This window comes from Anabrus simplex, chromosome 1 (genome assembly GCF_040414725.1).
Source record: "Anabrus simplex isolate iqAnaSimp1 chromosome 1, ASM4041472v1, whole genome shotgun sequence".
Lineage (NCBI taxonomy): Eukaryota > Metazoa > Arthropoda > Insecta > Orthoptera > Tettigoniidae > Anabrus > Anabrus simplex.
The window spans coordinates 1,003,309,281-1,003,453,459 of NC_090265.1; positions in this window are offsets into that span (position 1 = coordinate 1,003,309,281).

The following is a 144,179-nucleotide window of genomic DNA, read 5'->3' on the forward strand; positions in this document are numbered from 1 at the left end:
GAAGGGCATCCAGCCGTAAAACAGGGCCAAATCCGCACCTGCGACGTAGTTCGCACTAGCGACCCCACAGGTGTGGGATACAGCGGTAGGAAAAGAAGACAGAATATTGACTCTAATACCTACCCATGGACAGATATAAATTTTGGTAGAAATGTACGTAGTATTTTCCCAGTTATAAGAACTCAACAATCGGGTGAACAGGCAATTCGACAAAAGAGCTAAAAACAGTCCACTCGCATTTAGACAGAGAAACGGTCCGTTAAAAATATCTCCCTTATTAACCCTCGTATCGAAATGATGCACATGAGAAAAAAGTTATAGAAATTGATTTTCATTAACGTAGGTAGAATTCCATTACGGCTGGTTGTGTATATTTTGTTAGAGTGCAAAATCACGGTTTCGATTTCGTATAAATCTCCAGTCAGTTCAGCGATCTCGAAACAATATTGGTCCTAAAAGCTACCCAAGGACAGATGGATTCTAAATATGAAGAATTTTGGTAGATATATATCCTGTAGTTTTCAAGTTATAAGAACTCAAACAGACAAACAAACAAACAGACACCAAAGCTAAAATATATGCAGATGGTCATTATTATACCTGGAACGGATAACTGAATGAAAATATCGCCAAAATAGTCAATGTACAGACACACGGTCGTTACGATTTGATTTATATTGATTGTTCAGTTGCCATGATAACGAGCGATGGTCGAGTTTGTTTCAGTGTTTGTTTTATAAGCTGAAAGACCACGTCTCCATTAGCCCCTACTAATTAGCAAGATATTGAAGTTGACTATGGAAATGAGAAAGAATGATCACTCAGGGAAAAGGAAGTAAATATACCGGGCGAGTTGGCCGTGCGCGTAGAGGCGCGCGGCTGTGAGCTTGCATCCGGGAGATAGTAGGTTCGAATCCCGCTATCGGCAGCCCTGAAGATGGTTTTCCGTGGTTTCCCATTTTCACACCAGGCAAATGCTGGGGCTGTACCTTAATTAAGGCCACGGCCGCTTCCTTCCAACTCCTAGGCCTTTCCTATCCCATCGTCGCCATAAGACCTATCTGTGTCGGTGCGACGTAAAGCCCCTAGCAAAAAAAAAAAGGAAGTAAATAATCTGAAAAGGGACGGAGGGCACAAACTTAAAATTCGAATATTTTAATATCGCAGACTCAGAAAATATATGTTGACTGATGAACCTCATTGTCTGAAGCTACTAAAACATATCAACAATTAGCATACATTGACTGTCTATTTTGTTCGGTGAGATGTGTGTTGTCACTGCTGCTGCCAATTATCACCGCAAGATGACAGTGAGTACTGCTGCCATTACAAAGTCAAGCCCGTCACCAAATGGTACTGGAATAGCTAGTGTTTACTAATATCCTCATATTAGATCATTCGACGAATTTATTAAAAATTACAATGATAAATTGTACCTGTTTTATAAGTAGTATTCAAAACTCTTATTCTAGTTTCCTATATTTAAGAAAATACAAATTGATTTGACTATGCGTAAGACACTGCGAGTATTACCACTGTTAGTAACTGAGTAGTTATCAATATGGCTAAGACATCATGTTGTGTTACAAGAACGACGATTCGTTAACTAATTAATGTTAAGGAGTGAATGTCCTTTTTTCCAAATTTACAGCATTACAGAAATCACTAATGGTTAAATCCATCTGAACTGTATTTACAAAATTATTCTGACATCGAATTAATTAGGACTTGCCTGATTTAATACGAAATGTCACAACATACGTATTAAGCATTGAATTTTGTTTGCTGTTATTGCCTGGGTGAGACATTTTAATATTCTGCACTTAAGGTTTCACTCTTGTTCACTTTGATTAAAGGTTGTGAAACTGGTGATATATTACATTCCAGTGCTTTAGACAACTTGTCGCGAAATGTGCATCAAATAAGTGCCCATTACCCATCACAACACCTCGTTTTAATTGCTGTACCCGGGAGTTGTAACTGGTTGAATAGAAGAGTTCTCGCGCAAGTATGAATTTCTTATTAATTGGAAATATTGTTTTATATTATAACCATCAACAATTAAACTACAGTATTGTAACAGCTTCTGATTCTATTTAACTATAGATTTGAGGTAATGGCATTTCCCTTAGTCCTGTATGCATTCTTAAATATATACCTAACACTTTTTTTATTTGTGTTAGAGCATTTACATTGAAACTTTCCTGTCATTATTTCCTCCAATGCAAACCTTCTGATTCTAACCTATATCACAGCTACTTTCATATACTATATTATTATATTCGTATTAAGCATGCTTTAGTAATGAACATAAGAAACCAAGTATTGAAATAACGGTTATATTTTCTAAGAAACTTCAGAATATCATTATGATACCGGGTGTATAAAGTGCAATTCTTAAATTACTAGGGTTGTTTGAAAACACAAAAACAAATATGTTTTATTAAACCATAGCTCGGAAATTCATAACAGAGGTGCCTTCGGATGTGATTGAAAATGAATGTATTACACTTCCGTTCAGTAAATGCAGTCCTTTTAAAAACGTGTTCGTAAGTGCGGCCATCTGCTCCAATTCATGCTCTGCAACGACCTAATCTTGTTTCGGCGATGGATAGATGTGATCTTCTTTTTGCTCTTTCACGTGCAACACACTTCATTGTCAATCACGTTAAGAAGTACCTCAGTTATCAATTTCTAACCTATGGTTATGTAACAAGACAATTTTTTTGTCTCTTCTAACACCACTAGAAGTTTCAGCAATGTATTTTGTTACACCAGATATAAGTACAGTATATATACCATATAACTGTAAGTTGCCTAATCTAGGCAGTAAAGGCATGTTTGGTTCACCTGTAAGGAGGTAGTATCAATTCTTCGTCACGAACGAGAATTTTGGAAACAGGACACACTTCTGAAGTGGCAAATAACCTTGGGATTCGTTAATTTCATCCTATAGCAAAAATGAGTATCAGTGAATTCCAGGAGCCGGGCTGAGTGGCTCAGACGGTTGAGGTGCTGGCCTTCTGACCCCAACTTGGCAGGTTCGATCCTGGCTCATTCCGGTGTTATTTGAAGATGCTCAAATAGGTCAGGCTCATGTCGCTAGATTTACTGGTACGTAAAGGAACTCTTGTGGGACTAAGTTATGGCATTTCGTCGTCTGCAAAACCCGTAAAAGTAGTTAATGGGACGTTAAGCCAATAACATTATTTTTATATATAATATATTATATAATAATTATAATAATTCCAGGGGGCAAAGGCGGTTTGGGCAAAGAGATAACCACTCTACCTACTTAGTGCTGAGATTACGAATAGTGGAAGCCTTTACTTCCCAGTCCCCCAAGAACAGTCTTGGCCTGTTCGAAGATAATGTAGATTAGAGCATATAATAAACAAAGACATTAATTAAATTGGTGGCTAGCAGTACATTTCAACAACTTGTAGTTTGTCTGGAGATCCACACTGCGTGACCGTGCTCGACGACTTTTATTGGTGGTTGAAGACAAACACTGCACCGACGTGATCTCAGGAAAGGGCACCGTATCTGGCCAGTTAATATCGCCCACCACAGCTGTGTTTGTCTACTTGACAATAGATTGTGACTAACCTATATCAGACACGTCCTCGTGTGTATAATGTAAGTTCACGAGATGGATCCTACGTACTTCACGAAGGTACATAGAGCTAAATGTGTAAAATGAAGCCAAACGAAATGTTGTGAAAAGAAGTGCAAGTTGTTGATAAAGGACCTATGTATGTACTTGTTGTTTAATAGTTGGAACCAACACCATCAACTTCATACATTGATATAAACGTTCCTAGTTTAACATCTTGTCTTTGTTGGAGTAACTCTGCATATTTAGTGCATTCGTAAATGAGACTGTCGACTATTAACACGCTGAGTGCCACGATGGACACCGGTGTCTATTTTTGGACTTCCTGCTACGCCACGGCGGACACGGGTGTCCGCTGGATGAAAATTAGTAAAGTACACACTTTTCCGACTTTATATGGAATATGACCATATAGAATACCTGTCAGATTCCATTCGGTTATAACTCACGCACCAGGCTTCAAAATTATACATTCAGATTTTAAAAAATTCCAAGGACACTGTTTGTCCGCTGACTCAAAATTGATAACGTAAAGCAAAATTTTGAAATTTTGCTCTGTGGGCCAAAACTCTATTTTTGCTCTCTGGTGTTACAGTAACAACATTTTACCACGCTTTTGACGCAAAAGTAAAAATTAACGTCAAAAACTAGAATAAATTAAGATGGACACGGGTGTCCGCTGTGGCCTGTTGTGAAACTTACGTCGGCTGGGGCCAAGGCGATCACACTAGTGGACCCAGTAACGTGCTGAATGTGTACAACGCAAGACTTCAGGTAGCGCCACACACATTCAGCTCGTTACTGGGTCCACTAGCGTGACCGCCCTGGTACCAGCCGACCTAAGTTTCCCAACAGGCCACAGCGGACACCGGTGTCTACTTTAATTTATTCTAGTTTTCGACGTTAATTTTTACTTTTGCGTTAAAAGCGTGGTAGAATGTTTCTACTGTAACACCAGAGAGCAAAAATTCATGGTGCTCAACGTGTTAAGCCAAAGTTGAGGTAAATCATTACCTTCGCCTTGTTGTTTTGCTGAACTATGGACCTTGTTTTTCATGCTGTTTTCTTTTCCCGAACTTTAAAATTTGCCCAGTAATGTTTCATTCATTCTCGATGTTGTTCTTTCCCTTCTACAGTCCATATTTTGCTTTTTCTTAGACTTACGATTTTCTTGGAAACTTCGGTGTTTCATCTTATGGGACTACGCTCACGGATATCGCATGTAATCCCAACTTCTTGTAGGCCTCTTTCCACCTCCGTGAACCAGGCTCCTTTGATTTTCTTCCTCATAAAGCAGGTAAAGATCTTGCTTGTCATTCTCATTGTGCTCACTCGTGCTATGTCACCGTATATTACAATCCCCCTTTTCCGCATCTCGTCACTTACTTTCTCCACGTGGGTGTGCCGTCGTCTATATTCGCCGTTTTCATTTACTGGACCCAAACTTTTTCCCAGATTATTTCTTTCCTTTGCTTCGAGTTTCTTTATAAGGCCTTTCTTTGCATTACAAGGCACTCTCAATGTATGTCTTCCGGTTGGATGAGTGAGCAGTAATGTCTTCGCTTGACATTTAAAGATATTGATTTCTCGGTAAATACACTTTGTTATTATTTTATTGATTAATTACTTATTTCTTAAAATTTAAAGACATGGTCAGCCGAGGCGGTAAAGATGGGCTCTGCTCTTCTGGAATGACATGGGTTATATTCCCCATTAAAAAGTCGACATCACTATTCATTCTACCTGAACGAATGCTGGTTAAGATCCGGGGGCGAAAGCAGCTGTACAAGTTGCTAATGGGGTATTGACATATTGCTGTATACTGCGATATTCACCGAATTTGTCCAGATAAGTCTGAAGGGAAGTAGAATTTAATAATAAAACCACCTATATTAAGGCAATAATGCCCCACGGAACAATGTAAGAAAATGGTTGCCTTTTTCCTGTAATCTCTACACTATGTCAGACAGAGATGTCAGTTACGTGCCCAGCCACCTTGGATACTAATTAAGCACGTTCTCATGTCTTTAGTAGACTGGGTGTACTCCAGAGAGGAAGTTCCGGTTCTAAATTTTCTGACTTCCTAACGGGAAATCGAACCGATGTGGTTCAAGGTCAACCGAATACACATTTACTTTGTATACTTGGTCACCTGCTAATATAAATACAATGCTATTTATTTTCTATCTTGAATGCAGCTAAAATCATTTCCAACCTTAGCTTCCCGTGATAACCTAATTATGTCCTTAGTCACGTATTGGAATACTGTGCGTAAGTTCCCACGCACGTCGTTACGGAGTCCCCTTCTCTATATTATATCATTCCTCTTCGGGTCTACGTCTACTTTAATCCTATCATTGTCCTTGAAAATGCTATATCATAACATCACCTGACAGTGTAAAAATTGAAATTACATTGACGCGGTTCTTATAATTAGTTAAATGTTCGTGGCAACCGTGTTCCATTTGATTACAACATTACTTCCAATATTGCTTGTGTCAGGCTTTTCTCTTTTCTTGTCCGACCTCTTCATCAGATCTCGTCTGTTTGTAACCCTCATAGATCAGACCTTCCGAGAAAGACGTATGTAGATTTAAACTGAACTTATTAGTCTGGTTGAGTTATTAAACAGAATGTCTAGGGGAAATTATCATTATGCAATATCATCAGACGGTAGCCCTTCGCTTTAACTGAGCACTGGCTCGCTATCCTATGATCCGAACTGGTAGAGGTTCTCATCCCGCTCGTGCTGCAGGATTATAACCACTGTTGGTTAATTCCAATGGCTCGGGAACTTCGTGTACATAGTAGCGCTACACTTCTCACTTGCTCATATAATTATATAGCACATTCCTTAACTAAAACTACTTGCAGGAACTCTCAACTTCAACCAATGAACTGAAATTTACTGGAACAGTACGTTTTTAAGAAATGTTCAAAATTGTTCAAGTGACACTTATATGCGATTCAGTTAAAAATAGAAACATACTCGTGCTTTGTTGCGATTTCAAATTCAAGTTTATATTCCTAATATCCCACTGACGATGGAGCCTCTAGAATAAACCGACAGTTCTTAGCTCAAACGGCTGAGAAGGAATTTAGAACTGGAATCTTTGAAACCTATTCTTACTTAACATTTGGGACATAGAAATGACCATTGTGTGAAATTTCAACTTCACGCGTCAAAAAGTTTTTGAAAAACCTTCTTCAATTTAATGTAAACCTTTAGGAGCGATATGTTTAAAAATGTGTCTTTTTTATCCTCTAAGGCATAAAAGAGCAAACATCATGTCAATTTAAACTTGTTACGTTGAACAGCTTGTTGGAATTAATGCTCGTATATTGTTCTGTTGGAGCTACGCCTTAGAGGTAGAATGTTTTCAAATATTTCTTATTTAACTTCTATGACAGAAATAGTAACCAAGAAATGAAATATAATTATACTTCATACTTCAAACGATTTTGAAGGAATCAATTCCTTTTCGTATCTCAACCCCGATATGTCCCTGAGGTGAGAAATTTTTCAAACGGCGTCATGTTTACATCTAGGACATAGAAGTGACCACCACGTGAAATATAGGACATAGAAGTGATAATGTGATTTAACGTCAGTTACATAAAGGAGCCACAATCATGTGAAATTTAGACTTTTTATGTCAAATAGTGGTTCAGACGAAAGCGCGTCGGCCTATGACCGCTGGATACCGTGGTTCAAATCCCGGTCTCCCATGTGATATTTGTGCTGGACAAAGCGGGGGCGGGACAGGTTTTTCTCCGGGTACTCCGGTTTTTCCTGTCATCTTTCATTCCAGCAAAACTCTCCATTCCATTCTCATTTCATAGCATCTATCAGTCATTAATAAATTACTTTGGGAGTGGCGACCCATCGTACTAATAGCCTATATGTGATTCATTCATTCCATCGCTGACCCGGTCAATGACTGGAAAACAGGTCGTAGGTTTTCGTTTTTTCAGTTTTGAAGAAAGCAATATTTTTATCATCAGGTCCAACCGTTTGTCAAACCACTTAGGTTAGGAATATTTTAAGGCCATTTCTTCCTTATTATCTAAGATATAGAAGATAAAAATACAAACACGTACTTCAAGTGGTTTCGAAAATACTTTGTTGTTGTTGTTGTAATTGTGATCTCATACTCATTGAAACATCTTAGAAGTGGTATATACTACAATATTGGTTAAATCAATTCTAGGACATTAAAGAACAACAATCATATGAAATTTGGTCATAAAATGTCAAACAGTTTTATTTAACACCTAGAATATAAAATAACATCCATCATGTGAAATTTTGCCTTCGTACTTCAAATAGTTTTGGAGGAATGAGTATCTTGTTTTCAGATTCTACCCCCTTATTAAACCCTGAAGTGTGAAATGTTTTGGAATAACTGATATTTCACTTCTTATACCTTTCCATTTGACATATAGCCTTTACTAATTTATTTCCTTCATTATCCTATCTCACTTGCACCCTTTGCGTTGACAATGTGGAAGTGACTAAGATATGAATCATGTTAGTAAAGCTATTCCTTATGAAGCCAGTCCTGGTTGGGAATGGTGTGAACATATCGCTTAGTACGTATAGTTTAGTGGGCTTGGCAGACTGATATGTAATAGCAACGTTTGACTCAGTGACAAAGCAACGGGAAGTTATCTGACTCCTCATTTTTCTATCACGCCTCTTCGGTGATGGCTAGGCTTTCTATGACAGCTGATGGTCGAGCTGATGTGGATCAAACCAGCCTTAGGCTAACAACTCAACATACACATTTAATTTCTAAGGTATAAGCGAGCAAATATCATGTGAAATTTGTTGTAGTACGTCAAAGTGTTTAGGAGGAATGAATACTTTTTTTCCTTCATATTAACCCACATTTAGATCTCCTAGGTGGGAAATGTTTATAACATGTTTTCTTCAATATGTTCAGAACATAAAAGATCAACCTGGTGTGAAATTCCAAGTTTTTAATTAAGGTTGTTTTGAAGAAATTCATTTGTTTTCTGGTATTAACCCCAGTTTAAAAACTTGAGGGTTGACATTTTCTAAAATCTGGTCTCATTTAAATGTTAAGTGATATTTCAACATTTTATACGGTGAGCGGTGTTGGAGGAATTAATAATTGCTCAAACCCTTACGTTAGTCAGCAACTAAGGCATAAGGGTAAAAAAAGATCGACTTAGGGTATTTCAAAAATGCAGTGATCAATCTGTGAGCCAGTGGGTTTTCGTTTATTATGCACGTAGATGATGATACTTGAACAAACTGTCCCTGGAACATATTGCTCGCAATAGGCCTATGTGTTGAAATGAAATGTAATGTCGTATGGCTTTTAGTGCCGGGATATCCCAGGGCCGGTTCGGCTCGCCAGGTGCAGGTCTTTCTATTTGACTCCCGTAGGCGACCTGCGCGTCGTGATGAGGATGAAATGATGATGAAGAAAACACATACACCCAGCCCCCGTGCCACTGGAATTAACCAATTAAGGTTAAAATCCCCGACCCGGCCGGGAATCGAACCCGGGTTCCTCTGAACCGAAGGCCAGTACGCTGACCGTTCAGCCAACGAGTCGGACGGCCTATGTGTTAATATCAAGTGGGTATATTCCCTCTTCGATAAATATACCCAATTGCTATGCTTTTAATTTTTGGAAGTCGAGCACCTTGAAAAATGGCTACTTCTTATTGACAACGACATTTGTCCTGCCATTTGGTTTAAATCTCCGTTAATGGATCTTAAATCACACTGATTAATGGGAGACTGACACCGTTTATTCGCACTGAGCCATGATTTTATGACTGCGTTAACGCTCTAAATAACAAATGCCGGAGCAGAAAGGATATAAACGCCGTTAATTATGCACAGCGTGATATAATTCTGTTGTGTGTGAAACTAAGAAGTGGAAAAACCTTCATAAAATGATATTACATCGCATTCCTACATTGTATAGACAGCAATCCTAATATGATGGAATTCAGCATATGAATACTGTGTGACAGGAATCAAGGAAAATTTGTGTATTAGATAGTGTCATTTGGAAACAGATGGTCTGATAAAAGTTGACAACAGTAAAATCAAGATGCAAAGAAACGATATCTTAGAAAACATCAGCAGGAGGAAAGGAGTTGGTTAGGGTAAGATTGAAAGATATTGCAAGAAACGTAAATAATGAAATGGCCAGATCTAGACTGAAGAGAGTTGGAATGAGTAACTCAGATGGTAGAACGCTGGCTTTCATAGATCAAGTTGGCCGGTTCGATCCAAGGCAAGTCCTGTAGTATTTAAAGCTAATCAAATATACTAGCCTCATCAGGACGACTTTGAACTACCAAACAGGAGTTTTCCTTCGTTATCACGCGGGAATGTTCAACACAATATTCCAGTCCCAGAGAAGGTGGAACTTCAAAATCAATTGATATCAGTAAAGCAACATTATCAGCTGTACATCCAACGCTGGAAGCCATTTATCAACCTGGCTGTACTGAATTTGAATATTAATGGTCCAAAAACTACACATTTCCGAGTTTCGTGATTGTACTAATGTAAAAATAGAAATTAGCATATAAATGCGCACCAGGGTTTGATTATAAATGGATTCATTTTAGTACGCGATAGCGTAATTGGTATATTTAGAGAGTTAGTTAAGAAAATAGTATATACGGCATTATGAGTACAATCGTATCAAAAAGTAGCGTTATAATTTCCATATAAATATGCTAGGTATCGAACATAATACACACCTCATTGGCACGTACTCGCAAGGAATATAGGGCAGAGATTATCCTGTACTGCAATACTCCTAGTGGAATACTTACAGTGATTATGACGCGGTATTAATGCTTCATACACTATTATTAAATGACTCTTACTTGTTAGTGTAAGTAGGCGTATGCATTTGTAACCTTCTAATGCTCTGAGACTAATGTTATAACAAACCATCGTGTGCTATTTCTGTTGTTCGTTTTTGTTTATTATGATGGAAATCGTGGTGTTGATGTTGATAATTATCACTAAATGATTAGAAATACGTGCTTGCCTGTAGCTTCGATGGTGAAGAACACGTCTACCTTGGCCAAACGATCCTTCAAGACAATGGAAAACCAAACTGCATATATTTCTTGCATAATACGGCTGAGGTGGGCGGCATTCAGAAGACTTCAATATGCTGGGCACAAAGAAAAACGATCAGCAAATGTATGCCGCAGAAATGCGAATGCTGCGGTGGTCTGCGAGAGTTACTCTGACGGATCGAGTGTTTAGTAAGCAAGTGCGAGGATCCTTCGGTATAACTTAATACAAATAACTTTGCGCTGGGATGAGTGGCTCAGACGGTTAAGGTGCTGGTCTTCTGACCCCAACTTTGAAGGTTCGATCCTGGCTCAGTGCGATGGTATTTGAAGGTGCTCTATTACGTCACCTTCGTTTCGGTAGATTTACTGGCACGTAAAAGAACTCGTGCGGGACTAAATTCCGGCACCTTGGCGCCTCCGAAATATTATTTTCAAATAACTTTTCCGCGCTGAAAAGCCAAAAATTATGATGCCCCACAAGGAAGGCAAACTGTTCAGATGTTCCTAGTTAAGAAAGTCTTTATTGTAATACTTCATCCTCATGCTGGCGGACGTACTATCGTGTGCGTGAAGCAAGGGGTGGATTTCAGCGTGGTTGAAGGCTTGAGACACCTTTGGCACCCTTGTCGGACAGGGAAGGAACAAGTGACAAACGAAATTGTTGCAACGCAATGCATCATTGCCAACACTCTGCTAACAATCATAACATGTCGTAACTAGCACACTGCTTTTAAATTACGTGAACGCTGTTAAGATCTTCGTTAGACTGAACGATGTAGCTAGCTTTCCTTAAGCAGCCCCCTTTTCAGGATAATGTTCTCGCTTTCTGGTCAGTTCTAAATCAAGACGAAAGAGGCTCAAGTCGTACAGTTTAAGACAGGAATGTTTGTAGGAACCATAGTAGAAGCGAGTGTACACATCCTATCGCGCCCACTGCGGGGCATATTTATTTGTAACGGTTCTATAACTTTTATGGATGAGAAGTTCAGGGAGCTACAACTCCGCTGGTTCGGGCACATCAAACGGCGTGATGAAAATTTTTGTAGAGTAAGCTCTTGCCCATACAGGCCGAAAGAGACACAGAGGACCCCATTGAACAAAGTGGTTGGGAGCAGCTGAAATCTTCAATGAAGAAAGACGTCCCGATGACCTCGATCTGAAATAGAAGGAATGTCTTCCCATCAGAAAAGTAGACCCTGAAGGATATTCGGCAGTGCCCGCATTGGGGGAAGGTAGACAGCCACGGAGTCCCATGCTTTCTCTATGTCTTATATTTAAGTTCAACGGTCAGCCAGAACACTGCAATTTTCCGAACAGATTATTCACCTAACTCACCTGACTTATCAAGGATCCCTTTTTGAAGCCTACTTCAGTTACTTGTAAGTGAATTGTTACCATATTTCTGTCAATTATCGTCAAAAATGTATCAATACTATCATTACCTACATTACCTTCTCTGCAAAATCTAAAATTTCTATTGGTTTCTCCCCGTACACTACGTATGTAAAGTATGTGTAACTATTTTGTTCTACATGATTTTTTTGCTATTTTGTTTTACGTCGCACCAACACAGATAGGTTATATGGTGACGTTGGGACAGGAAAAGCCTAGGAATGGGAAGGAAGCGACCGTGGCCTCAATTAAGGTACTGCTCCAGCATTTGCCTGGTGTGAAGATGGGAAACCACGGAAATCCATCTTCAGGGCTGCCGACAGTGGGATTCGAACCCACTACCTTCCGGACACAAGCTCACAGCCACGCGCCTCTAACCGCACGGCCAACTAGCCCGGTAATTTTAACTTTTATCAACACATAACTCACCTCTCGCGTAGCTACAAACAAAAGTGTACCTGCGAAGAATTTAAAAAATACAATACACTAATTCATTTTAAGCGGTTTTACATGGTTTGTGGCAGGTCTGATCTTCAACAATCTTCAAAATCGGTAAGACCATCATCATACCACTAGAGCTGGTATATGCTTAATCGCCTATACTTTTCCATAATAGAGATTATGAAAGTAAGAGCACAATGATTTTTTTCTTCAACAGAGGTGTTCAATAGGCCCCTAAATTGTTTTGTTCATAAATAACGAACTGTTGTGGTGGAAAGATTCTCAGGACCGCGAAGAACAGCGGGCGGTCAATTCAGAAGACGAGCGAACCAAGAACTGTATAACATGGTAGAAAAAAGCTCGGACAGCATACAGAATGGATCACGGGAGGAACACTGAAAATAATGCAGTTACAAGTGAAAAAGAGAACCATAGTCCGCTGGGTCCAAGATGTACAAAGGAATCTGGAAGAAATGGGAATAGAGAAACCAGAGAGATACAACAGAGTAAATTTTAAAAAATGCAGGCTTTCACATGTTTTAAGGACAGAAGTAGGCCTAAAAGGAAGAGCGAACGAGGTTACAAAGTATGAGAATGAAAGAATACTGTACACGCAGAAATACGAGAAGAAACTAAGCTGATACGAATTAACGTGGTCCTCAGATAGATTAAAACTAAAAGACGAAGGAAAGAGCTGTTGCGCTCGTCGTTGATGGAAAAATAATTTAGAATGTGCTCGATTACATTTATGTCAAGGTATCATGTTGTTCCTAAGGTTCTATAGCACATCTCTTTGTCAACACTCATCGTAAGGTGATCGCTTCCTACCCGTCTGCAGCCCTTTGGCATTTTTCTTGCATTATTTCTGCTCCTTTTGGCTATAAAATCCAGGTATCCAGTTAATATGTAAAACGGTCATCCGCTGTGAATCATGTGACCCTGCCGCGATGAGGAATCTTCCTCGTCCCAATGAAACGGATAGCCGAGTCGTAGGTGCAGCCAGATCGGATGGGCATTTGTTAGGACATCAGACTAACGGACTAACAAATTGTTCATCGAAAGGGGAGTAGCAGCCCTTCTGAAGTTGCAGGGATGGCAGTATGGATGTTTGACTGATACGGCCTGATATTCAACATGGCTAACTGTTTTGATACTGCCACAAGGCTTAAAGCAACAGGAACCTACAGTCGCATCTCTTTCTGTATGAATGAATGATGCACTGATGATGGCTTCCTCTCGGGTGAAATATACCGGGGGTAAAGGAGTCCCCCATTCGGACCTCCGGGTGGGGACTACATGGAAGGAGGCAATCATCAGGAAGATGTATACTGAGATTCTGCCGGTCACAGCGTGGAATGTTAAAAGTTTGAATCATTGTGGTAGGTTAGACAATCTCAAAAGGGAAATGAATAGACTGAATTTAGATGTAGTTGGTATAAGTGGAGACTGCAGAATTATCAACACAAAACCAAACATGGGAAATGCAGGAGTTGGTTTAATAATGAATAAGAAAATAGGCCAGAGGATAAGCTACTACGATAAGAATAGGGAACAAATTATTGTTGTCAACATAGACACCAATTCAATGCCCACCACAATAGCAAAATTCTTTGTGCCTAGTAGTTCTGCAGAAGAGGAAGAAATCGAAAGAATATAAGAGGAGATAAGAAGATTAAATACACTATGTAAAATTAGACTAGAATCTAATTGTGATGGGAGACTGGAATACAGTGGTAGGCCAAGGCAGAGGAGATAATGCCGTGAGAGAATACCGACTGGGACGAAGGAATAAAAGAGGAAGTCTGCTGGTTGAATTCTTTCCCGATCGTACATTATTCCTTGCAAGTATCTGGTTCAACCACAACAAACGTCGACTGTATACCTGGACGGGACCTGGAGACACAGGGAGGTTTCAAATACACCTCATTATGAGGCAGAGACTCAGAATCTAGGTATTTGACTGCAGGAACTTACCAGGAGCAGATGGACTCTAACCACAACTTGGTGGTCATGAAATGCCATCTGAAGTTCCAGAAATTGAAGAAGGGAATGAAGGAATATTGGATATAGTTAAATTGAAAGAAAAGATTGTGCTGGATTGTTTCAAGTAAGTGCCGGGCTGAGTGGCTCAGACGGTTGAGACGCTGGCCTTCTGACCCCAACTTGGCAGGTTCGAACCTGGCTCAGTCCGGTGGTATTTGAAGGTGCTCAAATCCGTCAGCCTCGTGTCAGTAGATTTTCTGGCACGGAAAAGAAATCCTGAGGGACTAAATTCCGGCACCTCGGCGTCTTCGAAGACCGAAAAAGTAGTTAGTGGGACGTAAAGCAAATAGCATTATTATCTCTAGGAAGTGTCGCACAAGGACAAAATTAAAAGGCTGAAGTGAACACAGTAGATGAAGAGTGGATAGTAGTGAATAATGAAATCAGAAGGGGTGCTGAAGGCAAATTAGCAAGAAAGGCAAGACCAAGTAAGAATCAGTGGATGATTCGGGAGATATTAGACCTGATAGATGAACGGTGAAAATACAAGAATGCAAAAATCTAGGAGGGCGGGAAATACAAGCGATTAAAGAATGAAGTAGAGAGTAGGCGCACGAAAGCTAAGGAAGAATGGCTGTAAAATAAGTGCAAGGATGTTGAAGGTAGTACGGTCCTAGGAAAGATGGATGCTGCATACAGTAAGATCGAGGAAACCTTTGAAGAAAGGAAGACTAGGTGTACAAATATCAAGAGATCAGCTAGAAAACCACTTCAGGCGAAGGAACACACGGCAGAAAATTGGCTGGAACATATTATAAAATTGTATCAAGAGATGGAGGTAGTTTCTGGAACAAGACGAGGATGTTGCTGCTGAGAAATGGGAGACCCAATTTTGAAATAAGAATTCGATAGAGCTTTGAGAAACGTAAATAGGAACAGGGCACCTGGAATTGATGATATGCCTTCAGAATTAGTGACTTCCTTAGGAGAAACCGGCATGGAGAAATCATTCCATTTAATGTGTAAGAAGTAATGCCTTTCGATTTTAGACAGAATGTTGTTACACCCATTCCCGAGAAATCAGGTGCTGGCAAGTGTGAAAACTACCGCACCATTAGTTCTGTATCTCACGCTTGCAAAATTGTAACTCGTATTACTTACAGAAGAATGGGAAGACAAGTTTAAGCTGAGTTGGGGCGAAGGGTCAGTTCGGATTCAAAAGAAATATAGGAACACGTGAAGCAATCATGACTTTATGTCTAACCTTAGAGGATGGAACAGGTGGTAAAGGAAATAAAAGCGGAGCTGCGAAAAGGAACCACAAGGAAGAAGGAGGAAATAAGGTACAGACTATCAGTAGCAAAGGAGGCCTTTGTTACGAAAAGAAATTTGCAAACTTCGAACATTGATATAGGAATTAGAAATATGTTTCTGAGGATTTTCGTCTGAAGCATGGCATTGTACCGATTGAAACATGGAGAACAACTAGCTCAGAAAGAAGTAGCTTTTGTAATGTGGTGTTACAGAACAAAGCGGACGGTCAAATGGATCGATCGAATTACGAATTAAGATATACTGAATTGAATTGGTGAGATGAGAACAATTTGGCTTAATTTGACCGGAAGAATTGATAGAATAGCAGGACACATATTAAGACACCCAGGTCTTATTCAGTTCGTTTTGGGGGAAGTTTAGGTGGCGAAAACGGCAGGGGTAGACCAATATATAAAAATGACAAAAATAGATTATAGTAGATGTAGGATGTAGCAGTTACGTAGAAATGAAAATTCTGAGCGCAGAATAGGGTGCGATGTAGTGCTGCATCAAACAAATCTATGGACTGATGTCCTAAACAACATTCAAAAACTGCAGACATGTGTACAAAAAGTTTGAAACATTTTCTAGGTGATTTCAATAATAACCATCCATAGTTAGATACAGGTTCTTGGACTTCAACGTTCACAACGCCTCACCCCCACCTCCCCTCTGTTATTTCCCTTAATTTTCGATAAATGTATAATTTAATAGTAATCCTTAGCCTGTTTAAAGTCATTCCAACGGATCTTGAATGGTATAAGTCCCCATCTAGCGGCGAGTTCAGGAATTGTGCTGGCTGCCGAAGCCTGTCGCCATCCTCTGGGGCAATGATTAATGACTGACAGATGAAATTATATTGGAGAGTGTTGCTGGAATGAAAGATGACAAGGAAAACGGGAATACCCTGAGGAAAGCCTATGCCGCCTCCACATAGCCCAACACAAATATTACATTGAGTGACCGGGATTGAACCACTGAATCCAATGGTAAGGTGTCGGCGCACTGTCTGCTAAGCCAAGCAGGCTGCTTTTAAGTAATATTCTAAATAAAGTTTATCATGTGGATGTTTCGTGTAAAGCCAATCGTAAAATTGATACATCGAGTTACATGTTTTCGGCACCATCTTAAGCCAGCTCCTGCATACTTTTAAACAAATTGTAGCTGAGTTCCATTTCGCCTATATCGTAAACTTAAATAAATAAATAAAAATCATTCTTGAAAATCCGTCTATCCATATTCTCTTGACGGTTTAACAAACAAACAAACAAAAAACACGTTTCACTATGGTAATTTTATGATATTTGGAGACGTCAAGATGCCGTATTTTTGCCCTGCATGGGTTGCGTTATGTGGCAGTAAATCTACTGACATGAGGTTGGCGTATTTGAGCACCATCAAACACGACCGAACTGAGCCACGATAGAACCTGCGAACCTGGGCTCACACGGCCAACGCTAGAATCATCTAAGCTAATCAGTCGGGCTCTTACGTTCATCTTAGCTTTCTGCAAGTGTAGGTAGTTTACTAGTAACATTTAGTTCCTTCTCCGCTTTCAACATACTTTTTTCTAAACGTCCTTATAATTTTATTCCATCCAACCTCTTGCCAATTCTTTTCTTCACTTTTTATTATACGGTTCTTGAATGAAATACGAGACACTGATAAAGGCCCTTACAGTAATGAGTATAAAAATGACTATTATTAATAAAAAAGAAATCCTTCTTTAAATACCTCCTCGTGAGCTAGTTTTCTGACAATACTCTTATATCAAACTCCTGTTATTTGTTAAACTTACTCCAGTTTTACAAAAGAGGAAGTAATCCAATTTAAATTAATCGAATTATGGCGAAGGATACAATAGAAAAGGAATAACTTGTTTCGTTAACTTAAATTGCACATTGTATTACATTTATTCCAATGTCTCTTAAATAAGCTTTGAGTTTCACTGAGTATCGTTAACAATACAGAAATGTATTCTCGTAGTGTCGAAGTAAGTTATACTGGCTGGTAATGATATAGCGCTAATTAGAAATAAAGTTGAGTTTACTCCACCAGTAGAGGCTGACGGCAACGTTCCAGTCGTTCGCGCATGGCTTATTCTTGCTTCAAAATGAAAGGAGATGTCGTACATGCATATCTTCCTTTGAGGAAAGCAATAGAAGTTGGCGGAAGGAAGCAATCTTGAACGAATACAAACTTTTGCTTGTAGAGATTTAGCATAGCAACGGCAAGTTGACTGCACAGGAAAACACACATACAGATACAGACAGTTCCAACACTGAATGGATTATCGAGGTAGTCGTACCAGGAAGAAAATGTTGCCAAAGTTCAAAAGAAGTACTATTGTACAACTTTAGCAGTGTTATACACCTTCCGCCATTCTGAATAAAAACAACTCATCTGAAAGTAATAGAACAGAATATACTAAAATGCTCTATTCCCTAGGAGAATATTACCTTATCGTAACACAAGCTGTTTTGTTGCACGCATATTGTAATAGTCCTTATTACAATCATTTATGCATATACATTTTAATATTACATCTCAGAAGTTTCATGCCCACTTTATATGCAATCAGAATTTTTAAACTCTATGTGTTAACCATTGTTAGGACAAGAATTGTACCTCATTCTTCACTAATAACGAATTTTATATTCTTTCAGTTTTCTTTGTCATATATTTTATTATAAAGAATAATCTCTTGTCTTTCTCGGAATGATCCATTTTTTTAAAAATTATTTTGGTATTCCTTCTATTTCAGCTCAGTACTCCAAGTGGTTCTGTGTACTTACAAACTCTTAACAAATGTGCCTCTTCCGTTGTTTCTCTGCATACCGTATGATTTTCTTTACATTTCTCCTTTCATCTATATTCTTGTAAACTATGTACACACCGGCCGTGCGGTTAAGAGCGCGCGGCTGTGAGCTCGCATCCGGTAGATAGTGGGTTCGAATCCCACTGTCTGCAGCCCTGAAGGTGGATTTCCGTCGTTTCCCATTTTCACACCAGGCAAATGCTGGGGCTGTACCTTAATTAAGGCCACGGAAGCTTCCTTCCAACTCGACACAGATAGGTCTTTTGGCGATGATGGGATAGGAAAGGGCTCACGTCATACAACATATTTTCCTAACAAAGTATGCGTTTCATTTCATCATACATGTTTCTCAGTGATAGATCATGACACGATTATCATTTTTCTCAAAATTAGTCACACCTGCACAGTAGCGTACCCAGGATTATGCCTCTGAATGTTTATATTATTTATTGTTAACTAGCGAATGTACCCGTGCTTCGCTACGGTATTCTACATTGTATTCGAATATCGAAGTAAATAGTGTGCATGCAGTAAATAAGATTGTTTTAAAATTGCATGTCTCTTAGCTTTATCCGAGAAAGACCATGGGGAGGTCCCCGTACGTTGTTTCCAATGTAAAGTGTTTGTTATGGATTTGTGATATAACGGCAGGCTCACTTGCCTACTGCCATTCACAATCGAGTTGGGAAGTTTACATTATAATTGCAGGCCCCATTGCCTACTATGCGGACAGAATCGATTTGGGGAGTTTTCGTTAAAATGGCAGCCCCCCTTTCCTACTTCCAGACAGATTACAGTTTTTATTATAATGGCAGGCAATTACCCTACTATCACTCGAAATTGAGTTGTGCAGTTATCATTATAATGCCAGGCCCATTTTCCTACTTCCAGCCACCTTACTGCCAGTCACACCAAGTTGGTGAGTTTCCATCAAAATAGCAGGCCACTATGCCTAATGTCAGTCACATTTTAGATTAGGACATTTGTTTATAATGGCGGGCACCCTTGCCTACTGCCAAACACAATCGGGTAGGGGAGTTTTAAACAAAACTGCATGCTCACTTGCCTTCTGCAAGTCAAATCGGGAAGTGAACTATTCATTACAATTGTAGACCTTCCTTACTAATGACAGTTACACAGGAGTTGGAGAAGGAACCCTTTCATACTGCCAGTCAAATTCGGTGTGGGGAGTACTGATTACAATAGCAGACCCACCCTTTCTCGATCGCTACAAATCGACATCAGTGAATATATATAGATCGACATACGAAAATATATGCGTGTTTACAATATTGAAGACCTTCATTTACAGATTAACTGCTACTGAACGTACATCATATCGACAAAGGATTATACCATAAGACACGCCGGATTTAGTGGCCTAAATGGCTGGTCCTATGATATGTCATCTATTCTTGGGTTAGATTGAGTTAGAAACGTGGAACAGAGTAACGTTCTTGTAAGATTATCTCACATTACATTACTTTTCGGATAATTATGTGACAGCTACATACATAGCATTTGGCTCATATATGGCTACTGGGTGGGCCAATTTTCGTGAAGAGTTTGATGATTCTGTATTTCATATAAGTAATCGAAGGTATGAATTATGCATGTGAAAATTCCAAATTGACTTAACATCCATTAATAGAGAAAAATCAAACGTAAAAGGGATACAGATACGGCAAAAAGTCATAAGACCAAGGTTGTAGATCATTCCAAATTGAACGGAGATTGTGCAATCTGTTATGTGATAGGAATTTCCGAAGGTCTGCACCATCATTAAAATTGCCTGCATATTTCGATATTCTTCGGGGATAAAAAGTGAAAAATTAATAATCTTGGATGTTTTCCGTTCGTTACAAGCTAAAACGTATAATTTTGTCAAATTTCAATTATCTTCTTTTCCTTCTGGCAGATTATACCTCAATCTGGATTTTGGGCGAGGTGGGTAAAAATTAGAACTTTCATGAAACTAAACCAAAAATTATGCAGATGGTCATTATTACCCCTTAAACGGAAAGCTGTACGAAAATTTCGCCAAAATATTCAGTGTAGAGGCACACAGTCGTTACGATTTGATTTATATAGATAATGAATCTGCTCCATGTAAAACACCTTTTTGGCTATGTCCGCTGGACTTAACCTGCAAAAGTGACCATTCATGATATCTCCCTTATTAATCCTCCTGACGAAAAAATGCACATGAAAAAAAGGTTTAGAGGTGGAATTCCATCACGTTTGGTCGATTTCCAGTCAGGTTGGTCTTGTTCTGTATATATTGTGGAAGAGTAAAGTCACCATTTCGGTTCCCTATAAACCGCCAGTCCATTCCGGAACATGAAATGTTATTTACGTTTAAAACCTACCTTTGGACAGGTGGATGCTAAATATGAATTTTGGTTCGAATGTCTTCAGTAGTTTTCAAGTTGTAAAGAATACGCTTTACACGCACCCGCTCGTGAGTTAAGTCCGATGGGACTTGTACAAAAAAACGGTCCGTTAATGATATCTCCCTTATTAATCCTCGTATCGAAATGATGCACATGAGAAAAAAGGTTTAGAAATTAATTTCTACCAAGGCAGGTAGATTTAAATTAACGTTGGTTGTGTATATTTTGTGGAAGTGCAAAATCACTGTTTCGGTTTCGTATAAACCCCCAGTCAGTTCAGGGATTTAGAAACAATATTTGCCCTAAAACCTATCAAGGACAGGTGTATTCTAAATATGAGTATTGGTGGAAATACATCCAGTAGTTTGTAGCACTCGCGTACATACGGCGTAATTAAAGAAGAAAATAATACAGTTAAGAAAGTTGAAGGTAATAGAAAATGGATTATAACTGAGGACAGCCGGATAACGACAAATATGTAAATGCCAAGTTAATGTATTGGAAAATCAAATGCCCCTCAATAAATTATGCTAGTGTGAGTTATGGATATAATAAAGCGGTAACAGAGGAGAAATTTAGGTCCATTGATTCCTAGGTAAACAAATAATAAGAAGATGACTAATGGTGTTATTACTTAATCTATTCGAAGGCGGTTATAACATCCAACGATATTCCGCCAATATCCCACAGATAGGCCGATTGACGCCTCTCTTGCCTTCTACCCAAGGAACAACCACGAATTTAAAAGCATGATGAGGAAAATGGCAATACGTTACTTCCCTGCTGGCATGCAGTCAGAGACGTTGCCATGGTAACCTGTAGGTTCGTTGTCGGTCTGTCGGTCACTCAATGCAGAGCATGGTACCAGCAGAAAATTGTAAATTTCTCCGTCATGTAAAGAGTAAGGTAAATTATGAACGTAACGAAAGTTGTTTATAATGAAGAGGCGTTTCACGTACGGTAAACGAAGTTTACAGAAAATCAATGGTATAAGAGAAAATGGAGGAAAACCATTCTAGTTTTCCTATAAACCCCCCATCTATTCAAAGATTTTAAAATGATATGCATATTGAAACCTTCCCCGGGATGAGTATACTCTAAATATGAAGTTTAGTTGAGATCTATCGAGCCGTTTCGACGTGATGGTGGAAAAACCATTCTGGTTTTCCTATAAACCCCCGTGTATTCAAAGATTTTAAAACGATATGCATATCGAAACCTTCCCCGGGATGAGTATACTCTAAATATGAAATTTGGTTGAGATCTATCCAGCCGTTTCGACGTGATGGTGGAAAAACCATTCTGGTTTTCGTATAAACCCCCGTTTATTCAAAGATTTTAAAATGATATGCATATCGAAACCTTCCCCGGGAGGAGTATACTCTAAATATGAAAATTGGTTGAGATCTATCCAGCCGTTTCGACGTGATGGTGGTAAAACCATTCTGGTTTTCCTATAAACCCCCCGTGTATTCAAAGATTTTAAAATGATATACATATCGAAACCTTCCTCGGGATGAGTATACTCTAAATATGAAGTTTGGTTGAGATCTATCCAGCCGTTTCGACGTGATGGTGGAACAGACAAACAGACAGACAAACAAACAGGCACGAACAATTTTATTTATATAGATTGCCAGTTTCTGTTTATCTTATATTTGTAAACATTTCATGGGGGCTGGTTCTAACCCCTTTCCCACCTGCTATGTTCCTCATGCAAATTACCTTCTTACTCAGCATCTTATCATTGTGAATCTTCTCAAGTCGAACAGTCTCCCATACCTGTTTTCCTAGCATTCTTTTAACCATGAATACACCTGTATATGTTTTCTCTGGTGATGCTACGTTAAATTATTTATCTCCCGTTGAAAGTGATTGTATCACTTTATGGCAAATAAACAGAAGTTTTGACAGCTTAATATTTCCATGCCTTACATGAAAAGGGGCGTGAATCATGCAGTGACTGAGTTAATAGTTTCGCATCCGTATGGCTGAGGGTTGAACTCCGGCAGATTACGGGTTTTAATTCTCACCTGAAATATCACTTGATGTCAGGAAGTATTACCGGCCTAAAATCCCTAGAGAGAACTGAAAATGTTCGGGGTGAGAAACTTAGACTGAAGAACGTTGAATTTCTGATCACAAAGTGGTGGATTCAGTCCCGGCTCTTTGAAGATACTCAAGTACTTCAGCATCCTGTCGGTAGATTACTGGATAATAAAAGAACTATTCAGGCACAAAATTCCAGGCTTCTCATTGTCTCTGAAAACCATTATGTGTGCTGGAAAGAAAGCCAATATTGTTACTATAAAAGATCTAAACAGAGCGAGAGTGGCTTCCAAAACCCAAGAATTACTTTATATATGGTGAAGATATTTCTTTCTTTAATATTTTATTTCATACCATTAGGCCCAGAAAAATGGCGTAGAGAACTGAGTGAAAGATACTATCAGTATTCGGTAGTACAGGTCGTGTTAACTTGCCTTATTGTCGCGAGTATTTGAGTCCTCCACGATACTATCATGAAGTCCAGAATGAGGGATTAAATCTACGGCAAGATCGGCTTCTCGTCCGAAAGTGCATTTTCACAACATTTGACTAGTGAGTTTAGTTAGGATCAGTACATGTGCAAGCGTATTAGGGAATCAATTTCAGGAAGTAAGGTCCGAAAAGTAAGCAAAACAAGGTCGTTGTTTTAAGTGGATCACGATATCGTTTTCATAACCACAGGACCTCCAGATGTACGTGTAATACAAACCATACGGGCGTGAGATTTCTTTAAAAATCCTACATTCGATCCGTGACAAGTTTGGTGGGAAGACGAGGATGATACTGCGGGGCTATCTTGTTCCTCCCCGTAAAAATCTTGTTTATGATCGTCAGATAATAAGGGGACATTTAATGTATATATACACTCCCATACTCATAAAAAACAGAACACCTTAAAAGACTAGAGATAGGAAGTTCATATTCATAGGATATGTTCATTAGTATATTCTGCAGAAACGATTAGCATTTCAGTCACCTAGGATCAGCATGTGTCCTGTTGCCTAGTAGGCACTGGGTCCTGCATAGTCACTGATATCTTGTTCCTTGCGTGATGCCATCGACGCGTATAAGGCGCGAATGACGTCCTGGGGTATAGCCATCCATACTGCATTCACCTGGTTCCACAGTTCATCTTTGGTGATTGGCACTGGGTCACAGCGCCGCACACGTCGTTTCACCGTATCCCGCACATTTTCGATTGGCGATAAGTCCGGTGATCGGGCAGGCCAGGGCAATGGTCTGACATTCTGTGACAACAAGAAAGCACGTGTTCGTGCAACAACATGTGGTCGCGCACTGTCGTGCTGAAATATGGCATCTGGGGTGTCGTGCAGAAAGGGTGTGGCTACGGGTCATTCACGTAGGTCAAACTGGTTACAGTGTCCTGGACACGCACCAACTGTGATTTGCGGTTGTACCCAATAGCACCTCAGACGATAAGGCCTTGAGTTGGCGCTGTATGTCTTGTGCGAATGCAGTCAATGCGATGCTTCTCCCCCTGTCCGCGGCGAACGAAAATGTGGCCATCATTATCAAACAAACAGAACCTGATTCATCCGAAAACAATATCTGCTGTCATTCCTGTCCCCAGTGACATCGTCCCATACACCAGTGCAGTCTAGCATGTTTATAAATATTAGTCAAAGTTAGGCGGAGAACTGGATGACGCGCCGGTAACCCAGACCGTAATAAAGGCGACAGACTGTCACTCCTGATATTGTACGATGTGTTACTCTGTTCCACTGTTGCGCCAGAGCCGAGGAGGACGCAGATCTGTCCTGCAATGCCATTCGGATGAGGTGTCGATCTTCTCGGGGGTGATCTGGATGGTGCGACCAGACCCATTTCGTCGTGTTCTACGGCCGTCTGTGAATTATTCTGTACACACCCGTTGCACTGCCGACATAAAATGCTAATCATATCTTCAGAACATACTAATGCACATGCACTGTAAATATGAACATGAACTTCCTATCTCTAGTCTTTCAAGGTGTTCTGGTTTTTATGAACATGAGTGTATATATTGAGAAACTCAGTGACTTTCCAGATATTCTGGACTGCAACAAGGACAAGGATTAATAATTACATAAAACAAGAGTGAAAAATCTAAAAGTATCTGATAATAATATTAAAAACGTACTATTAATACAACATATAATATAGAGCATTAAAAAATTAAAATATAAAAAGTAAAGAACAGTACATACGGTATTGTGGTGTTAACGGGGATGTAAAAGGAGTAGAATATAAATGAGAATATGGTGAGAATATAGATGTTTAAAATAGACAAAGAATCCCGCATGGTGGCGACTGCCTAATATTGATTATTATTAATCAGGAATGTGTCACTTAAGGCAGCGTGAAATCAATATTTGTAGGCTTTCATTTTAGCCCTGTATTCTGTCACAAAACAGAAATGGGTGTGTTAATGTGAGTATGTCGTGTGGTCTTCCTCTCTTCTTCCTAGAACCCTTGTCTTGACTGAATTGTCTGGTTTTCTGAATACAGGTTTATGCTGCCGACTTGGCCATCCAAATTCCTGAATTTATTTTTCTATTATACCAATTCGGTCTAATAGGCTTTATTTACAGGATTGCTTTTTTATTTTATTCAATAGTATTCTTGGATCCATAATATTAGTAGGTGTCCCAGGAACTGGAGTTTTCGAATGCGCATTTTATTTGTGATTTTGTTAGTAGATTTCGGCCATAGGTTTAGGGTAACGTACTCAATCTTTGTTTCGTGGTCCTAGAATTTTTCTAATAATTGTTAATTGTTCCTTTAGAACTGTGTATCGCAAGTTGAGTGTTTTTATGCGTAGAGTGCGTCTGGTATGATTACTGTTGTATAGTGCTGGATTTTGCAATTTCAAAACAGTTTGTTATAAGTTATATATATTCATTTTATTGGAAAAGCAATTTCCATTTTGTGGTGTTTTGATTGCATGGATGTCTTTTCATTGCTATATTAAGTGATATATTCACCAAGGTATCTAAACTTTTCTGACATGATTTAATTGGTGCTGTTTTGATGTCTTCCATGAAGTTTCTTTTCGGATGAGATTTGTAGTCCGATTTTCGCTCCTTGTTCTTGTATTATTTTAACTTATTTTTTTTTGTATCTGAGTGTCTATGGCGATTCATATCATGACATCGTAAATAACTGATAGTCCAGTTCTACACCTTTGAGCTTTGGGCATAGTCCGTTTGTTAGTGTACAGCTGTCATTCTTTTTCTTAATTTTTCAAGGTTAAAATAAATTATTATTAATTATATTATTATTATTTCTAGCAATAATCTAAATATTTATATTGCAAAACTTTTCGAAGATACGCCTATTCGTTTGAAAAATCTTAACTACATGATATCGACTCTCCGTCATGTAAAAGGCGAAACCCCTAGGGGATCTCGATTTGTAAGTGTTGAATGAAAACCTTGGGGCCAGTTGCTAAGTCTGGAATTTGTTTCAGGTAATTGTGTTGATCTAAAACTTTCGTACCGCCCCCTTTTGGTCAATTTTTTCTTTTGACCCTGATGATATTTGTTGTTCGAGACCTAACGTGTCATTCACTTCCACGCTTTTTACAGTATTTCCTTTAATTAAGCTATAACTGCATTATTCCAGTGACCAGTACAGGCCCTTACCTTTTCGCTTGTATTGTAAGCAAGCTGGAATAGGCATAAAGCAGTTTCAAAGAATTTTAAGCATTTTAACACATTTGGAAGTTATAAAATATCTGCATATTTCATTACAACTCAGCTAGTTATTTGTCGGTTTCATATTGATGAAGTGAAGTGTAGTGGTATATGGCTTTTACTGCCGGGAGTGTTCGAGGACATGTTCGGCTCTTCAGGTGCAGGTCTTTCAATTTGACTCCCGTAGGCGACCTACGCGTCGTGATGAGGATGAAATGATGATGAATACAACTCATATACCCAGCCCCCGTGCGAGCGAAATTAACCAATGATGGTTAAAATTCCCGACCCTGCCGGGAATCGAACCCGGGACCCCTGTGACCAAAGGCCAGCACGCTATAGGATATAGAGTCAGGAATGTTGCCAATGTCACTTTTTGAACATTAATGTTTGTTATGTGAATCAAAAACATCAGTGACTTAACTAGAGTGATGTACTTTCGTGCCGCTGATTTCTAATGGGACTTTAACTGTATGTATTAAACATAGTTCAGTAAAGTGCTTTAGCTGTTATACTTGAGGTTGAGTTGAAGGGAGACATCTGTTGTGGTAGGTTGATTGACACGAAATACTGTATTTCTTCTTGAAGCCTCCAAAGTCTTTTTATATCTTGACAAACTCATCCAATGCCATTTCCCTTTGGGGTGTTTAGTTTATCGGATGGAGAAATTAATAGCTGCCATCACGGACTTTCTCGATATGAGTTTCATCTTCAAAGAAGAATGTGGATAAAAGACAGCTTTGTTTGAACGCTCTTGTTGACGATTCCAATTAACTTCACGTCACAATCATGTCGTTCTAGGCTGGTATAGATTACTTAAGCGTGCGTGCGTAGAGGGAAAGTTGATTTCACCTCAGAACGTATTTGATTAGTTCAAATGACAGCATTTAAAGTGGTGTTGAAACAGCATAGCCATCACGCCAGTCATCAATTAATGGCGTTTCTTGTTTCGATTTTGAACTACCCGTATTTTAGTCGTTTCTAAACTGTATCCTCGGCTAAAATCCCGGAGAAAGAATATATTGTTTTATGTTTCATCGACACAGACCGTGACGTTGGGATACGGATGAACTAGGACTGGGAAGTAAGCGACCGTAGCCTTAACGAAGGTGCAGCCCCTGCATTTATCAGGGATAAAAGGGGGAAATCACGGAAAATCATCTTCAGAGTTTCTGACATGGCGTTTGAATCCGCAACATCCTTAATGGAAGTTCAAAACTGCATGACGCAAACAGTGTAATCAAGCTGCCACAATGTTACCCTCTTAGCTGGAAAGCCTCTGCAGTCAACTGCGAGAACGCTTCACTTGTTGGTTTTCAAAAATCTTCTTGGCCAGTTACAAAATACATAACGTGCCGCAGAACACAGAAAAAAAGTATATTAATTCTGATGTGAAAACTAATATTCTGTTTTTATGAAACCGTGCGATTTGGCTCTGTCGTACGCGCCGCGAAGCTGTGAGTTTGTATTAGGAAGCTGGTGTGTTCCAACCTCATCATCGGCAGCTCTGAACATGGTTTCCCGTAATTTTCCACTTTCACGCCAAATACTACGCTTATACCCTAATGGAAGCCACGAATTCTTCCTTGCCTGTTGTATCCCTTCCTTCTCCTATCACCGCCAAAATGTCTACAGATCTAACCCTTCTGGCATAGCAACTCATTGTTGAAAACATCCTAGGGATAAGAGCTACTAATTTTAGGATTCTTTATTTATTCCTAAAAATGACAGTCATTTCCGTAATAGTTGTTATCCGATTGATCAGATTAGCAGTTTGCCGTTTTCTACCACTAAGAACGCTAATAGTAAGTCAGTGCATTATTTCACTTAAGTAACATTACGAGCGCTATTGTGAGTCAATATAGAGTTTCACTTAAGCCCTTATAACAACATTCGATGTGTACATTTTTCAAAAATCAGAATATGTCTGAGGGTATTGACCAAGCAACACATTACAGAAATAATTATGTAAATATTGACATTGATGTTTTCACGGCCCGTACTTATAATGTATAGGCTTTTGGGCGTATGCCGTGTCAAGGAAATAAGGTGAAATTCTTTACGTTTTGTCGAGAACTGTGCTCTGCGCCATCAGAAGAAAATCTCGACAGTCAACGAGAAAGGCTTCTTAAACAATGTAAATAAGTTACTTTGGCCAGGTTTGAATAAAAAATAAAACGACTAAAGAAACAAGCATCCGGGAGATAGTAGGTTCGAATCCCACTATCGGCAGCCCTGAAAATGGTTTTCTGTGGTTTCCCATTTTCACACCAGGTAAATGCTGGGGCTGTACCTTAATTAAGGCCACGGCCGCTTCCTTCCAAATCCTAGGCCTTTCCTATCCCATCGTCGTCATAAGAACTATCTGTGTCGGCGCGACGTAAAGCCCCTAGCAAAAAAACAAAATAAACAAGCGATTGTAGGCTGTTTTTCCGTAACTGCATTTAGGCCGGAAGTAATTTTCGAAAATTGTTTTTTACAATGATGGAGATATCCAAGACTCACTATTTGAAACCTTTTCGGGTCCTTTACCCCCTTCAACTTTCGACAATATTGAGAAAATAGCTTAATTTTACGTTTTTCGTTGTATGGAGACACCTACTTTGTTTGCTAAGAAATGTTCTCAACATTAAAACCTGACTAAGTTAGTGGAGTGTTAAACTACCAGCAAAAACAAAACGAAGTCGATTTCCCCACTTCGGTGTTCAACAATGTTACGGATGGACTACGGGAAATTCAAGCTCATATTTCGTCTTCTTTGTAATAGAGGTGGTGATTTTTTAGCGGTAACACTTCTGACAATTCGGGGAGAAATGAATGAACAGTAATAACTGTTTTGTAATGGTATATCAGTGTACAAAATGCATTTCGTGGAGTTCAAATCTCTGGGTTTAGAAACATCCACTGAGCTGTTGAAACGAGATTCTCATACAACTTACGGTATGTGAGGGAACTGTATATTGAAGGGGTATCACAAATATTAGGGAAAGCCCAGAGATTTCTCGGATATAATAAATTAAATCTGCAGTAAGCTCTTCTCTCCATCGGAGTGATTATTTGAGTAAATCTTGGAGAGAATCTCTGTGAATTGAATGAAAATACAACAACAACAATAATAATAATAATAATAATAATAATAATAACATTGATAATATTCACCGATCACATGTTACTGATAAGGGAAGGTAGAATACGGCAATCTTTTCTTCTAAAAACGAAGAATAGGCCTATTAGGTTGTATTAGTTGGAATATAAATCTCATTCTTCTTCTTCTTCATTCTTCATCTTGAACATTTCCCCAATTATTGGGGTTGGTATTTGGTGTGGATGTAGCCCAGTTTTACGGCTGGATGCCTTTCCTGACGCACGTCTACGTAGAGGGATGGATTCACAATTGCGTGTTAATGTGGTGACTGGTAATGTTGTTTGCTATAAGCCTATGTAGAGGAAGAGAAGAGTATTAAGATGAACACAAACATCCAGTCCCCAAATAATAGAAATTAATTATACACGGTTAAAATCCCCGGTCCATCCGGTAATTGAACCTGGGGTGCTCTGAAACAAAGGAAGGATGTTTATCTTTCAACCAATGAGATATTCTTTATTAGATTATGCATTTCCGTTGTCTACTTTCACACACACAATGATAGATGTTGAAATAGATCTTTCATATATACATGTTTTTCACAAAGCATTGTAACATATATTTATTAATTCGTCATAATGAGCTGTTTTAAGGCCCTTGTAGTAGAAGGATCTATCGTAAATTTCCAAGAATGCAAAATAAAATTTTGTACTCTTTTGGAATGTTCTTTTCACAAACAAATCAGCTGTGCATTGTAACATTACTTCTACTTCAAATCGTTTGTCACAAGAATTCTATGTAGTAATTTACATGTTCTCTCTTTCTAGGTAAGTAATCACTGACGACAAGGCGGAGTACAATTACCGTGCAACCGATCTCACGGGGAACATTGTGTACTCCCGATCATAACGAGAAGACCTGGCACACATATTTTACAAGAGTTTCAGGGGATGAAAAATAACAGGTAACTTCTGTCTGTGCATGAAATTAAATAATATTGTATAAAACCAACAAGGTATATGACATTTTTAACTTGATGTATTTGAAGTCTTTGTAATATTTCACACTTTTCACGAATCTGCCCACATGCTGCTCATAAACGTACGAGCACTGCTTGCAAGTTACACACACTAACCACCACCGCCCACCCATACACACACACATATACACATATATACAAGGCGGATAAAGAAACAGACCACCATGCTTGAAGCAAGAAAAGTATGACAGCATGAACATGAGCACAGTCATTCTACTTCAAGGGAAAAAAGATTGTACGGGAAGATAAAGTAATATTTAATATTAAAGAACAGGAAATGCAGTTTGGAGCATTTTAGCAGTATAATTCTTAAAATCTGTACAATAGGTTATATTTGTTTTATTTAGCATATGTCTCATGAACTATCTTTAACAACTACTAATTCAAAATAGATGCTAATACTGAAGGTGGCCATCGAATTAGGAATTTCGATGAAATTTTGCTTTTTATAATATAATGACTTGTGGTACTCTCTTAGAAGCGTTGATTCATAACTAGTTATGGCTGTATACCAAGGAGGAAGAAGATAAATACTTGAGAATTTGCTTCAAAACATTGTATTAAAACCTCATAAAACCACAAGAATATGTAAGATATTATCCCAAAGTGTGGGAAGAAATTTCTAATAATAGGATAAATTTGGGTCAACCGATTGCTCACACTAGGTGTATGCCTACAACTTATAATGTTCAACATATTGCTCACGGATGGCTACTCCAAGATTGGCAAAATGAAACGGTAACACATCCTACGAATACAACTATAAAACAATAGTGGCTGATGATTGACTCGAATGTTTAAAATGAAATAAGGTAATACCACCCACTATTTCTTGTCTAACTCATCAACAAGAGACGTGGTAAGTGAGTAACGATATACATGCAACACATTGGACTGAGTCATCAGACTGGACCGCAAATGACCAAGAACATAACCTACTGAGGTTAAATTGAAACTTCTGAGTGATATAATCAATGAAGCTGGGTGTGCAAGCAAATTATTCCAAAGAAAAATGATCGAACTATTAGTAGCGTCAAGAAGCGGGATTACAAATTCTTGCTATGCAGGGAATAAGGCACATGCCTAAGCTAATCCTAGGGTAATAAAGGCTAAAGGTGACTGTGCAAAGTATTGAGTGAAGATTGGTCACTGTAACATGTTTTAATTAAGGGGACCTGGAAAGCCCTATCCTACAATGCTAAATTATCAATGTTTTAAATACCTTTCCTTAAGAACTAATCATGATTCGCTATGGAATGTGTGTGTGTTTAGAATATGTATCCTGACTACCTACTGAAGCGTATACAATTACAAATGTGTCTCAGTTTTAATAAATATATATTTGGTAAAGTGTCAAACAATACACAGTTTTCAGAACATAATTTTCATTGAGGTGACTAGACATTTGTAATCAAACAATTAGAAACCTTTAGTACATGTAGAACACTTTAACAAACAAACTGTGCAAGCTCCTACACGTAGAAGAAGCTGAGAAAAAGTGCATTAAGTAATTAAAGAAAGCAAACTTACGGGTAAACAGCCTTCAAAGTTAGGGAATCAAAATAACTAGGGTCGTCCTTCCCGAATTCAAACTGGTACAAATATTTACTTTTGGCAGCTCTGTCGTTCCCTGGTTTCATTGGTTAAGCTGTCCGACTCGTTGGCTGAACGGTCAGCGTACTGGCCTTCGGTTCAGAGAGTCCGGGTTCGATTCCCGGCCGGGTCGGGGATTTTAACCTTAATTGGTTAATTCCAATGGCACGGGGGCTGGGTGTATGTGTTGTCTTCATCATCATTTCATCCTCATCACGACGCGCAGGTCGCCTACGGGAGTCAAATAGAAAGACCTGCACCTGGCGAGCCGAACCCGTCCTGGGATATCCCGGCGCTAAAAGCCATACGACATTTCATTTCATTGGTTAAGCTCTGGAAATTTCGATCAGAACTTCGGAGTCATTCCTTGACGCATGGGAGAATGGTGTCGAGAGTTAGACACTCGATTCCCAATCCTAGATTATCCAAATCTTTACATCTTGTTACATTTCCTGCAATGAGTGTTGCCACTGTATCACATACTCCAAAGTGTAGAGTATAGATACCCACAAACAATTTCTTGGGAATCCGACACAAGATAACATTGTTTAGACTCTCATTTGTATTTTGTGTCCGTCTGGGCAGATATATTTCAGCAGATCAGGATATGCTAAGTGCTATAAAACGGGATTTACTATTTCCATCACAGCAAGAGGGAGACGGTGAGGATGGTTGTACTTTTTCCCAGTTATCAAACCGCCGACTTCTTTAGAGAAGTGCTACATTTAAAACACTCACACTGAAACGTTGGGGATAAATCCTTCGGTTATGATGGCTAACAGCTGCCTACTTATCAGACATGAGCTATTTTAAATATTAAAATAAATACTTCCACTTTCGTCCTTAATCTGTTTACCCTCCAGGGTCGGTTTTCCCTCGGACTCAACGAGGGATCCTACCTCTACTGCCTCAGGGGCAGTGTCCTGGAGCTTCAGACCCTAGGTCGGAGGATACAACTGGAGTGTATGACCAGTACCTCGCCCAGGCGGCCCCACCTGCTATGCTAAACAGGGGCTTTGCGGGGGGATGGGAAGATAGGAAGGGATGGACAAGGAAGAAGAAAGGAAGCGGCCGTGGCCTTAAGTTAGGTACAACCCAGCATTTCCCTTGAGGAGAAGTGGGAAACCACGGAAAACCACTTCCAGGATGGCCGAGGTGGGAATCGAACCCACCTGTACTCAGTTGACCTCCCGAGGCTGAGTGCACCCCGTTCCAGCCCTCGTAGCACTTTTCAAATTTCGTGGCAGAGCCGGGAATCGAACTCGGGCCTTCGGGGGTGGCAGCTAATCACACTAACCACTACACCACAGAGGCGGACAATACTTCCAATTATCATACAAAAATGATTTATATACCATTTTAAAGCCGGGATTCCAAAGTTAATTTTATCTTAAAAATAAGAAAACCTTTTATGTACCTACATCTTCATTCCGGGATGTGAAATTAAAAAATATAGGAAGTGCTTAAAATTTTAGAAGTTCGTAATTCAATGGTCGTTGCACGTAGTTATACTGTAAATATATTAATATCATAAAATGAATGTTCAACAAACTATGTTATGACCGGGCGAGTTGATCGTGCGATTAGGGGCGCGCGGCTATGAGCTTGCATCCGGAAGATAGTGGGTTCGAATCCCATTGTCGGCAGCCCTGGAGATGTTTTTTCCGTGGTTTTCCGTTTTCACACCATCCAAATGGTGGGGCTGTACCCTAATTAAGGCCATGCCCACTTCCTTCCAACTGCTAAGCCTTTCCTATCCCATCATTGCCATAAGACCTGTGTCGATGCGACGTAAAGCCACTAACAAAAAAAAACTATGTCCTTGAAGCTTTCTGGTTCTTAAAGTACCTACTTATAACAATTGTTTATGACACTTACGATTAATCAGCATCAGAAAATGACACATCCCTACCAAATTTAACATTGAATTCTTTTCCTACAGCGTTTAATAGTAAGAAGTGTTTTATATTTAAGTATTTTGTAACAATTTGACAATGAATTATGAGTCCTTCTACAACTAATCATAATAATAACAACAATTTCAATTTTTTGTTCGTCTCCTTGTTTTGTGCTTATTTGTTTGTTGTTCTATAAACATTTTGTGAAGTATTGTGCAGTGAGTATTGAATAAATCAATATTTTCTATCAAGATTGCCCAAGAGGAATTCTAGAAGTGCACTTTTGATAATACTTTCCCATGACCTCACGTGCTTACAGGAGATATAGTTACCAGACACCTCGATATGTAAAACGTATTTCTGCAGAATATTTTATGAGCCAGGTTTTTTTGTGAAATGGCTGTTGCGTGCTCCGAGGGACGTATTTCAATCTTTATATAGAGCTCTGACGAAGCTTTGTTTGCTTGAAGGGCATGCACAGGCTGCCAGCTGGGGTGAAATTGCAGTAATTTGCAGACACAGACATCAAAACTTTGCTCGGTCTTCATTTTTTATTGACTATGAACCTTAAAGAGGCATAACATTTGTGACTGTAAAATATTGTGCCTTACTGACTTATTCTCCAGGAATTATGATGCTAAATGAGTGGTGGGTGGTTTACGGTACAATCTTCCTCTTGTTAGACGTAAACTTCTAACATAAAGGAGGATTTTACAGACATGAGCTTTTATTGAGCCCTTATTTATTGAGGGTAATTAGTGTGTAACGACTTGGTGAGAACTACAAATGTATGAGTGAACAAATGTAGGGCAATACATATAAGCACAGGAATGTATTAAATATTGTTCGGATACAAAAGCTGTAAAAGATGCCTAGTTGAGTATCTTGTAACAATTTGTCAATTAATTATTAATCCTTCTACAAATTAATAATAATAATAATAATAATAATAATAATGAGCCTCACGATACTTAGATGGACAACCTATGATAACCAAATTCGGCAAAATTATTCAAATTAACCAATTCAAATATTTGGGAGAAATTATCCATCCCTCTGGTTTAAACCGCGAAGCAAATAAAGAAAGAATTTCCAAATTACAGAAAGCATGCAGGATCACTTGGAACAGGTATAATAAAAAATCGGAATGCAAAACTTAGACACTATAATACAGTGATCAAACCTGAAGCGTTATATGCCTCAGAAACCTTAATCATTGGTGGCGGATCTTTAACCAAAGGCATTGAGAAACAAGAAAGGACAATTTTACGAAAAATTTTTGGCCCAGTTTATATAGGTGGAATATGGAGGGAAAAATAATCCCAGGAGATATATTGTCATTCTCAAAAAAAATTCTGACACTTTTCGGAAAAGACGATTGAAATTTTATGGACACATTATCAGAATGAACACTAACAGGCTAACTAAAAGAATTCTCAATCTGGCCCTTTCATTAAAAACCAAGAACAGCTGGCTTCGTGAAATTGAAACAAATCTCAGGAAATCAACATCTCAGAAGACATTGTACAGGACAGATGTAAATTCAGAACCAAAATCGACAATCACCACTTTGAAGACAAACCCAACACTAGAGCTACTATAACATGGACAGAAGAACGAAGGAAGAAGCTCAGCGAGAGGATGAAGAGATTTTTGGAGGAAAAGAAGGCCAACACATCAGCTAAGCAAGTTCTACCGTGCTCCTGAGTAGGGCATAAAGATGTAAAATAATAATAATAATAATAATAATAATAATAATAATAATAATAATAATAATAATAATAATAATAATAATAATAATTTGTTGTTCGTCTCCCTGTTTTGTGTGTATTTGTTTGTTGTTATATAAACATTATGCGAAGTATTGTGCAGTTAGTATTGAATAAATCAATATTTTCTGTCAAGATTGCCCATGAGGAATTCTAGAAGTGCACTTATGATAATACCTTTGAGAATAGAAAATGTTATAAGTTCTTTGTATTCTGACATTTTGCAATCTGAAAAGACTTCGGAATTTTTGTAAACAACAACAGTCCTCATTTAACAACAAAATATCAAATTCTGTAGCACATTCAAAGTATTAATTTAGTATTTGTAATTACTGTATAGGCCTACATTGTACTGAGTGGGCTGCCCGCAAGTGGTAACGTGTTGTGGTCATAGAGAGAGAAAAGCTCTGCATTTAGGGGGACCAATGGGAATGAGAAGTCCCGAGAATGGTTATTTGTTAGTTCACATTATCACTTCCACGCAAGTGCTGTGATGGATCCTGTTGATAGGCCACAGCCAAATGCATGCACCTCTTTACCGAATTCAATTGATCATCATGTATTTCATCTGCATTAGCTCCTCAACTGAGGTTGACCTTAGGGTGGCATTTGGCAGTAAAATCCTCATGTAATTTCGTCTCACTTTACCTCCAACCACGTATCAGGAAGCGTGACTGAGAGGTATACATTCAAGTATACATTGTCGAAAGCGGTTTTATTTCGAGTAGTTGACAGAATACGTAACGCCTGAACAAAGAGCTAGAGGTCATGCAAAAAACATCAATAAGAAAACTTGAGTATTTTGGCAATATCATTCGAAATAATAAATATAAACTTTTCAGCTTTCCTTGCTATGTCAAATTTAAGGAAGAGGAGCAGGAGAAGCAGGATAATATCTTTGTTCCATACTCACAAACTCATAGTGGGCGTAATGAGCTGAGTGGCTTCGATTAATAATCTGGGAGTAATTTCTCTTGCTGTAGTTAGATTCTTCTATTTACCTTCCTCTTTGTTAAAATGAATTCTAGTTGTCCTTCCACTTTTTTTCCGACTCCTTTGCTAATCTACGGAATCTACGTGAATGGTATGGGTTCAGTACCCCCCATTATTTTTCGAGTTGCTGAGAACAAGAAACAGATCGTACTGATGACATCTAACATCCAGTAACGATATGGTACAAGTAGACGAAGAAAATTAATATTAATAAGAATAGGAAAAAAGTAGTTTATCGTGAATATTATATACTCGGAACTTAAATTATGATGTATAAATGTAGCGTTCTTTTATTCACAAGAAAACAATTTCTTCTTATGTTCTGGTGGAGTCCGTCTTACTTATGCTTCATTATTCAGAAATCTGTCTGTCTGTCTGTCTGTCTGTCTGTCTGTCTGTCTGTCTGTCTGTCTGTCTGTCTGTCTGTCTGTCTGTCTGTCTGTCTGTCTGTCTGTCTGTTAGATTATCGGCTCAGAGGCTGGTTGGATCCTCAGATAGCCCTACCAGAGGCTGTTGTGGAAAAACCATAAAAATCTATGGCAGCGACAGAATGTGACGTAATAGGCAAGACCGGGTGTGATATAATTTGCCACTGCTTTCCGCACTGGCATTGTTGAATGACTGACCTTATGAGCAACACTTTTCATTACTAAGCCCCACTCGTTCTCCAGCAGCTTCCATATTGATACAGCCATGGACGAGACTGGGAATTCAGTGGAAGCTACACTCTGCTCTGGCCTGTTCCAAGAGATGTATACAAAAGTACTTAATCTGTCAGGAAATGGCAACAACGGGATTCAGAAATCATTACTGTATCTGAACAGAGCACGTATATAATGATATTTTAATTTATTTTGTGATACAGTCATTTTACTAATAGTGCATCCGCCTGCGAAAATAGAGTTGATCATCGAAAGTAAAATAACAAACAACCAGGAAAGTCCACAGTAATTAAGTCAATTTTTTTATTTCACACTCACGAACTCATAGTGGGCGTAAAGAACTGAGTGGCTTCGATCAATAATATGGACGTCATTTCTATTGCTGCAGTTAAATTTCTCTATTTACATTTCTCTTTGTTGAAATGAATTAATTCTACTTGTACTTCCACTTTTTGTCCGACTTCTTTACTAAATGGTCAGTTCACTGACCTTTGGTTCGGAGGGTCAAAGGTTCGATTCACAGTCAAGCCGAGAATTTAAACTGCGTATGGTAAATTTCTTTGGCTTGGGTCTAGTCGTTTGTGTTCGTCTCTGCAGATCTCATCAAATATATAAGGCAAATTACACTACCAACCACCAACGAAGCACGCAATAGTGAATACAGCCTGCCCATCCGGCAGTAACATTGGGTCAAATCAATTGTTGACCCCTAATAAGTAGGAAAATATCATGAACCACATATTTACCACATGTTTCAGTACTTCAGATTTCCCCTACGTGCTGCGGACAGGAAATTCTTAACACGCAAGTTGCTCTGCAGAGAACTGTTAAACTTTGATGGAGCACAATCTTTAAAAATGTGTTTTTCTTTGATATTCCACATACAAATCAAAATTTAAAGTGATTAAAAATGATTATTCTGTCAAGAGTTAAACCTTGTTGAATTGTTTTAATTGATATTACTTCAGGCATTTTACCACCGATTTATTCTTTGTTGTTGCTTTTGCTTATATCATCGGTCCATAAATTGACTGAATGCAGCCTTCACTACTAACACACTATGTGCTAACCTTTTCATCTTAATCCCACGATTATTTTAACCTCTCCGTAATATCATGACATACTCCTCAAATTTATACCCATAGACATCCTTTAAAAATTATCTGAGGATGCCCTGCATGATTCGAGATACATTTCATCACATCACATAAATTTAATCAACAACCGGGGAAGTCCTCAGCGAAAGAGTGCTTCACAGTAAGAAAATTTATCGCGGCGAACGCAATATTTACCAGCGATTTAAAAGGATAATGCATAACATTTGAATATTCACGGTACATCTTGTTGAAATTATAGCTTTTACGTAGATTTCCACAAAAAATTACGTGTTGGGTTGCGTTTCTTATCAACATTAGCTGAAACTGGTGAAGACTTTCATGGATTTTGTTTTGCTCTGGGATTTGGTATGCACTGAATTCTATCATGTATAAATTACACTAACTCTGATATTTTCTTGAAATGAATAAATGTCGAAAATTTAAGAAAATTGTGTTGGGGGGGTGGGGCGAAAATTTCATCCTAAATTTTGCTTCTACGCATTTCAATTAAAGAAAGGGAAATAGCATACAAAGTAGGTAAAAGAACTAAATCATTTTAACATAATAACGTCTGTTTCGTAACGGAGTTTGGACACAAAGAAGTACGTGTAAGCAATAACTGTTCCAGCCAGAAATTTCCACAGTACATCCAATGTGCGACAGGTACATGACGCGATTTCGATGCCATTTGCAATTCTAGCTCCGAAAGTTTTCAGATATAACCACTAATTAGTACTGCTGGTTTTCACGCAACTTACTCATCTGCTGATGACCACAATATCTCTGTCAGATAAATGAAATTGCGAAAGTGTGCAATGTGCGCTGCGGGTTGCGTCCGCCGGATCCAGGCGGGAAGAGCAGAGCAGGAAGCTCCTAGCAGCAGTACACCGAGCTCAGCCGAACCGAGGTAACGATAGCAGCGTGACAAAAGCGACATCATACTAGCTATTAGCATCAGAATGCGAGCCTCCACAATGGAGTTGCCACTAACTTTTACATCACGTATCACAGGCTACCTGGCCGGCTAGCTAGCTGTACCCCAGTAAACGGAACGTTAAAATTAACTCGATAAATCAAATGCGAGTGCTGTGTCGAGGAAATCAGTTTTATTGTGTGTGATGCATTACGACGATAAATCATCCAGTTGTTGGAACAGCTCAGTTGGGCTGTTCAAAGGTGTAAGAGGAGAGGCTGGGCTATTAAAGTCAAGTCTCGACTCGTTACAAGCTATATTAGTTCCCTTGAAACGCTCGTAAATATCGCCGGCATTCATTTAAAAGTGATCCTCATATAAACAAAATGAACGTATTCTTTAGCTTAGTCACAACTCAGATGTTCTAATATTTATCACATTGAATAAATAATGAAAATGATGAGATCAAATTAAAGCCATCACAGGTTTTCTGCATTATAATCAACTTTAAACATTCTCATATCGAGAGTACGTCGACAATTAGCATGCGTTATTGCGACCCCAATGGGGGCAGCAATTCCTCACGTAACGTTTCTATTATTTGATGCTATCTTTAAAACACTAGGGGAGCCCATTAATCTTCGACTTCTTTCTGGTAGTTATGACCATGCTACCAGCGTTATGGACATCCTATATATTACTAATCTTAATTACCATTCGTCTGTCATCGAGTTTTGTTCCATTGTCCCTATCCTGAGTTTCTCTATGAGAAAATTTGTTTACGCTTTCGTGATGTAGAAGCTAAATTGGACGATATTAATTCTGATAAGTACGGGTTTGATTTCGTTAGTGGTAAAGAATTTGAAAATCTGAGAACGACAACTACTATTTTAGGAGGGATATGTTATCATAAATGTAATCTTATTGGCAGTGAGGCTACATTTTAGGCAGATTTACGGCTACGAAGTTTGCTATCAGATAATCTGAAAGTAAAGCCTAAATATATAATGAATATTGAAGAAAGAGACCAAGAGAATGTTTATAAACATACTACAAACTAGTGAATGCAATCCATAGAGCTCTTATAAGACACCGGAAACATATATGATTTTACTAGGCCGATATATATATTTTATAAAATGCAAGTTGTAACATATAAACATTCCATTTGTAGTGGTATTATTCCGAAATATACCAAAGGATGTGATTGGGTTCGACGGTTTAAGTTACAAAATTGCTAGAGTGCAAAGTGTTTGAGAATATAGTTTGTCAAAAATACAGTTTTACCTCATATCCTAAGACAAACGCACTGCAACGGAACTTCGCTTAAACTAGATTTTAGTTGAGGAAGTATATATTAGATGTGATCTGAGTGCACCAGGAGCCCGTAATACAGTTGTTTTGTTGGGCATGACAGTCTGGTGATATACTCACTGATTTATTCATCATTGCCCATGTGGTTCAAATCCCGGCCATTTAGTGTGGGAGTATTGAAATGATAACTTCCCGTCCATGTGATTCTATTCCACGTGAAACCTTAGGTCCCTTGACTATGATAACATCAGCATTCATGAAAGAGTACAAGATTACATTTCTGTTTTATATTTGTTTTGGTCCTATTACCTAGATGGTAGGGCCTTAACAAGACAACTATGATCGGCATAATCGTAGGAAACCACAGACAGAGAGGACTGGTGTAGAACCAGCGAATGCTTTCACTTACAATGAGCTCCACGATAACGTTAGTGTATACTGCACTGCTTTCAGCCTTTAGTCGAATAAGTAATACGGAATAATTGCGTAGTTAGAGAACATGTGGTGAATTCTCGAAGATCCTCCATTGATAAATCAAGGCATATGTGAGGATTAATATTTAAAGTCCACACATTTCGTCCATCGTAAAAAGGTCATTTTCCCTGAACTACATAATTATTTTAAACTACCACAGTATATTATAAAATCAATTTTGTAATACGTTTATCGATGTCAATACAACCATTTCAAACACTGTATTTCACAGAGTTAAAAAATGTATTATGGAGTCACTAGTACACAGAATGATTCCTTTAAAATTTCGAATATTTTTCTCGCAAAACTAATTATCAATGTATCATTTTGTACAGAGCGAAGTAGATGCCAATAAAAATTATGTGAACTTTAAAACATAAATTGAACTTTATAAATTAAATTTGTGCGAGACTGAAGAAGAATTAATATTTAACATCAATACTTACGTTTCATACTGGACCAAAGACTATCACATGTCTACTACACATCAATTAACATTATAAAGAATGTAACTAACATATATTCAGAAGAAATAAAAATCCAAACAGTAATGCAAACTTAATATTTACATTTATTAGGCTACCATTGTCAATTGTAGTTGCCACCGAGTTAATTCAGCTATCCAATATTTGAGATTATTCATTCAAACTCCACGCATATTCCAGGAATATCAAGTGAGTATATATTGCATACAGTCTCGTAGCACAAAATATATTTACTAATGGTTCCAAGCCGTACTGATGCAGTGAGGATTCCGACGATGCTGAGAAGTTACTGGCCTCGTTCTTATTAAGGCACAGCCATAGCATTTATATAGTGTGAAAGTGAAAAATGGTGAACCACGGTAAGTTATCTTCGATACTTCCATTGCCGAGTCTAAAAGCCCGGAATCACCAGAGTGAAAGCTTCCATGTACGTGCAATAATTTATTATTATTTAATTTTATTCTTCTCCCGGAGCTTTTCACAGACACAATAGAGCAAGGGACCAGTGTGTTACGTCATAGAACGCAGCACTAGTTAACAACAAGGGGTGAGATGTTGGAAATAGCGTACGCTATGTCACATTGTAACTAGAACAGTGATTCTCTCTTTCTTTTACAAGCTGACTCATTGCGTATAATATAGTAGCACACTTATACATTTTCGTTATTCCTGGTATTTATCATTCAAGACATCCTAATGGCCCACAATTCCTCGTAAACAAGCCGATACAAAGCAACGTATCGCACTTAGTTGAACAATGAATTGTTCTTGCAGTATTGGGTAAATCCATTAAAGCAATACCATAGTTAGCACTACTCAGTAATCAGTGTAATGCACTTTGTGTAATTACTGTAATTGCAAGAGGTGTTGTGGGACGACACACGTGGCTCTAAGGCTTGTAGGAGCTCTCAGAGTCACCTTAAGTCGTTCTGTGACAGTTACTCAAGGAGCATTATAAATTTCATAAGTGAATACATTTTAGACCACAATGTTATTGTAATGTATAGCGACAATAATTTACTTAATGATATTCTAATGCTAACTCGTGCAATAACGAATCACTGAGTGATCATAATATTATTTTCAGGAAACAATGAACTCATTATAGCGATTAATTTTAATTTTATTACAAATACGCTGAAGTAGTCTTGTATACTGTAAACATATTTACGGGAAAGTACAATATATTAAAACTGTATAATCGATCGTGCAATAACTCTTCACTGGAATGAGAAAACATTTGACTTAATATGATAACTAAACCAACTCTTCCTCTACAAAGTGTCCGTCCGGCCCCGTGGTGTAGGGGGCAATGCGTCCGCCTGTCACCTGGCGATACCGGGTTCGATTCCCGGCCGGGTCAGGGGCTTTTAATTGTAATGATTAATATCTCTGGCCTGGGTACTGGTAGTTTGTGACGTCCATAATACTCCTTTTTTCACACACAACATTCCAGTAGGGACAAAATATCCACATGGGTCGACGCCCCGAACATATAGCATTTAAAAATAAAAAATAAAAGAATACAAAGTGTCTCCTGTGTAAGCATTCATCTACATAGAATAGAATACTCCCATACCCTAGTTCCGGATCGCCTGAAACTGGACAGAGAGCATTCGTTTATTACAATTCATTAAATTCGATACATGCATTACATTCTCTTTCGTAGAACTCTTTGATCATTACTACGCTAAATATTGTTTTTGTCCTAAACCTTAACAATGCTGTACGGTCTAGGACAACTTGAATCTTCCTAAGCTTATTTAGAGCTTGCTTTTTTGTCACAAATCGTATAGAGTTATCCTAAAATTACAACATTCTTTATGATTGAATTGAATCAGTGAATGACCGAGCTCGATAGCTGCAGTCGTTTAAGTGCGGCTAGTATCCAGTATTCGGGAGATAGTGGGTTCGAACCCCACTGTCGACAGCCCTGAAGATGGTTTTCCGTGGTTTCCCATTTTCACACCAGGCAAATGCTGGGGCTGTACCTTAATTAAGGCCACGGCCGCTTCCTTCCCACTCCTAGGACTTTCCTGTCCCATCGTCGCCATAAGACCTATCTGTGTCGATGCGACGTAAAGCAACTAGCAAAAAAATCAGTGAATGACCGCATGAATTAGTGAATGGATGATTTCAAGATTGAATTGCGGTCGTGCATGAATGGATGAATGAATGAATAACACTCTTATCACCCGGTGACGAATAGCCACTAAGTGGGGAGAAAGCATTCATTGCTGAATGAGTGATTGAGTGACTGATTGACTTGATGGATTGAAATGAACATTCCATAATGGATGAATGAAATACTGACTAAAGAATGAATGAATGAAAGAATGGATGAATGCATGATTGAATGGACTCACTCTCACGGATAGCCACTAAGTAGGGAGAAATTGTAATGAATTATGGATTGATTAATGGATGATTCATCCTGCTCCATGGCTAAATGTTTAGCGTGCTGGCCTTTGGTCACACGGGTCCCGGGTTTGATTCCCGGCAGCGTCGGAAATTTTAACCACCATTGGTTAATTTCGCAGGCACGGGGGCTGGGTATATGTGTTGTCTTCACCATCATTTCATCCTCATCAAGACGCGCAGGTCGCCTACGGACATCAAATCGAATGACCTGCACCTTTCTGAGCCGAACATATCCCCGGGCACTCCCTGCACTAAAAGCCATATGCCATTTCATTTCAATGGATGATTTCACGGTTGGAGTTCATGCATGAATGAATAAACACTCTTCTCTCCCAGTCAGGGATCTATATGTAACAACTAGCTGATGTACCCATGCTTCGCTACGGAATTGTACATCGTATCCAGAATTCTAGGTGAACTAGTGAACACGTTGTGAGTAAGATCTCATGAAGTTGCATGGTTCTTAGCATTACCCTTGCATGGCTCTTAGCATTACCCCACAAACACGATGGGAAAGTCACCATACGTCGTTTCTCATGTGAAGACGGGGGTATGGAATGTTCATTGTAATGGTAGGCCCTCCTGCCTGATACCAGTTCCAATGGAGTTGGGGAGTTTTAATTATGATGGGAGACCCCTTACCTACTGCCAGTCACAATCGAGTTGGGCAGTTTTCATTATGATGGCAGATCCCCTTGCCTACTGCCTGTAACAATCGATTTGGAAGACACTCTCCGAGTGACTGTCTCTGTGGTTTTCTTGAAGTATTAAAGGATCCACCAATGGACAGAAACACCAACATGACTGCAATATTAACGTAAAGAAGTGGTTTTCTAATAACTTTTGTTACAATTAGCTTTACATCGCACCGACACAGATAGGTTCTATGGCGACGATGGTGTAGCAAAAGGCTAGTAGTGGGAAGGAAGCGGCCGTGAATTTAATTAACCCTAGAGAGCTAACGCTTCGTCAAAATGATGACGGCCATGATAAAATTTCTCTGCTCCACCCCTTCTCGCAACTTCAGCCGCTTGGCTCCTTCAGTACCTTAATTTGTCCTTGAGCTGTGGATGATGTTACACCGGTCGCGTCGGAAACCTGTCTCGTTAGTGTGTTATGTGCTTTGCGTAGTCTTTCCGACGAAGCCTTAGCTTTGCCGTAAGTATAATTCGCTATTCGACTGAAGTTGCTGAATTATGTTTGCTGTTTTATTTGAACCTAGTTAACGAGAATCCTTCCTGCTCTCTGTCTAGGTATTGAATCACACACCTTTTGGATATTTTCATCTGAATTTCCTGTAATCAAATGAATTGTAGTAGAAAGACAAGAAGATGGGCACGTTGTGTCTTCTTTGGTATACTGAATATTATTCTAGTAAACTCTTATGTGATTTATGTTCACAATAAGTTCAACAATAAAGAAAAGCCTTTGACTACGAAGCAATTTGCAAAAGAGCTGCAGTATAAACTTATGAAGCCATGGGTGACACATCGCCTTGGAATGCGCAACTTGCCGTGCATGCTGCGCTCATCTATGGCAGAAATACTTCACGTGAATATGTCTATAGATGAAGCAGAATGTCCTCAATCAAGAAAACGCAAGACATGTGCCTTTTGCTCAAGCAAGAAATGGAGGATGACAAAAGTGTATTGTCATTGCTTCAGAGCTGTATGCGAGGAACATCAATCAAGATGCTGTTTGGAATGCAACAATGGAGGATGAATGTAATCGGAATGTTTGTGTATGCTGACAAGACTCTATCAAAGAAATGTATCATGTAAAATACATAAATATGTACCAATAAGTCATTTTTATATGTCAATAAATTTGTTCGTCAAAATGACTACGCTTTAGCTTTAACGTTCCTTGTATGCCACGTTAGCTTTCTAGGGTTAAGGTATATACCCTGCAATCGCCTGATATATATAAAACGGGAAACCCCGGGAAACAATCTTCAGGGCTGCCGACAGTGGGGTTGAAAGCCACTACATTCCGAATGCAATCTCACAGCTGCACGCCCCTTTCTAATACGTATCTGCGCAAGTGCAAATTCAAAGGAAATATTATGACAAATATTTTATTTGTAGAATATATATGGGATAATTGGCCTGTGTATATATTACGTGTAAAACGGTTCCCTAATGAACGCTATGTTTCCAGGACATATCGCTAACATTGGTCATAACCTGGAGAGTGTTAAAAATCAGGATGTCTGAGACTGAGAGAGAGTTAAAACGTGCCTTGTTACATTAGTGCAGTATCTCGTGGTGAACCTCCATGCGGTGACAGCTGACCGGGTGTGTTTCTGATAATGTTTCGTCATTTGTTTGATCTGTTTAATTTCCTCGCCATTCAAAGACATTCGATAAAAGACAGATTAACACGCGGCGTAAGTGTACCGTCCGCAAACTGGAGTCAGTTGTGTATGGTTTGTACTTGGTTACTGTGAAAATTAAGAAAAGGGCGAGAGGGTGAGTGGACGTCGTGAATCACACACTATCGGGTGTAGCAGCAATCGAATTAAATGGTACAGCTTCCGCCATTTTGTGGCTTACTTTATTCGTTCAAATTAAGGGCATCAGACTCCAATCTTAAAAGTTATGTGCAAAAGAGAAACATTTTCAAGGATTATTATGGTTACGAACAGAAATTAATATAAACATATTTCTGGTAAACAGAACATCTGGTGCGCTCCATTGCTTACTAGCACCAACCGTTTCGACAGCGTATTCAATGTTAAGGGTCCCAAGCGTACGTCTTCCTCTGAATAGCTTCACATTTTATTTCGCTACATAGCCCTTAAAAGATAGCGTGATAGTAAGTAGCCTGTGAGTTAGTCAAAAGTATCAGCTGTAACCTTGCTAAACTTAACGTTCATCAGTCAAGTAGCTCTTAAGTGATATCTGTTATTCTTCAACAGCAGCGTCTAAAGAAAGTGCTGCTCTAAGACAATGCGGATCCATACTGTACACTAGAATTGTTGTCTCCTTCCTCTTTGTTGAAACCTCTATTTCCTTGACATTTTCAATTATCTCACGTCGTAATGCGTCAGCTTTTCCTTTGCTTTCTACAGTAAGTATAAGATCATCATTTTCAGCTTTTCTTATTCGTTTTATTTTAACACCAATTTTTTAGATGTCCACTCCTTCCTTGACTGTTGTAATCAATTCTGCATAAGGTTTTGCCAGCATCTTTGCACATAACTGTTTCCTGAATATTACTTACGGTTTCATGTTTCAATGGTAACTGCGCAGCCGGCTCCAAGCACCCTAATTTCAATGTCATTATTATGAAACGTCTATTCCAAAATTTTCCTAATATAATTCCGGTCAAGACTATCCTGAATAGCTATCAGCACCTTGCTTCTTGCATGAGTCTCAATTATCTCCCTTCAGTGGGTGAAACATGAATACAGGCTGCGCAAATAATTTACTCCATCCTGTTTAAATGAGTGTAGTATTACATACACATATCGAAGCTTCACCTGCTCTCCCCCTCGACTCGTGTAGTTTTGCGTAACAGTGCGCAGAAATTCCGTCTTACATTCCTCCAGGTCAGCGTTCAGCAAGTCAGAGATTTCTGAATGCATATTCTTCATGCTTCTCACAATTCCATCCTCCTCTGTAAGGTGTTTGGGATTTACCACCACTGATATATACCAATCAGTCAATTTCCCTATATTTCCAGAGATGGCATGCGTGTTATTATAAACACAGTCAAGATCTCAACACAACACAATCCAAGAGCTCCGCAAAATCTTCAAAGCACGTAGCTTCCAAGAGAGTCTCCTGTCACTGAATTGCGCATGTGTCCCAACATCACCGGTTATTTCTTACTAAAGGTAGACCCCTGATCCAAATTACTCCTTTCGTTTGGATCTTCATTCATATCATATTGTTCCCATTCCAGCGAACGACTACGAATGATTTCTGCCATTTGTCCAATTTCTTTAATTCCTTTCTTTATCTCCGCTTTTGTATTAAGAGTCATCTTTACTAAGTCTTCACTATACGTGAATAGCTTCTCAATGACTAATCGCATCCCGTCTAATCCTGCTCTTTAGTTAGTCTTCGTGCTCTTCCATGGTACCGTACAGCTCTTCATCCGACATAGTACCTAATAGCCACCGCCCGCTTTGCACCGCTAAGCTCTTCCGCTTGTGACAAGCTTCGATTTTCTACATCACTTTCAACCTCTTTGAATTTGACATTGCTACTCTCAATACCTCTACTCTCTTTTCTCTTTGAGAACATAACCTTAAATTTTTAAAGGGTTATAAATGAAATATTTACCTTGACAGAAAAGAGATGCCTCTTTAGCTCTTCAAAGAGAGATAATACCACGTACTGAAGAGCAGAATTTCCACTTATAATCGTAATATATATATATGTTGAATATATCGATCCACTTCCTTTAAAACACCACTTAATAAAGCAAATAAGCGGAGCACCAAACAACACCAATAGCAGCAGCAGCTTCAGCGGCAGCGCCAGAAGCAGCAGCAGTATCGAAATTCCAATTCTGTATCCACCACTACCTAGGGTTTAATGTGTTAATTTTTAATTTTTCTGTTTCTAATATGGAGTATTTTGGACCTGCTACGACGAGCGGTACGAGGTTCATTTGTTAAGACACTGTTTCACATTGTAGTGAATAGATTTAAATGAAAGGGGTATCACTTCCAGTCAACTATGTGCTACCATTTTATTTCAAAGAATCTACATCCTGAATGTTGCAACAACATATCTTAACAATGCTCCTAGACGTTCATAGAGCACAAGTCACAGTCAGAGAGAATGCAAAAATGGATCAGTTCCAAACTACCACATCCTCGCCGCCCTGGTCGACCTCCAGTGGGATGACCAGCTGCACTGGACGTGTAATCTGATGTCCGTCAGTCGTGCTAAGTATCACCGTCCTGATGTGCTCGTCTCGTCCTTGTCGTACTCTTGGATGAGTGCTTTCGCCCACATATGACGGCGGTGTGAGTCATTTTGTAGAAGAACTACATCTCCCACTCGTAAGGGAACTGATCTTCCATGTGTCTGCCGGACATGATGATGTTTTCTCAGTTCCAAGAGGTATTCTTTGGTCCATCTTTTCATGAGATCGTTTGTCGCCTGTTGCTGAAGTCTCAGTTGTTGTTTTAAGTCTTTGTGCAGAAGTGGCTCAGATTCAGTAGGGATATAAGTCAATCGTCTTCCGAGGTTTGGGATGTGAGCAGGAATTAAAGTGGTAGGGCTTTCATACTGGAGTAAGGGACGTGAATTTATTGCGGCCTCCACACTGGTAAAAATTGTGTTAAGTGTTTCATGGTCCACTTGTCTACGTCCTAAGACCTTTCTACTACACCGCTTAACTGTGCTAATCGTACGCTCCCACCATCAAGTTGTCGAAGTACAATATAATCTTAGTGTTTCTTTACTTTGAGTCAAAGATTCAAAGTACGTCGGTTCATTTAATCGAGTGTTTCGGCACCAATAAATGTAGTGAATAGATGAAAATGAAGAGGGGTATCACTTCCAGTCAACTATGTTCTACCACTTTTATTTCACAGAATCTGTATCCTGGATGATACAACAGCATATCTTAACAATGCTCCTAGCCGCTCAAGTCACAGTCAGGGAGAATGCAAAATGGATCAGTGGCAAACTCCCACACACATCTCACCTGTAAAGGAAAGGGCAAGGACTAAGAAGATGTGGTTTTAACTGAGATGTGAGAAGGGGAAATCATGGAGGTGTAATCGTGGGGTTCGAACTCACCATCTCCCGTGTAGAATCTGACAACTATACGACCCATATTATATAGCTAAGTTACTCACTGAAGCGAAATGTACTCATCCTCATGAGGGGTGTTGAGAAGAGGTTTAGAATTCCACTCTCAGCCATCTTAGAAGCATTTCCGTAGTAGTATCACATTTTAATTCATGATAAATGGCACTATGCCACGTCGTGAGGAGGTCACAATCCTTCATGGTTAGTTGTAGCATAAATTAAGCTTTACTTGTAGAAATATTACAACAACACATGTTACCAATATCAGGCTTCGTACCCACTAGAGACTACCTACGAGCAGACAATGAAGGCGTGTTATTTTCATCCTGAATGACGTCAATTCACCGCCGGGAAATCTAAAATGTAGTAACGTGATTAACACTTCTAGAGTAACACACAGCACTGAGACACACTCAGCCTACCACGTTAATTTCTGGGAGCAAAGACGCCTGAGAATAGAACCAATCACTATATACCACACAGTGCCAACGTCACGGATAGTGGAAGCCTTTAACTTTCAATGTTTAAAGAACTCCATGACCTGTATGGCTATGGCTTGTGTACCAACAGTCCCCTGAGCCTTCAATAACGTTTAATAAACACGTTCTTTCATTCATAGTATAACTTGAGAATCAGGAACTTGAATTGGCAATACGGCAGAATTTCATGACATTTTATCCAGGCTAAACGTAATTACTCCCTCATTTCATTTTTAGAAAGGAATAGGAATGAGGCTGTCGTTGAGTACAACCTCCATTCCGAATCTCCCCTCTAGCAAATGAAACATAATTGTGTTTTAAGCTGCGCCTATTCAGAATGCATGTAATGTAAGGGACAGCGAGATGTAATCCGCCCCTAATACCACAGGGTATTAGACACTCACTGGATCTATCTCTCTGGCTGACCTCTCGTGTTGCGGGATCTTGTCATTCACCACTGAAGGGGGCAACCACTCTAGCCGTGTTAACCAAGCCCGTCGGGAGATACCACGAATATCCTTTACAGAGTAGTACTTCACAGACGATAGGTATTCATCATTGTAGGTTTGGGATGATTTTATTTTCAGAATGATGACTGGACACTTACCTATTCGGAGCTTGTCTTTCTTCAATTATATCATTTTGATATGTTGGTCAGGCCAGGCTGTGCTAAAACGCTGGAACCCATCGTGTCTCCAGTGTTAAATAAAACTGAATGTGGTGAGTAAGTTAGAATATGACATGAGTTTCTGGCAACTAGGGTAGCAGAAATGAACCCATCTCGCTGTCGTAAGTGAAATTTGGCTTAGACGCAGTGATGGTTTTGGCCATAATTATGGTTAAGCCGTATTATTCTACTCATGGTGGAAATGGAAAACATGGAAAACCCATCTTCAAGGTTGTCAAAGTTAATAATCTTTCGAATGCAAACTGATCGCTTTGAAGCTAAATGACCGATTCGGTGTTTTATTTGGGATTCACAGATCAGGTTGCCAATGTCCAGGAGTGGGTGAGGCACGGCAAGGTCAATGATGGGTAAGACAAGGAAAGAAGGGGAGGGTTGTTTAAACTTCGAGTAGTTTAATGGGAAGTTCTTGGGACACCGAAGGCATCAAAGCCATCAACCTATTTTTATTTTCTCGTAAAGCATATCTCATGGTTTTTACGAGTACATGTAATTTATTAGTGATTGGAGAGTTACACATTTGCCTAGAATTTAACGGAGGAAAGTTAATAAAACTATTTCAGTGCTGGTTGAGATTGAATTTCTTGCATAATTCTCTTCTCACTTGTACTAATAAAGTGGAGTATACCCCACTCTGATCTCCGAAGACTTATCGGTCGTGGTCTTAATTAAGGTACAGCCCCCGAACGTGCCCGTTTTGGAAATGGAAAACCGTTGAAAATTAGGGTTGGCGGTTAAATTTGAATCAACAGTCTTCCGAATACATGATTACAGATTCGCTACCCGCGCCGCTTAGCCAACATAATCGGCCTCGTCCCCACTGCTCGATTTTATTCACGGGGTGAATGTGGATGTGATGCCACTGCTCCAGGTAATGGGTTGAATTACCCTGCAGCTTACGCCTAGCTATTTGCTTTCGATGGTAATCCTCGATCACTGCTTTGGGCACTTATAACCAATAATAAGCTGTATGCACCATGTGATACAAAAGCAACAATAATGAATAGCTTTTCTAACACAGGTGCAGAATAGGCTGTATTGCAAAATGAGTTTGAAAGCTGGAGTATGAGTGAGGCGAATTCTCTAATCATACGATGATCATTTCCGCAAGTGCGTTACATAATACTCCTTCAATGAAACTGACTTAATTTGACAGATCAGAGATGTTACACAAGTCAGAACGAGAGTATTCATATATTATTTTGAACCCTGCCTACTAGAAGATTATTTAAAAAAACATAAATGCACATTTCCAGAAGGCGGTGGACTGTGAGTCAGACTTCTTTTCGTGGTTATGTTGGTGTGCATTTTACATCAAGAAGCGTGCGGAGAAAATTACTCTACACACATTTCAGGTAAAAAGAAATTCACCGGCTCTTTTCTTGATGAAAACGGTGTATTTCTAGATTTTCGTAGAAATATTATTATGACATCCTATGGTATGCACAACAATCTCCTGATTTCCTCTGCAACATAGTAGAAGAATGATGAGGGTTATTTATTGTTGAATGTAAGATACTGAGTACTAACAATCCTCTTTATCCGTGGCTGGACAAATGAAAGTTGCCCGTAGTTATCCTCGATGCGCATTAACGTCGCTGTGGTCGTTTTGCCAATGGAAGTATTCATAATTCATTTCATATTCCAACCTGTCCATCAGAGAATCGTGACTAAAGCGTATATAAACTTCAGTTCATGCCTGGAAGTCATTGTATGGCATTACCCTAGGGTGTATATTGGCTGCTCTCAATGTTATTTTGGTCCATCACCAATTCCACGGCGTGGTTTACGAAATCACAGAATTTTTTTTCTTTCCTCCTGTCCTTGTCCCACCGACGCCACAGGCTCGTATTGATCCGCACGAATTTCATTTAAAACGTATTCGCGATGGAAAGAAAATGGTCATTTGTGAATGTGTTGCCTGCTGTTTGTATTATATGCAAGTGGCGTTTTTTTTTTTTTCATAACCAATTCCGTTTGAATCGTATTATCTGATTACCAAACCGAATGTAGCAAACGTTGATAACGACTACAAAAATAACACCGGAATACTACTCCCTTTCAAATATGGGAAATTTGACGTAAGCCTAGTATTTGTTTTTGTTTAGTGTTTGTAATACACTTAAAGACAATATTAGAAATAATATGAAAGTTCTTCAACAGTTTTCAAGTATTGTTTGTTGTTAACGTTAAAGTAAATCTTGATTTTAGTGACTTTTTTTTACTTCAGTTTAATACTAAATTGGGAACACATTGTCATGAATACCAATGTAAAATATTTTCATTAACAGTGAATGGGAATTGGATAGTGGCCACTGTTTGAAATACTGTCGAGTAGTTGCTGAGCTATCACGTCCCTCCACTTACAGGTTTGTTAAAGATGCAGACGAGAGAGGAATAACTTAACTGTTACCAAACTCACAAAACTATCACAGAATATATATATGTATATAGGAGGCCTTAATACTTGTCTACAGCTTGATTCACTGCACCTTACCTTCACTCTACCCACAAAATTCAGGCTCATCACCATTCATTACAATTTCTAAAATATAATCTTCATGCATGCTTTATTTATACTTCTGCGCACCAATCTCAGAAGATATCTGTGAAAGAAAAAAGTTAAAAGGTTACCGTCAATATACGATAAGGCAATTTATGAATTGCGCATCATGTTGTGAACAGAGCATGTGATTAACAGCAAAACTACAGTGACAGTCTGAACTCGGAAATGGAGAAGAGCGCATTTCTTGAAATTCGAGTTAACTTACAGTATGTTTGGGACAGCTGGAGATATGTTGATATACGATTTAACTTGTGCATGGGATGGAAAAGGTTAAGCAAGCGTAGGGCCTATGGGAGTAACGGAGTCCCGTTTCGATTTGGCAGACGAGGGACCTCTTGGAAACGACTTGGTGAACTACATGTAATTCGCAGGTGAGTTATCAATAGTTATGGGACTCATGGAAGGAAGAACTGGTTGAATAAGCAAAGAGAATACATCTAGATATGGTAGGATACATGATATTTGGCTAAGGGAAGAAAACGAGGATAAAGGATATTAAAAAGTGTACTTAACAGCTGTTAAAGAGGGAAGAGCAGAGTGTGCGGTAGAACTATTCATCAGGAATACTACTGTTAGCCACGTACATGAGCATAAATGACAGGTAGAAGGAATATTTTCAAAATCTTCAGAACGCAAAAGGAAATCTTTCTGTTGACGTCGCAAACAACCGAGCTCATGGGGAAGAGGGTAATGATGATAGTAAAAGTACGCTTGAGGAAGTGGAAAATGTGGGAAATAAATTAAAATAAAGTAGCAGGAATAGATGAAATTAGCCTTGAAATGGTGAAATAGAGTGTGAATCACCAAAAAGGTGAACTCTAAATATTTTTGAATTGAAGGTGTTGTTGATGTGCTGTTTTAACAGATATGAAGAGTAACTGAGTAACTACTGTAACTGCCCATAATTGTAGCCCACACACAGGTTCTAATAACAATTATAATATGTATTATGTATTTTAGAAAGTTATATATCGTACTAAGTCGTAGCAAAAAAATAGCCTTCCGTCATATATATCGTACTAGGTCGTACCTATGATTTTTGAGCGTATACTTCTGCTATCTCTGGGTATATTTTAGAGTTAATTGCTGACACTGTTAGCATGAAGTGTTTAGAAAAGATCGCTATGTATCTTAATGTCTAGTGATCTTTGGATTGTAGTTTAAATACTTTTGGAAAATGTGACTCGTGTATCACAGCAAGATCGCAATTGATGAAAAAAGAAATGGCGGCACGGTGACTGATGAGCAAATACCGTATTTGCAAAACGAATGTGTCTATCTTGGAGGTTATAACTATGAAAGTAGTGGTAGTGATTTTGAAATAGAAATCGAAGTATTTGAGGATGAAGGATTTTAAGTGCAGGAATATGATGGACCTCCACCGGCGAAGGTATCTCAACGAATTAGGCCTAAGCCTCTACAATAGTATAATAATTTGGATTATTTTGCACCTGATTCCTTCACCGAAGATCAAGATGCTTTCTACAACTTACTTCTAGGATCAAGTGTATTGGACTAGTATTCACTGTATTTTGGAGAGTACCTCTTTTCAACTTTTGACAGATAATAAAAACCAGTATCCGAAAATGAAGCAACAAAGTAAAGAGGATCAAAAGTGGGAAGCTAGAAGTATATATTTTTATTAAAACATTTTAAAAGTAAATATGTCCTTCGAATAAAAACGAAATTGTTATATTTGAACTATGGGTTACATCTTTCCGGTTGTTCAAATCGCCCGCTATACATTTTCAAAATTATTTTAATCTGTCAGAATTAATCTGCCCAATTTTGGTTAATGAAATTTTCATTTTCTCTTTGCCGCAGTGTTGCATGCATCCCTCGTTAATATTGCAGGTATATACGAGTAGTAGTTTTATATTTACAACTCTTCAAACGTTGGCTCTACAGATCTGGAGTTGTAAGGAGTAGATGTCTGGAAAGTTGCATTTTAGTAACCTCAACGATGCGAGGGAGAGGGTTAGGTGGTTAGGTTAGCTAGGGCAATAATAGACTCGGTCTTGATGGGCACGAGAAATAGAGGCAGACCAAGACGATGATGGTTAGAGTCTGTTTCTAATGATAAACTAGGAGTTCGGTGAATTCACAGAGTCTTGCTGACTGAAAGGCATAACATTCTATAGTAAAGATGCATATATGAATAATAATAATAATAATAATAATAATAATAATAACGTAAGGAAATTCACACCACCGAGTTTGCATTTCAGAGATCCATAAACACAGAAAATTGGTTATAATAACACAGAAAATTGTAGGATACTTGCAGAATATTTCGAAGAACTATATAACAGCGATCCACCAGAAGAGAAATTTAACCTTGATAATACATCAACAATACAAACCAGACTCAAAATCACCAACAAAAGAGGAAATCAAAGAAACCATAACGGAACTTCAAAATAATAAAGCACCTGGGGAAGATAATATAGTTGCTGAATTCTAGAAATACTCTAGTAACAATATGATACAATGTTTAACAGAAATAGTCGAAGAAATCAGGACAACAGGCACTTTACCAGCAGGATGGAAATCAGCATTAATACATCCGATACACAAAAAGTGGAATAAATCAGACCCTAAAGGTATAGCGGAATTTCCCTTTTACTAATTTCATATAAGATTATGTCCAAGACACTCTTAAAAAGAGCCGAAGTAATACTAGACACAGAATTGGGAGAGAATCGAGCTGGATTTAGGAAGGGAAGGTCATGTTCACAATAAATTTTAAATCTAAAGAACATAATAGCTATGAGAAAGAAACTCTTTTTTTTTTTTTTTTTTTTTTTTGCTAGTTGCTTTACGTCGCACCGATGCATATAGGTTTTATGGCGACGATGGGACAGGAAAGGGCTGGGCATGGGAGGGAATTGGCCGTGGCCTTAATTAAGGTACAGCCCCAGCATTTGCCTGGTGTGAAAATGGGAAACCACGGAACACCATTTTCAGGGCTGCCGACAGTGGGGTTCGAACCTACTATCTCCCGAATACTGGATACTGGCCGCACTTAAGCGACTGCAGCTATCGAGCTCAGTAAACTCTAAATATGTAATCACTTTTGTAGAATTTAAAAAGGCCTATAATTCAATTGATAGAAATACTGTATTTGATATTTTAAAGGAATTTGGACTTGATAATAAAACAATTGAAATAATTAAAACAGAATTAACAAACACAACATTCAAAGTAAATTCGTTAGGAGAACTCTCAAAACTATTTGAAGTAAGATCAGATGTACGACAGGGAGATGGTTTGTCACCTCTACTCTTCAATAAAATTGTGCATTAGAGAATGTAGTTCAAAGATGGGCGAAAGCCATCAATACTAAAAGTGTTAAACCAGGAAGATGACATGGCGTTAATTACAGACTCATTAGATAATGCTCAAGAAAAATGCAAGAATTACAGAAACAAACGTACAAAATAGGAGTGAAGCTATCATTTGGAAAAACAAAGTTAATGACAAACATTAATGCCCCTCAACATATCACAATTAACAATAACATAATATATCGGACATATTCCTTTAAACAGCTGGGAGAATAGACAAGAAAATTCATAAAAGAAATGGTAACTATAGATATAAGAGTAAATAAAATGGAAATAATGTTTTATATGACAAAAATATATTCAATAAGGAATCTCTATCCTAGAACTTGAAATTAAGACTTTATCAAACAGTGGCCCGGCGTGAAACTTTATATGTAGCAGAAATTCTTAAACTTACAAGAATTGGGGATTTAGAAAAATTAGAAAAATTTGAAAGAAGAAATTTGAGAAAAGTACGAGGACCTATAAGAAACAACAATGCCGATTTTATACTACGATTAAACATAGAGCTATATTCAAAAGTTCAAAAAATGACAACTGTAATGAGGAAAATAACACTCCATTTTTTTCACACATTTATAGAATTAATAACGGTAGACTAACTGAACTAATCTTCAACTTATTGAACAGTTAAGAATCCAAGCCAACGTGGTTCATTGAAATTTAAAAGTATACAAAAAACGTTGTATTTAAAATAGATAGGTACTATAGGAAACAGAACACGTTTCAGAGAAGTAACACGAAAGGTAGGATTTCAAGAGAGAAAGAAATTAGCAACTGGAAGAAAATTGACTCAAGAGGAATAGGAACAACATTCCCAGAAAATGAAGGAAGTTTGGAAACGAAGAAAGTTAAAAGCAAAGAAAAGTAACCAAAGCTGATTTATCGCACCGTCAAAAGGGTTATTCGAATAATAATAATAATAATAATAATAATAATAATAATAATAATAATAATAATAATAATAATAATAATATAATAATTCACTCTTGAACGTATTTCGAATTGCTGCAGATTTTTAAGAGGTGAAAAGTGCCCGATTGTTCCCCTACATGAGATTCTTATCGCGAAAGTAACTGACTACACAGAGTTGTGCCAGTTCCAACCGGCATCTTCGAAACAGAGCACACTGGCTAATGGACAGCTCAAGTGAGATCGGTACAGGGAAACTTTTATCAAATGAGGAAGCTCTTTATATTAAGTTCTTGTATTACATAGACCTTGGTCAAATTGTACAAAAGGAATTACTTTTCTGCCGATAGCCCACCAGATATTTTCCATGTTCTGTTGCAAATTATCAGCTTGTATAAGATCAGTTGCATGTGGATCCAAGAGAGTTATGGGTTCGTCCTTTTGTTTAGAACGTTATTTGCAAACTGACGCAAGACATTTCGATTGTCTTCCCTTGCGGTAGTTTTAGGAATATGTTGTTTTATTCCTGAATAATTAAAGTGCTGAGAGATCGTGGATTAAGTACCTCGTCGGAATGTTGAGGCGTTTAGGAGTTTCTGTAGAGGATAAGGTTATGGTGTTCACTCAACCTTTATAGGATGAGTAGGCCTAAGTGGTTAATACTTCAGTGGAGTGGAGAGTGTTCATGTACAGAGCTAATCATCCTATTCCACTTAAAGGTTATCTTAAGGATGGTAGAAATCTTTACCGCCTTACCTTCCTCTGCGCGTAGATGTGTTTCGCCTTGCTTTATTTTCGAATGTGTGGGCCTTTTCATTACATGGATAAAGTTAATAATCCCTATCACGAACGTAACATCAATTCTTCGATTTCATGAATTGTTTCCGGGGTGTAGGTGTATTGGTGAGTTTGGAGAATTCTGGTGAATTACAGGATATCGTGAGTTGAAATATGTTGGGAACCTTGCAATACGTGGTACGATATTCAACGTATAGTAAGGCGGATAGTTTGGAAGCAATAAAGAAGGACGAGGCCACGCACATACTGTTTTGTAAACAGAAATTTAGGCTGCCTACACATATGTGATGAAGATATTAACATTTTTATTTTAGAATTTCTTTTATGTCGCACCGACACAGATAAGAGTCATGACGACGATGGGATAGGAGAGGGAAGAAAGCGGCCGTGGCCTTAATTGAGGTACCGCCAAACCATTTTCCCTGTGTAAAAATGGGAAACCACGTAAAACCATCTTCAGGGCTGCCAACAGTGAGGTTCGAACCCACTATCTCCCGGATGCAAGCTCACAGATGAGCGCCCCTAACCGCACGGTCAACTAGTAACAAATTGAAAGTGTCTCATATTAGTATATTAATACGATGTGGGGCCAACGTAAAGTCAACATGGACGAGCACACAGATGGTATCATTGTCGGGATCATCAGCTGCAGGTTTCGTGATTCTGAATACACTGTTTTTCTTCCACAATAATGTATTTCACAAAATAAGTACTCATTTACACACAAAAATCTTCAGGTTGCCTCCATTTCTTGTTTTACTGTATATTTAACTGTATAAATGAGTTGGCTACACACTGTTACGATCTCTGCGGTCGTCTCACTTCTCACTTCGCCACAATAAAGACGATTTAATAATAATAATAATAATAATAATAATAATAATAATAATAATAATAATAATAATAATAATAATAATAATAATAATGACAAATTTTCCAGTGCTTATTGTATTAAAAGAGGGGGCTGCATTATGTCATTGAATACTTGTTGACTGCTGTGCACTTGTAAATTATTCTGTTTTTAAGATATTCTTCTCCAAATAGTGGTAATATTCTTGGGAAATGTAAAAATTCAATACTGTACAGGCATTTGTTTCTAGTCATTGAGAGGTAATGGCTTATATTAAGATTTTGGTGTACATTTTCATAATCAAACATTTATTTCTATTCTTTACATCCTTTACAATGTATTTAATAATGTTATTTTAGTTGATGACCTAATAGACTTAATTGGAATCATTCTCTTTCTCTTTCTCTATGTCGTCTCCACATTCGCCAAAAAGACAAACATCTTTATTTAAAATATCTCGTCATTGCGACTTTAAATGCAATTGTGTGACAATGTCAAGCGGAGAAATACTGACCAGCAGCGCATTTATCCCTTTTAAAGAATATTGGTTGATATAGTTCATGGAATGTTGAACATTTCTGGTCAGGGTTCTATGCTGAAATATTATCACATTGCGAATTTTCTAGGCACAACGGCGATATAAAAAGCAGGGCGAAAATACTCCATGCGGAAGATGCATTAGTACATAGCGTAATGGTCAGTATAACTTAACATTTGACAGATTCCTTTCAATTCTGATCAGAACGAATTTAATTTACCAGACGTAATATCCCAATGAACAACATTTTATACTCATTATTATATAATCAAATTTAGTCTTTATAACGATCATTAGAAAACAGGATTAGTCATGTTTCTTGGAAGTTGTATTATGTTGTAACAAAGCGATATAGCGGTAGAGACCAGTGGGGAATTTCCTGCCCGTAAAGCTGTGGATTACAGGAAGACCACTAACTGTCAGAAAACGATAAATTGAAGCGTCAATAAGATGATATAGAAGCCTCATATTCTCGACATCGGAGATGGAACGTGCTAGAGCTGTAAAATACTGCAGAACAGGTCTTAGGATTGCCTAAATTTATCTGGACACCTGCCTCCCACAGGCTTTTATATAGATCATTAGAAGACAAGAATCTGCACAAGTCGTATTACATTATTTTTTAAAAGCTGTGAAGGTGTTTCGGTGGAAGAGTTATGATTTACACTCTGAAACTTCAGCGAGCCTCGTGAAAGTCTGCTGTTTACTCTACCTATAACTCCTTCTGGCTTCTCACTAGGGTGACTACGGATCGAAACCGGGCCAACAAACATCGGATATTTAGAAATGAAAAGTTACGTCCATGTGGTTTGGGTACGTTCAATGGCTATAATTACGTTTCCATCTATCACGTAAAACTCAAGTATGCTTTTATATTCTTTTATAAAAGAGTAGCTGCAGTAGGCTCTGCCCGGGTAAAAATCTGAATATTACATTTTACGATTTGTATCACCTGTTTGAAGTGATATATTGTAGATTTCTTTATTGTGATTTTTAAAACTCTTGAGAAGATTTAGAGTTATTGTTACGTGTTTAATATTAAGTTATACGTCGAAATTATTTAGTTTGACATCAAACTTTCTCCTTGTGACACCTCATATTGTCTGCGAAGTAGTTGATCCTTTCAAATAAAAGTAAGTTATAACTATACGTACTTACGCGTCGCGCTATAGACGATCCCAACTGTCACTGGGACTGTAACCAATCGGAATAGTGAACTTGAAAAGTTTACATTCAGCACTTATCTCGGCCATTTTGTGGATTTTCTTTCTCACTCATTCCCAACCCTCATGCCGGTGGATGCTGAACATGGACTTAATCGGAATCCAGAGTATCACAATTCATCTCAGCGACCGTGACTATGGATAACAACACTAATATCGGCCTATTCGATTATTTTTATTTCAGTCCCTCCCCTAGGGGTAATAGGAGTGTCTCACCTCTAGAGTATAATTTTCCAGATAGTACCAAGTTTGGATAATAGGTATACTGGGATATACCTTCATCCTTAATCTCAATTTTTTGACGTTGTTTTTCACCTCTTCTGAATCCATATTCTGAGTGGGTCTGAACCTTGATTAAACGGCATCTAGAGCGTCAAAGTTCATCTCACCGACCCCAAGAACTATGGATACGGCACTAATATCGAACGTTTTAGATTATTTTAAATTCCACTCCCTCCCCTACCACCTACCCTGATTCGTCTGATGACATCTCTATTACTTCTCACGCACACACGGCGTGATGGAACATCTTAATTGGAGCTTATTGTTGTCGTTAGCGCTGTACCAGCATACATCGAGTCATCTGGTGGCGATTGAGCGTACCAGCAGTGATCCATGGTAAAGCATTCTTAAATTTAAACCCTTATTATTGTAGAACTCTTCCTTGTGACCAGTGGAGATTTTCTTCTGAAGACGCAGAGCAAAATTCTCTGCGATACATAAAGAGTTTCGCCTAGTTTTTTGACGCGGCATAAGCCTAAAAGCCTATATCATGACTACAACCATAAACTTGGTCATTTTGAAGATGTATCCATATTCTCTCAACGCCCTGCAATTAGGGGATGAACTACAATGTTCCCTAGCGGCATCCAGTGTGTCACGGTACATTCCAGCGACCCTGAAGTGTTTGTATTCTATATTAATATCGGTCGTTTTCGATTGTTTTTGCACTTCACCCCATTTACTAGAGGCGTATTATCCCCACAGCAATTCTTCCAGATAGTAAGTCATATATATACTAAGTTTCGTTGAGAACTATGCTGGAACATCCACCCGTTCACCGCTAATATCGGTCATTTTGGACATTTCCGTTTCTCCCTTCCCACAGCCATGCCAATGGGGGCTGAACTTGGACTTTAGAGTGTCACTATTCAGCTCAGCAACCCATAAAACTGCATTCGATAATATCAATGGAAATATAATCATAGATAAATTGGACACTTTGGTGAGTGATCAGAATTTTCTATGCAGGATCATTGGGAGTATTGTAAACGATAACTTTATTGAAACCAGTGACGGTCTTTATCACTCGAAACCTATAAGACAGAATATTGCAGTCCTTCATGGTGACCTTTGAGTCTCTTTTATTCATAACAGTCACAGCAGATGTTATTCAGTCCGTGTGCTCGGAAAATCCAGACAAGATGTAAGTGTACATCTATGCGGATGACATCGTCCCTGTTCTGCCAAAACGGCGAATGTTACAATGCACTTCCTATCCATTATTTCCCTTAAGACTGGTCACGCCTTCCAGCCACATATTGATGTTCGGTCCATCAGAACAATTTCCGTTGAGTTCATTTTCCTATGTGCGTGTGTAAAGGAAAATGAACCTTACTGTACCATACTGAAGGAATGTATGTTTGCATGACATTTACCCACTCCTAGAGTGCATATCAATATATAGCTGGAAGGCGTGACCAGTCTTAAGGGAAATAATGGATAGGAAGAGCATTGTTACATTCGCCGTTTTGGCAGAACAGGGACGATATGGTGTTAAGGTCAACGCAACAGGAAACGCTTCAAACAACCTTCAATCAACTGACAGACTGGGCGGAAAGAAATAAACTCCTCCTAAACGTGGGAAAGACCGTGTCAATGTCCTTTAGACACGGTGGAAAGCAAGCAGTCTTTCTATACAAGTCACATCAGATATCTACTGTTTAAATACCTAGATGTAACATTCCAAATCCAGGGCAATGTATTTACCCTACACGTGAAAGACAATGTAAAAGCAACAATACAATCGATGAATGGCATAAAGAAGCTCAGCAAATTATTCCTCGAAACAGATATTAATCTGTTCAATGTGAAGGTAAAACCAGTCGCTACATATGCTCTAGAAAACATTTGGATATATCTCACGAAGAAATAATTATCAGATAACAAAAGTGTAAAATCAACTTTTCTCAAAAAGGCCCTTTGCTTGTCAAAATTCACGCCATCCCCTCTTCTATACGTGCTAGCCAGGGAATTATACTACACAGAGGAATTACGGTTTAAGCTGCTATTTCCAGCCACTTCCAGCTACATTAATGTCCTACAAGATTTATCGGCAAAGAGATTAGAAACCTGGGACGACTTCTTTAGCACTGATGCGATATTCTCGAAAGACTGGAAACGAGCAAATTACGAGCTGCGGCACACTGTGACTAGGTTTGCAGTGCATGGCCTTCACCGTAAGTCATGCAGAAGATCAACGTTTCATCACCCTGGCTCAGACTGTGTATGGTCTCGTTGCGATGAGACATGAATCACTCACAAAGTTTTGGTTAACAGAATTGTAAGACATCATATGCATTTATATGGCAATTGGCTGCAATTACTGTAAACTTTCATTCATAAAACTAGATTCGACAATCATATTGGTCATTTTCAATTAATGTTACGTTTCACCCTCGCTTCATCCCAGCCCCAGGAGGGTGTATTACGCCTACAGTTTATTTTTGCAGACAGTAAGACATGCATACATCAAATTTGGTTAAGAGGTAACTGGCAAAAAACACACACACATTTTGTCTCTCTCTCTGGCATTAATTTTGGGCACCATTTTTAACCCCTTCTCAACCAACATTCCGACTAGGGCTAAACTATGACATAAAGGGCATCCAGAGTGTTATGGTTCGTCGCAGCGACATCGAAAACTTTGAATTTGACACTGCTCGTTTTCGATTGTTATATTTAACTCCCTCCCTAAGGGTGCTAGGGGCGTTTTCCTCCACAGTAATATTTCCATAGTTTACATGCGCCCCAAATTTGTTTGAGATATATGCAGATGCATACACACATTCATCATTAATCTCAGTATTTCTTTTACCTTTTGTCAACCCCATGCCGATGGGCAGAACTTGACTTAAACGACATATGGAGTGTCACCGTTCACATCAGCGACCCTGCAAACTATGCATACCACATTTATATTTGTCGTTTTCTAATATTTGTACATGTCGACCCATTTCCATCCCTGCCCAAGGGTTGCAAGGGCTGTCTGACCCCCACGGTATTTCTTTCTTATATAATTCATTATTTCGATTTGCTACGAAGATAAGGATATAAGATCTGAAAGTGTCGACAATAAAATGATTTCAGTAAACGAAAATACCGATGTAGATGAAAAGTTACAGATTTAATATTATTATTATTATTATTATTATTATGATTATTATTATTATTATTATTATTGGCGGGCTGAGTACTTCCGACAGTAGAGTGCTGGCATTCCGAGTCCAACCGGGCTTGGTCCGGTAGTATTAGAAGGTGCACAAATGAGTTTGCTCCTTATCGACAAATTTAGGGGCACGCAAAATAACTCCTGCGGAACAGAATTCCGGCTCCTGTGCGTTTTTGAAAACCGTATGTAAATAGTGGGACGTTAGAGTATTATTATTATTATTATTATTATTATTATTATTATTATTATTATTATTACCTTCATATGATAGTTTGAAGTCTGCGACATTCTAAATTTCGCCGTTCTGATTTTATATATTCATGCACTCTCTGGTTATTTGGCTGAGCTGTCAGCGTGACTGGCCTTCAGTTCATAGGATACCGAGTCGATTCCCTGACGGGTCAAGGATGTAACTGTGTCTTGTTAATTTCTCTCACTCGAGGAATCGGTGTTTGTATTAATAGAATCCTCTTCATTCACTTACAACAATCCACACTACCAAACATGACAGAAACATGTCATAGTGAATATATTCCCCCAAATGAGGATTGACGTCAGGAAGGGCATTTCTCTATAAAACTAGACCAAAGTTTCCTGAAAACCCAATTAATTTTAATCAAACCACGAGAATGCGTTAAGGAAAATTTTCAAAAATTAAAAAAATATAATTCGAGATGTGGCGATCTATAGAGTTAAGTATTAAAAAGTGAAAGTAGACATGAACAAGGAAGGAACTTTCAGGACTGCCAGAAGCTTAAACCATCGTTCAGCACATGATACCTTGTAGATCCTTTGAAAAAATCGGAAATTCACAAAACATCTGTGGGGTTGACCTGGGGGCTCAAAAATTGAGCCTGGGAGGCACAACAAGCACATTACTTGACTCCTACGAAACGTTTATTCCTAAGATATATATATATATATATATATATATATATATATATATATTGTAACAGGAACGCCCGTACTTCAGTTTATCGGAGAGCATGAGGAACGACAAGGCGTGTACGGCCCATGCTAAGAGAGTAAGAGAGAAGGGTAGTGAAAGAAAAATTCATGATTAAGTGGATCCTTCAGTTTATTCAATAAATAGGCAAATAATTATGTCACCTTTTATAGCTGAATTGTAGATTTGTCCCTGAGGGCGTGAAGAGGACGTTGTCCCGCGGCGGCTGCGTCGTCTTGCGGTCGGCGTCGGCGTTGTCTTCCGTCGTTGGTGTTTGTATTAGTGTTGATGACTCGAACCAGAGGCAGGAACGGGGAAATGTGGAGCTTCCACATTTGACGTCATGGGGTACTGGTGTGACACTTCCCTATGGCGAAGCACGCCGAAACAGTTCCCACAGCAGCAAGGATAAAGTTAGAGTCACAGTTCGTATTTGGAATAATACGCAAATGAAACAATCTAGAACCTTCCGAGGTGCGGTGATCAAGCACTTCATAAAGAAAATTAAATTTATCGAGTACAGTCTCTGCACTGTACTCCACCAGCATAATACATTTGTTGAAATAAATGATAGTCCAAATTCCCGTACGTCGTGATTTTCAGATTAACACTGGCACTTAAGATCATAATGCAACACAGTTCAACGGATAGACATAGTCTTTAAATGAAATTGAGGCTGGATAGAAATACTACCGCTGCTTTCACACAGTCTTTGAACGAAATCAATGCTGGCACAGTTAATGCAAGAACACAGTCTTTAAATGAAATAAAGCTGACACAATTAATGCGAGAACACAGTTTTTAAACGAATTCAAAGCTGACACCGTTTATGTGAGAACACAGTCTTCAAATGAATTCAAGCTGGCGAGAACACAGTCTTTAAACGAATTCAAAGCTGACATAATTAATGCAAGAACACAGTCTTTAAACGAATTCAAAGCTGGCACAGTTTATGTGAGAACACAGTCTTTAAATGAATTCAAGCTGGCGAGAACACAGTCTTTAAACGAATTCAAAGCTGACACAATTAATGCAAGAACACAGTTTTTAAACGAATTCAAAGCTGGCACCGTTTATGTGAGAACACAGTCTTTAAATGAATTCAAGCTGGCGAGAACACAGTCTTTAAACGAATTCAAAGCTGACACAATTAATGCAAGAACACAGTCTTTAAACGAATTCAAAGCTGGCACAGTTTATGTGAGAACACAGTCTTTAAATGAATTCAAGCTGGCGAGAACACAGTCTTTAAACGAATTCAAATATACAGCCGGACCGAGAGACGAATTATGTCGCGACGTGCTTACTTGCACACACTCGCTGACTCACGGCTTACTGCCGACTCACTCCACTCTCTGCCTTCAGCACACTGCCGTCGCATACCGCACACTCTCTCTGCTTTACTGCAGGCTCTCTGCTTACCTTCTGCCCTACCCCAGGCTGGCGACTCGCTTATATTTCGTTCATGCAGCAATGGAACACGAAGGAACCTTCTGCGTGACGTCGCTTGTCCTTGGCCGGTGTTCTGGAACGTCGCGAACTTGCTCGCAGTTCCCATTATGCCTGTGCGCTCGGCGCAAGTTTTAAATGCTTACGGCCGGGTGTTAGCGAGCTTCTCTTAATAAAAGAATGAAACGTGAATGCTCGTAGGGTGTTACCGTTTCAATATATATATACATATATATATTTGCTATTTGATTTACGTCGCACCGACAAAGATAGGTCTTATGGCGACGATGGGATAGGAAAGGCGTAGGAGTGGGAAGGAAGTGGCCTTGGCCTTAATTAAGTTACAGCCCCAGCATTTTCCCGGTGTGAAAATGGGAAACCACGGAAAACCACCTTCAGGGCTGCCGACAGTGGGGTTGGAACCCACTATCTCCCGGATGCAAGCTCACAGCAGCGCGACCCTAACCGCACGGCCAACTCGCCCGGTTCCTAAGATATAATGTAATATATGGTTAGTATTGACACTTTAAGTTAGAGTAATATTCAATAAATCTGCAGGAAGGAAATAGCTCGAAGAATAAAATTGGGGCATGGTACTGTAGAAGTTCCTCACAGGTACACTTTTCTCAGACACAAATGACCACACAAATGGGGTGGGTATCTGCAGGGGTTGCATCGATATGGGAAGATATAAATATTTTGATAACAATTAGGTCCGTTAAAATAATGATGCGAAGAACATAGAATACAGTGCACTCATTATTTTCTGTGCTTCTGTTCATATCTCAGTGAATGCATTTTGGTCCTTTTAAACTGAAGGACGTATGGTCTGATCACCCGCATATTAATGATGTTATGTAACACGGTCCATTCCTTTGGTTAAATGTGGTACCATGGAATGATTTTCTTTAAGCTCAATGCAACTAGTACGTGTACCAAAGAGCAAGAGTTTCGCTAGATAATAGGGAACAGGCATAATTTTCAAAAATATTTTTTTGAAAAGTACACCAATGAAATAGTACGTAAACGTATTACATTAAGGTAAGTTGCCTTGTTTTCTACCACTAAAAAATGTTCAAAAGTGCTTTTCCGCAAGGCGAGTGAAACGGCCTCTGACGTAAGCGGCGCGCTGTGACGTCACGATCCTGTACCGCATACAGCTCTACCAGCCATTGTGCATCAGCCGTTCTTAAAAGCCGATTGTTTATTATTCGTGATCGCGAATAACTTCAAAATGACACAAGAAAAGTTCAAAACAGCACAGTCAGACAATCTATCATGTGTAGATGTCATCATTCTTGAAAAATAGTGACTTTTGTGGCCACAGAAATTCGCGGATAAAATCAAGTTTGTAAGTGGCATCTTTTATATACGTGCAATGTATTGTAACTCATAGTATTAGGATAACAACGAACCTGGATAGATATCACATCACTTTCAACATTTCCTTCTAGACTGATTCCCATATTAAAGAATAACATTACATTATCGGGCTTTCAGCATTAGTAAAGTAAGAAATCGGATTTCAGCACTAACATAAACATATATGTAGCATTATAGTACTAGTCCGTCTCTGTGCTGTAGCGGTTAATGTGATTAACAGCCACCCCCGGAGGCCCAGTTTCGATTCCCGGCTCTGCTATGAAAGTTGAAAACAAATAGTACGAGGGCTGGAACGGGGTCTACTCAGCCTCGGGAGGTCAACTGAGTAGGAGGATTTCGAATCCCACCTCAGCCATCCTCGAAGTTGTTTCTCGTATTTTCCCATTTCTCCTCCAGGCTCCTAAGGCTACGGCCGTTTCCTTCCCTCTTCCTTGTCTATCCCTTCCGATCTTCCCAACCTCCAACAACGCCCCTGTTGAGCATAACAGGTGAGGCCGCCTGGGCGAGGTAATGACCCTCCTCACCAGTTGTATCATCATGCCCAAAGTCTCACGCTCCAGGACACTGCCCTTGAAGCGGTAGAGGTAAAGTCCCTCGCTGAGTGCGAGGGAAAAACCAAACCTGAAGATTAAACTGATTAAGAAAGAAAGAAAGAAAGAAAGAAAGAAAGACAGAAAGAAAGAAGGAAAGATCATAGTACTATAGGTATATAATCTATCATTCCCGAAAATATATATATTTATGCTTGGGACAACTGGCCTACCCACTTCTGGAGCCCATGAAGGAGAAACATTAAATATCTTGGTGGAGGGAAAAAGTTAAACATGATAAACATAAAGATAAATATGACTTCATCTAGTTTTTTCAAGTCGGGCTGAGTGGTTCAGACGGTTGAGGTGCTGGCCTTCTGACCCCAACTTGGCAGGTTCGATCCTGGTTCAGTCCGGTGGTAGTTGAAGGTGCTCAAATACGTCAGCCTCGTGTCGGTAGATTTACTGGCACGTAAATGAACTGCAGGACTAAATTCCTGCACATCGGCGTCTCCGAAAACCGTAGAAGTAGTTAGCGGGCGTAATGCCAATAACATTAATTACATTTGGCTTTTAACAAGTTGAGTTGAAAGTGTCTTGGTGACAATTTAGTCGTTCAATACAGGAATGTCTTTGGGTACTGTGACTTTTACCTTTTTTTTTTTTTTTTTTTTTGTTTGCTGTTTGCTTTATATCGCACAGTCACAGATAGGTCTTATGGTGACGATGGGACAGGAAAAGCCTAGGAATGGGAAGGAAGCGGCCGTGGCCTTAATTAAGGTACAGCCCCGGCATTTGCCTGGTGTGAAAATGGAAAACCACGGAAAACCATCTTCAGGGCTGCCAACAGTGGGGTCCGAACCCACTATCTCCCGGATGCGAGCTCACAGCTGCGTGCTCCTAACCGCACGGCCAACTCGCCCGGTAGTTTTATCCTTCGGTTTATTGACTTGGCTTGTATAACCTAAAACTTGGGCTAAGTTGGATAATATTTTAAACACCAACATCACTATTTTCACCTGTGTGCAATTATGTTATTTATTTCACTAATATTATGATAATTATTATAATTGAGCATTGTTAACTTATCAGACCCCAACAGACAAGCATTGGTTTTGTGTAGAAATATATATTTGTTAAATTCACTTTGTTTTCTTTCATGAAGTACACGCCTATTTTTTTGTTATATTATAGAGTATTTAGCTATAGCCTAAATTTCTTTACAAATGTAAGCTCTTCAATAATATACATAAATAACTGTCGCATGCCAAGATTGTATAATTAGAGCTGTCAATATGGTTCATAACCCCTTTGGTTTATTACCTAGACATGGATCACTCAAAACATAGGTTAGGTTTGGAGAATACTTTAATAATCAGCATTAATAATGCACTGTTTATTACTTTCATATTCCAAGATGTAAATGAAGCATTTTATTGAAGCATCATACATTAAAATTCAAAGTGTTACCACTAGAACAGCTGACATGGAAAAGTGATTGAAAATTCAAACAAATTCTTCTTACGTTAAAATGATCTTTAAAAAATAAACTTTAGGCTTTTCCGATGTATCACCAGCATTTCTCCGGCTCGCCAAAATCCATTTCTCCCTAGTTTTAGAGTCTTTGGTACATTTATAAACAATTTGTCTGGGATGATATGCGATGCGCTATTGCTCATCGGAACTATACAGCATTTATAAGTTTTCTGCCTAACTGTCTGCGCAGGATTCATTTTAAGTCTAAAATATACCACTCAGATTATTATCCAATGTATAGACTTCGAATTTAACCAAACCAGACACTAACATAAAGTAGAAATACGCTAAGTGTATCCTGCTTCTCACAGCACACTATGTGTTATTTCGTCTGCTATTTCAGTCAACCTGTACGATGACGTCAGACCAAGGGGATCGCGTACTTGCGTGACGTAACATTTTCGTACTTTAATTTAGATTTTTATCATGTTTGGAGTTATTATTTGTACATTCTGATCACATTTTTGAATTCTGCGTGAAATTTTGAATCAGATTAGCATATTTTTAATTAAAACCCCGGATCATGCATGTTCCCTATTATGAATGTTTTCACCACTACAGTCACTACAGTGCCGTAGATCCAGAAAACCAACAAACCCTCCGAATCCATAGGGTTTATTTTCAAGGTGTGCTAAGCTGCTCATAGATTACGAAAGAACAAAAAATTGAATTCAACAATGCTGAAAGTTATTTTTATTTCTCTGTATCTTAAGTTAACCTTCTCGATACATGAGTTTAGTGGAGCTTTTGTCTCTCTGATAACACCTCGGGCGCATTCAGACACTGTGAACTCGAACGAGCCAGCACCTGGCCTTGACAGTTTTTCTTTCTGGGTTACAAGAGCACTGCTACAAAAGCAGACACCCCTTCAGCTCGGGTGAAAATTCACATGTTACTTCGTTAGAGGGGGATAACTTTGTGTAAAAAGGGACCTGCACAGCCTTACAAAGTTGTACTCGCACTTTGATGCTGCATTCAGAAAGAACGCTGATCGTATCACTCCTCAAACGATTACAGAGCAAAATGAACTCTTGTGTGAATGTATTGAATGTGGCATAAAATTGGTTTTGAAACTAATGTAACAGATCAATATCGTAAGAGATAAGGCTTTTAGCTGTTAATTAAATACAACGTTATCATTAGCATGCCCCCGTATATACATGTATGTGTATATATATATATATAGAGAGAGAGAGAGATAGCGTGTCAGAAATCATGCTCGTAAAACTATGACACATAAAACGTGTAACATGTAACATAAAAAGCTGAATCCACATTTGCGGGATCGATCCCGGCTTAGTCGGGCGGTATGGTGAGGTGTTCAAGTACACTAACCTTGAGTTGGTGGATTTATATGCAGGTAAAAGAAATCCTGCGGGACAAAATTCTGGCATTACCGAAAACGTCAAAAGTAATTACTTGTACGTAGCCTGGTGATAGTAATAAGAATAAAAATAAGAATAAATAAAACACAACAACATATTGAAACAGAACGCCCATATGACCCTGAATGCCTGTCCATGAATTACAAGATGGAGAAGTTAGAGGTCCTAGAAAGAAGAATCTTCAAATTTACTAAGCATGTTGTACAGATTGAAGGAAGATGCACATTTCAGAGCAACATCGAAGTTTACCAGAAGGTGTAAAGAATATCGAAGACCATAAAGAGGAAGAGGCCGGCATGTCTAGGACAAACATATATTTGATTTGATTACTTCTGGAAATGAAATGGCATTTGGTTTTTAGTGCTGGTAGTATCGGAGGACAAGTTCTGTTCGCCACAGGCAGGTCTTTTAATTTGACACCCGTAGACGACCTGCGCGCCGTGATGAGGATAAATTGATTATGTAGATGACACATACACCCAGTCCCCGTGACAACGGAATTAACCAATATATTATGGTAAAAATTCCCGACTCTGCTGGGAATCAAACTCGGGACCCCTGTGAAGAAAGGCCAGCACGCTAACCATTCAGCAATGGAGTTGGATGAATACTTCTGGAGAAAGAAGACCACTACAGAATGCATTGAGAAATCTCGGACCGAGGTCGATAGCTCCAGTCGCTTAAGTGCGGCCAGTATCCAGTATTCGGGATGTAGTACGCTCGAACCCCACTGTCGGCAGCCCTGAAAATGGTTTTCCGTGGTTTCCCATTTACACACCAGGCAAATTCTGGGGCTGTACCTTAATTAAGGCCACGGCCGCCTCCTTCCCTGTCCCATCGTCGCCATAAGATATATCTGTGTCGGTGCGACGTAAAGCAACTAGCAAAAAAAAAAAAAGAAATATCGGAAACATAAGGAAATAATAATCGCACGATATGTGTGTTCTGTTCACTAATAAGGCACGGTTTTTCTTCTTCTCTCCGTCTTTCTGGGCTTTTTCTTGAACATTTTATTGTTACGGGTTCATTCGGCACTATCTGTATCTCAATTTCGCATTTACTCTGTACTCTCCGTACGGCCTACCTGTATCGTGTACCATCGGGGGAGTTGCCTACGCGGTACGAGTCATGTATGTGTACGTTTGCAGCGGTCCTGAGTTGATGGGTTTAAGTACCACTGCTGGTTATTTTCTTCCCCCCCCCCCCCCGCCAACCACCCAATTCTACACCAGTCAAATGTCGTGGCCACAAATCTGGTTCATTCCCAGTTCTAGCTTATTGCCACCGCAATGAAATCGAATACCTATTTCTGTTCGAACAACGTTATACAGCTAAAAAATGTAAAAAAAAAACAGCTGCACAGGATGTGCTAGGTTGGTCCATTGTTACAGGTTTCTCCTGAAGGGAGAAGGGGTTCGAATCCTGAGCAATGCACAAGGTGCTATCCAGAATTTTTTAGAATTTAAGTATCCCACACAAATAACTAGCAGTAGCAAGTTCTGATGATGCCTCCTGATGTATTTTTGACTATTCCCTTTACCAATTGGTGTGCTATAAAATTCCTGAGTATCTGAGATTCGGTGCTTTTCCTTACTCAGCGTTCTAGTTCTTTTTTCGAATTTCGAAATGGCTGACGTTAAGTAGCAAAGAAACCTCATTCAGTTTTACACCAGGCTCAGTGAACCTGCGGCTGAAATCTATCGAATGCTAAAGGAGTGTCTTGATGACCAAGCTTTAACCCATACAAAAACATCTGAAAGGTTTAAGCGTTTCAATGAAAATTGAGAATCTGTATATGTGACAAATTTTCAAATCGAGTGCTTTCTTTCTTTTTTATTCGAATCAGAAGTATATTTAAAAGAAACAAACTATATACACAAATATATACGAGTAAAAGGTCCACAACAATATATGTCATACAGATGTCACACCGATTCGGCCCAATATTTGGCCACTTCAAGGGCATTTGGATTGGCCAGAACCAAGTCTTCCATTGTACAGTTTGATGGACACAGGGGACAGCATAGCAGGTGTTCGGTTGTTAGAAATTCACCACAGTCACAAAAGGCTGTATCGATGGGAAAGTTCCATTTTTGTAGATTCGCTCTGGTTCTACGCACTCCAGATCTAAGTCTGCTTAAGGACCTCCATGTCAACCAGTCCCCGGTGTGACCGAGAGACAACACTTCCCGTGGTTCCATCCACTTCAAAAGCGCAGGGGTCTTTTGTTTCCATTTGGTAATCTTGACTTTGTCCGATCATCCTTCCAGGTGTTCTGAAGATGTTAAAAAGGCTTTCCCAGTGCAGATATCGTCCGCATTGTAATAACAATTCCTAATTCAGTGAGATTAAATGGTCGGGCTAAAGTACTGATAGTCTCAGATACCCCGATCACAATATTTGACTCTGATATCCTAACATTTGATAGTGATTTGCCATTATTAAGCAACTGTGAAGCAATATGATTGGCTGTGACATTAGCATGGACTGAACATTTAGTTGGGTCACTGTTCAGTTTTTCAGAAGTCTCGAAGCCTTTTGACTATTAACTGAGAACTATGTTTCCTCCATCAGTTTCAACCAAGTTTTCCTTTTGTTTTCTAAAATTTAAGAGAGTAAGTCATGTCCGGCTGAAATTGTCTCTTTGCTGAAAGGGTTCACTTCGAAGAGGGCAAGGTACTTCTCTAGGTAGACTTTTGCATCAGCAGTTAAACCTTGGTAGTAGTGTGTTCTGCAACCTCTGGGTATTGATAAACGTGAGGCTCTCGATACTGCATCAACAAGAGTGTCGTAAGATTCTGGTTCTGGAGGAATCTCCCTTATGAAGCTGTCAAGTGTATTGCTAAATTTTTCCGAATTAGCCTTTTCGAAGTTAAACCTTCTCCGAAAAGGTACTGTAATCGGTCGTGTTACAGTGGTTATTTGGCACATGATAGGGCTATGTTGAGAGTTGTGTAGGGGAGAATAGACTGCTTCCGCACACTGCTGAGATACATGATCACTGGCGAAAATAAGGTCTGGTTTGTAACCACGTTTCCATCGACCACTGTTGAAACTTGGAGGAAGCTTACTGTCGTGTATAAAGTTACGTTGGAAATTATCATCCCACAGCAATACAGCATCCCTATTTCCATCATCATGTGCATAACCCCAAACTGTACTATGACTGTTGAAATCGCCGACTAAAAATTTAGTAGTTTGCTTACAAAAGTTAACAGGGGCATAAAGGAAAAATCAATACCTGGTGGCTTGTTCACTGATGAGATAGTGCAATTACTAAGCTCAACTGTTATTATTTCAATGTTATTGTGATCTGTTACAGATGTTGACAAGATCTGATTGTCAAGATGAATAAATATTGCACTTCCGTACTGACTATGGGGTCTTTCAGCCACAAGTCGTAAGCCAGCAATTTTGGGACGTCTTTGATGGTCACTTCTATGTGTTTCTTGAATACAAAGCACGTCTCAGTTATTAGTTTGATCAGCTGACTCAATAGTTCATCTTTAGATGGTGATAGACCTTCTACGTTATAGCATAACATAGATAATTTCGACCTTGAAAAAGGCCTTTGAAAAGTACTTGCCATCTAGTACATCTGGTATGCTGACTTTCGGTTCGGTAATGGAGATTTAATTCCAACTACCTTAGCAGGGGTACCACGGGCAGGAATCAGCTTCACCCCCAAAGTCGAGTGGTACTATACACAAATGCAGAAAAGTTTTGCAACGATGTTTCGGAATGAATGAGTGATGCAGTGAGGCCCAAATGGCCTGCCGTAGGGAACAACGCCAAATGGTTATTTTGACGTTCCAATGCAGCCCCACGCACCTTGCTTTTTCGACTTTCTGACAAAATGCAACATGATCAACTATCCACAGTCCCGTTTCATGTCTCTTCCGTAAAACAAAGCTCCGGTTGAAAGTGTGGGAGAGATCCAAACTGAATCACTGAAGGTGCTTCATACTGAAGTCGGAAAACTTCTATGAGTGAATCGTAAAATAAGAAAATCGCTGGAATCTCTGGAATCGGGAGTATGGTTACTGCTTAGAAGGTGAAGGTGGAAATAAGGTGTTAACGTAAGTGTTAATATTGTTATGAACAGGCATAAATTCTCGGTAATTTTCCGGGTCCATGGCTAAATGTCAGCGTGCTGGCCTTTGGTCGCAGGGGTCTCGGGTTCGATTCCCGGCAGGGTCGGGAATTTTAACCTTAATTGGTTGATTAAGCTAGCACGGGGGCTGCGTGTATATGTCGTCTTCATCATCATTTCATCCTCATCACGACGCTCAGATCGCCTACGGGCGTCAAATCAGAAGACCTGCATCTGGCGAGCCGAACTTGCCCTCGGACACTCCCGGCAGTAAAAGCCATACGCCATTTCATTTCTCGGGAATTATCGGGAGTTCTGGGTAGCACCTCGTATGTAGGTTCTTTGACACGACAAGTCATGTCTTGTGGTGCGGATTCCACATAACATTGGTGGTCTCGCAGATTTCGTAATAAGAAAACCGCCAATAGCCGCGAATAACAACAAGCTTCCAAACATTATTTAAACAATTCTTATAAAAGTCAAGAACTTAAATGCACCGATAAGTTAACCAACCGTATTTCTACTGCTCTTTGTTCGATTATCAGCATCGGTTTGAAAGGTCTAGGGTTCGACTACCGGCCGAAATTCCTCTGACTCCAAGACTGGGTGATTTTGTCTCAATGCACATCTCTTCCAGTACACTCATCACACCACACTACCATCATCACCATCATCACTGGTGGTCTGCCTATCGGCAGGTCTTCGCATGAATTCTCCACGCTGTTCTGTCTTCAGCCATTCTCTTTCACCTCTACACTGTCCACTAACTGATACCTCTTCCTTCCTCTCTTCAGTCTCCCTTGTATCTTCCCTTCCAGTGCTTCCGTTATTAAACAATTTCGTCGCAAGCAGTGGCCTAACCAACTTTTCTTCCGTCTTTGGATGCATTCCAATAGAAACACGAAATAGTAGATTCATCTGTCCCCGTAAGACACACACCGAGCGAATTGACATTGGTTAGGGCCGCGTAATTGCGAACTTGCATTGGAGATGATGGATGTAAATCCCATCGTCGGCAGCCATGAAGATGGTCTTCCATGGTTTCCCACTTTAACACCAGGCTAATGCTGGGGCTGCACCTTAATGAAGGCCAAGGCCGTTATCTTCCTAATCTTAGCACTTTCGCGCATTTTCCGGCGCCGATATGATAGTTCGGCGTTAATCCACTGGCAATGTCTCTACCTGGTATAAAATAAATTCCTCGGCCCTGTCCATATATCTGTCTGCCTGTCTGTCTGTGTTGGCTAATCTACATTTATGGATTTTGATGCGTATTTTCCGATTCTGTTAAGCATGTCTTGAAAAACCAAGGAAAGACGAGTATTAAAATTTCTGTGAAGCAATTTGAAGGAAAGCGACCGCTCGTGCGTCTGTTGTACCGTACGATGGTTACACTGTTAAAGTTACATCTAAGGTTTGAGGGTAAGAATTGTTCAGCATTGCTCAACATAAAAAGTTTTACGAAGCAGTCCGTGACAGCATTTATCTATCCTTAACACACAGCCCGCTACAGGACTTTATTTTACTGTAACGTCCGGCTCCATGGACAAATGGTTAGCGTGCTGGCCTTTGGTCACAGAGATCCCGGGTTTGATCCCCTCAGGGTGGGGAATTTTAACCATAATTAGTTAATTCCGCTGGCACAGGGGCTGAGTTTATGTGTCATTTTTATCTTCATTTCATCCTCATCACGACGCGAGAGTCACCTCCGGGCGTCATATAAAAAGACCAGCATCTGGCGAGCCGAACTTGTCCGCGGACACTCCTGGCACTAACAGCAATACGCCATTTCATTTCAAGTTAGAGCAACGATTTAAGTGAGGCATATTGAAGGAAAAACGGTCGTCCGTGCGACTTCTTGGCTAAAACTATATAATCGTTAAAGATGCATGTATACTATATGGGTAAGAATTGTTCATCTTAATAAGTTCTACAAAAACGACCGGGACAAAATTTATCTATTTTTAACACATAAACCACTATATCTATTTTTACGTTAGAGTTTGCACTAAACAAAACGTCAAATTTAAAATAAATTTTTGAAAATAAGTCAAAATTTGTCAAAATAAACCGTTATTCCCCTCAAGTAACTAATGCAAATTAAAATGTCCATTACATAGTGTTATTTTTATCTATACTTTCGGAGATAACGTCACCTTCACTGTTTCGCTCAATCTCCATTCTAAAATATGGAAATGAAAACAATCGTCTTCAGAGCGATAACAGTCGAGTTAATACTTCAGAGAAGTGGGGATGTTTTGGGAGTTTCGCCATTAGGTCGATTCACCCGGCTTTTCTGTATTCCGTCTGTGAACATTTCTCTCCATCGTCTGGAGTTCGCGTGGTAATTTGATTCACCTCGCCTTTACTTCATTCAGTCTGTGAAAGTTGCATTTCGTAGGCTACACAGTTGGTTTGTGATTGGTAGTGTGTGTTTGGAGTTTCACTGTTAATTTCTTGCACCTCCGAATATTCAAATTCCTTCGTTGCACATGCTACGATACAATAATATAACGTTTTCCAGTGATTTACCGTTACCTATAAAATATGATAATCCTTCTTGCCGAGACGAAATGCTAATATATGTAGTTGTACATTCCATTCGGAAATTGTGCGTTTATCACGTTAAACAAATAATACTAATTTAAAATATTGTTTTTACGTCCCGCTAACTATATTTGATGGCTTTTAGGAGACGCTGAGGAGCCGAAATTTTGTCTCGCAAAAGTTCCTTCAACAATGAAGCTGACCAATAAAAAGATTCTCGATTGTAACACGACAGAGAAAGTATTACATCACAGAAACCAGGGGAGTCATACCTAGATCGTAATAACAGTCTATATTTACAGTGGTTAGATATAATTCAAAGAGAAATGTAGAATCGTCTGCTGACCGTAATAACCGTCTTTGATACAAAAAGACCCCATTCGCAGAGAGAAAGTGTCATCTGCTGAAAGGAACTATCGCCAACCAGTTCATCTGAGGGGGAAGAAAACGTTCGCGATTCGATATGGATTATGATTCGTCCATAAATTATAAAAGTTGCTTCAGGTGCAATGTCTGTTCTCCTCCAATATTGTTTAGCTCTAAAGTGGAAGGACGAATCAAAGGGCGCATTTTGTTTTCAGGAAAATATAAACGTAGAAGGAATTCCTCCCCCACCAGAACGTTCGTATTTGCTTCTAAGGGGTGACTATCCAATCATTAAAGGGTTTCTGAAGCACATACATCATTATAATAAAGTATTTCAAATGCCCTTCCTCATGAGACTACAAGTATTCGACCGTGGCTTCATGCCGACAGAGGATGATTGCCTAGTTGCACTTCCTTTTAAAACAACAATCACCACCACCATCATGCAGACATTTACGGCCCAAAGAAATGTATACCGTTTGGCCAGCAGTCTGTATCTTTCTGAACCTAATGATCACAACTTCCTACAGATTTATTTCATTTTAGATCCTGAAACACAAGATTCTACTCGATGTAACATCACTAGACAACTTCTTAATAATGCCGTAGTAGGGTCCTTGCAATAAATATTACACTGCATTAATAATTACGTTCAATCTTTCAAAACAGCGATTGACAGTGTTCCACCAAACGTAATGGATTTGAATGTTGTTATCAATGCCGAAAGAATGCCTGTTGGTGATTATCACGGTCCGTTTAATGCCCCTACTACGAATGTAGTAGCTGTTGCAATAGTTGGGTAACAGTTTGACGGAAACGAGATAGTATTACGCAGTCGAGATGACAACTTTCAGAAAATTCCTGAAATTCACAGATTTTACGATAGCTTTTAAATATTTCATAACAGAGTAACACTGTCAATTTTATCCAAGATGGCTAACTATTTGTATGGAATGAGGTTATAATGTTGCACAAACCTTCACACACGACTATGCATGATCTGAGAAATATGAACACCCCTATGGGTGGCTGCACAATTTTTCTCGCCGGAGATTTGCGTCAAATTTTACCAGTTGTTACGAGAGGAACGACAGCCGGCGAAGTTAACGCTTCATTAATAGGATCTTATATCTGGCCGGATATTACAAAATTGGCACTTAGACCTAACATGAGAGTTCTCGTATATTCTGAAGATAAGTCTTTTTTGCTGATATATTAATTAAATTCGGAAATGAAGAATTATTCAACATTGAAGGAAAAAAAATATGATTCTGTAATGATTTATGTAAGCAACATTGAGGAATTATTGATTGATAGCGTGTGTGATGAAATCCACGACCTATTTAACAAGTCGCTGTCATGGTTTAAAGAAAGAGTAATAGTTATCACCGACAAACGAACAAGTTGGCAATGTTAAATGACTTGGTGTTCACCAAATTCATTGCCAATGCATGACACAGTAGTAGATACTGAAGAACCTGTTCATTACACTATAGAATTACTTAATCTCCTACATCCTTTCGGCTTGCCACCACACAAGCTGATTTTGAAAGTGACAGTGCGTATTATTATGACATAATCTACACCCGCCAAAGTTATGCAGTCTGACGTGACTGGCAGTGAAATCTTTGAAGAACTGTTTATTTGAAGCGACTATTTGAACTGGCTGTGGCTCAGGAGAAACGGTCTTAATACTGAGAAACCGTATTATTCCTTCAGATTTGCCTTTTGATTTCATAGAAACCCAGTTCACGGTAAGGGCCTGCTTTAAAATGACAATAAACAAAGCACGGGGTCAGACACTTAGTGGAGCTGGAGTTAATCTCAATTGAAGATATTTTTCTCATAGGCAGATTTACTTAGCCTTTTCGCGTGTTACCTCAGAAATAAATATTTTCCAGTTCACTACTGATGGAAATAGGCCTAATGTCATATATTGTACAATGGAAACAATGTAATTCCCAGGTTAAAACAAGCCTGTCGCCCTAAATTCATAACTGCTCCCGCTCAAAGCTGGGACGAGTGGCTAGTGTATATATATATATATACACGTAAAACATGGTGTGTAAATACTAGACAGGGGTGACGCAGGTCGCACCCGTGACCCCAGGAGTATGTGGAAAGGTGGCGGAAGACCAAGGCATTTTACAATTGTACAGACGTGCACATTAATGGTGTCCCGACATAAACAATCAACACTGCCCCACTCCAGTACTGAACAGAAGGGGAGAGAGTGAAGGGGTAGTGTTGAAGGCACAATGACTCACCTTCTCGCTTAACGCATTGCTACGTGGACTGCATGCAGACAGCCCGCTACAAGACTTCGTTGTGATCGAAATGGGCACAGTGTCGGATGTATTGAAGTATAGCATTAGGTTACCTACTCGTCCGGCCCCGCGGTGTACGGGGCAACGCGTCCGGCCACCCCGGGTTCGATTCACGGCCGGGTCAGGGGGTTTTAATTGTAAATGATTATATCCCTGGCCTGGGGACTGCGTGTTTGTGTCGTCCTTAACGTTTCTCACATTCAACACTCAACACTTCTGCAATTCCAATTACATGCAGGTTCATATATTATGCAAGTAGGGGCAAAAGAACTCTATAGGTCGACGCCCCGAACAAAGAGCATTTTAACATAAAAAAATTAAATAGTAACCTACTCTGATAATTACAGTATTAAGGGGTAAAGGAGGTTTTTAACCGAAAAGTATTTTATACTCTTCTTCTTCTTCTTTCTTCTTTTCTAGCCTATTTCAGTCCACTGCTGGGTATAGGCCTCTTCCATGTGCTTCCATCGTCTTCGGTCTTGAGTCACTTGGAACCAGCGTGTTCCAGCCAACAGCTTTATGTCGTCGAGCCATCTCTTCAGGGGTCTTCCAATGCCTCTCTTGTGTCCCCATGGTCTCCAGTGAATAATCCTAGAGGTCCACCTGTTGTAGTCTTGTCGAGCTACGTGTCCAACCCATTGCCATTTTAGTCTTGCTACTATCTCTAGGATGTCTGTTACATTAGTTCTTCTCCTGATGTCCTCTGAACGGATCTTATCCCTAAGGCTGATCCCTAACATCTGTCGCTCCATGGCTCGTTGTGTTCGCTGAAGCTTGCGAGCACTTTCCTTCGTCAGAGTCATCGTTTCCAGACCGTAAGTTGTAACTGGCAGCACGCACGTATTATAAACCTTGGTCTTCAGGTTAATTGGAACATCCTTGTTTCTGAAGATGAATCTTAGTTTTCGGAATGCAGTCCAACTCATACCTATTCTGCGAGGAATTTCTGCACGTTGGTTGTCTTTTCCAAGTTTTATCTTGTGTCCAAGATAGATGTACTCATCGACAGCTTCTATATATTGGTTTCCCATTTTAAGTGGTCGACTCTCTGGGCTTAGTATTTTCGTTTTATTAATGTTCATTTCCAAACCAATCTTAGCAGAAGCAGTTTTTAATTCTTGGATCATGCTTTCTAGCTCATCTAGATTTTCACTTATGAGCACAATGTCATCGGCAAAGCGCAGGTGGTTCAAATATAACCCGTTGATTTTTATTCCTTTATTATCCCAATGAAGGGTTTTGAATACATCTTCCAAGGCAAGGGTAAACAGCTTTGGAGAGATTGTGTCACCTTGTCGAACTCCTTTGCCAACTGGGATTTTATTGGTGATGAGGTCTTCGTCCACTCTGACTACCATTGTTGCTTAATCATAAATGTTTTCCAGAAGCTTTATATACCTTGAGTTTATCATGGCATTTTGAAGTGCCTTCATGATTGCCCAGATCTCCACTGAGTCAAAAGCTTTTTTATAATCAATGAAGGCTAGATGAATCTTGATGTTGTACTCAGTGGTTTTCTCAAGAAGAAGACGAATAGTCTGGATATGTTCAACAGTTGAGAAACCTTTACGAAATCCCGCTTGCTCTGCAGGTTTATAAAAATCCAGTTCTCTTGTAAGGCGGTTGGTTACAATTTTAGTCAGGAGCTTGTAAAGGTGTGATAACAAACTCACAGGACGATAGTTCTCTAAATTTTCCTTATCACCTTTCTTGAAGAGAAGTATCACTTCATCATTTTTCCAATTTTCTGGTATTCTTCCAGAGTTAAAACACTTGTTCATGTGTATTCTCACGGCTTCTAGCAGATCTATTCCACCTAATTTCAGCATTTCATTCGTTATTTTATCCTCCCCAGGGGATTTTTTATTCCTTAGTTGTTAAGAGCATTTTCAATCTCAGCAGTGGTTACTTCCGGTGTTACTTCATGTGTATAATTCTGGGCTAGTTGTTCATCACTGGATGGTTTATTAATGGTTGATGTATACAGCTTGTAGTAGAAATCTCTAATAACTTCAGTAATGTTTTGCCTATCTGTGACTATTTCTTCATTTTGGTTCTTAAGTTTTGTAATTTTTGGTCTTCCTGTAGACATGCTGTTCTTTAAAATCTTCATGTTTTTATTTTCTTCAATTGTCTGCATGATCATGTTATTATTAAATTTCCTTAGATCTTTTCTTAATTCCTTGCGAATGGTCTTGTTAAGATTTTTGTATTCTGCTGTATCCCTGTCCATTGTCTTCCTGTCCTTAATGAGTTGCATGGTATTGAGTGAAAGTCGGCTCTTCTTATTAGTTTTCTTCAATGGGATCTCCTTTGCTGCATTTTGAATACTGACTGTAATTTTCTCATTAAGTTCGTTCACGTCCAAGTATTTCAAATCTTCTGTTGGGTTAAGTTTTTTGGTAAGAGCTTGTTGAAATGATGATTGATGTGTTTCTATGTCCTCTACTCTTGGAAAAGTGTACCCCCTTGTCATTTTGGACCGTTCAAGTTTGAGGTCAAATGTAAAGGTTGCTCGAACTAGCCTATGGTCGCTTCCTGTATCAAATCTATTGAGAACAGTAACATCTGTACAATAAAATCTATCTCATTCTTGGTTTGTCCATCGGGGCTCTTCCATGTCCATTTTCGTTGGATAGGCTATTTAAAGAAAGTATTCATGCAATAGAGATTTTCGGCTGTGAGATATTCTAGCAATCTTTCTCCTCTTTCGTTTCGATCGCCTAGTCCATATGTACCAATGTTCTCTGGGTCTCCGATTTCCTTTTGACCCACTTTTGCATTGAAGTCTCCAATGATGATACAGAGTTGTGTCTTTTCTGAATTTTTCGCTTTGGTGATATCTTCATACAGCTGTTCCACTGCCTCTTCGTCAGAAGTACTGGTTGGAGCATAGACATGTATGACTTGTATGGAGAATTTACTATTCCATTTGAGGACGATATATATCACTCTGAAAGAGACACAAATCATCTTGTGTATGAATTCTTTGATATTTTTATTGACAAGAATAGCAACCCCATGTGTAGAAGTATCCCCATTATTACGTAAGATGACATGACCTGATGGAAGGGTCTCAGCTTTTTATACTAGTTAGGAATATTTTGTAGCTGCGTTATATCGGGTCTACCAGTCCTTCTTCACCTCGTTCTTGCCATATTTCTATCCATCTCCAAACTGTCTTAAGACTGCATGGTATTGCTTGGGGGACCATGTGAGCCTCCCACATGCCAATAATATGTCCTCGATTCACCTGTGATAGGATAGGAGACAGCTTATTACAATGTTAAAGTATAACGCCGGAATACACACACTGTGTATTCAGCACTACCTGTTCACTCCCTTCCCCTCCTTTTCAGTACTGGGGTGGGGCAGTTTTGATTGTTTATGTAGGGACACCATTCATATGCGTGCGTGTACTTCACATTCGTACCTTCTTCGTGAAAACATAGCCGTGATAACTTAATAACTGTCTACGAATGTGTAGGTTCCTATAACACATAAATTTCAAGAACACTTGATTCCAGGTTTCTTCAAGTTATTTTATTGAATTTACTTGATTTCTAAAGACCACTATTTCCGTATTTCTAGAGTTATTACACCGCTGTAAATTGTAATTTAATCATCAGTAGGCCACACGATGAGAGTCAGATGGAACCTCATTAAGCAGGGTGGATTAGGAAGTGTTGCTAATGAACCCCGACGTTGACCATGCAGTCTAACCAGCGTGTTACCCTTGACTAATTGGATGTGTCAAGCGAAAATAAAGAGCCTCTCGCTAGCTACACCTGAGTCCCCGAGAGGCGACTTTTGAACGGGGTCAAAAGCGCTGTCTTGGCGATTCGTCTTGGTTAGACGTGCGGTACTGGCGTCCCATTTGTCCGTGAGCTCGGCGGGCAAACCTTCTTGCACCAATCTAGCTCTGAGGAAGTCTCATCAATCATAGTGCCCTGAGGTGAGACGTGGTTGTGCTAAGTCACTGGCCACAGTATTTTTCAAGTGATGTATTCAACTCACTCTGTTACCTGCTACTTAAGATCTCTCTCATGTTCTAATCCTACGTTAGGGCGTGATTACTTCACGATGAAAAACCACGTTAACAGTTCTCCTCCAGAATTCCCTATCCTAAGCATGGTTGATGGCATCTTGCATCTCCTGTCAGGTTCTTGAGTTGGTCTGCCCATCGCGGTGGTACATGTTCTCTGGGTCTTCGGTTGTCACTTTTCCCTCGATGATCAGTTCGTCCATTGTCTTTGGTCTCCTATGCATGTGTCCGATGTATTTAAGGAACTGTTGGCTCAAAACATCCGCCAAGCTAATGCGAAGTGCCTTCTATTCTATGCGTAATAGCTGTCTGTAGTACCACAGATCCAAGGCATACTTATGACAGTATACAGCAACTAATTATCAGGACTTATATGTGGGTCACCTATCTCCCAGTTGAATTTAAGTAAATATGGTGGAGAGTGACGTAATTATCAGCGGGAGTGATTAGGTGCTCGTTAATACAGATGGTTTCGTACAAGGTGAAATATTTTCTTCTCCCAGAGTGGTTAGGATTCGTGTGCTCAGAAGGTGAACTACAAATCCGAGGAGTAAATGAGTACCGTCATTTTTTAGTAATAAACAATGTCAAGGAGCGTATCGAAAATACAGAGCATCAAGCTTTCTCTGCTCTGCAATCTTGCAGGCCTGGATAATTTTGGAAGCAACACTACTTTTGTAGTCTTTCCGAAAAGATTTACAGGTAGGTAGAAGTCTCTTCTTATAAAATATTTTAATAGCAAGTAACACAAAACAATCCATGCCAAAAGGGGACCATTAACTTCAAATAAATCCAAAATATCAAAAAAGGAATTTATCGAGCTTAGTGTATGGTGTAGGTATATACCAACATACCTATCAACAAGTAGGAAATAAGTGGTATAGAGATTACATTAAGATGGTAAAATAAATATCTAGGACAGTTACCACCAAACAGCAGTTTAAGGCAAACTCAAGCATAGTGATCTGAGAGGAATGACAGCCTTTATTCTCTCAGAAACTTACTGCTTCTTCTCGCTGGAGATATACTTAAAGAGGGGAATATATTTTTACTTTTAATATAATGTCACAGCAGCTCCTGAAAGTGGTTACCATTCCCTGTTATCCAGACCTGACATATTCGAAGGAAATTCTATGACACATGCCGTAATTCGTCTTTTGTTATTTCACTTACCACTATCCTAACTCGGTTTTCCAGGGGAATCAGTTTTTTTTTAATAAACGTTGCACACACTGAAATCTATAGAACTAGCTGGCCTTAATTCACCACTAATAACCCGATCACCAAACACATTTCTAATTTCATCCATAGAATTTTGTTTAGTGTGGACCGTAGCAGCGTCTTGATGAAATTCGATGTAGTCTCCCTCTTCTTCAGTCTAAGAAGAGATGCAAAATTAGTGTCCAGGCATCGTTCAGTGGGCTTTGTTTCGTAACAAGAATATTTATCCAATTATTCTTCATTCGCTAACTGCTCACAAACACCCACTTTTGTATCATAAGGAAGTACCTCGTGTATCACATGCGAAGTTTTAGTGTCCCAGTGTCGAGTTCTATTTTGCAATTTGCTTTACGTCGCACCGACACAGATAGGTCTTATAGCGACGATGGGATGGGAAAAGCCTAGGAAGTGGAAGGAAGTGGCCGTGGCCTTAATTAAGGTACAGCCCCGGCATTTGCCTGTGTGAAAATGGGAAACCACGGAAAACCATCTTCAGGGCTGCCGACAGTGGGGCTCGAACCCACTATCTCCCGATTACTGTATACTGGCCGAACTTAAGCGACTGCAGCTATCGAGCTCGGTAGTGTCGAGTTCGAGTGCTCAAGTATTAATGTACCCACTGAGGTAAACCTTTGTCAGACATTATCAAAAGCGAAGGATATGGATCTAAATCTCCGTCCTGTATGGACTGTAACAGCCACCGGCCGAAGTTAACACGAGTAACAGGATCTGATACTAACGTGAAGTCTGTGTGGCAAATCTTTTTTTTTCGGACGGTGAATAGCATATTTTTAATTTTCTGTAGATAGCGGACGTATGTATGATGGGTATCCAGCCCGAAGGCTGGTTGGATCCTCAACAGGTTCACCATTAGCTGTCATAGATGGCCTAGGTGTCACTGAAGAGGCGTATTAGGGAAATGAGGAGTGAGATAGTTTCCCGTTGCTTTCCTCACTGAGCCAGAAGTTGCTATTGTACATCAGTCTGCCAAACCCACTGAAATGCATGCACCAACCGACCCTATGAGCGACATTTTCACACCATTCATAGCAGGGAGTGGCTGCATAAGTATTGGCATTACTAGCATCGCTCATACCTCAGTCACTTTCATATTGTCAAAGCCAAGGATAAGACAGAGACAGATCTATGAAAGTAACAATTTTATTCTAGCCCATACCAGAATACACAGTGCACTGTAAAAACTACATCGTGCCAGCAAAGGCCTATAAAGCGGATAACTACAGTTAACTACTAAATTAACTGTAAACTCTCCTTTGGTGGTCACTGAATTTGAAATGGATCGAGCATGACTTACGTAGATACACTGGATTGCGAGAATTCAAGAGCTTAGCTGCCTAACATTTTACCAAAATACATGGGAACTCCTGCAACAGTTCAACAAGCATCACTAAGCTGTCTTATTGCTCTCTTTCATTAATGATGATAAAAGCAATTTCATTGAAAGTAGACCCCGGTTGGGATTTGCGTAAGATTCCAAATAACATAAGAATGTAACCTCAAGCGAACAAACAAGCAGAACATTTGTTTCTAAAGTCTATGAAATAGTTAAAATTTATCAAATGTGGTTTTCGAGGATTTGTATTAGTGTTTTAAGGTTAAAAGAATATTTATTATTATTATCGGAGATATCAACCTAACTTTCGGATATCAGAAAGGGATATGAAGAGTGTCCATGTAATAACGTTCATTTGGACAATTTATTTCTCCTTGAAATGAGATGAAGCATATCATACGTTCGGTCAGCCATAAAAGTGATCTTTGATCTTGACTAAATTATTTTCTGTGAACAGACTTATAAACATTATATCGTTCCTGTAATTCTCCCAATCCAAGAGTTTCTAAATCACATTCCATTGAGTGTTCAATACATAGACTTGAGGGCGGGAAGTTACGATAAATTTTCAATTCATGTTTTGAAATTGTTTCTAACAGACTAAAAGTAATTGAACAAGATAAGTTATTAGGACATTTTTTACATATTTTCAGCAGTGTTACATATATTCTGCATACTATCAGTGCTGTGGTTAGGGGGGTGGCGGTATATGCTGCCATATGTCGTATGCCCCCAGCATAGCTCCACTCGATATGATTGTTTGCCTGTACCCTATTGTATTGATTAGGTGGTCACTAAAATAACTTTCATTAAGAAATTAAGTAATGTCCATCAATACGGATCTAATTGGTAAATTCATTGCTTATATTTATACCTTCTCCTTTAGTCCGTTATATTTCGACTTTTTAGATTCCTCCAGTGAGATTTTACTCTGCGTCTCCATAAAATCTTAAATGTAGTTAGTGAGACGTTGAACCAATAATAATTTATTTTTTACACTCCAACTACGCTCGCAGCTCGCAATCAAGAAAAGCGTAACATCATAGGCTTCCGCGTTTCATCGACATCTGTAGAACGATATGTATACTGCTTCGGGTTTTACACGTGTACTTTATCGAAAAACTTCACCAACTGTGCTCGATACGGCTGTCAGGAACAAATTTCAGCGTACTGACAAAGACAAGGTCTGTATTAAGAGACTTCGAAAACAACCCTGGAGTAGTAGACATCTCAAATAATGTGTTCCCTGTTTTAAGAATAATTTTCACATATCCATGCTTAACTGCAGTATGAGAGTTCAGGCTGATGAATAACACCACCACTTGAACTGTGCAATGAGCAAGTCTGAGCTGTGAGTCTCTACTTCTACTGTCCAGGTTGTTTGGTCTAAAAATAAACCTGTTGCTGGAACGAGCAGATAGACCCACAAACGAACGGGTGTGGACCTACTCGAACCAGACTCAAGGCTGCTCAATCGAAATGTGAGATTCTTAACCAGTGAGCAGTATGAGTCCACGTGAACTCGATACTCGATAAGGAGCTCGGTGTACCAGCTCAGTAAGCTGTTCAGTCACTCGATGAGTGATCAAACCGCGAGTTGTTCAGTGTTTCTTCTCCACGTGTGTGTCTTGCGCGTATTATATGCCGTGGTTCTACAAGAAAGATATGCGGAGAATCAGAGATGAAAGTCAGCGGTGCGCTATTCTAGTTGTGAAGTGTGTGCATGATCTTTTCCGTCGTGGAGTTGGGTCTGTCGTCAGGGAATTCAGGAGTGCCTCGTGATATTGCATCTTGTATATGTGAAATCTGCGAATACTCTTGTCGTGTTCAACCGACGAGCGAATGCTAGTGACTTGGGTGGTGTTGCGTACAGTATGACGTGCAGCATTGCGAACTGTGTAGTGCATAATTGGAAACTGTATGATTGTGTTAATTCGTAAGTGCTGGAGTCCACGAACTGTAAAACTGGTGTGACAGAGTTGGTGAGAACAGAGAGCGCGATCTGCGGATTAGTGTGTCTGAGCGTGTAAAAATTAGCAGTTAATAAAATTTAGCCATAGAATTTGAACGCTACCAGTAGTTGGGATTTTTTAAATTTACCATTCCCATCACGTGACGATATTAACGGTCCACATCTCTGAAAGTCTATTTTAGCTTTTCTCTGGAGCATCCGATGATAGAAGATTTCTCTGATATGTGTACCTCTTCTTGTCATTGACTTTATTTAATTAATTATTTAATTATTATCACCCAAAATAATTTGATTTGAAATGGTTATAATAAGCTATTATAACTAATAATTTTTTAAAAAATCGTGTGGCTATTTCTAGCTGAGTGCACCCCTTGTAAGACAGACCCTCCTATGAGGGTGGCAGCATCTGCCATGTGTAGGTAACTGCGTGTAATTGTGGTGGAGGATAGTGTTATGTGTGGTGTGTGAGTTGTAGGGATGTTGGGGAGAGTACAAACACTCAGCCCCGGAGCCATTGGAATTAACCAATGAAGGTTAAAATTTCCGGCCCGGCCGGGAATCGAACCTGGGAATCTCTGAACCGAAGGCCAGTACTCTGACCATTCAGCCAACGAGTCAAACAGCTATTATAACTAGAGTTTAGATAATTATGTGCTTAACCTTTCAGAAAAATGAATTTATTTCTGTGCTTAAAAAGTGCAAAATGTGCGTTAAAGTTTCCAAAATATGTTCTTAAATTGTTCCTATAATTACACCCTCCATTCAACCTAGAATATATTTGAAATATCCAACTGCTTAGATAATTCAATCCATATTAAAAGTGATCTCTCAGATGTACATCCCGCTTAACAGAACTGCGTTTGCCGCAGTTTCCGAACCTTACAATATCGCGAATGCGTGATATGACGGCATGTACGTGTTCTTTTCGAATTTAATTTTAATGGGTGGAAGAAAAGTTCACATAAGGACCTTTCCTAGCACTGATTAGTTTACCTTATAGGCCTACTGCTACTAGAATACCTAAATATCCTCCATTGACGTAAAGAAGTAAATAAAGTTTCGCCCCCGGCACGTTTACACGAACACGCACAGTTAAACAGTGGAACACAGCAACAACTTTTTCCGTTAACAGACATCAGGTGCGCTATAATTTGCTCTTTGGTTTTCATTAGTAACTTATATTTAAGCACAAAATATACTACAGCATGATTTTCACGTGCAACACACGTAGAACGTATACACACAAACGTACACTGAAATTTACAACTTCCAAATGGTAATATATACTTAATGAACGTTCCAGTAATTCCACCAGCTGAATGCCTATGTCTAGAACAAAATAATGCTAATGTAAACGCTCTACGTATGCTACTCGTTGCCACACATGAAACTGTTTATAATGGAACATATTTATATGTCTAACATGCGCATAAACCGATACACAGGAAGAGCAAACTGCTTTGATATCGCATATGAAGCCGTACTTAGCGCAAAAAGAAAGTATACACTCGTTGACATTCCAAATGCAATAGATAAAAATACTTTAAATAGTTCATAACTTATTTCTACATTTCAGCATTACAATGCAAAACAAGAAGCATTTTCAAGTCTTAAACGGAAAATTCTGCCTGTTTTCAGCTAAAACGGACAAAATAGCGTATCTCAACACCGGATAAGGTCACTGGTGCATATTTAAGACACAATGTCTGACAGTGAAAATCCTTCCTGGTTGAGCTCCTGATCTTCGTTGCCGCTAAGTACATAACTTTTCTCCACAAGTTTATTGCACCCCGGGTTCTTCGAAAAGACATTCCTTCATTTCGCCAGAACTTGTTTCCGGGCTTCTCGGGAGAATTCTCAAGCTTCTCATAGACTTTAAGAATGCCCTGCAGAGCTGACGAAAGTGGTATGTCTTACTTCGCAAGTTTCATGATTTTTTTTTTTTTTTTTTTTGCTATTTGCTTTACGTCGCACCGACACAGATAGGTCTTATGGCGACGATGGGAGAGGAAAGGCCTAGGAATGGGAAGGAAGCGGCCGTGGCCTTAATAAAGGTACAGTCCCAGCATTTGCCTGGTGTGAAAATGGGAAACCACTGAAAACCATCTTCAGGTCTGCCGACAGTTTATTCTCGAACCCACTACCTTCCGGATGCAAGCTCAAAGCTGTGCGTCCCTAACCGCACGGCCAACTCGCCCGGTAGGTAGATTTTTAAACACACACCATAATAGCGTCTAAAGAGTCACGAAAGTCCACAGCATCATTAACTTACGACGACTGATGTTATAAACTCAAAATTGTCCGTATAAAAGTACGCCACATCCAGCCAAGTACCTCACTTGGTGCACACTATTTGCGGAGGTAACGAAAAATCAACGGCACACTGTTTGACGACTGGGGTGCTTTAATGAACATTTTATTCACGGACACTACGAATTGTGGTCATATTCGGGAAAATAGTCCTTACTGTTTCAGCAACATCGTTCATACCTTGTACTAAGCAAGTTGAATGGATTATCTTACTATGCAGAACTTCAATCCTTGGCAAGCTGTAATCATTTGAGGTCCAGCGTCTGTAAAAGGGCTAGATGCACTCTATCAGGCCACGGAAGCACAACAGCATCATTAAACGTTTTCGATAATATATGACTGTTAGTTACCTCAAGATGAATGAACTGTTGTCAGTTGAAATGACGGTGATGATTCGAATTTTATTTCACCTAGTATGACACCTATATAACGGCCAGTAGCGCCAGTCGTCTCGTCCCTTGTAATCCTTATTGCGTGATCGCCAGTTTCAGCACGAATTCTGTATGTTGTCTCAGAGTAAAATGTTGGTAAATATTGCTAAGCAATATTCAATCTTCAGGGAGAAGAAGTTTGACGTACTTCTCTATTGCTTCACGTAACACTGGATACTTCATTTTGTTATGTGGTGTATTAGCCGCAAGAAATCTTTGACAAATATCCTGTGAGAAGTGGAAGTTTGCTGGATCAGGTCTCACATTTTACATTTGGGGAAGCAATCGTTGTGTCACTTATTCCCATTTCACGTGTTTTGTTGTCACATTATCTTGCGTAACTTGTGAACGCATGTCTCCAGTTACGGGTTTCTCACAAACATTGCAATATAAAAACGTTACGTCAGTTTAAAAATCGAATCCAAAATTCTACATGGAATGGTTCATAGTAACACACTTCAGACCTTTGGGACGCATCTTATTCATTGGAACGAGAACACCACACTGTCAGGGCTATGACTTACAATTTTGACCGACCACTGTAATTTCAGGAAAAATTTCCTGTTAAGGTGCGGGCTGGTGGAGGCGCAAAGGAGACTTAATTAAACTCTGACGACTCGTACACTTTGCTTTCCTTACTGACAGTGGAATTCCTCTCTTGAAGTAGAATACAGAGACAAGGATGCACTGATGAAGCAGAGCAAGTCAATTACTAGAATTGCTAACAATTGAAAAAGTGGACAGGAGACATCTAAGAAGGAGATGTAACTATTTTTTGATGATAATAATAAATATAATCATATTAATAATAAAATAAATCATGAATAAAAATTACTCAAAACTTAATAAAATTAATAAGCATAATTAACCGAAATGTCCGTAGTATGGGCGCCAGAGTTCACCAGAATGGATCCCTCGAATTTAGATAAGAGCATGATAAACTTTATATCCCAGGGCGTGTACATAATGCTGCGTACTGGTACATCTGCTGCAGGCCTTACCTAACCTCCTGAAAACGACTAATTAGGTAGGAACTGCACCTAGGTTCATCAATAACACTGATTCTAAAATAGCTAACTATATTCTTAACAAATTCCGTGCATGAGCACCTCATCAACATACAACGTTATACATATAATACACATATAAAATATTGCTGGAAGACTCCATATTTACAACAACAACAACAACAATAATGAAAATCGTGGGGAAAACGAAAGCCAGAACTAAGTTACCATTTGTAAATAGTCCGATGAACAATGTACATGTATGAAGATAAATACCCTTCACTGTCTCTATATCAATTCGACTTACCGATTCTCATAATCGGCAGTTATCACATCACACAGATACTGTACCTTGTAGTACTGTGTTCACATATTTTAACACTTGTTGTAAAGATATATACACACGTCTGTCGATCCTCAACATAAATTATGGAAAGTCTGAGATAGCTTTCACCAACATATAATGCTAGGCCGCCACAAGTGCTACAATACTTAATGCGCAAGCACTCTCCACAATCATCCACTTTCCACGAACATAACAAGACTACGCTCCACGAACGTTTGAAGTCCAGTCCATTGCTGCCGTGTCACTCCAGTACCGTGTATCAGCACTACTTCCTTCCCGTACAGTGCGTCAGTTGTAGTTGTAGTTGTAGTTATCTTCCTTCTCGTTCCTTTACCTTCACCTTTACAATCACCCTTACAATGTTCCTTACAATGTTTTGGTTGCCGCCGTATGATCAACCTTTATAGACATCAACATCCCCCTCCTCTCAGATGATACGTCTGGATTGGTGCTTGCCAGCCAATCATGAGTGAACCTCTTCTTTCTCCCAAGTTATAAACAAACACTCGGGAGTTTTACATGAATCATCGAATTTCCCTGGTACAACAACAAGCTCATTTCATCAGGCACTGGGGTATTTACATGACTCATACGAACTTCCCGACGACCACAACAAATACATCTCATAAGACACTGGGATATTTACATGACTCATAGAATAACCAGAGTTATTAAAGCAATGTTTTCCCACTCGTGCAAAACAAATTACTCATACCTACATATGTGGATATCTTCCAGCTTACCAATATAAATGGCAAAATATATCAATGAAATACTGATAATAATAATAATGATAATAATAATAATAATAATAATAATAATAATAATAATAAATCGAATACTGACAATAATATCTCTAACTTCTACATATAATTCTGGGGTGTGATGTATGTACTATCACAGAGAACATACCGCCTAATATAGGAAATATATATTTATGAATAGATAACGTCAGAAAATGTATTTAATTATGAAAACTGTAAAAATATATACATAAACAATGTTTATGGACATAATTGTGGGAGCCTTAGTTATGACTAATAACCAGTACGGTTATGTAAGTGTAGCGGGACCGTCTGTTACCCGGAGACCCCATTTTGTATTCCCAGGCAGGCCAAGAGCTCTAATTATGAACTGGGGGCTTGGATAGGATTCACTAAGCCTCGTGAAACCAACTGAGAAGATGCTGATATGAGTGCTAGCGGGCCCGGTCGCGATAGCCAAGCAAATACCGCTGAGAATGTTGTCACGCTGATTACACGACGCTCCAATATTTGCAGGCAATCTGATTGATCTTCAGTCATGTTGGTAGGCTATGGCGCTTAATGGGGTGGTGCATCACATGTTTGTTTTAAATCAATGTATATAAATGAATAATGGAGGAAATGAATAGAATTAATATACTACAGGACTCGTAACTTTATAAATCGAAGATTATGATTGCAGTGCATTATTTCTCAAGTAGTGTTCTATGAAATAATATTTCCTATTCCTATTGTTATTGTGTTCCACTATCCTGTAATTCCATAAAAGTTTCCATGTGACGTTCCTCGTTCGAACTCGACACTTCTCCTCTAATTAGTGAATGTTTTGAGTACATTTATTCAAGCAGTAGCCTATGTTCAGTTGGTGGTTCACCAGAGAGACTGTAATGGATACCACAGGCAGACTGGCCTGACATGTGTTGAAGCGTAAAGTTACGACCTAAGGGAGCTGGTGAAATAGGCACGTCACCGCTTGATGCTAATCACCTTGTGGCAGGTTCCTGTTCGAGTCCGACTTTATCCTCTGTCCAGCCACACCTGAACAGCCATGATATTATGGGCTTACATGCGTGAAGTGAGGGAAACCAGAAGATAATGCAACATTACGTTCCTCTCTGGAAGGTTTATGTGCAATCCTAGGGGTGGTGGTGGTGGGGGCAGAACTCTTGTGAAATGAAATGAATTACGATTCATACTGGAAAACAAAATTTCTCCTTGTTACTATTGATGCATTCACGGCCCGTAAATTGTAGACATGATATAGGCTTTTTAGGCTTATGCTGTGTCAAGAGAGTAAGGTAAAATTCTGTACGTTCCACAGAAAACTTCGTTCCACGTCTTCAGAAGAAAGAATTTCACCTTGTTTTCTTTACGCAGCATAATACCAAAAACCTTATAACACGTTTAAAATATATCCTTGTCTCATTCCTTTCTCGTGCCGGGCTGAGTGGCTCAGACGGTTAAGGCGCTGGCCAACTTGGCAGGTTCGATCCTGGCTCAGTCCGGTGGTATTTGAAGGTGCCCAAATATGACAGCCTCGTGTCGGTAGATTTACTGGCACGTAAAAGAACTCCTGCGGGACTAAATTCTGGCAACTCGGCGTCTCCGAAGACCGTAAAAGTAGCTAGTGGGATGTAAAGCAAATAACATTATTATTATTCTTCCTTTTTCGTTCTTACTAAACTTACGAAGGCCTAGGAGTGATTTAGCCTGGAAACAGCACGTGAATTTGAGGCATGTATTGAGTCTGGTCAGCTGTGTGACACGTGAGTGTTTGACTTTCAAAATAATTAGGAAATTTTAAAATTGCCAGTCCAACGGACTTAACAATAATGTAATTTTGAATAATGCTTCAAAGTATTCATGGTTTGTGTCCGATGACCATATTTTTTGCCTTAAAACTAACAAACAACAATAACAATAAAATTGAGACATTCTACCGATTGTAGTGAAACATGAAAGTTCTAAGTTCAAATTCAGGAAAGTAAGCATCGCTCTATATCCGGTTTGAACTTACATTTGCATCACAGGTTGAAACCACTTTAATTTCTTTGTCAGCTCACCATGCTTTCCCTACAGTGTTCTATAACTCATCATCAAGCTGTCTGGAAATACAGTCCTTGACAACAAATCAATTTTAATAATAATTTTCGAGATATTTTTACATATTGCTAGGGACCGTTTCTACTCTAGAGTATGGTGAGAGGTTTTGGGATAGCTATCTATATGCCCAGGAATAAGTGTTCCTGTTAATATTGGCTACTGTCTGTTTTAACAGAAAATCGAAAAAAAATTGACCTGGAGAAATCAAATTCTGTAAAAACTTCGGAAATTTTGTACTTTTAAACCTACTTGTCACGTAAATTGTAATTCATCAGAAACAGGAACACTATCAACAAATTCAGGAGAACGTTCAATCATGAATACGAAATCCCATCACAACCACCTGTTGCGTGTGAATGAATTTCGCCACGAGGCTAAATCATTCCTAGCGAGCGCGACAGCTGCAGTTCCTTAAGTAAGGCCAGTATCCAGTGTTCGGGAGATAGTGGATTCTAATCCCACTGTCGGCAGCCCTGAAGATGGTTTTCCGTGGTTTCCCATTTTTACACCAGGTAAATGCTGGGGCTGTACCTTACTTTAGGCCACGGCCGCTTCCTTCCCACTCTTAACCCTTTCGTGTCCCATTGTCGCCATAAGACCTATCTGTGTCGGTGCGACGTAAAGCAACTTTCAAGAAAAATAAAGAATTGTAATTCATTTCACTCCTGTTCTTCCCTTCTAAAATTCTTCATAAACCTTCCAGAGAGGAACGTAATGTTGCATTATTTTCTGTTTCCCCTCACTTTGCATGTGTAAACCGATAACATTGCGGATCGTCAGGTGAGGCTGGACAGAGGATAAAGTCTGACTCCAACAGGAACCTGCCACGAGGTGATTAGCATCAAGCGGTGACGTGCTTATTTCGTCAGCTCACTTAGGTCGTAACTTTACGCTTCTATACATGTCAGGCTAGTCTGCCTGTGGTATCCATGACATTCTCCGGGGTGAACCGCTAACTGAATATAATACTTGAATAAATTACGCCAAATATTTAGTAATTACTGGAAAATAGTACAGTTGGAGCGATCTTTCTTATTACTACTATCATTCTCAGATTCAGATCTACATTAACTTCACATTCTCAATTTCACTTAATGAATCGTAAAAATATAATTCTCTTCGGATATACCCTAATCTCCTCGCAGAGAAGTTGAAATGCCAAGTGACAAGGAAGCCGTAGGGTAATGTAAACGTGATCAAATACCCCCTGTGGGTGGAGGGACGCAAACGAACAATACACACACGGTATCCCCTGTCCGTCTTAAGAGGCGACTAAAAGGGGCTTCCAAGGGATGTCCATATAACATATATTCTTCCTCATCGTGTGAGAAATGTGTCCTGAATGTTTGGCCGTATCTTATTGTTATATCCTGTACACTTAATAGTAAATTACGTTCATGCAGTTTGTGAACTTCCAAAAAAGCGGTGTGCAGGTTATCACCCAAAGAAAGATTATGGCCAAAGTTTGCCTACCAATTCCAAAAATGTTGTTACCTGATCGTAAGGCGTTGGCTTTATATTTCGTATTTAACTTTCCCTCGATTACCGTTTCGAGTCCAGCTTCGGCCCAGGGTGTGGTCGTGCTATCCTTAATTGTGTATTTAATACGTACCATTTAATGTTGCTCTGTAATTACGGTTATCCCCATTGTATGAATGAATCACGCTTTGTAATTAAAATGAATTTAATTAAATAAATTACTGATTGAATGAGTACGACCTACCTACAAACGAATATTTCAGAAACTTGTGATATTGCACACTCGTGATACATTCGTTACAAGGACTAAATAAATAAATTGTGATTATTGATTTCGGTTGAAATTCCGCAACAACCATGACAGGAAGGCAGCTAAAGATCGGTACCAGGTGGTATTTATTCCTCAGGGATAAAATGTACGGCTCAGAGCAACCACTTGCAATTCCAAAAAGGGCAATCCAGTAGTATAATTAAGCATTCAAGGATCTGCTTCATCACGAAAGATGTAAGCAAGAAAGAAACAAATAATTGGGATATCTGCTTCAGCAGGAAGACTGCTGGGCTGGGATCAGTACCTCAGACGGTTTAGGCGCTGGCCTACAGACTCTGGCTCAGTCCGGTGGTACATGAATGCTTTTTCAAGATGCTCCGTCAGTCTAGTGTCGGTAGATTTAATAGCACGTGAATGGTCTCCTGCGGGGTAAAATTCTGGCAACACAGCGTCTCCAGAAACCGTCAAAAGAAGTTAGTGGAACGTAAGAACAATAACATTATTATTATTAAGAAAATTTCAGAATAAAGGTTGCGCTTCCAATGGTGAGAAGGGTCAATAAGGAATATGTGGATGAAGGGGTTCACTTCCAGCGGGGATTGAAGTAAATAGAGAGGAGAAGGTTCTCAATGGTGGGAAAGATAGGTGGAACTCCGCGGATGATAGGAACTACATCGAATGGCATGGCTATTCACCAGGAATCATACAAATTGGAGGGCCAATTCCCGACGATGAGAGAGATAAGAAGGAACTATGTGGATAATTTTTTACTTATATTGGGAAAATTCCATATTCAGCGAGCGACTCTGAACTTTGTGCCCAAAGAGGTGGCTGACGTTATTATCCTCAGTCAAAATAAACTGGCAGATAGGCACCGACTGTTGAGAAGAGATAGCGATGCTCTCAAGAGTTTGAAGTCGATTCTGACAAATACAATACGCTACTACGTAATGGTTGCCCTGTATGTGCATTGACAAATCAACCAAAGTGCTCATTATTGGTTATGAACTCTTCACCCTCCTTAAAAAGCCCATACTACTCAAGCATATTTGATCTTGCTACCGTAGAGTTATCGTATACTTCCTGAGCATTGTGAGTGTCTTGGAAAAGTAACCCTTCCCGAATAGTGACAAAAGCGAGAGACAGTAGGAAAATGCGTTTGTATACGCCGCTGTTTCACTGTTCACAGACCAAACCATTCTGATTATGTTGGGGAATGTTGGTAGGATGCATTTCAGATATCGTTCGTTACATTAACTACATGATTGTGTTTTACCGTGTGTGCAGGGCCCTCCAACTTTCGAATTCCACGTTGTGCATCTGTACGTACTATAACTGAAAAATACCCTGGCAGGTGTTTGTTCTTATGGGTACTACTATTACTACGACTTGAAGAAGTATGCTCATTCCTTCCTACCTGATGGGGAAGGGGACAAGTGGACCACCAGTTACAGATATAGTTAAGTGAGTAATTTGGCCATGTGGTTTGCGTCAAGCAACAGTGAGCTTTCATTCGGAAGGTAATGAGTTCGAATCCCACCACCATCAGTCTAAAGATTCATTTCTATGATTTCCCATTTTCACACCAGTCAGGTGGTAGAACTGTCCCATAATTAAGGTCACGACCTCTTCCTTCCCAACCCTAGCCTTTTACCATCCTTGCTTTGCTGAAAACCTTCGATGTGTTGGCGAGACGTAAAAACATTAGCACAAAAACTAAAGAGAGAAAGGGGGAGAAACGACTTTGCTCCTGGCCAGTGATACAGGAATTATTACATTATCATATTTTTTTGTTTTATTGGATATTTCATACATACGTGTATTTAATATCGTTTTGGTTTTCATCCCATGCCGATAAGACAGACCGCAGAGCGAGTCCACGCCACATCCGTTTATTGTCAAATAAATTGATGTACATAGTGCTATATTTACATCAACAATAATTACAATATTATCGATTTTTCTTTGATTCGATATCACTTTGACAATAATTGCACTAAAAGGAACGACACCGTTGCGTTAAGATATGCCGGTACATGTAAAAGAAAAATTGTCGATAATTATGATATATTTACATAAGATTAACTGAGCTAATACTTTACATTCAAAATATGATAGTTTTGTGGTTGATTAGACGCATTTTACACACACGTAAAATATGCGAGACAAGAGAATCTCTCAATGAATAATGATGTAATTATTAAGTCAAACAGAACATATCGAGAAAAGATTGGGTGTTCAAATATACAACGTAGAACAGTGGCGATTTAAGCGAAGGAAACCAAAGAATATACGGCTATCCGAGTGCTTACTTGCCTTATGACAGCACCAAGTGTATGTGTGGGAGTTGTTGAGTATGAAGAGCTTTACCAAAGTGTCCACGACGGCACTTGCCTATACAGGGTGCATCATAATTAATAGCGGAAATTGAACCAGCCGTAAGTACACGTAAATATAAGCAATTTTTTTTTCTTAATGTTGTATTGGTACCTTTTACAAACTTGGATTAGGTTTACACACAGTCAAGTCAGTGGTTGCTGGTAACCACAAATTCTAAATTATCTTGCAAATGGCTCGTTTGAGGACTCATGTTTACTAAGACATTTTTGCTTCTAGTATCGCGTACTTACAGCTGTTTCAATTTGTTCTATAATTATGATACACCCTGTGTATATAGTGTAGCCCTCAACAAGCATTTACAAATTATGGTTTGCAATAAACTAATAAACCGTAAAATTAAAAACCATATTTTGAAATTAATAACGTAATCCTTATGAAAATATGTTATCTTTTAAACACTCTTTACAGTACATAGTTTGCATGAGTGGTTTAAGAGTCATCATCGTTTTAGTGAAAGCGCGGGGATAGTTTAAATATCGCATGGGAAGAGAAGAGCGAGCTTAGGAGCAGGATTCAGAAAAAAATTTATAAACGTCACACTGAGCCACGTGCACGACTACGAAGAAATCTTATGTTTATCACCATAAATTCAGACTTGCCACCGAGCATTCATGGGTTTGAACCCCACTGTCGGTAGGCTTGAAGATGGTTTCCCATTTCTACATCAGGCAAATGCTGGGGCTGTACCTTAATTAAGGCTACGGTCGCTTCTTCCCCACCCCTTGCTTACCATAAAAATATCAGTGTTGGTGCAACATTAAGCACAGAATTGCTCCGTTGAGAACAAAGGGCGAATAGCTGGTATCTTCATAAACCCTTCAGTATTGAAGAATCATTATCCGACACTTTGAAACTCAAAAATATACCAAGAAAATGTTCAAATGTTTCAAGATCTTAATATCAACTAAGTCATAAATATAGCACATTTTGCACTTTCCAGGTTGAATCAGGACTTACTAAATGTGAACGTGGAAGATTTGTTATACTTTACTTTCTTTACTGTGCGTCCTACTTCATCACCTTCTTCCTAGTATTTCAGTGGCGCAGTCTACATTCATTCACATCTTGGCCATCATTCTTTTTAACTCGGCTCTCTTTTACGTTCCTCTATTCATCCCCCAATGGACATCATTAATCAACACCAACGGTTTTAATATGCCACAAGATGGTGTAGCTGCTTTTCATATATCTTGAGAGAAAAAGAAGGAGGGAAGAGAGAAAATGTAAGCTTCCGAGATGAGGAAAAGATGAGAGGAAAAAGTAGGAATAGATTAGAAGTGAGTGATTCAGCAAACAGTAATGCTGAATGGAAATTGAGGTATTATTGCTTTCTTTTTCTGCCTTTCACCATAGTGCTCGGTCTGTGAATGATATATTATGATTTGCGATGAAACTCGCTGGCAGGAGTGTTATGGACCCAAGAACGTTGCAGTGAAGGAAGGCAGGATCATAGTATAAAAGGATACAAATGCCACTAGCCATGACAGTTGAGAAAACAACACATTTGTTTGTGACTACCTACCTATATACAAAGAAAAATGAGAATGTACCTGTGAAATATGAAAACTGATACATTGTTATATTCCTTAACGGTAATCATCCATCTCCGTCCTTGGCTGATTAGTCAGTATAGTGGCCTCAAGTTCGTAAGTTAGCGGGTTTGATTCTCGACCGGGTCGGGGTGTTTAATCTTAAATGTTTAATTCCCTCTGCACGTGGACTGGATCTTCGTGCTGTCCCTAACCCTTCAGCAACTCATAAACAACACACAACACTTCCTGGCATTAACCATCCCTGCATTGACCGACCAAGTGCAACATGCATGAAACTCCATCCCACAAGGTGACACCCGGTACCCCTACGACACAGTGCATGCACGTTTGCATGCCTGCATTCATCAGTCGGGAGATTATACCGGTTATTAATGGACCAGCATGACACATTTGCTATGGCTTTCCTCAAGCGGATATCAACCTGTAGTATTGCACCTTTAATCAATTAAATATGTTACCTCGACAAATATATTGCCAACATTTCCATATTATATATTCCTTATTTCATGATGTTTGGATTTTTTCCGCCAGTTTAATAATAATAATAATAATAATAATAATAATAATAATAATAATAATAATAATAATAATAATAATAACCTGGTCTCAGGTACCTTGTTTCAGACATTTTTTAAAGACGCCATTTCAGCTTTCATTACAGGTTTTACCTCTCGAACTCTAGAAACTCTGAAACTCTAGAAAATTGCTTGATATTAGAGGGATTTCTCCATTGATATTCCCGGTCAAAACAAGCTAATAGGTACATCAGCACCATGTCTCCAACCAGAGACCAATCACGTGCTGTTCTGTTTGTCTGTAGAATATACATATGATTATTGTTTTCATCGAAAATAATATCAAACGTTGGTATAATATTATTAATAATAATGATTATAATATTGGAAAAATTAACTCCCCCACATAAAATATCAGAATTAGAGAGAGACCAAGCTCCGATGATTAGGCTCAGTTTTCAATTATTTAAAGTTATATGTTATGAAACGGTGTCACAGAGCTAGACAATACAAGAACGCGCTTGTATGCGCTGCTCTTTCGCTGTTCACAGACCAAACCATTCTGATTATGTTGGGGAGTGTTGGTAGGATGCATTTCAGATATCATTGGTTACATTATCTACATGCTTGTGTTTTACCGTCTCGTCTTATTTACCAATTTCCGTATAGTAAACAAATCCGCAATACATTATGATACAGAGAATTGTTTCCCCTCAAGCTTCTCTAGAAAATATTTTGTCCCGAATCAATAATACATATATTGCATAAAAGTACAAATGCAATATTAAAATGTATCTATCAGATAGTTACTGAAGAAGTGTCAGGCCAGTGTTATGATTTACTCAAGAGAAATGTGAGGCACTAATTTAATTGACAAAGGCTTCCAGACTGAACGCTGAAAGGAAAACATTCTGTAATGGATATGTACAATGTATAATCGCAAGGTCTAAGCTACTATGTGCAGGTATTTTAATTTGCCGCCATCTGTTGCTGTTTACATATCAATTTCGATGCTTGTTTTCATTCTATCAAACAACAGAGAAGCTAGAACCCTGTAGAATGATGTATGAAAGACTTTTCATTATTTTTTTCGGGTGAACATCAAATGTGTCATCAGAGATATTTTACATGCCATTAGCGTACGATATGGAATATCAAATGAATTTCTTTTCGCTCTTCAAAATTCCGACTGCCTTTTCTTGGGATTCAAAAACCGCACTCTACAAATAATCCACAGAGGATAAGGTTTACTTTAGTTATCAACTCACCTGGAGTGCGTTTAGAAAAGTAAGAGAAGTTCATTTTAGTCATCAAATAACTGGCCTCGAGTCAGTACATATAATATATATATTAGAACGTACAATTTTTACCGAAAGATCAAAGTCGTCATGGAAGAACTTCGCAATGTTTGACCTAATGTATAGACTGTTGTCTTTTACGTATGATATGCTGTAGATGCGAACTCAAAGAAAGGTATTTGAATCATATAAATATTATTATACGCAGACATTTTTGAAATTGCAACACTACGAAGAATGGCCCAAATATATCATCCAATGAGCTCTCGCTTGACACCACAGAAGTCGCAGGCGGTGGTTGACTGGGGTAAGTGGATTGCACGCCGCAGGGTGTCTGACTCGGAGCTGTCTTTCAAGTACCCGATTTCGAACAGTTCGTTGCGTCACTGTGGTGCCAACTGCCGCTCGAATTGCTGTAGCAAACGCAGTCGCTGCGCCACAGTCATACGCCGAATGCGGCGGTCCTCCATCTCGGTGGTGCCACGGAGATGTCCGGAGCCCTGTCTTCTTGAGAGCGTACCCTCCCGTGACCACTGCTGTCAGCACGTATCCACAATGGAGACATTCCTGCCAAGTCGTTCTGCAATAGCTCGGAAATAGCTTCCGCTTTGCCTGTAATGCGCAAGAAATTGCTAAATAAATATTCCATTCTCGAGAAATGAACTACTTCACGTAGCCCCTTTATACTGCCTCCTTCAACCGCAGTGAGCTGTTCATACTGGCCTCTTCGTCGTCGTAAAGGCATTCTTTAACCACTCAAGTCACTCCGTCCAATCTTATAGGTAACTAACGCTCTCGCACAGAACAGCCCGTATTTGAAACATACCTGCATACATGCAACGTCATGGGGCCACTACTAGCGCCACGCTAATGTGATTTGGAGGAAATTTGAATCAGCGTCATCTTTCAGATGTATAAACACGCCTACCAACTTCTTCTTGTTGGATATTTATTTCCGACAGTGTATTATTATTATTATTTTTATTATTATTATTATTATTATTATTATTATTATTATTATTATTATTATTATTATTATTATTATTACTTGCAATTTATGAGGGACTGACTACCTGAGATGGTAAGGCGTGTATGATTCACCTGGGAGGAAGCATATTTGATTACCCGTAAGGAAATCGATATAACATATTGAAATATCCGTTTCTGAACAGGTGCATGGCCCTCAGGTTCATCCACCTTAGTCCAAATATGAGTATACAGTTGATTACTAGGGTCGAAGGTGACTGGGCATAGAGCTAATCTATATCACATACAGCCCGGTTATTAACTTTGAAATCCATTGTATTTCACACCTCCAAGAGTTTTCAATTCCAGTACCAAAATAGCTTTACCTGTAATTTGCATGAAATGGCTAAATATATATTCCATTCCCGAGAATTGAACTACTCGTTTTCTAGGTTTATGGAGAGCTCTATCTATTATAGAATATATGCTATATTTTCAGAAAGCTTATACAGTGAATTTAGGGGCGTGTGGTGGTTTGGTCTCTTTCGTGTGAAACGGGAACACAAATTTTAAACTGATAAATTATACCATCAGTTTTTTTCCAGTTAGCGTTAATGTGTTGTTCTAGAAACACAATATTTTATTTTCTATTCATTTTAGTTTTATTACTTTAATTGGAATACTTCAGTTTATTTTAACTGCCATTAGTAAGAACGTGTTTGACTGCAATACGTCATAATGCAGAAAATTGCTGCCCCAAGCCTAACTCTAGAGAAAAAACTCTGTCCTGAAAGAATAATATGCATATTGTGTAAAAACACAAATACAATATTAAAATGTATCCAGGGCTAGTGAACAAAATATTCCGTCAGTTATGATTTACTTAAGAGGAAACGGTACTGTTTGTCACGTCTCCTGAATGATTTTGGAGAACGATATTAAGGTAGTTCCTTCTTATTTCCGTACATCTTTTAGACCCTTTTCCAAATGTATCTTAACTTGGCCCAGTTGTATGACCGGATGCCCTTCCTGATGCCGATCCTATTTGGAGTATTTTATTTATCACCATTGTTCTTCGTTTCGCTGATGATTGGTAGTGTGTTATGGTTTGCGTAGGTGAAGAAATGTGTATTGAGAAAACACTAAACTCGTCACAATAGGCAGTTAAAAGCCATGCCCTGGCCGGGAATGAAACCCGGGGCCCTCTGAACCAAAACCAGAACGCTGACCATTTAGCCAAGTCATGGGTTATCTTTCCATATATATATAAACATAATAAATTATTTACTTATTTTCAGCTGTTGTTATCATTATCTACTCAAAAATTATTGTTAATAATAATAATAATAATAATAATAATAATAATAATAATAATAATAATAATAATAATAATAATAATAATAATAATAATAATAATAAAGTCTACGAACCAGTCGTGTAGGGTGTACGTGGTGCGAACTATGAAGCTGTAATACAGAAAGTTCCTTACACTGGCTAGCATAAGGTGACGGTCCCGCTCTGCTGTCTTTTATTCATTTTCCTTCTCTGCATTCTGTCTTCCTTTCTGTCTTCTTTATTTTATTTTATTTCATTAAGCGGAAGTACAGTACTTACTGAAACCAGCCAAAGAATAGATTGTTTCTTTGCTCATTGTTTCATTTTGTACAACGGTTGTAACCGGGGAGTATTGACAGTCGAGTGGCATAGTCACTTGCTTCTCACCAAGGCAGCCGTGGTTGAAATCCCTGGCAATACATGTGGGCATTTTTAAATTGAAAAGTCTCGTCCCTACTGTTCAAATTCAACGTAAAACAGGACGTCTTTTGGCTATGATCAGTATATCAAGAATCTCATGGATATAAAAAGCTTGATTTTAAAAGTTAGTAACCACTGAGGTATTAGAATTATTCAGCTAATATATACCGGTAAATATCGTTTGTTTATGTAAAATTCTAAAAACTAGTACCAATAACAGAGCAAATTATTACTGTATGTTATTGAACTCTTTTATCAAATGTTAATAATTTGTAAGAGAGGACTGAGAGCCATAAGTTCGCCATTCATATAGGTACAAAATAAAATAAAATAAAATAAAATAAAATAAAATAAAATAAATAAATAAATACATAAATAAATAAATAAATAAATAAATACATACATAAATAAATAACAGCTTGACGTGCTTACTATAGCAAAGATATTCTCATCGCCGAGGTTCAAATTTAGGATAATGTATTTTGAAATTATTTCTGATATATAGCGATGGTTACTCTCTGAGTTCTCGCGTCTTCCTCGTCATATTTGCTATACTAATGCACCATCTTTTGACAATACATTTTTTACGCTTGAATTACTTAATAACATCACGTAATAAAATTAATGATATCTTTACTGTCCATAAGGTAATATTTAGCGATCAGACAACAAGTCTCTCGCAAGATAAAGTTGCTCGTATAGTTATATCGGTTGCTGGTAGCAATCGATGAATGGAAAGGGGTTACTCGCCGACTTGGCTGTAGCCGTCTTTGAGAACCAATCTACAGAATTGCCACTATGGAATCCTGTTCTGAACTGATCCATTTATAGATGTGCTGGGAGTTGTAGATGCCAGATCGTCCCAAAGCAAACATGGTTTGCGGAACAATTTCAAGGAACAAACTTGGCTTTCAAGAGGAAAGGCCTGGCTGCCTCTCAGAGGGCAACAAAAGTAAACAGTTTGAAGTTTCGTGTCAACCTCACTTTAACACATTCTTTACGCGCACACAAACCCTAAAGCTCCCTTACATATTTTAAATTACTCCCTGTCCACAGAAACCGCGCGACTTTCTCTCCTCTCCCTGTTGAAATTGGTGGGTGAAGCGCACCACGCATGACGCAACTAGTTAACGGGTTTACAGGCGGAGTATACTCATTAACCCTGACACTCCATGTCATAAAACCAGACGTGGAGTTATTTATTAATGATTTCATCTACAAACTAACACCTCCTTGGCTTAGATAATTTTAAAGTGGCCATCCTGTGCTGCACACTGCCTTCGAATCTCAGCCTGTACTAATGAAATTGAACCAAACTAATCACATGTTTCTGTCATACTCATATTATTGACTTTACATCATTTTTTTCTCATAATAAAAGAAGAGTGTAACGTTCCTAAAATATCAGCACGTTTCAGAATCTCGGAATACTATTAAAAAAGTACCATCACTGAAATTTTTGGGAATTATGTCCAAACCAATTCCTTTTATTGGCTTGCTGGATGACTACTGTCCATTCAGGCGGCCTACAGTTAGTACAGTGTCACATGGTCAATATGATCGCCTCCCCAGCGGTGTTAGTTGACTTTATTAACCGAGTCCACGGTCAATTATATGAGGTAGCTCCTCAGTTGGCCTCACGAAGCTGAGCGAATTCCCTTTAATCCCTCAGTCCTTGAACTATCTGGGAACTGAATCACAGTCCTCTAGGTACCAAGGTCAATTTGTACGGCCGGGATGAGTGGTTCAGTCGATAGAGCGCTTGCTCTCCAAACCCTAGTTCGACCCCAGCTCAGTCTGCTGATATTTAAAAGTGTGTAAATATTGCAGCCTCGTTTCGGTTCATTTACGGGTGGCTTAAGGAACACATGCGGGTTAATAAACCTGCATAACTGCGTAATCGAAAACTGTAAAAGGTTATGTTGCTCACGAGCTATTCTCAAACAAAATATATTTCGGAATGTTGTATCTGTTTGCTATTCAACCGTTCTATATAATAGTGACTATGATCGGTTCTGTTAGTGAAAATAAAAGATTGAAACATACTACAGAAACGGGAAGACATACCACAAGATATATAAGCCACGGGCGCAATAATAGACAGAAGATGAAAAAACGAAAATCAACCCTTGCGGTATGTCCTAACGAAACTCGCAACTCACAGTTATCATCATATCATAACGAAAAATATGAAGCATACCTTTTATAGTGCATGTGTTTCTTGTGTGATAGTTCTGCGATAAATATCATAAATCTCTGTGTTGCGTATAATTGACTGTAGCAAACGTTGAGTATGGTGTTTTATTCCCTACTACCCCTGTAGCTGTAGTACCTGGCGTTGCCCGGATAGTTTTGGACCGTTCATCCTTAAGATTTTTATTACCAGTTAGTTATGTGAGAAGTGAATGATGGAAATGTTCATTGATATTTTACTACTTATTGTGTAGTTTTAGAGCTATTTAGATGTCTTAGATTTCAAGTTTTAGATTATTTAATTTTCGAGTTAAACTTTGTTCTTAATAAGTGATAAGAATATGTATTCACCCATCGTGCTATAGATACGATATAAACTGTCACTGAGACCGTGAGCGATCCCAAGAGCAGTGGATTCAACACTAATCTCGTTCAATTTACTTTTAAGCCCCTCTCAGGCCTCCTATCCCAATGAATGCTGAACGTGGACTTGAACGGTAACCAAATCGTCACAATTCGTCTCAGTGACACATAAACAATGAATCTGACATTAATATCGATTATTTTCCTTTATGTTTGTATGTCATCCCCTTTCTTCCCATTCTCCACACCCAGCGGCGGTTGGGATGTTTCCTCTTCAGAGCCTATATCCTCCCGATGGTAAGTCATATGTGTACTAAGTTTCATTGAGAGATACTCTGGATCATACCCATATACATCCATAATCCGGTTATTTTTACATTCAGTTTCACACCTTCTCAACCTCTATGCTGATCGAGGCTGAAGTATGACTTAACCATCCAGAGTGACACAGTTCAACTCAGCAACCTCGTAAGCAGTGTATTCGACATTATCCTCAGTCATTTCCATTTATTTTTTATATTTCACACGCTCTCGTAGGACTGCTAGGGATGTTTTAGCCCAACAGTACTTTTTCAGATAGTAAGTCATATGTGTACTAATTTTGTATGAGGGCTATGTTTGAAGAAACACACACACAGTACATTTATCGTTTCGGTTATTTTGGATATTTTCTTTTCTATCCCTACTCATCTCAAATGGCGGGCGGTGGGACTGAACATGGACTTCAACGGCATCCGCAGTGTCATTATTCTTCTCAGCGACCCCGAAAACTATGGACTATACATTAATATTTGTCATTGTCTATTTTTTACTTCCCCCCCCTCTTTGTGTTTTTGTATAATTCATCCCCACCCCCAGGGATTATAGGGTTATCTTACCCCCATAGCCATTTCTTCCGAACAGTGAGTCACATCTGTACCAAGTTTGGTTGAGAGGTATGCTAGAAAATTACACACATACGTCCTTAAACTCGGTCAATTTGGACATTATCTTTTCTTCACCCGTTCTCACCCCCTCCCTCCTGCCGATTGGGACACAAATTTATCTTAAACGGCTTTCAGATTGTCACAGTACTTCTCAGCGACACCGAAAACTAGGGTTTCGACACAAATATTGGTCGTTTCCGGTTATTTTTACATTTCACCTCTACGATGGGGCGCTAGGTGTCTTTTACCCCCAAAGTAGTTTTCCCAGATAGTAAGTCATACTTGTATGGATTCTGGTAGACTGAGCTCGATAGCTGCAGTCGCTTAAGTGCGGCCAGTATCCAGTATTCGGGAGATAGTAGGTTCGAACACCACTGTCGGCAGCCCCGGAAATGGTTTTCCGTGGTTTCCTATTTTCACACCAGGCAAATGCTGGGTCTGTACCTTAATTAAGGCCACGACCTCTTCCTTCCCACTCCTAGCCTCTTCTTGTCCCATCGTCGCCATAAGACCTATTTGTGTCAGTGCGACGTAGAGCAACTAGCAAGAAAAAAAAAAGATTCTGGTAGAGAGCTGTGCTGTAATATACACACATACGTCCATGAACTCTCGTCATTTTGAAAATTTTGTTTTTCACCTTTTCTCACACCCTGTGCGAAAGGAGCCTGAACATGAATTACTGAAAAATCCAAATTGTCACTATTCATCTCAGCGACCCCGAAAAGAATGAATTCTACACTATTTTTGATTAATTTAACATCTCACCCCGTCCCTTCCTGTAATCGGACATTCATAGTTATTGAGTGAAGTTATTTGCGAGTGTGCTATTCCTGTATTCTTAAATAACATAGCCACTAAATAACAGAGATCTTTGAAAGATTTGAACGCGAGAACGCGAAACACTTAAGCAGAAAAGTGTGGGAAATTATTTATTTTCTACAGTATTTACTACCTACCGTTAACATTATTTTGTACGTTCCTCTCTGAATTTCTTTATTAAGGTGTAAGGTGTGATTCAAATATGTTTATTGAGTGATTGGCTTTATATTTGAACAGAAATATCCAAAACACTTAACGTGTGCTGTAATGAACAATCGTGTTTCAATGCCAGCGAAGCAGCGCTCGGTGGTAGAAATGGGAACTAGGGCCATATCGCTTATATTGCTGTATTGGGAAGGCGTACTAGCACTGTCACTAGCCACTAGGCGCATGCACCCTGAGAGGCCCTGCAGTATACTGTAGTACCATAAATATCACTTTTTAGTCATGTTTCCTTTAACATAAATCGTTCGGTTTCCAAACAAGAGGCGGGAGTTTAACACTCCTGAAAAAGAACATCGAGGAGTATTTTGAAATAGAAACTCTGATATGGGAGAACCTAATTATCTATATCCTAGGGGTTATTCCAAATTTATCTCTAAACTCGCCTGTCAGTAGGAATTACATTCTCGAATGAGGTAGATTTGTTGGCCATGAGCTTGATGTAAGTTCTGTACAGAAAATACACGTGTGATTTCATTCCTCAGTACTGACAGTGAACTGAATTCATTATTATGATCCAGCATAATCACTTACATGGATCACATATAGATTGAACTTGAGTTAGTCTCTGGAACCAATTAAAAATAACCTATCTCGATACAACAGATTGGCACGGTACGTAGTGAAAGGTTGGTCTGCAAATCATTTCCGTGTTTTATTATCAGCTGGTTTCTTTTGATCTCTTCTAGCGGAGGGAGGAGAGCTTTCAACGGAGGGGTTTGTTATAGACCAGTAATTTGAACGACGCGAAGCTTTGAAGCCTGTGGTAATCATTATGTTTTGAATAAGATAAAAAGTAGAATCCTGTTTAACAGAAACGAAATGTGCTTGTTAGTAATTCATGGCATCTGCAGACAGGAATTGGAATGTCGAATTTGTAGTTACAGGCTTGCCTATGAAATGTTAGAAAGTCAAATGTACTTGAAGGGCATGGCATTTGCATATTCCTACATCGAGTGATGGGTGAAGCAGTGCTGACAACAACGGTATGAAGGGGAGATTACTGATGGTGCACAAGTATATAATGCATGGTAAACGTGAATTTAATTCTACATCGGTCAGGTTAAAGTATCCTCTTAGTTACTAGTAAGCAAGCCCAAGCAAACCAAGCAGGCACATGATGTACACAACATGCAGCCTTGCAGAGGGTGGAGGGTCAACTGACGGTCTGATGGTACCTGTTATATAGTAGGCCTACTTGTGTAATGTAATGTTCAGTGTAAGAAAGCTGCACTTAGAGGACTAACCGCAACTTAATGCTTATTTATGAAATCTTCTCCTCAATCTTATATTGTGGTACGGAATCAAGAGGCCTTAGTTCAGCCTGGCCGACCTCCCACACATCAAGTCCACTTCATATCCGTCTCTAAATATTAGGTTGGCAGGATTGTGATGTCTATTGATTAGAATATTATTTATTTATTTATGTAATTATTTACTTATTTATTTTATTAATTTATGCCTTTACAGTTGGCGAAGTAAGGGCTCCCCCCCGCCTCCTCTTATAAACCACATTCTAAAATACGGGTCGGATTAAAGATATAAAGTGATGGTTATGACAGTGATATTGAAAGTGGTGAAGAATTTTTAACATTCAGCCTGTTGTAAAGAAAAACGCGAAATATGGTAACTTATACACTAAAACAGAGTTCTGTACGTAACTACATTACTGAGGGAAATAACGGTGATATTGACTGTAATAAAATAATTATGTGTCATATTACAATTATTTCATTAATAAAAATACTTACGTATAAATAATTCATTCTCACTTTCACTCATGCAATCATACAAGCTTGTTATGAATTTAGGAGGAAACCCCGGTAAGATCGGCTAAAATGTACTCCAGTTCCCAACTCTGAGCGGAAGAGAATACCATAGCCTAGCACGAGACACGAGACATGAACGATTATGCACCGATGTACGATTTATAGGTATCGTGAGCGAGGAGTTGGATCGGGAGTAGGTAGGTAGCTAAGGTCTTAGAGAAGGTACCGCGGTGTTGCTACTTTCAAAACTTGGAAAATGAGTCTAATAGTAAGTTATATAACTACCTCATTTGCTTAACCTTTAACCAGCCGAAAGTTTCATAATATGGATTGGCATGAGCTGTATATTTTTGTACCGGCTGGTACACCTCTACGCCACACTTTTGAATTCTCAGCCTTAAAGTACTCCTCTACAGGAGAAACTCTGAACTTTAACAACTGTATCGACTCATAAGTTTTCTCAGAAGATGTCACTAGCGTAAATTTTGTGATTACGAAGTTGTCAGTACTGTGTGGAGTTCAACTTGTTTTGTTTTCTATTGATCAAGAAGTGTGGACATTCTCTGATAGATGTCTCTGCAAAAAACTATGACCATGCACCCTGGTGCGAAGTGGAAGGACTTTATTTGAAGAAATAAGTTTGTTCTTTACTAAATTTCGTTCTTTCATTTGTGGGTTGGCAGTATAAATCTTTTCTTTCCTCCAGTTTTGAACTTAGCCAATCCAGAATTTCTGTAATTAATTTTTGACCAATTGTGTTTTTCTCCTTCGATTTGGATGTGTAACCGTAAGCTACCCAATAAACGACTGTGGGTGTGTCTTAATTATTCTTGAAAGTCTCGAATCTTCCCCGACAGTATAAAAACTGCTGATTTTCCTGGATCTCCGCCACTCGAACAACATCTAGCCTAATGTATGGAAGTGTAGCAGGAGGCGGGAAGCGCCTCTTTCATCCGGCAACAGCTCTTCAACAAGGTAATGGCCACTTAACCATCTTTATTTCTTGCTAGCTCAGCAGTTTAACCCGCGGGGAAGGTCCGAAACCTTTATTATGTAACCTATCCTCAAACATGTAAATTGCCGTCACTTTTGTAAAACTTTATATATCTTTAACTGTAAATCGGGGATAGAGAGTGCTTTATCCTCTCGAGCTCCCCTTCATTTTTGCCTTGAGGTGACTACGTTTTGGTAACTTTTTCTTCCTTAATGTATTAAATTTTCTTATACGAGTCACCTCCATAGTTTGGGAATAGCCCCTGGTTCATCGGCCTAGTGCCTCTTAGGTTTTAAAAGATTTCATGTAGGAGTGCAAGTACTCGCCTCCGTTCTACTTGGTGTTGTGGGCCATTAACTTAACCTACTATTTTTCTACTAAGGCCCATTAGGTTGGATACAAGATACCCCTGTTTCTTTGTAAGTGTGCCTTGCAGGCAGTTAATAGTAAATTCCGTTGTGGCCTTTGATAGGCTTGAAAACTTGAGAGCGGATCAGATCTTTCTTGTTTTTGGATATGTGCCTCTAGGAGGCTTGACAGTGCTAGGTGAGAGCAAGTGCTCCATATAATGAGGGGATTTCTGCCCTTTGGTAATATGTGGTTGTGAGCTGAGTGCTCAGAAATTGTAAAAATTAGGGCTTGTGGCCCAGATTGTTAAAATATCTCTAAATCTTGGCTTTCCTGGTATTGTACCTGGTTTGACTTGTTGTTACTTGTTAAAATCTGAAATTTTATGTGAAAATTGTTTTGCTATTTTTGAAAATATAACCTTTAATGCAATTTTAATCAATATCTCAGCTTTGTAGTTAGACCCATTCCAGCCCGCACCTTCTTTCACCTCTGCATTCCGCGGGTAACCCCGTAACAATTTTAATGAAAAATTAAACAGATGCAAGAGTTCATTGCCTTCTCAGTTTCTTTAGTTTTTCTTCAGTAGCACAGGTAATAGCACATCACAGTAGTTGAGTATGTTAAACACAGGCGCCTGAATTAACCTTACTTACTTGTGTGGTGGAAGGACAGGTGTATTTTGAGGTGTGATAGGGTAGTATATACATTCTTGCAAGCTGGGGCTGTACCTTTATCAAGGCCACGGCCGTTTCCTTCCCACTCCTAGCACTTTCCTATCCCAACGTTGTGTCGCTGCAAGACCTATCTGTATCGGTGCGACGTAAGGCAACTTGTAAAGAAAAAGAACCATTCCTGCAAATATTAGTTATTTGTTCATTTTAACTAAAGATTCATATTTTATAATTATCCTACAGCTTTTCACAGAATTTGTGTAATGGCATTACAACACGGTTGATCATGAGTGGGGGGGGGGGTGTGGAGCTCTTTCTTTTTCAATAGCTATAGTCATTGCCTCTTCTACAATTATAGTTTGCTTCTTAACAGGATTCATTAAAATAAATTTATTGGTGGTATATTATACAGTAGTTGGTTAGATTTATACTGTTATTCATCAATTGTTGTCATCAATTTATTATATTTTGAAACGTCTATAGATTTGTAGGTCGTCTGGGTACAGTCTTTTCAGTGATTAGCGATGTAATTAATAAATAGAAGAGGTCCAAGTACAGAATCCTGTTGTACGCCTGTAATTTCACTTTTCCATTGTGCTGTTTTATCATCCAACACTATTCGCTGACGTATATTATCCAGGTACGAGGAGAAATGTTGTAATGCAGTTGAGCAGAGAGGAAGGTTTTGTAACTTAATTAATAAGTTGTCAATATTAACAGTGTCAAATGGGCTGCTGAAGTTTATGAGAGTTATATGTGTCGGTTTCCATTGGTCCATGGCTTTTGTAACGCCATTCGTAAGTCTTACTAAGTCTACCGCAGTGCTGTGTCCTTTCCAGAAACCTGATTAAAGGTGTTCAAGCAATGGATACTTTCCCAGATTTTGTACCAGTTGAATATAGAATTATTTTTTTTTATATGGATAGGGTGGTAATCAGAAAAGAGGGTTTGTATGTATGCATGAGACTTCTTTGGAATACGAGTAATAAGGGCATCTTTCCAATTAGCTGGAAAATGTTTTTTTGGTAAGAAAGGTATTAAATTTATCGCGGGTTAGGAAACAGTACCACGTATATGACAATGCTCATCCTATTCATTGTTTTCCTTATGACTGGTCACGCATCCCAACAACATCAGATCATCAGAACAATTTTCGTTGTGTTCATTTTCCTATGTATGCATGTAAAGAAAAATGAACCTTACGGTACTGTAAGAATGAATGTTTGCATGACGTATTTATGCACTCCTAGATTAATCTCTTTATGGTTCATTTTACTTAACACATACTCATAGAAATGATCGCAACGAAAACTGTTGTGATGGACTGCATACGTATATGTGACCGGGAAGTGTTACCATTCTTAAGTAAAATAATGGATAAGAAGGACATTGGCAGATACGTGGTATTGTATATTAACCCGCAATAACTGTTATTATTGGCAACAAGATATCAATGATTTTGGTATTATAGGAAATAAGAATCTCACAGCCGGAAAACTTAACAAAACTGTCTCTTTCCTCACTTTGTACTCTGTGACAGTTCGGAATTGGAATATACCTATATTAATTTTAGTTTCTCGCTTGGTTAATCTGGATTTGATTTCCAACTCTGCCTGGAATTTACTATTCAATATCCCTTACTCAAGTCTCTGATATATAAACATTAGATAACATAACTGAGAAGATAAATACATTAAAATAGTTTTGACCTTCTTAGATGTGATTTTCCTCGATTTTCCCTTTCACCTCCTGAGTAATGCAACAGCAGCAGCAGCAGCAGCAGCAGCAACAACAACTAAAACATTCGGTTCACTAATCTCTTATTTTTCAAATTTTAATGGCTGTGCCCGCCCACTTAACGACTGTTCTTAGAGGAGATGGCGTGCATTATCTAATTGTTTCTCTAATTGTGTCCACTATATATGACAATAAGTGAAGGGAAGCTTTTTCTTGTAATTAAGAATGGCGTCGTCAATTAACCGAGTGTATTTATAATACGAATAGTAATGCGCAGGGCTGAGTGGTTCAGACGGTTGGAGCGCTGGTCTTCTGACCCCAACTTAGCAGGTTCGATCCTGGCTCAGTCCAGTGGTATTTGGTGGGGGGGGGATGGTGTATTCTGCCCGAAGGCAGGTCCGAACCTCCGCAGAGGTGTCCTAAGCCGGAGTTTACGTGCAGTAGGGTGGCCAGTTCCTTTCCGCTCCTCCATTCGCGCGTGGCAACCCATCCAAATCTTGACCACGCCCAATGTTACTTAACTTCGGAGATCTCACGGGATGCGGTGTTTCAACACGGCTACGGCCGTTGCAGGTGGTATTTGAAGGTGCTCAAATACGTCAGCCTCGTGTCGGTAGATTTACTGGCACGTAAAAGAACTACCGCAGGACTAAATTCCGGCACTTCGGCGTCTCCGAAGACCTTAAAATAGTAGTTAGTGGGACGTAAAGCAAATAACATTAATTTATTAATTAATTGAATAGTAATGCATAATGATGTCATAATGAACTCCTTTTTTTGTTACTGAATGGTCATTCACATTCCACAATAGTACTTGGAAACTACCCCATTCTAGGTAATGATATTGGAATCTCAGAACTGGATAATTGTCCGTTTAAAGTCTGAAGGCACTTGTTCTAAGATTTTTTACAAACAATTACAGGCGAATACAAAGCTTTGACCCAATATTATAGTTATTTGTCCCTTCGTTTGCTATGTAATTTTAAGCAATACGGGGCTACCTGGATTCGGTCCCACATCAGTTCTATACCGCGACGGAAACTTACTACATGGAGTTTCAAGGCCTATGATTTTTAAACTGAAGGACAATGGCTAACCGACTGTGCAACTGAGTTCGGTATTAGTACATATCAGCAACACATACCGGGCAGACTACACACATCCTTGCCTTGAGAGTGGTAGCTAACGGTATTGCCAACTCTAATGAACTTTCTTTCATCGGCACCCTAAACGCTAATTGGATGGCTAACATATCAACCGCCAGAAGTTATATCAAGGCATAACGACAATGAAACGGCGTACGAAAGAAATTAACATTAATGTAATCACCCGTTGCTTTCTTCACCATCTCCATATTTTTATTGGATAAATCAGTCAACCATGGTCAATGAAATGCCCTCACCATCCGGCTTACAAGCCACAACTTCGCACTATTCAGCACAGGATCTGTTTAAATAAGTAATTATTTTACTGGCATTAGTCAGGGAACTATTTGGATTGCACTTGACAAATTCCAATAAAACACGAAAAAATGATCAATTAATATAACCTAGATTTAATGTTAATTTTCATTTTGTCGTTAGCTGATGGTAAAGTAGATTAACCTTGTGTGTGCACTGTAGAGATATGCAGAGAGTTCTTTTACATACAATATTTTATAAAGATAATGAGATTTAGACATCAAGAACAGAATTTCATGCCAAACAAACTTATTTTACTAACGCATAGACTGGAATATATGAATATTTTTAAATATTAGGTGCTTAATACTTCTGAATCGTTTATAATGGAATACCAAATCATTAAACAATGTTTGTCTTCTTTACATGGCATTTTAGAAGTTTTGGGGTTCGTCATTGATTATGGATTCTGTTCAATTTTACGACCGGATTCCTTTTCTAACGCTAACCGTTCGTGGAGGGATGTACTAATTATTGCCTGATTCCGTAGTGGTCTGTAGTTTGATGTGTTGTACATAATTGTCGGTGTGTTTTAAGATGAACACGAACATCCATACCCCAAGCTATAGGAATTAACCAGATAAATTAGAGTCACTAAACTGGCCGGGAATGCAACCGGGGGCCGTCTGAATGGAAGGCCGGTATTGCCTCCTTTAGAGCTCAGCGGGAGATACGAAGCTCTCACGGGAGTGGATCGTTCGTGTGCCCCAATAGTTAACATAGGAACATTGAGGTAGGATAAGATCAATGTATATAAATAACAACCAACAGATATGGAAAATTAAATTAAAGAATATTACGAAGTTACTTTCAATGATTTACTTCAAACAAGTTAATTAGTTGACGATCAGTCAACAACACTGTGATCATCCTAGCCACAGAAACCATTAGAAGGGTGCTGCATTGCAAGTACTGCTATGCTGACATCGAAGCATCTTGTGAGCAAACTTGTACTCTGATTCGAATCTCATTGACCGGGCGAGTTGGCCGTGCGGTTAGGAGCGTGCAGCTGTGAGCTCGCATCCGGGAGATAGTGGGTTCGAATCCCACTGTCGGCAGCCCTGAAGATGGTTTTCCGTGGTTTCCCATTTTCACACCAGGCAAATGCTGGGGCTGACACTTACTTAAGGCCACGGCCGCTTCCTTCCCATTCCCAGGCCTTTTCTGTCCCATCGTCGACATAAGACCTATCTGTGTCGGTGCGACGTTAAGCAAAATAGCAACAACGAATCTCATTGGCGTGTGTTTAAGTGTTGTTATACGTTACCGGTGCTAATTTACACTGTCGAAGGATCGAATGATGGACGCTAAAGACTTTGTCAGTGAACCGAATACAGATTCTTGAAATGTTGATGTATCGCAGAATGTTCAAGATCTCAAGGTAGACCCCGTTACATACGAGAAGCTATTCCGTCGTGCTGGGAAATCACGTGAAGTTTGAATTTCCACAAAACTCAGAACAACTTATTTCAGTCACATATTCCAAAATGACAAAGATGATCTGATACAAGTGAACATAGAAGGCAAAATAGAACGGAAACGTGGAGGTGGGTAGAGAAGATTATCCTGGACGCAAAACCTCCGACGGCGTGATAACTGAAGGCATGTACGGTTTAGCTAATAAGATTACAATGTTATCCTAGGGAATTAAATTTTAGAACGCCTTACATCGATTTACGATGATAAAGTTTAGTCCTGCTAAGAATGTGCCTCGGCGCCACTCAGAGTTCGGTGCAGTGAAACTTCACCTGAGTGCTTGTGACATCACAAACACTTGCTCGCTACACATTAATTAATGCACTATCTCAAGTAATTAAGTACGTGTGTTAAAAGCGTTGCGTGACGGGGGGCGAATCGTGATATTTCCTGTTTAATTAACACAATTGCTAAGCTGCACTCAGAAAGTGGATCTTATTAGTAATTTCGTAGTTTATCAGTACTGAATGGTTGAAGCAAACTCAACAGGACGCATCAAAATTAAATTTATTCTTGAATGATCTGCCAGTGTTTTTACAGTCTTGGTGAGCATTCGGTTACTGTAACACTAGTGTGGTTAATCGCCTGAAATACACGGTACCCTTTCATAGCACATCGGTTTTCCCCACTTCATTAATTTATTTCGGTTTGATTCGAATCAATACAATGTTTAAACAAATAACGGATTTCAACACTTGTCGTGATATTCACAAAAAATAAGGAGAAACAAATTTATTTTATTGCAGACTACGAGGGAGCCTTAAGAAATGAATGATAAAAGCCTTATATTGCCCGTAATTTTGTGTCTCAGACTCTACTGATTAAAGTGTTTAATGAAAATAAATATTAGATGCCATCTTGTATCATTTAAATGTATCTGTGAAATAATGTTAAGTTCTATTTGTGTAGCATGTTATAAAACATGATTATAAAAATCGACTTTGTGCTGCATTCTATGTAAATAAATTAAAACCTGTAAAATTTGCATATAATATTGTAATTTTATAATATTGTTATTTTATTCTTGAATTTCAGTTCTAAATTGCTTGTGTGTGAATGTACAAGTAGACTATCATACTGTCCCATTTAAAAAAATACTGTTTGTTTCGGGCGTCGACCTAGAAAGATCTTTTGCCTCTACTTGCACCATATGTGAGGAACCTGTGTGTATTTTGTAAATGGCGGAAGTGTAAAGTGTTGAATGTGAGGAAATGAACTTTAAGGACGACACAAACACCCAGGCTAGGGATATTAATCATTTAAAATTAAAAACCCCTGACCCGGCCGGGAATCGAACCCGGAGCCGGACACACTGCACCATAATACGCACAGTATGTTATAATTCCAAGTTTATAGGCCTGACGGTATGAATCAATAAAATAAAAACCAAAAACAATTAAAAACTTATCCAAAGAAGTAATACAGTAACAATTCCCTTCACCGAGCGAGTTGGCCGTGCGGTTAGGAGCGCGCAGCTGTGAGCTCGCATCCGGGGGATAGTGGGATCGAACCCCACAGTGAGCAGCACTGAATATGGTTTTCCGTGGTTTCCCATTTTCACAGCAGGCAAATGCTGGGGTTGTACCTTAATTAAGGCTACGGCCGCTTCCTTCCCATTCCTAGGCCTTTCCCATCCCATCGTCGCTATAAGACCTATCTGTGTCAGTGCGACGTAAAGCAAAATAGCAAAAAAAAATTCTCTTCACCCTTCTTCGAAATAAAATCTACAATGCTTCATCTGCAAAACACCCTACCCTACTACCCTGCCCAGAAGGTGGGCGTAACTCACTTGGTGTCTCCCCCCACTCCCTTCAGGCCATTTCCAAAAATGGCTACGGCTGATTCCAACATTATTAAAAGTATTTGGACGATAAGTAGAATAGATAGTGTGGAAAGAATTAAGGAAGGCCCAGTATTTCCTAAAAGAGTTAAAAGGAGATGACCTGCAATTATGTTGGCAGCTAAGCGAATAGCTAATGTGCCTGGGCGAATGATATTTCTAATAGTTTCAATACAAACCATGAAAGGTATAAGGATGGGAGGGGTACCCTGAGGGATTATGTGGGCAAATATGTGGGTAGTGTGGTTGATTCATCCATATAGTATGAAAGATAACCATAAGAATTTCAGCTATGGGTTTTCCTAAATTAGCATTTTTTCATCTTTTAACACACGCATTATTTAAGGCTCTTTTATTTATATGTGCTGGTTCATTAATTCATAATATGAAGGATTCTCAAGATATTCGGTTTATAGGAAATATTTGTAGTCAAATACCACTGACGGCTGTTTGTTTTAATATTTCTAATCTTGCGCTTTGTGGTATACATTTTTTAGAGAATAGTGGTATTAAGAAGGGGAATTTGGAGGGGATTAAAGGGTTGAATTCCTAAAGGGGGTCAAAGTCTCCCTAATTCAATACTAGGAGAGAGACTTCTGTGAAAAAAAAGCTCAGAAGAAGGAGATAAAGAAAAATACTTCAGAGATTATACCTCATCGTAATCCCTTACTTACTGGTAAAGTATGAAGGCCTTGATATGTTCCCTCCCGCGTAATATCACGTCATCATTGAATTATAGTTAGAGTGATTAAAGTTAAACCTAAAAATAAAAGGGAATTGTCGTACTGGTGTAGGGTCAAAAATTGAGAAGAGGTTATTTATCATTTTCAATTTATGGAATTTGAAGTTAATGAAGGTTTACTTGTTGGTGTAATATATTAGATCAATTGATGTAAGGTCCATATTTTTAGTAAGTATATTGGTAAAATATGGATCTCTTATCGATGAAATCATTAGAATTAGCCATCATTCAATCATACGTCTTTGCTACATTGGCCACCCTTTATTCTGGAGAAGTAAACTATGGTAACACATTCAAACCACCCTTATCATTTAGTTAACCCAAGACCTTGACCCCTAACCGGTGCTATTGGAGCAATAACAACTACTATAGGAATAATTGATTCCACCAGTACGACAATTCCCTTTTATTTTTAGGTTTAACTTTAATCACTCTAACTATAATTCAATGATGACGTGATATTACGCGGGAGGGAACATATCAAGGCCTTCATACTTTACCAGTAAGTAAGGGATTACGATGAGGTATAATCTTATTTATTATCTCTGAAGTTGAAAAAAGTCATTGTTGCGGTAGGGTGGCTGAGTTTATAGGCGGTAAACTGTAAATTTATTTAGGAGAATTCTTCTCCCCTTCCAGGCTTTATAGTCAATAATGATATGAATACGCTGTAGCCGGGCCCGCGGTGAAGGAGTAGCGTGCCTGCCTCTTACCGGGAGGGCCCGCGTTCAATTGCCGACCAGGTTAGGGATTGTTACCCAGTTCTGAGGGCTGGTTCTAGGTCCGCTCAGCCTACGTGATTACAGTTGAGAAGTTATCTGACCGTGAGATGGAGACTCTGGTCTAGAAAGCCAAGAATAACGGCCAAGAGAATTCGTCATGCCGACCACACGACACCTCGTAATCTGCAAGCCTTCGGGCTGAACAGTTGTCGCTTGATACGCCATGGCCTTTGGGGGCTATTGCGCCGTGTGTTTTGGTTCGGTTCTGAACAAGGTGTGTTGTATAATCAGATCTATGTTGCATGCTTAATTATTTTCAAACAACAGTGAACATTTAATACCTATGCCAAAGGTGTACTGTACTGTAGGATATGCGACGTTCATTATGTACACTAGTGTCAGAATAGATGACCGACTTATAACTGAAGATAGCACAAAGCTCATGGCTGTAGACAGACGCGGACCAGAAGCAGGTACATCGGACATTTCCACAGCCTCACATCTCGGGACGAAAATTACCTTTGGGGGATTAACGTGGTACTCACTTTTGTTTTATATGCATATTTTGACGTAGAAATCCCCAATCTAAATATCTCTAATTTCTGACGGAGGAACGAAACCATGTCTTTTACCTTATCTAATAACAATACCCTTCAAGATGCACACATCAGCCTTTCTATTCAGTCTCTGTTACATATAAACTTGTAAAATATGTATGCTGTTATGATAATGCTTTTCAACTGGCATTTCATCTCAAAAACCGCTGAGTAAACTGGAAGTGAAAAGTCAAATATCATTGATATGATCGATTTTGTATTCCGTACACAGTGGTTGTTCCTGCAAGCATTCAACATTTGCATTTCATGTTACGCCAGATTTTTTTATTAATCGTGTGTTAAATTTGACTTTTGCGAAACATGCCATGATTTTTCATCCTTTACTGTTTCACCTGATGCTACCTCTAAGCAGAACGAATTAAATGAGCTGCGGTAAAATTGGAAAATAGCTGCCAAAGGACGATCATTTCATGTTTCTATTAAGTAATGCTTAATATATAAAAGGTAGTGATGATTGGATTAATTTAAATAAACATGAAAGCAGTTTATTTTTTCCACTATTCCATCCAGCTGGAAACCTAGATATTTAGTTGTGTGAATTTCATTTCAGTACAGTTATTACTATTATGCCGCCACCATGGTGTACGGATAGCATACCTGTCTATTACACGGAGGCCCCGGGTTCAATTTTTTTTTTTTTTGCTAGTTGCTTTACGTCGCACCGACACAGATAGGTCTTATGGCGACGATGGGACAAAGAAGGGCTAGGAGTGGGAAGGAAGCGGCCGTGGCCTTAATTAAGGTACAGCCCCAGCATTTGCCTGCTGTGAAAATGGGAAACCACGGAAAACCATATTCAGGGCTGCCGACAGTGGGGTTCGAACCTACTATCTCCCGAATACTGGATACTGGCCGGGTTCAATTTTTATCTTGATCGTATTTATGTATCGAGGTCCACTCACCCAACGTGATTACAATCGAGAAGTTATCTGACGGTGAGATAGAGGGCCTAGTCAAGAAGTCCAAGAATAACGAGCGAGAGGATTGGTCCTGCCGACTAAAAGACACCTCGTAATCTACAGGTCTAGTGCTTAGCGGTGGTTTATTAGTAGGCCATGGCCCTTCGGGGCTGTTAGGCCATAGGATTTGATTTAATATGATATTATGGTTGCTATTTCGCTCTGTTGACACTGTAAATTTTCGGAGATGTTAGGATCGGAAATAGGTAGGACTTAGAAGTTATCAACTATGCCTTGTCTAATATAGCCTTGCGATTTGTTTAATGTCAAAGTGGTAAATCCTGGAAAGCTTTTTTCAGTGCTGCTCATGATGGGGTTCGAATACGCTATGCTCTGTAGCGTGTAGGAAACTCGCTCCGCATATATGTTAGATGTCTGTCATTTTAGTTACGAACGTTCATAATATTTCGTTCCAATACTCGTGACATCTAGATACGTATTTCTTTCACGGATGATACTTCAGATCTAATATGTTAATTGTAAGAAACACGGTGTCCCCGTTGAGCCTTTCCTTTTATCAGGACTTCATGGAGATATCCCGCTTGATGCCAGGCGATGGATGGAATTCCAACATCATGGGGTACGTGCTCAGTACAGATATAAATTGCATATATCTTTGTATGAGATGTTATCTTCACGGTTACATAGCCGGAGTGCGGTGGAGCGGGTCATTGGCCTGTACGGTTACCTGATCTAACACCAGTGAACTTTAATCCATAAGCACACATAAAGACATTGGTGTCTGAGGACCCAGTATGCACTTTAATTAATTAATTTCGTGTGGCTATTTCTAGCCGAGTGCAGCCCTTGTAAGGCAGACCCTCCGATGAGGGTGGGCGGCATCTGCCATGTGTAGGTAACTGCGTGTTCTTGTGGTGGAGGATAGTGTTATGTGTGGTGTGTGAGTTGCAGGGATGTTGGGGACAGCACTAACACCCAGCCCCCGGGCCACTGGAATTAACCAATGAAGGTTAAAATCCCCGACCCGGCCGGGAATCGAACCCGGGACCCTCTGAACCGAAGGCCAGTACGCTGAACATTCAGCCAACAAGTCGGACAGTATGCACTTAGAAAGATCTAGTATTACGAATCGACGCTGTTGCAGGTAAGATCGAAGATCAAGCACATTAAGTGTCCTAGAACGCCTGAAGATCCGTGGCCCAACCAGTGCAGTTAGTTTCTTACCTTTGAACCTTTACTCCCGTGTTTATTCTTCCGCACGTTACATAAACGTGACTCATTACTATCACTTGCCAAACCTCCTGAGAGGTAAACTTCATTAAACTTGCATACAACTAGTTTTGTACTTTTGTACCTTTACTCCCATGTTTATTTTTCCTCACACATCCTTAGGCCTTCATTTCAGGACAGATTTTGTCAAATGATTCCGTATAGTGTTTGCCTCTTTCATTTTGCAGTTCTGTACCCCAACACCATTAACAGCTTATCCCCCAGGTTACGAAGGAACAATATTGGCATCATGTAGCATAATAATAAACCCCCAAATAAACCAAACCCCATGGCACCACAGCCCTTGAAGGGCCTTGGCCTACCAAGCGACCGCTGCTCAGCCCGAAGGCCTGCAGATTGCGATTCCTCTCGGCCGTTATTCTTGGCTTTCAAGACCGGGGCCGCTATCTCACCGTCACATAGCTCCTCAATTCTAATCACGTAGGCTGAGTGGACCTCGAACCAGCCCTCAGGTCCAGGTGAAAATCCCTGTCCCAGCCGGGAATCGAATCCGGGGCTTCCCGGTAAGAGGCAGCCACGCTACCCCTACACCACGGGATAATAATAAAAATTAATAAAACCGAGTCGTTCCTTGAAACTCAACATTTCGAAGCGGTGCCTCACTTTCGTATTAGTAAAATCATTCAGCTCAAACTCGGTGTAACATAATTGGCACCATCTTCTCTTGTCCCTCGCTGAGAAATGGCTCCAGGTTTTTTATCAATAAAACACTGCACTTTTCCTACTTGTAAGCCGTTATCACAGTTTTATAAGTCGCCTCGCTAGGTGTATTCAATGCAAGATATTATGTGTATACGATAGCAGACCTGGTTCCGACAATAGCGCTTCTCGTAAGTAGAATATATATTAGTCAAAGGATTGTGACCGGTGACACTACAAAGATCTGTAACATAGATTTATAAAATAAGCTGTACTGGGTATAATGGCTTTCTCGGTATTTCCTTACCGAAAGAACAGAAATAGGATGTGGAGCTCTAGATGTACGTTGGAGACCCGATATTTTAGAGTGGTGTTACAAAATATATCAATGTTTCTCAGAACAAATCATGAAATACTTTCTGGGAAGTTGCTTTGAACTTCTATTATTGTTACACACTGAATTAAAGCGAAATTGTTCATTCTGTTTTGAGCAAGCGTAGATAAGAAATAAGTAGAATTCTCAGGTATTTAGCGACAAAAGTTGCATTGCCAAGCGGGCAGGTTTATAATTTCACTTCGATTGCAGGCTGCTTTCATTGTTGCCGATAGGATAGGAAAAATTCTCACTGCATCTCCAAGTATCAGTGGGCAGGGGAATTTCGCGACTCATCTTTTGATTAAGCCACATCTCTAGATATGCGCCTCACGGTTATTTATATCATCAAATAATTGACCAGAAACATAACTAAATCATTATTAAAGTGATCCCGTGTACTCATCCTATTGTACCAAAATAGTACGGAACATATTCCGGAAAAAATTCTGCACTTCTTACAAAAAAACGAATCGAAGAATTATAATCAAGAAATTTGTTATCAGACCAGAATGTATATTTCTGAATGTTCATTGCATCTAAAAACTTCCAGTAACGAACGTAAACATTAGTGAGAAGTGTCACTGGTTATGGCATCTATTTCAAAATCGCTTGTAACAAGAAATGAGAAAATACTAGCGCACTGGTGAATTGCTCAATGAACTAGAAATAAATCTTCATTTGAATGTCGTGTAGTCAGTGCATATAAACGTGACTCATTACTATCACTCGCTAAACGTGCCTGGATTTGTTTTGGAGTGGCGTTGACTTCAAGGTACTTCTGCAGCATCTAAGCTTAACAGTACATATTTAGCTAATTTCATGCTAACGCAGAGAAATATATTTTAGAACTAATCTCTGGATCGGGGATGTACTTTGATAGATTGTAGTCGTAAATGACTTACAACGTACCATTCATAGTTTTCTCTAAATATTTCAGTAATTTAGCAAGTAAATCACCCGTCATTTATTACATTAACTTCAGATAAATACTGTAGAAGTAACTTTATCACTGCCAAGGACGTAATGTTCCCAGTTCCACCCCAAATGTAATTACTGAAGCACAAAAAACCTATCGCGTCATGACTGTGGAAGTATTCCTCTCTAGAGCTAGTGGATACCTAGTGGGTACCCAAATACCTGGACATTTCCTGTTGCGTTCGGGTAATATGAAACTGGAAACCGTATTACTCGGGCAACCATTCACTGAAGAACTGATTTCAGTATTATGTGGATAATCATAGTTTACAATTCTGCAATCAATTATCTTATGATACCGGCCCCACAGTCTAGTCTTAGTGAGCCTGATTCTTATCCGTAGACTCCGAGTTCAATTTCCGGGCAGATCGGGGATTTTTACCGTTATCGGAGGGCTGGTTCAAGGTTCACTGACCCTATCCGAGAACAATTGAGGAACTATCTGATGGTGGTAATGCGTCTTTGGTCTAGAAAGCCATAAATGATTACCGAGAGTATTCGTCGCACTGACCACTCGTCACCTCGTTATATGCAGGTCTTCGGGCAGAGCAGTGGTCACTTGGTAGGCCAAAGTCCAGCGGGGCTTTAGCGCCGTAGAGTTTGGTTCAATTTGGTGCGGTTGTTTTGATTCTTACGCTTTTATTATAAGGGCAAGTCCAGAACGACAGCCTGTTCACAACAAACGCCGTAAAGCATATTTTAGTAGGTCAAGGATATTCGTCTTGTAAATCGTAAGACCATATTTTCACTGTACATTGTGTGCTGTTTTCCTCCGCCTCATTGAGTATAAGAACTGTTTCTCTAAACATGACTCTGTAGATTTGTAATATGGTGCATTTTTATCTGCCGCTATGTGAACTCAAAATTATTTAGAAGTAATGTTGTGCAGAAATTGAAGCTGTTTTGACGCTACAAGTTTTATTTGTTTTTGAGTGTTACCATACGTTGTATTTAGGGATACATATCTTCTATTTCTATTTCTATTTCTGTGGATCAGCGGTAGAGTGTCGGCCTCCGGATCCCAAGATAGCGGGTTAAAAACCCGGCAGAGGTAGTCAGATTTTTGAAGGGCGGAAAAAAGTCCATTCGACACTCCATGTCGTACGATGTCGGCATGTAAAAGATCTCTGGTAACACATTTGGTGTTTACCCGACAAAATTCATTAAATCTCCGCCATAGACGCCCAAGAGAGTTTCGGTTTACTCGGTCTGCCATCTAGTGGGGGCCTAGAGTAAAACGGAACGTCGAAATTGACGAGCAGACAGCCAGATGGCGTCAAATTGAAATGTCTGCACACGGTAGCTGAGGCCATACGATTATTATTATTATTACTATTATTATTATTATTATTATTATTATTATTATTATTATTATTATTATAAAGCTCACAGGTTCAATATGAATGTAATTAACATGAATAATTTTCGTTGTGTTTGTAAGGATTGAATATTGCATTTTTTCGTTATAAGGTCACCAATAACTTCACTTGCCTTATTGCCTGATGTTACTTACAAGTGCCACCCAAAAAGTTTTCAAAAATTTGTTGAGGTAAAAATCTTAAAAAAATTTACTTGTTCCTTTTGAGCTCTACTGGTGTGAACTTTCTAGGAAGTGATGTAAAGTATTGAATATTTTTAACCTTGAGCAAAAAAGGGTTTACAAAAACAATTAACAAAAAAATACTCATCCGAAACAGAGGACGAATCCTTCAAACATTTTAGTTAAATATTTCTAAACAAACTAAACAATTCAAATTATTTTGAAAACAGTTCTTTAAATAACAATGTAATAAGAATGCAAATCCCGGATTTTGCTTTTACGGAGGCTCAGGATACCATGTCAAAAATAAAATAATTTATTGTTCTCTCGGTACAGGTAGCTATACTGTGTGAGAGAAAGATGATGGAGCAGAAGGGCAATCTCGCTGGGGAAAAAGAAATCGTAATTATTCATCGATGGTTATATATGAAAGCAGTGATACTGTATACAACGGTTAACCCATTTAACGGATACCTGGGTATTTCCACTTCAGGAAACCACCGTAAAGTATTCAATTGCCCAAATAGTCGCAATATACTCTTAGGCAAACAATTGTAGATTTGTTTAAGTCCTATGAAAATGATCCAATATACGGTATTGTTTAGACTGGTCCTTGTTTTAATACCTTCGCGTTGTCAATAGTGTGTTTACATGACGTACACTACGGCTATATTGGACAGCATGATATAGACATCAACCACCACTGTATATATATCTACCTCGCAACGAACAATGTGCGCAATAAATTGAAAATCATGAACAATATTTGTATGTTGCAGTAACGAGCGCTTCAAATGTCAAGCAAATATAACATCTACATGATTTGTAAACAAGAAAAAGCTCTCCCTCAACCGAAATATTTTCATATTGATAAAATTACGAGTGTTACTTTGTTTCTATCTGTGTATATTTAGCGTATGGCTGTTAGTGCCCGGAGTGTATGGGGACATGTTTGGTACGCCCGGTGCAGGTCCTTCTACTCGACACTCATGGGCACCTTACGTGTCTGAAGTGATGATGATGTTGCTGACGATGATGATGATAATAATGAAGTAGGGACAGGATGAAACACGGTGTTGGAACGTAGCTTATTCTTGTCGAATAATCTCAAGGTGATTAACGCCACCATCCGACGGACGAATCTTCATCAACAGAGTCATATGCCTTCACTCCGTATGAAAACTGAGGATAAGTTTGGAATTGACTCCAGGATTTTTGCATATAATAATAATAATAATAATAATAATAATAATAATAATAATAATAATAATAATAATAAAAATAATAATAATAATAATAATAATAATAATAATAATAATAATAATAATAATAATAATAATAATTTCGTGTGGCTATTTCTAGCCAAGTGCAGCCCTTGTAAGGCAGACCCTCCGATGAGGGTGGGCGACATCTGCCATGTGTAGGTAACTGCGTGTTATTGTAGTGGAGGATAGTGTTATGTGTGGTGTGTGAGTTGCAGGGATGTTGGGGACAGCACAAACACCCAGCCCCCGGGCCACTGGAATTAACCAATGAAGGTTAAAATCCCCGACCCGGCCAGGAATCGAACCCGGGACCCTCTGAACCGAAGGCCAGTACGCTGACCATTCAGCCAACGAGTAGGACGGATTTTTGCATACAGTCTGGTGATTCGAAATTGTACAGTATACCAACTATCTCTCCTACCTTGCCAGCCAACATTATGACGGAGAAAATTTTCCACTAACGGAAATCGATCCGACAAACCATGGTGTAAGACTCATTAACGATCATGGCCACCAGGCAGGCTTTTATGTATTTTATTAGAGAGACATTCAAACATCGCAGATTCTAAGGTAACAAGCGGGGCAGTAAAGTTAAACGTGACATGATGACATGTTCTTCGTAAATAATGAATACTCTCCCTTGATTTTATTTCAACCTTCCCTCACTGAAGACGATGAAGCTCCAGTAATAACACGTTCTGTTGCAGGTCCCCATTTGCCAGTTAATTAAGGGATAGAAGTGAATTTGAGCGGCAAATTAGATGGCGTTGAAAATTTTCTCCTCCACAATTTACCGGAAGAAGTATGAACCGTAGGCATAATGGTATAATATCAGGATAAATATGAACCATAAGGTTGCACCCGTCAGTCGAGCGGTCAGTGCAATTTTCTCCCGGTAACTCGGTTTCTTCTCAGGGTATTCTATCTATCGCTCATAAAATCTGAGATTTTATATGTGTTTGTTTTTAACGTGGTTTCGGAAGAGACTCGGTCTGCTGAGACACGCATCATGGGGGAACCCATTCACTCAAGTAAGGACCTGCGGCCGAAAACCTCAAAAAGAATCTCTCTCTTTTGTCAAATTCATCAGTTACTTATATCTACTAGACTTATTAGCTAACTTACAAACTAGCTGTTACCCAAAAGGAATTCATAACACAGACACTTTCTAAAAGAATAGTATAAGAAAATTTATTGGAATAGAATCATGTTCAATGTAAAGTTAATGTGGATTCTGGGTAGTATTATCTTAATAACATTTATGTATAAAGGATTAGAGTCAGCGCTGGCTCAAATAAAAGTAAAATAATTAAGATTTTAAATTATTTACACTCATTCTCATTCAATGTTCAAGATCATATTGGTTATTTACTTCTATATTCGTAGCCATGTTCCGAAGTGTATTTGATTTACTTTAATTATATTTAAGAGATCACTGAGCAATCACGGTCTCCATACAAATACACGATAATTATATTAATTATTCTTACCACATTTAAGTCAATTCACTGTGATAAAAATGGATGGTTTGCTAAATTGAAACGTAATAAAAATTAAATGGGATAAAGTTCGATTGCGAATGTAAATCTGATCATATCTTTGCGTATGTATCTCCTAAACAAACTCTTGCGTGAGTATGAAATCGTAAAACTGCTCTCCAAATTTTACATTCATAAATCTGAACTCTGATTTTGGTCCGTCCTCTTGAATACTGATAAATAACAACGTACGGGCTAAGACAATACCTCCCTAGAGCCTACGACACATGGCTCCTAACTAACCATTTTCTTATTCTTTATATTTTAAACACTTCAACTCAAATCATATTTGCGTGAAAAGAAATGAACATCTATCTAACTGTTTAGGTAGTTTCCGATCCACACACTCCTCCACCAACGGCTCAATGTGCTTTAGCTATCTCCTATTACTCAATATCTCTCATGTGTACGAACTACTCAACTCGTATGGTCAGTACAGAATGAAATTAATACGTATTATATTGAAATGTCACCGCACCAAAGAATATCACATGTGTACTTAGTCATGAGCCTAGTTAAACCGTATGTTAAAGAATTCTCTTGAATTCGCTACATACCATTTACCAATGTCAGACAAAAACTGTCACGATTCACAATTCTACCATAACACATGTCAATCTTACCTTAAAATGGGTCATCTGCGCGATGTTCACTCTTTTGACATACTCTTTCCATATGACACAGAAACTCACCTCATGTTAATCTAACGCAACGTTTCCTAGGCGAATTGCAATTCTTTCTCATACCGCAGAACATAAACAAACATCTTCATTTCAAATATTCCTTAATATACTCCGAGAAATAACCATATTTTAACACCATTCCAATATACATTATCATTCCACTGGCATACTTATTGCCGTACGCACATCGCCGATTACTCTTAAAGCTATATGCCAAACATTTTATAATTGCCTTATTATAAACGCATTTTAATAACCTCTTATCTTTTAACAGCAGTTGGAGTTCAATGCCCTCTTTCTATAAAGAAAGGAATACGTAACTTAACTATATTCAACTGTGTCGCGCAGGTAAATTCGTGACGTAATCATTGTACAAGTAATACGAGATTAATCGAAGTTTCACTAGTTGTATAGACTCATTGCTATTAGATCTTCACAAGTAACACTCCTTTCATTTACACATGCTAGTTTCTACTGTATGTATGCAAGTGCGGTAGCATGTATATGATATAATAGAATTCTAATTCTACACTGCCATCTTATCTTATAGCCTTAAATATCTCACACTTCACTTTATGATTCACACACGTTCTTAATTAATTCATAAATATCACCAATTAATCAGCACATGCCGAAGTTAGAGTGAGGGTGTAGATTGCAAGAAACTACGCTACTAAAAAAAATGTAAAGACTTAGCTCGTCAGATGTTATGTTTGGTCTGGTTGTCGCTCCATTCTTTGGTTGTGGTTAGACCCTGTTAGGATCTGGATCTCCGGTTGGACAACGTCTTCCCGGTCATCGACTGGTCATCTGGCTGACCGGTCCATTCCTCATCGGCTGGTCATCTGGCTGGCCGGTGCCTATCCCCAGATCAGTCCATCATGTAGATTTAGCAAGCAGTCATCATTCCAAATCTGCAGACAGCGTAGAAAATTCCTTTTGCGGAGCAATCAGTCATGATATATTCCATTGTTCTACTGCTTATTCTTAATGACGAAATTTTCTTCAGTTGGGATAAGTTCTCCGTATATATATATTAATTTATAACAACAGGGGTAACTTTCTTCCCATACGAAATTATCGGTCCTCCGATATAGTGAGTCCTTCTTCGCCAATCGCAGAGTGGTTGCTCACCGGATCCAAGTTAGATGTATCTCACCGCGATTTACTTATTTTTATAATATCTCGTCTCTTTTATAACGTACGCCGGTGAATTATTTTGTCAGATTTGATCGTCGATCGTAAAATAGTCAATATCTTCTTCAGAAGTTTAGGATAATCTTCAGATGTAAAGCTTAGCTTGTACTTGCGTCTTTCTTCTGCCGTTGAAATTTTTAGAGTATATTTTTTTAACAATTAGTCCGCTGCTATATTTTTTTTATAAAACAACCCAACTGAGCCTCTACTGTCCTGCAGTGTCTTCCAAATCAGTCCGTTCCGTGACGTGCACGGTCTCCTATATACCGTATTAATGAGAAGTTCATTGCCTTAATAGATCGCATGGGCCATACCTTCCTACGCCGCCATTTTGTAAATGGTCTACGAGATGCGAACGGGCACAAGGTTAATAGTATAATATTAGGATTTAATAGTGACTGATATTTCGTTCAATAATACGTACTTATTTATTGATTTATTTAGAGATACGCTAACTGTAGTTGAAAAGTGAAGACGGCTTTTGTAAACATTTTACATTGTCTTCATTTGAAATTTTATTGACCTGAATTACAATCTGTAGTTTACTGCTCTTACAAGGAGGTAGAACAATAAAATGAGAACTTACTGAGGTTATCGGATTTTCATCTTAAAATAACCCAAGAACTTCCTAATTAAATTCATGTGTTAATCTTTCCTTGAATCATGAATTCTGCTTTATGTTAATTTCAAATTACACTTTACAAGCTTTAATTGAAACCTACGTATTTCCAAAACTATTTGACGTAAAAGGCTGACTCGCGGAGCAAACTTTGCCACAGTATGGCTATCTAGAGTTCACACTAGTTGCTTTATGTCGCACCGACACAGATAGGTCTTATGGCGACGATGGGAGAGGAAAGGGCTTTATGTGCATGAAATAGGCCGTGGATTTAATTAAAGTACAGCCCCAGAATGTGCCTGGTGTGAAAATAGTAAATCACGGAAAACCATCTTCAGGGCTGCCGAAAATGGGATTCCAACGTACTATCTCCCGAATACTGAATACTGGCCGCACTTAAGCGACTGCAGCTATCGCGCTCGGTATATCTAGAGTTCAGTATTTGATTTGTAATTAATGTATTGCTTGCATGAGTTCTCATATTAGATTATTTTGATTCGCATTTACAGCGTTTGAAATTTTGTGGTGATATAAAAACTCCAGAATCTGGAGTTGAAGTTGTATTTGTTTAGTTTATTTAATGAATAAATACACAATTATCATAGAATAGAATACTCCTATCCCCTATTTCCTGATCGCCTGAAAATTGGGAGAGAACATTCAGTGATTGAAAGCCATTTTACTTGCAACAGGCATTACATTGCCTTTGTTACAGTTATTTGCCTATCACCACATTAAATATTAAACATGCCCTGAAAATGGTTTTCCGCGGTTTCTCATTTTCACATCACGCAAATGCTGGGGCTGTACCTTCCCACTCCTAGCCCTAAGACCTATCTGTGTCGGGTGCGACGTAAAGCAACTAGCAAAAAAGAAAAATTAAACATAATAGTAATTATACCCATTCCGCACATTGTCACCTCTTTTTTATTTTCTCCTAGATTTAATACAATGCTACTTATTCTAGGACAAACATGTATTTTACCGTTCGATATTTTCGTTGGTGCTTATTTTTCTTATTTCCTTTGGCACATATTTATTTTAAATACGGAAAATAATTATGTGACCCAGTTCTAATACCACGTATCTGGCAATGTTCTTCCAGTCCATTATTTTCCCCAAGACTGGTCACGCCTCCCAACATATGTATATACAGTATATCAAAACAATTTTCGTTGTGTTTATTTTCCTATGCAGATGTGTAGAAGGAAAATGAACTTTAATCGTACTGTAGGAATGTAAGTTTGCATGTCCTATTTACGCACTCTTAAGTTAATTTAATTAATTTAATTAATTTAATTTAATTTAATTAATTTAAAGTTAATTTTCCTTTACACGTAAAGCTTATCTTAGCGTAGTAGAAATGTATGTTTGCATGACGTATTTACGCACTCCTACAGTATAATGTATTTAATGTTCATTTTCGTTTCCAAGTAAAACATAGGAAAATGAACACAACGAAAATTGTTCTTATGCATTGCATATCAATATATGGCTGGGAGACGTGATCAGTCTTACGGAAAATAATGGATAGAAAAATCATTGTCAGATACGTGGTATTATAACAAGGCCATCAATTTGCTGTTCTTCCCGTCGTAATCCTCTTTTTGTTTAATGATTTACAAAGGGTATAGAATTATTTCTCTCTTCTGTTTTTGTTTTATATTCAGTACCCAGATATTTACCTCTAAGTGCATCAGTCTCTGTACATACGATCAATAAACCCGCCTTTTCCATTATTTCTTCACAAGAAAAGCCTAGCATTTTCGTCATGATTCTCTCTCTCTGACCCTTAATCATATATATTCCCATTAGCCACCACACTGTACTTCTCTCTTTGGAAGCCTTCCATTCTTGGTGACATTTTTTGACAATTTAGCAGAATTTATATTGGTCTTCCATTCTCCCATAATCGTCTCTAATCTTTTCAACTTCTCAACTTGGTTATGAATCTTCTTTGTCCCAAAAGTCTCCCATTCCTATTCTGACAAGCATCATTTTAACTTTTAGCTGGTAAAAGTACAAAATTAAATGTATCAATAATAAAAGTGAAAACATGTGAAAGAATGAAAAGGGTAGAATTTATTATTTATTCTCCAATCTTCCTGCAATAGCTGCAGGTTGCCCAAAGACAAAGAGTACCTTCACAACAATAATGGATGTGTATACAATAGATAATGTGATCGTGGTGGTGGTGGTGATTATTGTTTAAAGAGGAACTAGAACTATGCAACCATCCTCTATATAACACTAATCAGAGAGAAAAATATTGGAAGGGGTCCGACACTTCGAAAAATGAAGGTATCGGCCAAAGGAAGACAAGGGCCGTGAAGGGCGTGAACGTGAAAGACTCGCTAGGCCTCCATACGTAAAACCGTCGTGGTCGGAAAAGTACATGAGGTGACCAAGGGAGGTCAGATAGGATAGATGAAAATGAGGAGCCTAGCACAAGTAAACTTCCATCGTGGAAATATAGTTTTAGTTCGATCCTGGTTCAGTGCGGTGGTATTTGAAGGTGCTCAAATATTTCAGCCTCATTTACTGGCGCGTAAAAAGACTGCTGTGGGAGAAAATTCCTGCATCTCGTTGTCTCCGAAAACCGTTAAAAACCTAGGGCGTAAAATGAATATACCGTACGAATAACGAGTTCATGTGAACAACACATTTACGTAAATGTAATACCGGAGACACTGTACGATATTGCAGTAAAGAAGCTATAAAGATTTGTACTGACCTGATGAATTCGTATAAAAAAGTGCACTTAGTTTCGTTAATGCAAGAGTGTTTAAAAATAAATCGAATTCGTCATGAAATAAAACTGTTGATTGATTAACGTTCCTGATATTCCTCTACCATATTGGTTTCTGAAGCAACGACCTAAATAGTCAATGTGATATTTCCCTATGTCTCTCAAACTATTCAAATGGAAACATTGATCAATTTAAGGATTTTTAGGCTCCTTAAATAAATGGGCATCTGTAAATCAGTGCCAACCCTAGGTTGTTGAGGACAATACCAGTAAGGTAAAGAATAAAAGGAAAAAGGATTTTATAAAACAATTTGGCCTAACTTGTAACTAAAAGTGTCGGAAAAACTAATTTATTTCTTGTATTAAACTCTGTTTACAGAAAATAAACGCTAATCTTACCCAAATCATAAATGACACTTAGTTGTACTTCGTTAATAATAATAATAATAATAATAATAATAATAAGAATAAGAATAATAATAATAATAATAATAATAATAATTGTATGGCTACAGATATTATATGCCGACATTTTTATTCCATGTAATGGGTAGTCTGTGCGTCAATTTTGACGTTGAATTTCATTCCACGAAATGACAGAGTGAATTTTATTTCTTTTACGCGATCTGTGGCTGTATACCAAATGTGTCATCAAACTACTTTAAATGTCCACATCGTACGGCGTAGAGTTTTGAGTGGACTCTTGTCCTCTCTTGAAACATCCGGTAACTTTTGACGAGTTAGAACCCGCATATTTTGGATCCAGGCTTTGACAGGCCACTAATCCACTTAGTGAGGTATTGTATTTTAGTAAATGTAAAACGGATGCCAGCAGCAGCTCTATAATTACAAAGTTGTAAATACGTGTATTTCAGAGATCCACAGATACAAATATTGACATGGATGATGCAGAGTATTCCAAGACCCGTTTAGGGCTTAATTAATTGAAATTTACGACTCGAGGGGAAGCAAGAGGGGCACCAGGACGTTAATTTGACGGTCATCTTGTGAGCTGTAATGGAGTTTTAATTACGTCAATAATTACACTGATCAACAAAAATGAACTTCTGAGGATATTTTGGTATTTAAAATAAGTTCTAAGACAACTGAAACATGTTGATTAAAATATAAAAACCATTTGTCACTATCACCCACCATTATTGAGATATACGACATCAACCATTGACATATTTTTAACATGGTAGCAAGGAAAACAACTCACAGACAGAAGTTTTACTAGTGCAGTGATTGTTACATGGAGTACTAATGAACACAGCTTTAGCTAAGATTACTGCAAATAAATCACATGGCACATATTGAATTTGTTTGTTACATAGCCACACACGTAGCAAAACAGATTTGTTTAATTGATGCAACCTCTGAAAGCCATAATGTCCACTTTCACTGACAATAAAAAGGAAGCAAATGAGATTGCTCGGCTTTGTGCAAAAAATAATGAAAAGCAATGGAAACAATTCTCGTTAGACGATGTTGATGAAAAATAAAACTTTGTCAACATCTCAAAACCCGACGTGATAGAACAAAATAGTTTTCGGATTTGATATCAGCATGGAAAACTGCACTAGAAACAGTAAACATCATGTCAGATAACAACTACCCCTTGTAAATCAGTTTTATTTAATCTAAGATTAATCTCCCTTTTTCTCTGAACGCACCCAGAAGTCTACCTACACTAAATTTGTGCTTCATTAATAATCTTGGAATTACTCGACCACCCACTCGATCCCTGAAGAAAAGATGGTTTATTCTCCTTTGTGTACGCTCCAGTGATTTAATCGGTCTCAGCACATTGATTAGGATTCGCTACGATCTATTTTAGGGCGAGGAATTTTATATGAATAGATTACCTTAGGGATAGAAAATAACTTGGTTGAAAATGTAATTTAACTTGCAAATTATTCCATAGAAAGGTGGGAGACGAGTGGATATCGTAATGTAAAGCAGAGTGGAGATCAAATCCAGGTCATATCACGGGTGGTTCTTTTTTCTCTGACGCTCGCCTTCTGATATAAAGTTAATTACTGATTAACTTATCATCCATCCGTGGTCCTAAATACTGATGATGGTGATGATCATTCTCTGATTATTTGTGTTCATGTTCCTTCGGTAATTTTTTCTGATCTTCATTACTGTAGGATACCCAATATAAGCACGGATTTATCTCTCGTATATACAGTGCGACGTGATACTAGAGTGGCATTATCACTGGCTTCTTACCAAAGTGGCCGTGGCCCGAATATGGCCAATGTACGTGGTATATTTGAGATGAAAACTGGAGGTCTGGTGGCTAAACCATGCTATCAACAGTCACGTAGACTACGTGCCTACTTTAGTATTCACTGAACACTAATCTCCTTGTATGTGATAAAACAAGTTCATTAACTTAACCGGACAGTTTCAGCTTAACCTTTGCCAATATGAAAGTGACTGGGTATGGGCAAATAATGGGGTTCGTACCCACAGTCTCCCGAATAAAGGTGTACAAATGCAAGACCCGTACTGCACAGACAATACATTCATGTTAAAAGTGAGTAGAGTTACAACACGTATATGAAGATGTTTGTATACAAACAAACATACTGTAGCTCAAAACGTAATGAAGTAACGATTTACAATAAAGAACACGGCAGGAAAGTAATGAAACATCTACAGGAGTACTGCAGGGTAAACTGCGTGGAAAGGATGCCAGACTGAATAAGAACGGGAGACTGCAGAGGAAATGAAGAAAAGATTCTGGGCAAGAATGGTGCTCCAGGAGTGAGAGAGAGAGAGAGAGAGATGCTGAGAAGCAGATGATCTTGTCAGAATATACATGTGAAACGTTACTAGACTTCTGTGAAATTAGCGAACTGGTGACAAGTAAGAAAGAAAGACTTAAAACAATAAAGAAGTATCGGGTATGTTGTGGTCGCTAATGGGTATATAAAAAATAAAGGTTAAAGCGAGAAAGATGATGTAATCGTTATTAGTTATGCAGAGAAACAGTAACACATCTATTGGGAGTACGTAAGGAGGGAGAACTACTGTAATTAGAGACAGTATATAATAAATAAGCCAACCTGGACGCTATGGTTGTTATGGCGTCATATCTATACGGTCTGAAACCGTGGTTAACCGGTTCGAATCCCATTGGAGGGGAAAATATTCACCATCGGAATGTTGGCCGGCAGGATGGTATACACTTCATGATAACTAGATTTCGTGGCAAAAGCTTGGATTAAGTTCTAACACCGGTTACAAACACTTCACAGCACGCTAACGAAATTCGATCCGGACGTCACGATTACACACAAAATGTTTAACTTCAGAAACAGACATCTTACAAAGCCCATTCTGACTTTGATCCTAGCCATCCATTAGCCAGCGTAGTGGGTACTTGAAATTTGACATCCTTTTCATATTGTTCCCTTCTAGGGATAAAGCTGCATTTGAGATTTTCTGCTTTCTCATTACTACAACCCGGGAGTTAGGCAAAATGCCTTTTTTTGTCTGGGTGGATATATCGAAGTGCCACGCAGAAACAAATACGTTTAGGTAGGGATACGGTAGGACCAGTTATTTTTTTCTATTTTAGCTTCCGTAGCCTATATGATAGCTTGATGCCTTTTATAAGTTGTCGTGGATGTTTTCTGCTGTTATTTATGTATTAAAATTTATCGGTGAAAAGGAAAAGTATATAATTCCAATGTACCATATTAATAATAATGAATAATAATAAAAAATAAATAATAAAACGGTACTTTCATATTATACAAATCTCTATTGAATGCTCCACAAGCCAAATAGCCAAGAGGGATGCCAGGTCCCATCCTTGCTACATAAATTTATTGCTGGTGGTGATTATAGTTTTAAGAGGAAGAATAACTTCGTAACTAGTGTCTGACACTCATCAGAAGGAAAATAGAAGATATCCGATACTTCGAAAAATGAAGGTACCGGCAAAAGAAAGGGAAATCCCACGAAGAGCCTGAAAATGGAAGACTCCCTAGGCCTCGCAAATCTACTACCGTCGGCGCCTGAAACGAACAAGAATTGACCAACGGAGGTTAGACAAAATGTGTAAGAGCGAGGAACCTGACACAAGTAAGTGGAAGCAACACAGACTCAGCTTGGGGAACCGTGGTCGCCCACCCACACTCCAAAGTTGAGAAGCCTTGGTCCCACTTACAGTCGCCTCTTACGACAGACAGGGCATACCGTTGACGTTATTCTGTCATCCCCACCCACGGGGGATGTATGATTAAAGCACTAAAATGTGATGCGTATGTGTATTACTTAGTTTACATTAGAGTCTGGCCGAGGCGGTAAAGGCGTGCTCGGTTCGCCCGGAAGGACGTGGGTTCGAATCCCCGTCAGAGTCGTAAAATTTAAGAAACGAGATTTCCACTTCCGGAGGTGCATATGGCCCTGAGGTCCACTCAGCCTACATCAAAAATGAGTACCAGGTTAATTCCTTGGGCAAATGCGGCCGGGCGTAGAGCTAACCACTCTATCCCATCACAATGGTGGAAGCCTTTACTTTCCACTCCTCCAAGGGCCTTCATGGCCTGTGCGGAGATGAATTATTGTTTTTTTTTTCCTACTTATTTGACATATTATTATTTTGTTATTTCCATGCCTACAGGGCAGCTAGACTAATACATTTGGCACGTTTATCGCAGTATAATGTGCCAATATGACTGCCAAATTTGATGAGACTAGAAGGTCTGTTAATATGTCAAACAATGGAGTAATACGTGTAAAATGTACAAAATTCACCGAAAAAAATTAGCTTTACCGATGGAGATACGGCAAAACGTCGTAGGACAGAATTTGTAGACCTCTCAAAATTCGATGCTGTTGATGTATTCCACTTCTTGATACGATTTACCACAACAAACCTAAAAAAAGTTTGCATCGACTTTAAAGTTACATCCACCATTTCAAATGCTTCCTATGTTGACGAAATTTATAATAAAGAAGTGATATTTATGAATTACTGTACATATTCTGTTTTCATGATACTTTATCAATAAAACTCCGCAAAGATTCCGAGCGAAGCTTGGTCAACCAGTTATTGTATTAATAAACACGAATAACCGTAATTCGGATTTTAAAGACTCTGTCTATCATGAAATTGTGTACCAGTACATTAATACTCTCTCTTCAATTTTTAGTGACCCCGAACTTGAGGAAGGGAGTGTTCTATTTTTTATCTGGTGCTTAATATGATGTTCAAAATCAATATTTTCTTATATCTTACGATTGACAGAAATAACTTAACCTATGCAAACTTCTTATGAAAGTGTGATAGAGTAAAACAGAATTATTGTTTCGCTCAATCAGTGGGAGCGCGGCTTTCTGAGCCCAAGTTGGTAGATTAGATCCTGACTGAGTCCGGTTGTATCAATCAAATGAGTCTTACTGCCTTGCCTGCGCAGCCTCCTCCTATAGATATCAAATATCTTCTCTCATTCAGTTGTTTATGAATGAATGGGTGATATCATATTGTATTCTTTCAGTTAGTACCGCAGCGTCCTTCAAGAATGCAATGGCGTTATTTGTCGACAGTATATCAGAACAGGCAATCATTTAAAAGTTACGTCTAGAAAAGAGAAGTTAACTAATAAATAGTGAATCATTTAGAAATGGGATACGGTTGTTACAAGGTAAGTGTTGATTTGGACCAGACATACTTCAATGGAACTTGTGTGAACAATCAGTAAACATACGCCAAATTTCCTAAATTTAATTATGATAATTATTTTACCGTAGAATTACGATTGTGTTGTAAGTAATTGCTGAGGAATAGCTATGTGGATCGGAGAAGTTTTCTGATGATGTACAATGAACTTGCATATACACTGTAGTCATTTACCAGTAGTTATGTTTTTAAGTTACTGAAAAAACAATTCATATTGAAAATGGGAATCTGTTAACACGAACCGAATTTCACGCTCTATAAATATAATTTATTA